This window comes from Leiobunum rupestre, chromosome 6 (genome assembly GCF_980474605.1).
Source record: "Leiobunum rupestre chromosome 6, qqLeiRupe1.1.hap1, whole genome shotgun sequence".
NCBI lineage: Eukaryota > Metazoa > Arthropoda > Arachnida > Opiliones > Sclerosomatidae > Leiobunum > Leiobunum rupestre.
This window is the reverse complement of record NC_143389.1, coordinates 18,639,492-18,783,670: the sequence shown is the minus strand read 5'-3', so window position 1 is coordinate 18,783,670 and position 144,179 is coordinate 18,639,492. Positions and strand designations below refer to the sequence as shown.

General features: G+C 35.6%; 6 protein-coding genes across 7 annotated transcripts; 1 reads left to right on the top strand and 5 right to left on the bottom strand.

The window, feature by feature from the left end:
- Window positions 1-36,269: 36,269 nt before the first annotated feature.
- On the bottom strand, window positions 36,270-56,361 carry LOC149939901 (uncharacterized). Of its 2 annotated transcripts, XM_090177579.1 has the most exons (11): window positions 56,132-56,361; window positions 55,819-55,998; window positions 47,513-47,728; window positions 47,186-47,315; window positions 45,936-46,036; window positions 45,818-45,870; window positions 44,394-44,520; window positions 44,101-44,276; window positions 40,997-41,138; window positions 40,383-40,520; window positions 36,270-38,300 (listed from the first exon to the last, which is right to left on the bottom strand). In XM_090177579.1, exons 3-11 carry the CDS (start codon window positions 47,664-47,666, stop codon window positions 36,754-36,756), a joined length of 2,568 nt encoding a protein of 855 aa, XP_090033705.1. In that variant the 5' UTR covers window positions 47,667-47,728; window positions 55,819-55,998; window positions 56,132-56,361; the 3' UTR covers window positions 36,270-36,753. The 2 variants fall into 2 exon arrangements, with proteins under 2 accessions (XP_090033705.1, XP_090033704.1); XM_090177578.1 differs by lacking the exon at window positions 55,819-55,998.
- A 10,577-nt stretch (window positions 56,362-66,938) lies between these two features.
- On the top strand, window positions 66,939-129,524 carry Fancd2 (Fanconi anemia complementation group D2). Its single transcript, XM_090178764.1, has 41 exons — window positions 66,939-67,030; window positions 68,486-68,573; window positions 70,445-70,552; window positions 83,565-83,629; window positions 84,839-84,888; window positions 85,040-85,087; window positions 85,519-85,579; window positions 85,652-85,707; window positions 86,747-86,816; window positions 87,357-87,481; window positions 90,996-91,083; window positions 91,162-91,266; window positions 91,775-91,848; window positions 91,904-91,997; window positions 92,059-92,094; window positions 104,790-104,936; window positions 105,208-105,342; window positions 105,802-105,936; window positions 105,990-106,097; window positions 108,880-108,929; window positions 109,190-109,261; window positions 112,695-112,908; window positions 113,222-113,298; window positions 115,985-116,128; window positions 116,182-116,410; window positions 116,471-116,579; window positions 117,022-117,133; window positions 117,821-117,941; window positions 118,435-118,493; window positions 118,818-118,890; window positions 119,553-119,672; window positions 119,777-119,908; window positions 119,980-120,101; window positions 122,819-122,932; window positions 122,990-123,346; window positions 124,478-124,643; window positions 125,608-125,646; window positions 127,423-127,572; window positions 127,641-127,787; window positions 128,972-129,037; window positions 129,375-129,524. Exons 2-41 carry the CDS (start codon window positions 68,504-68,506, stop codon window positions 129,432-129,434), a joined length of 4,308 nt encoding a protein of 1,435 aa, XP_090034890.1. The 5' UTR covers window positions 66,939-67,030; window positions 68,486-68,503; the 3' UTR covers window positions 129,435-129,524.
- An 8,958-nt stretch (window positions 129,525-138,482) lies between these two features.
- On the bottom strand, window positions 138,483-139,457 carry LOC149939899 (uncharacterized). Its single transcript, XM_090179174.1, has one exon. It carries the CDS (start codon window positions 139,455-139,457, stop codon window positions 138,483-138,485), a length of 975 nt encoding a protein of 324 aa, XP_090035300.1.
- A 149-nt stretch (window positions 139,458-139,606) lies between these two features.
- LOC149939898 (uncharacterized) lies at window positions 139,607-140,575 on the bottom strand. Its single transcript, XM_090179173.1, has one exon. The coding sequence runs from the start codon at window positions 140,573-140,575 to the stop codon at window positions 139,607-139,609; it is 969 nt and encodes a 322-aa protein (XP_090035299.1).
- Window positions 140,576-140,722: 147 nt separating this feature from the next.
- LOC149939897 (uncharacterized) lies at window positions 140,723-142,036 on the bottom strand. Its single transcript, XM_090179172.1, has one exon. It carries the CDS (start codon window positions 142,034-142,036, stop codon window positions 140,723-140,725), a length of 1,314 nt encoding a protein of 437 aa, XP_090035298.1.
- A 187-nt stretch (window positions 142,037-142,223) lies between these two features.
- LOC149939896 (uncharacterized) lies at window positions 142,224-142,979 on the bottom strand. The gene has a single exon (XM_090179171.1). It carries the CDS (start codon window positions 142,977-142,979, stop codon window positions 142,224-142,226), a length of 756 nt encoding a protein of 251 aa, XP_090035297.1.
- Window positions 142,980-144,179: the final 1,200 nt, after the last annotated feature.

Here is a 144,179-nt window from a genome sequence, read left to right as displayed (position 1 = left end):
ACACAACTTAGCAGAGGTAAATAATATATCCTTTAAGAGATGCTATCCATTTCCCTCTACTGCTAACATTATTTGTTTGAAACATCCCTTGCGAAACTGGTGAATCCAATTTTATGCCGAAATTTGGCTGAGACAAATTCGAAATTGATCTAAAAATACAATTCAAAAGGGTTTTATTTGATTCAGTTACAACATGAAGTTCAACTTTATTCAGATTCATGAAAACTATTTGATTCAAAGATAATTGGATTCAAACTGGATATCGCTTGATATCAGTTGAATCCCAATTAGGAGATTATATCACGTCATAGAAAATATTCCTACGTAGTATATATTTTATATTTTGCATATTTGGGCGGAGTAATACAGGTAATCAATTTTAAGCCGTGATGGGGTGTACGCTTCCGCGGTCTATCGGGAAAATCACTTCCCGTAAAAAAATGGATCAAAGTAGCCAAGGCACATTTTTCATTATTTTGGTCTAGGTGGATACTTCTCTCGTTAGGTGTTTTATAAACTTATGATTTTAGAAAATTCATCCGAATTGAATAGGAAAACAACTTCTCATATTGGTTTGTTGCTTTACAAATTTATTTATAGGACTGGCAAAGTGATTTTGTCAAAATCCGTTGAGTTCTACGGGATATTTACCGTAAATTAAAATAGTTGAACTATTTGTCTGTTTGTAAAAAAATAAACCTATATTTTACGGTTTTTTTTCGAAACTTTATTTTTGCCTCTGTTGACGTCAGAGAAGACGAAGCATACCATTGGTTGGACCAATTTCAACCGTCACGTTTTTTCTGAATGTCGATCATCGATAGAATAATTTCGGTTTTAATATTCACTCTAACTGCTTAACTTAAATCTATATTTTATTTTGTTCGCGGGTACAACACTATAAACATAATAGTTGAAGTTCGTTAAAATATTTCCCACGAATTAATTTAAGAATTCTAATATTTATTGAAAATACACATTGAGGTTCAGTTCAGGGTGTTGTTATACTTCCTTTCAATAAATGTTACAATTCTTAAACATAAAATTAATGTAGTTTTCAGACACAGAGTGGACCTTGTTGAAAGTTTCACCTAATGTTAGCGATTAGTGCTTTCAGAAATTAAATGCAATAAAAATCGGATGTATTTAAAGCAACTATTTATGTTGTTGAGTGAAGTATAAAGATTTTTGGAAAAATTTTGATAAATGCCTACTGCTAATGTTTGTTTGATTTTACCGAGAACGATATTTTGAAGTAAAGCGAGCGTAACTTCGACCACTTAAAGGGGAACGGCCAGGCTTTTCCAAATATGGCCTTATTTCCGTATCAAAAGATTAACAAGACGTTCAATATACTAACACGTACCTTTTTTGTCTTGAAAAAATAGCTTTTGGCCCAAAAAGTTGAAACGAAAAATAACGCCAGGTGTTTGGGTTTGAATTTTCGCCGCCATCTTAGGGGCTGCCGCCTGCGCCCCTAACCCCGTATGAGCGATTTGCGAACTATTCTAACTTTTAAAATCGCGCAATTTAGGCTTAGGTCTCGTTTAACTGGAACGCGCCGCGCGTGCAAAACAATTTTTGTTGCGTCTTTAGCAGCGCGCGCTTTTACGTTGTTTTTCTGTCTCACCGACTTCTCACCAGGTGTCGCGGCGGACGCGCGCATTTCGATTTCCCGAAATTTCTTTATTTTATTAAAAATTAACCACTCAATATTTTTTGATGCGGTTTTCGCCATAAATTTTAGTTTTTAATGGGCTATAAGGCTATCTAACTGGTTAAAGCTTGACCGTTCTCCCTTAACTGCATTTGTGTTGTTTACAATATATTTCAGCAACACAATGTTATTTGTGACGTGTTCAATACCGAATTTTAATATTTAACCACATGCAAGGATGTTGTTTATAGCCGTCCCAAGTTAAGACTACAAAGATTATTATAACATAAATTCATAATACATGTCTTAAGATAGAAGTATACAGCAATGAGCCGAAGTGAACACCACGGTTTCTTGATACTAGGAAACTGGATTATGGTTTTGGGCTGGGATATTTATGGATTTAGAAAGTGGTTAAGCTGCTAGTACAGTAGCCCGGCCACGTGATAACGTCAGCCAATTAAGCACAGCTTTTCCCCTTACATGTTTAGTATTACAGCACATCTTTGCACAAAAAGGCTGAAGCAAAATATTTCCAACTACACATTGATGTTATGTTGATTTTACGATAGAACTATTGTATAAGGTTCAGTTCAATTTAATTTAAATAGTTTTTAACTGCTGATGCGAAAAACTACGTAGAAGCTTATTAAAATTACAAAAAATTACCTAGTCATCTATTTTGTTAGCCAAACGTAGTATTAAATTTTAAAACCAATTTAAAATGAATTATATTTTACAAAAAAAAATTTAGAGGTGCCTTTTTACGCAAAACTGTTTTGGAATTTCATAAAATACTTTAGAATTAGATAAAACATTATACAATAAATAAAGTAGAATTTTTTTGGAGAAATCAATAACGAACTAATATCGCTTATTTCAAAACACGATGAATAATTGCTAACAACTAAATTGGAATGTGGAAAGACCAGTGGCGTAGCTCGAAATCCTCCGAGGGAGGGGTTCAAACATTGTAAAATATCTGAGACGGGTTTAGACGGGGGGGGGGCGAGTTTGAACACGGAAAACTTCCCATTGTCTACGCCACTGGAAAAGACCTTAAGTAGTTCGTGTCAGTATCGAGGGGCTGATCACTCCGCGTAATCGGTGTACAGAGCCTTTGACTGTACTAATGGGATTACGCGTAATCTTTGAAGTCCCTGCCTTTGGCAGTGCTAATCTAAGCGTAATCCGGTGTACAGACTTTCTAAGAGTGGTTAGCCCCTCGGTCAGTATACATCACCTCACGTCTCAAAGTTTACCTAAGCACGAAAATTGTTAAAATTGTACTGCCTAGGAATATGCACAAATAAAAAAATAATTTACTCGGTTGTAATAATCTTTGAAACTCTCTATACAATGAATTTCATCCCGCACTATATGTTGTATCCCAAAATGCATTTCGAGAAATCAGCCTGCGACGGTACATGTTTCGAGGGAATAACATCAGCGGGATATCGACATGAATACTTATGTCGTAGACGTTCTGATTATACGTTGGTATTGTTTTCAGTTAGACATAACGTAATAGCCAAGGAGATGCGGGTGCAGAATCTCCCAAAAGAGCAAATGGCATTGAGAAGTGGATATAAATGACCTATTGGCCAGTGAACCCCGCTTGGGCGAGTGGCCATATAGACCCGGATATGTTTGTGACTCAGAAAAAGACATTCCGCTACGCGACTCGAAGTAAATAAAGCTTTCCTCTTCTCCAAAATGTTTTCAAAATTTTTGGCCGAGTTTAAATTTCCGTCTAGAAAAGATGGCACCCAGCGCCTTCCTTCGCGTCGTCAGCCCTTAGCAGCGGGTGCGGCCACTACTAGAAACGCTATTAAACATAGTCCATTGCTTCTATTTATGCGGCAGGATTTTTCGCGAGCCCTGTATTACGATCTACGCGTGGTTGGCGTATCCTATCGCCCCCCCTCTTTGGTCCCCCTTAGTGCGCCCCATCTTGGTTCCCCCTTTTCTCCCCAGTTTCCATTGTGATGTTATTTTATCGGGTTGTCGGGCTGGCGCCGCGCGGACGCGACCCGGCTAGTATCGTCTTATCCATTAAGATATTCTATGTTCTATATCGCGGGCGGGATAGCCCTATCGTCATTCTGCCATAGATATATATTCGCCGTCTATTCCCGCGCCAAGGAAGCGTCTCTTCTTCCTTTCGGGGGAGCGAGGAAAACCATACAGTCCTACTTTTAGGGTGTGCTAAATCAAGGCTGTTTTTCCCCATCTCTCGCTCCTCCCGCTCCCGGCTCCTACACGCTCCATTCCGATGGAGCGGGGATTGCACTTAGAAAATTAATCCCGTATAAAGGGCGAATGAAGGAAAACCTAATGCGGACAGCCAGCCACTTTTTTTTATTCTTCTTCGACTACATATTTATCATCTTTTCGACGCTTTTCTTTCCAGGCTTGACTTTTGAATTATGTTTTCAAGAACATTTCATTTATAGAACTAATCATCATTCTCCATACCGGGAAAAAACTTTTGGACCGCGACAAAGATTACGAGGTCACACACTATTAGTGGTGCCAATATTTTGTTTTTCAATCTTGCGTTAATCGGTTTTTTGGTTTATACTACTACTTGGATAAGTTTTAAAACTAGGTTTTAAAGTTTATTATCGACGATTTAGGATCGGTTCAAACATTGTAAAGGATGATAAAATTGGCGAATAAGTAGATAAGTCCATAATGAAAAGGGATAATAAAGAAATTTAAAAACTTACTAATAGCTTGTACCGATAGGTCTTCGAGCAAACAAAAAACGCGAAACTCGGACCAAATAGATCTTCGAGTGAATAATTAAATTAAATTAAATAAAATAGCCAGAAAATCCAACGGTAGACCGGTTTCGTCCTATTTGGGACTCGTCAGTACCGTGCGGGAAATCTGGCTCGCGACTATAACACCGAATAGAGAAACTAAGCCTAAATATTAAAAATTTCAAAACGAGTTGCGTAGCAACGGAAAGCCGAATAGGGGGAGAGTGGTGGAGATAAGTATATACGTAATGTTAAGTTAAAAGGAACCACCTATCGGTACGAGCTATTAGTAAGTTTTTAAATTTCTTCAAATTTATTTAGGGTTTAGCTTTTTTATCCCTTTTCATTATGGACTTATCTACTTATTCGCCAATTTTATCATACTTTACAATGCATTCCATAGGTGGTTCCTTTTAACTCAAACATTGTAAAAACGGAGAAACCTGGATTATGTTGTTATTGAATATAATCCTCTGTGTACAGCTCTTCTATGTTTTTTTTAAATTTAAACCATTTCATAGAGTAACTTCAAATGGGTTTGTTTCAACAGTTTATTAAAAATATTTAAAACGTTTAAAATTAACATTTTTAAAAACAAGCCAATTAAATAACAAATTAATTATTAATCGTAATTAGTCTATAATTATTGTACTTAAGTGTGTCAGTTTAGTCGGAATAATTATAGATAGCTGTGTGGGTTAAAATACAATTGACGTCATACCCTAAAAACATAAGCGCCTCTAGCGAGAAAAATCCTTAAAACAAATTTATCAGGCGGCGGTCCTGCACGCCTCAGCCATACACGCCTCGGCACAGCTCTTTGCGCGCGCTCACTGTCTGTGACGACCAGGCTAGGAGCACGTATTGGCTCTAATGGCTTAGTCGAAAGTATAACAAAAATGTGTAATCGTTTCTAGAAATGGCTCTCGGTAAAAATTTAACACGCGGTAGTTAGGGAATTGAAACACTTATGTAAAACATAATTATAAAGTTTCGCTGAAACGATTAAAGTAAAGATTACCATTATTGCCCGATGAACGCAAAATATTTTGAGTAACAACTACTCCAAGTGGAAATATTTCACCTTTCTCATTATTTCACAGATTTTCCATATTTATAAGGATTTCCAGAGATTTATCATATTTATCCGCATTTCTCAAAACACAAGTTTGTCTTGAGGGTTTTTACCGTGACGTGTTATTCGATCATGACGCGAAACGTATGCGCTACAACCATGAATTTACTGTCGTCTGCCTAAAATTTCGCGTCCATAAATATTTTGAGTCCGTTTGATAAGAGCAATTATGGGTAAAAAAACGCGAAAGTTGCGCGTGAAATTAGTTTTAGTAAATCTAAAATAAATTTAGTGAGAGAATAATTAACCCAAAAGGTTATTGCTAGGTTAGCCCTTGATAAAGAATAAGGAATTTTAAAACACAAAGGCTCAAACATCTAAACCATTTTGGTTTACGTTTCTTAACAGAAGAGAATGAGAAACCCAGTCTCGACTGTGTTACTTATCAATGAAGTATTTTGACTGAATTGAAAGTGATATTTCAAAAATTCAAACATAATTCCAGCTGTAGCCGAGATATAAAAATCATTCAACCTGATGCTAAGGCTAGGTTCGATAAGTTACGTAAATGAACTAATGATAGATTCTTAAAATTATCACAAGAGGTGGAAAGAATGGCTTTCAAAAGATTCACTTTTGAATTAGTCATACTGGTAAAAACGGACATTTTAAAAACACCTTTTAAACCATAATTAATGTAAAACTTATAAATTCTAAAAACGAAACGCAAAAGGCCAAATTGACTCATTGTTCTCCACAGCGCTAGCTGGATTTTTCGCGTAATTTCCTTTCACCTCCGATTGGATCGTTTAAATAACCGGCAGAAAGTCCAGCCTTTTTTAGTTCCACATCGATATATATATATATATGCATGTATATATATATATATATATCGAAGTGGGACTATTGCTATGGACGGAATGTCGTTAAGTGTTGTTGTTTGTTTGGCGTGGAAAAGTGACGACACGGTAGATAGAGCTGCCAAAAATAATTTATATAAATTATATTAGTGACGACACCGGGATTCGAACCCAGATAGCTGCTGGCCGCGTAATCTCCAAAACCGACGCCTTTACCAACCAATTACGCCGTCCTCGTCGCATTCTAACGATAGGAAATCACATAGCCTTAACAGCTTTTGAATTGTTAAGTTAAAAGGAACCACCTATGGACTGCATTGTAAAGGATGATAAAATTGGCGAATAAGTAGATAAGTCCATAATGAAAAGGGATAATAAAGCTAAACCCTAAATAAATTTGAAGAAATTTCAAAACTTACTAATAGCTCATACCAATTTAATTTAATTTAATTATTCACTCGAAGATCTATTTGGTCCGAGTTTCGCGTTTTTTGTTTGCTCGAAGAACTATCGGTACGAGCTATTAGTAAGTTTTTAAATTTCTTCAAATTTATTTAGAGTTTAGCTTTATTATCCCCTTTTCATTATGGACTTATCTACTTATTCGTCAGCTTTTGAATTGGTTTGCCCACCCGCGTATCCTGAGGGTGGGTGGCGCCCAAGTTTTAATCCTTCGACTTAGGATGGTATTTTATATATCGAACGATAGGAAATCACATGGCCTCAACAGCTTTTGTATTGGTTTGCTCACCCGCGTATCCTGAGGGTGGGCGGTGCCCACTCTTTAACATATGATGGTAAATTATATATCAAATAATAGGAAATCACATGGGCTCAACAGCTTTTATATCAGTTTTCCCACCCAGGTCTCTTGATGGTGGGCGGCATCCACTCTTTAACTTAGGATGACAATTTATATATCAAACGATAAGAAATCACGTAGCCTCAACAGCTTTTGTATTAGTTTGCCTACCTGTGTCTACTAAGGGTGTATGGGTTTGCCAACTCCAATACACTGATGTGGAACTAATATTACGGCCTGGGCCGACTTGTTTAATAATGATAGTCGAATATGAATAAATTCATGCTACAACAAGTTACTCTGTAACGCGCATGCTCTGATCCCCATTGTCCCCGAAAGCGGCAGCCAATTAGGGCCGGTGTTGCCCTACAAGTTTCTATGGCTAGTTTGTTCGATGCGAAATTCGCTTCGATGTAGAGGCTTTTATTCAATAGTTTGTCTGTAAATAAATAATATATTTTAAGTTTTCTTTTTTCGGCAGGAAAACCTTAAACGTCATTTTCCAAAATTTGGTTTAACTTCCTACTTTTGAACATTTTTAAGTAAGGATGACCCATGTCAATTATAAATTGACTTCCAACTAAAAGTTAGAAAGCTTTCGTAAGTTAGCAAATTATTTGAATGCCCTGGGGCTTCCAAAAAGGTTGGCCCATCAAGGATAAATTGCGAAACTCAAAAAGGCGGCCTTTTTTACTCAAAGGCGGCTTTTTTTACTCAAAGGAAACGAATGATAAAAATCCCGTAAGGACCACCGAAATGAAATAAAGAATTTCTTTGGAAACGATTCTCCGCAAGCATCTATTATTATTGAAACTTAAGCCCAAAGCTTGATGGCACCCGGAACAAATTGATACAAAGCGGAAAATTAGTTACTTAATTCGCGACCGAAAACTATTGCCATCGAAACCTAGATGGCTAGCGGGTTAAAGTAAACGCTATTAGTTTTTCCTCGCGGCTATTGGTAAATTTCACTTTATACCATTATTATAATATAATTTTAACATCTTTTGATAAGTAAAAAAAAACGTTTTATGACTTTTTAATTTGGCTGTAGCAGACGCCAGTAGCGGCGCTAAGGTTTTTTTCACAGGTGGGCTAATTATTTTGTGGCCCCTAAGAATATTGTGGCCCTTAGCGGGAACCTTGGATTGACCATATTTCGCAAAAATGGTGAAATTGAAAAAACCCCAGATTTTCCAGGAAGCGAGAAGAGCAAGGTAGTTTTATTGTTGTGGCTCTCGTCGCGTTTTCTGGACCCCCTACTGACCTTGTATCCGACCTGGAGGGGACACGTGCATGCCTGGGATATTTCCTTAAATTCCCTTAAGCCCTTTTCTTTTCAACTTTCTCTCAATTTCCGCTCCCTACTATATTTTTGAGTAAACGAATTTTGAAAGATTTTTTTTCCAGAAAATCGTTTCTTGGCAATAAAAAAAATTTTTAGAGATAAAGAAAATTCTTAAATTAAAATATGTGGCCTCTTAATTATAAACATGTGGCCCTTTTAATATAAATATGCGGCCCCTCTCAGAAATGCAGGGGGGCTAAAGCCCACTTCAGCCCACCCTTAGCGATGCTACTGGCAGACGCTAGATCATAGTCGCTACCTCGGAGAAGCTAGCCCCGTTAGACCACCTAGACGCTCTTTCAAGTGGTGTCGTTTCGCATTTATAGACTTTCCGCTAACTTGGAAAATGGCGATCAAAATTAATGGAATTATACGTAACTTTAGTTCTACTTAACCGATGGGCACGAAATAAAGTTTAAATTGTAGGATAATTTATTAATCATATTTGAAGTGAAGCGAGCGTAATGAGCGAAGCTTACTGACTTTTGACTCCAATGAAGCGTTATCAGTTACGCTGTTTTTCAAAAACCACTGAACCCAAGGAATTTTGGGCCATTTGATCGAACACCATACGCAGTGCCGTCGCCAACAATATACAGGACTAGGCTGCTGTCTACTGGAGTTACAAAGTTGTAACCTGGCCACCTGAATTAAAAGGCTTCAAAAGTCGCTTGATGACTTAGGCCTAAGGTGGTGCCTTGGGTATTAGCCTAGCTGATTATTATTATTAGTTTCCGAACGATCTAATAAGGGGCCTCCAAATTGAAATTAAAGGACCCAAGTGCAAACCAAAATCGGCAAATATTAGATATTTAACCAATTGTTTAGAATAAACGATATTGTTATCCATCTTTGCTTGCTGTCTGCTTTTAGCAGGGTTCTCGGCAGCACTTAAGTTACTTGTTTCATTTTTGAACGAAGCAGAGTATACTGTTTATATAACGCTTGTTGGAATAATGGAAACATTTCGCCCTTACGGTATGCAATAAGTGTTTCCTTTTAACCACCATGTAGTATTTTTGGCATATTTAGGCTTAGCAAAACACTACGTTCTGTTTACAGGTGAAAAGTTTCCATTTATTTCAAGAAGCGCCAAATAAACAGTAACTTGCACGTCCTTTCTTCAGCCCTTAAAGTCTGGTATCATTAGGTGCATTTCACAATTCACAATACCGATTATGCCAACCTATAGTAGCTTAACTGGCTTATATTTTCTCAATAGGCGCTTAAATAAAACATCTTGAAGGAAATCACCAAGATGTAATATTTCTGAGTGTCAGAACCTGCAAGCTACTTTTTATATAGTACTAGTTGAAATAATAGAAACTTTACACTTTTAAACAGAACGTCATGTTTTTGCTAAGCCTTAATATGATAAAAAAACGCTACTTCGTTTAAAGGAAACACTTGTTAAATACCGTACAGCTGAATAGTTTCCATTATTTCAACAAGCACGATATAAACAGTAATTTTCGGGTCCTGGTTCTCAGAAATATTTTTACTTGTCGATTTCATTGAAGATGTTTCATTGTAGCGTCTATTAAAGAATTCATGCAAAGTTATATCAAGCACCCGGTAGTACGAAGAAAGCAGAATGCAGTAAAACTTGGAAACAGAAACGTTGGACTAATGAATTTCATGTTGTTGATTGACTTGTGTGGTCTGTTCAATCTGTTGCAGTAGAGTTCCGGCATATAGAGATATGAAACTCTAAAATTTTCGCCGATCTCAGCTCCGCCTGTACGTAAGGAGTAATCGTTTTCGGAAATTCGGTTATTTTTATTTTGTTTGTTTACATTATTTATTTTTAAAAAGAGAACAACGAATTTTTACCTCTCAAGGGGACAAAGTCGACTAGGAGAGGTTATACAATCACCGTGTCTGTCTGTCTGTCTGTGGGTGGGTCTGTCTGTCTGTCAGGCCTGCGAACGCGTTCGCCTTTTCGGGGCAAAGGGTAATCATTGCGTACGCAGTTTCTCGAAATTTCTGCGTTCAGAGTTTCTCGAAGGGTTGGCAAAACCACCGTGTGACGGTGAGCGTTAACGGATTGATTAGCGGTTGGGTTTGGTTGGTCTTTTTTCGTCAACGCTCACCGGATATTTCGTTATTGTTATGTTAATGTGTAGGTCGTGAATGTTGAGTTCGTGTTGTGAATGTTGTTGGTGTTGAGTTTGTGTTATGATTTTTGTGGATGTTGAGTTTGTGTTATGACGGTTAATGTGTAGGTCGTGAATGTTAAGTTCGTGTTGTGAATGTTGTGGGTGTTGAGTTCGTGTTATAAATGTTGTGGGTGTTGAGTTTGTGTTACGATTTTTGTGGATGTTGAGTTCGTGTTATGACGGTTGTGGATGTTGAGTCTGTTGTGTTTGTATGGGCGTTTTCTCTCTAACTTCTTCTTAATGACTTTGGGACGGACCGAGTGCTGAGTGTTATGCAACCTCTCAACGTCCAATGGCAGGGTTTCCACGAGTTGTACACGGTATTCGTCTTAGTATCAATTTGCGATTACTAGGCGCTGGCCGGGAATCGAACCCGGGTCTGCCTCGTGAAAGAGATGTACTCTAACCACTCAGCCACCAACGCCTGTTAATTTACGGTGTTTTTCTGAAAAACAGCTTTGGCGAATGTCCTTTACAAAGTTATAACGTTAGGTACTATAATTTATTCTACATCATTTTAAATATTTATAAATTATATTATACCTTGGGGACGAGCCGGCGAGTCGTCCCCAAGGTATATATAGGTAACGAGCGTTTTAACATTAAAATCGATAAAACTCGATGCCTTCACGCTATGGGAAAGTTAACTTAAAAAGTAGATATTTTGGTGCTGAGGTACCCATAAGTTTAAGTAACTTTTAGACACCTGTACAGGTAAAACGGCTTGGTTTGTGATGAAACTTTTTTAAAGGGATTTTCGTTTATAGTTTAAATTAATTTCCTAGCCATATTATTTCTATTAAATTTGAAAAGAAAGGTTATAAATAATTTTTCAAGAATTTTACTGATTTCAATTTACACCAGGTAGCGATAGCATCTAGGTTCAGCAAAAATTGACGTTGTTGCGCTAGCCTCTTTTGTAATGACTTTGGTCCATGAAAAATGAAATAAAATGGCGTTCATGCGATGCGTTAGCTCGCGTTTCTTAAGCCTTGGTATTCTAGAAAATTTATGTGTCGAATAATAAAATGAGTCAGCGTGGTGAAGCGTGGTGTAGTGGTTATAGGCGTTAGTATTCTATAGCCATTAAGTCCTAACGAGGTGGGTTCGAATCTAGTTCGGATGGGTTTCATTTCGATTACCATAACCAAGAACGTATATATGTATAAGCACAAAAGGCATCGCTTAGACCAGGATTTATTCGGTTTCAAAATTACTCAACCCTAAAATCCGTGTGCAGCGCGCGCTTGAACTAGAAATGGTTTTAACCGCGCTCCACGCGTGGTTTTTTTGGGCGGAGTTATACTGTAACCATTTAAATCATGTCACCAGGCGCCAATTTGATCGTTCAACCAAGGATCCTATATGTTAGATATATGATCCTTGGTTCAACGTTCTTATTATAACCGGGTGACGGTAGGTACCTCGACTTTTATATAACCGGGCGACGGTAGGTACCTCGACTTTTATACAACCAGGCAACGGTAGTGTGTGCAGTACATTAACTTGGGAAAAGTTCAACCTCAGTGTTTCCTAAAGTAGACCTTATGCCTGATGAAATTAGCGAACTAAATTTTATTGATAAAATGTTAATTCAGAAAGTTAAAGTATTCCAAAGTAATAAGAATATAAGAGCCCTTGTAAAAACATTCTCTTGGTCGGAGTAGTGGCATACTTCTTTGATATCAAGTGGCTGGAGACCAGTTTATTTCAAGTCGGTCAGTTCTCGATAATTCACAGTCCAAATACGGCCAAATATTCGTCTACTATATACTTTTGTCAAAATCAAGACAGATAGAGGTTTCTTACTGCGATATTAATGGGTTTACATTGAAAAGCAGCTGTCATTGGACTAGTGCCATATATTTGTCTAACCCATGCGACTGTGAGGACCGGAGAATATAAGAGCCCTTGTAAAAATATTCTCTTGGTCGGAGTTGTGGCGTACTTCTTTGATATCAAGTGGCTGGAGACCAGTTTAATTCAAGTCGGTCAGTTCTCGATAATCCACTGTCCAAGTACGGCCAAATATTCTTCTACTATATACTTTTGTCAAAATCAAGACAGAAAATGTTTCTTACTGCGATATTAATGGGTTTACATTGAAAAGCAGCTGTCATTGGACTAGTGCCATATATTTGTCTAACCCATGTGACTGTGGGACCGGATAATATAAGAACCCTTGTAAAAACATTCTCTTGGTCGGAGTTGTGGCGTACTTCTTTGATATCAAGTGGCTGGAGACCAGTTTATTTCAAGTCGGTCAGTTCTCGATAATTCACTGTCCAAATACGGCCAAATATTCGTTTACTATACACCAGTTGGGTATGCAAAAGAAAAAAGGTGTATAGAATTGAGCGATTGCAGAAATTAGAATTCTTATGAGCTTACAAAATTGGTACACTATTTCATGTAAAAAAAACCTTTCTAGAAAAATTTGTGATAATTCCTTATTACAACTGTTTGTTTTGTCAAGAATTTATTTATTTATACCTAGGGAGAATATCTAAGTCGAGACGGTTTTTAGCCTTTCTCTCAATCCACCCGTTGGTCCCCCCAGTACGCTCCTCCGATTAAAATAAAACGAATAGTCCCGGTATTTCATTGGCTGCTTAAAATATACGTCACCTAACGCGATGGAAATCAAACGCCCGTGACGTTTTTTCTTCCCCCCCCCGCGCGAGATGGGGGTAAGGGGTTCAACGTGCCCGGCAATTGTCGCAACATAATCATTCTTCCTAAGTATAAATAAATACATTCATTCTTGGTTTTGTCTTTTGACTGTCTGAATTTTTAATTCCCACCATCAGGGAAGCAAACTAAAGAATTTTTTCAATTACACCGCAACATGAAAAGCGTTGTCTTTTATTTTACAGACACTCAAAATCCAGTTCAAGACAATAAGCTAATGCTTTATGTCAACTAGCGAATTATAAAGCCAAGTGCCTGGCCTTAGTGTATAAATGCAGGATTATCTTTTAATTGATTAATTCTGGCTGAAAGTCAGTGGGTTTGTTGAATAACGAGGTGGCACCAAAATATTTATTAAATATGGTACAATGTTATAATTAAGTTTAAAATCATTTTAATTTATAGATAGAATAGAATTAAATAAAATGGAGAAATAAGTTACTATATGCAAGTTGCTAAATAACTTCATATGGTTTGATATGAAAAGTGCCATTGTACTAACTTTGAAAACTTATTTTATTTTTGGAATGACAAAATTTATCAAAAAAAAATATATATTTCAATATTGAATCAGGAACTGTTTTGATTTATAAGTATAAACATGAAAAAAGTTATCTCTGAAAGAGATCATTTTAAATGTTTTATATTTCATAGTTTGAGGATTTTTACTTAATAGAACTTTTGTCATCTGTTTATGTTGTAATTTTATAAACAATGGCATTATTATTTTAATGTACGTATTTGAAATTCAATTTATTACAGTTAATATAACAGTACATGAGCTATTTGATGTTACTTGGACACCAAATAAATAACTCATAACAAAATATAACCTTTTATGAGGAGATATTTTTTATCTAAAAATGAAAACCCTGTTCATTATTGTTTACATTATAATCTAGTACAATGGTCCTGAAACTTTTTTCATTTTATTTCTCAGTTTAGAAGAAGAGACAGATATTATAGGAAAAAGCTCAGCTACGCTGAGGAAAAAGGAGATATATAGGTAACCCTGGGCATTTTAGTGCGGCTAAGAAGGGACAGGTATTAGAGAAGATAGTATCAATTGAAACGCCCTAACTGGCATCCCACCTAATGACATCTAATTAAGTGGCATCGTAAAAAGGGACATTGTCCTAAGTAGAATCGTACCTAGTGGCATCGCCCTAAATGGTATAGTACCTAGTGACATCGCACTAAACGGAATCGTACCTAGTGGCATCGCCCTAAGTGGCATTGTACCTAATCTGGTACTGAAATCTGGTGTGTATTGAGAGGGGAGTTTTGCTTTTCAGCCTATATATAACGGCCTTTACATACTAAGTAGGCAAACTTTACCCGTATTTCAAAATTAAATTTTAGTTATGGTAGTGTTATTACTATTTACATGTTTCATTTAAATACTAAATATATCCCCATAAAATAAATCGAGAATTCTATATTATAACGTTAAAAATATATAGTCCCACTAGTAGTGACATTTTCAACATTGCCTGGCGTCATCACAATAGCTTTATTAGGGCATAACATTTTTAGGAAAAATTATTTCTCAGTGGTAGAGTAAAATTGGTAACGTCACCGTAAGATTATCTTGGGAACTCTAGAGTGCCGACGTGCCATACCTTAATTGGAAAATGGTAAGGCTTTTGAAATTTACTCCTTACGTCATCCAGCGCGCACTGGCCCACGAATCAACGTTTTTATTATATTAAAATTCTTTTCAATCCTAATTCAAAATAGGAGTGTACTAACTAAAATTTAATTGTGAAATACGGGTAAAGTTTGCGTACTTACGACGTTAGTATGTAAAGGTCGTTATATATAGGCTGAAAAGCAAAACTCCCCTCTCAATACACACCAGATTTCAGTACCAGATTAGGTACAATGCCACTAGGTACGATTCCGTTTAGTGCGATGTCACTAGGTACTATACCATTTAGGGCGATGCCACTAGGTACGATTCTACTTAGGACAATGTCCCTTGGTACGATGCCACTTAATTAGATGTCATTAGGTGGGATGCCAGTTAGGGCGTTTTCAATTGATACTATCTTCTCTAATACCTGTCCCTTCTTAGCCGCAGTAAAATGCCCAGGGTTACCTATATACCTCCTTTTTCCTCAGCGTAGCTGAGATTTTTCCTATAATTAATCTTATATTTAATGAAATATTTATAAATTATATTAATCTTATAATTAATGAAATATTTTAGTATTTTAATGTAAAATTTGATCGTGATCAGGAATTTAACTCGGGTCGCATTGTAATAATGCGCATAGTTCACCGCCGAGCCACTGACTTCCTTAGGGAAAATATTAAAGTAAAGGAACAATTATGATAAGGCGGGTTTTTTTACTAAACGGATTAATACAATATCTGTATATATTGTTTATTGAACTTTGTTTGTTTATTCTTTGGTACGGTTTTTTTTGTTTTAAATTTTTGTTAAATTCTTAACAAAATTTCGTTAAAACACAAAAAGTAGTTCATTGTTACCTTTTAATAACGCTTAGAAAAAGGATAATTTTTCAAAACTACCGCGGAAACTATATCAAAGTAATAATATAGCGCCACCGTGTGGGAAACTATCAATTAAACCGGGTTAAAAATATAATCTCTTCAATTTTTCGAACTTTAGTCAAATCTCGACGGGTCAAAAAAAACACAAAATAAAGGTATATAAAGCCGTTGCCGTCAATATAGAAGAAATCGTCTTTCTTAGTTCTTGGCTGTCAGACGAACTACTACAGGAAGGGGTTCTGGTGTCGGTCAAAAGTTATGAGGTAACTTTGCGGTTTTAATTAGTATGTTCGGTCTTCGGTCAAGAAAAGAGTTAAATTGTGTTTCGCGTTTGGAACGTGAGTGAATGGACTTAAGTGTATAAACAGTGCGTGTTTAAGACTGAAAGTGTTAAAGTAATTGTGAACTAACTCAAGTCAGCTGTAAGATAAAATTGATTGTTATTATTTTTTGAATTCGAATAACCTAATTCTACCCTTGAAATTATCAATTCAACCTGTGAGGGTAATTAAGTAGACTGGAAGTAATTAGTAGAGAACAGATCTCAGCTGTTAATTTATACAGAGTGTATAGTTAGGTAGTTTGAATTTAGTTAAAATTACTCAGTATAATTTATGATATTTACTTAAGTGTAAGTGTGTTTTGGTTTATGTTTCAATCACGATGAACTAAGACAAATCTAGTCTTAGACACTTGAGTACCAGTTCTGTACAATTACGTAGAAATGATATATATTGTTGTGTCATTGATGAAAGTTAAATCTAGAACGTTCCATAGACTGTTCTGAATAAAAATAAACATTTATAATTTTGCATAATTCTGGTTGCCATTTTATTTTCTAATCACTCGCCCACAACATTACAGTTCTGGCAATCCCGAATCAAATAAATTTTCGATATAACGGCGACGGGAAATTATTCTCGCAAATTTATCACGCGGCCTTAGGGAATATTCTTTTAACAAAATTTCGATAAACTATCGTTTAATTAAAATCGGCCCGATTCCGTTAAAATTATAAACCAAAAAGCGAACGGTCGTTATAATACCCTCTGTAAATATTTATTTCATTAAAATTTGTTTCGTATTATATTCAACTGATAAACTTGTACTAGAGGGTTTAATTCAATTGTGCATTGTTGTAGTACGTCTAACTCACTGTTGTAACTACTTAACTTATGATATTCTGAATAAATTAAAATTGGTCGTTTCGTCTCAATTATTTTAATTATAATTAAAATTTTATACCGGGCGGGATAGAACTGGGATAACATTTTTAACAAATAACTCTAAATTGCGGAGATATATCTTTAAGGGTTATCTCGAAATTAATACCACTAGGGACAATTCTTCCGAGGAGAGGTATATTTTGGCACAAGAAATTTTATTTTAAAACATTCTTCACCCGACTAGTTTCGGACTAGGGCTGTGCGAGTACTCGATCATCATCGAGTACCCAACATATTTTTAGGTCCGGTACCCGAACTCGTAACTCGATTAAGAAAAATATATACTCGTCGAATATCGTGTATCGAAACTTTACATATTCGGTTACTCGAATACTCGAATACGCCGCCTTGCTGAAATCGTCAGGTTATTATTTTTCCCATCATGTTCGGGTACTCGACTATTTGACGAGAATTTTACTAAATTTTGTGTTTCCGCCGCAATAATTTCAACGCAACGCTCTGATATTACTATATGGCTTTTGTTCTCCTTGAGTTCGGATGGCGCTTTGGCGGTTACGGCGCCGTTAGGCTTAGGTTACTTAGGTATCAATTTAGTAGTTTAAATGTTTAATACAGTTAGTCAGTCAACTTATCTGTGAACTATTAAGTTTTAAATCGTTAATTCGTTATGAATTAGCATGTATAAATTTTAATACAGTTATGAATAATCAAGAATACCGTTATGAATAATTAAATAAAATTACCCGAAACAAAACTCGATCGAGTACCCGAACGTTTTTGGTAACTACTCGACTACTCGAATAAGGAATATTTTGGCTTAATCGAGTACTCGATTACCCGACTTGACAAAAATACTACCCGACTCGATACTTAACGAAAAAAATTTCAGATACTCGGTACCAGACTCGATTGCCGAAAACCACTACTCGCACAGCCCTAGTTTCGGACACGTTATCGGACCGTCATCAGGGGTATGTATGGCCAGTTTACAATTTTTCCTCGTATTTAGGAACTTAAAAAACATTGTAATATCTCAATTGAATTAAATTTATTAGAATCCTACTATATTAAAAAATCTAAAGATAAATGTAAATGTTTAAACCGTGATTTGGAACCGGGGGTAGACTACATCAACATTTGCGAAAAAAATTATTTAAAAAAAAATACATGTAACTAAGGTTATAAATACGAGGAAAAATTATAAACGGGTCATACATACCCCTGATGACGGTCCGATAACGTGTCCGAAACTAGTCGGGTGAAGAATGTTTTAAAATAAAATTTCTTGTTCTCCTTTTAAAAATAAGTATATCTGTGCAAGTCGATAAAAACTTTATTAATATGTTGACATTATGTTTTTAGGGCTAATACAAACGAAGAAGATCACGTTAAACCAAATTTTTTTATAATTTATTACGATAATATAAATAAGTATTTTTTAATATATGTAAATAACATGCATATTTTAACTGTTTGTCGTTTTGTTTACTTTATTGTTTTAGCACAATAATTAAGGAGTTTGGTTTTGGATATTTGGGTAGACAAAGGGTCATTCCATGTCAAATGTCCCGTTTTTGAAAAAAATGCCCCACGGCACCATGCGCGATTTCGACGAAAATTTACACGTTAGTAATTAAGATACTTTTGGTGGGAAATCCAAATTCTTAGCCCTATATTCATCGTTGTTTTTAAAATATGATTTTTTAAAAATATTATGTATAAAGTGTTCATTTTCAAAACGACGAAAGTCCCGGTATTTTCGTTCAAATAAATCTAAAAGTATAAAAGGTAACCCCATCAAACTTTTTACACTATAAATATGGGTAGTAGAGAGTAACTAGCATAAATATTATACAATTTGTTTAATTAGATTTTTAATTATAAATTGTTGAAAACGACGACTTTTACTCGAATGTCACCAACTGAGGTAAACTAAAAAGGTTTCTGTCGCGAAGGTATTAAATATGAAATAAATATTGAAGTTTATAATAAGTAACATGGACCCAATAAACACGAAAATTACGTTGAAAAAAATCTAGTAAATTTAGTTTCTGAAATATAGTTAATTGAACCGATCCATTTTTTTAAAATTACGGTATAAAGGACAAAAATATACAGAAAAAAAAACAACCCGTTGAAAGCTGAGATTTCAAGCTACGAAATGCATAAATAAAAAAGATGTATATGAGAGACCTTCAACCTAAAAAATAACTCTTAAAAATATGCTATTTTATATTAAAAACAAATGTTATTTTACATTTTATAAAACAGAACAAAAAACTTTAGAGCAAAATATTTTAATTTTGGTTTGGTTTTTGGGTGTTCTATTATTACTATTAACAAATCCTTAAATAATTAAGGAACTAAACAAGAAATAAATATTTTATCTGCGAAATTTTGATCGAAACAATGAAAAAATTATTTTCCAACGGCTTTCAGGAGCAAAATTTTCTTGTGATCTAATTTTCTAAGAACAATTAGAACATACGTTTTACCATCAGAACGTATTTCAAGTTTAACTACTGATATTATATTTTGAAACGGCACCCAACATACGTCTTCTCTTCTTGGCCAAGAAAGCTTAAGATCTTTTCTACGAAAGCAACTAACAGATACGCCAGTTTACAGTCGACCAAAACAAACCAAATACAAAAACCAGAAGAGATGTATGCCTGGTGCGTTCAAAATGTGACCCATGTTCAATTTGGTAACGTCTCTAAAAAAGACGTTGATAAACAAGTGGAAAATTTTTGCCTCAACGAAAGATATATCGGAGTAAAAACAAATCCCGGTACTCGATCGCACCATGCGTTTCTTCCGATAAATGCAAATGAACTTGAGATCAAACGGATATCTGAGGATGAATTTGCGACAAGAGTTGTCCTGTTCCAAACGAACCGTGCGGACGTTTTAACTTGAGAAGATTGCGTGCCAGGAACATTTATTGCATGTACATATGACGAAGATTGGTACATTGGGAACATTGTAAAATGCTGCGAAGAAGAAAAAGGCGTATCTGTTAGTTTCTTTCGTAGAAAAGATCTTAAGCTTTCTTGGCCAAGAAGAGAAGACGTATGTTGGGTGCCGTTTCAAAATATAATATCAGTAGTTAAACCTGAAATACGTTCTGATGGTAAAACGTATGTTCTAATTGTTCTTAGAAAATTAGATCACAAGAAAATTTTGCTCCTGAAAGACGTTGGAAAAAAATTTTTTTTCCTTGTTTCGATCAAAATTTCGCAGATACAATTTTTATTTCTTGTTTAGTTCCTTAATTATTTAAGGATTTATTAATAGTAATAATAGAACACCCAAAAACCAAACCAAAATTAAAATATTTTGCTCTTAAGTTTTTTGTTCTGTATTATAAAATGTAAAATAACATCTGTTTTTAAGATAAAATAGCATATTTTTAAGAGTTATTTTTTGGGTTGAAGGTCTCTCATATACATCTTTTTTATTTTTTCATTTTGTAGCTTGAAATCTCAGCTTTCAACGGGTTGTTTTTTTTCTGTATATTTTTGTCCTTTATACCGTAATTTCCCCTAAAGCACTACCATGTTTTGCAGTTTTTCAAAAAATGGATCGGTTCAAGTAGCTATATTTCAGAAACTAAATTTACTAGAATTTTTTCAACGTAATTTTCGTGTTTATTGGGTCCATGTTACTTATTATAAACTTCAATATTTATTTCATATTTAATACCTTCGCGACAGAAACCTTTTTAGTTTACCTCAGTTGGCGACATTCGAGTAAAAGTCGTCGTTTTCAACAATTTAAAATTAAAAATCTAATTAAACAAATTGTATAATATTTATGCTAGTTACTCTCTACTACCCATATTTATAGTGTAAAAAGTTTGATGGGGCTACCTTTAATACTTTTAGAATTATTTGAACGAAAATACCGGTACTTTCGTCGTTTTGAAAATGAACACTTTATACATAATATTTTTAAAAAATCATATTTTAAAAACAACGATGAATATAGGGCTAAGAATTTGGATTTCCCACCAAAAGTATCTTAATTACTAACGTGTAAATTTTCGTCGAAATCGCGCATGGTGCCGTGGGGCATTTTTTTCAAAAACGGGACATTTGAAATGGAATGACCCCAAATGAGAATAACCAAGGATTTACAATCAAATTTTATAACTAGCTATTATTTACATCAAGTGAGAATCACATTGTGAAACGAAATAAAATAATAATGAGACGTAAAATACGGTGTAATTATCCAGCTGAAGAAGGAACAGTTCCTCCGAAACGTTGGATGTCAAATAAATATTATTGTGAATTTTAAACCTTTTTTGTCTCTATTTATTAGTTGATATATCCATTAATGTTGAACTTTAAGCATCTTGAGATCTAAATGTTTCTGGGCTTTATTATATTTGTGATATAGATAATGTTTTTTTTAATGTGCTGGGGATGGAAAATTGTACAATAATTTTTAAATTATTTTCGAAATATTCAACGCACGTGGCACGCTGTTCCATCCCTTCTTTTGGAATAAAACAAGTTTTGTCAATTGTCCTTGAAATAAATCTGGAAATTCGGTTTTTAACTTTTTTTCATATGTATGACCATAGGCAAAAGTGTATCAAATTTGTGACTTATCTCCGTTACATATTTCAGAACATTTTCTTTCGGTATTGTCATAACACTGAATGACGATGAATCACGTATCTTAAATGAAACTAAAATATTAGACTGACTGTGTGTCGGATTGCTATGTACAAGTTGATTTCGGCATAATTCGCTACTCGTAATACGATATAATGAGATATATTTAGAATGCATTCTTCCATATCATCACAACAATTGGCATTTGATGGTTTATAAGAGAGTTAACGGATGAACTCCTGTGACTGTAAGAACCTTTGAAGTGGTGTGGGGTGGGGTGGTCTCGACACCCTCTCTTCATTCTAATTGAGCCAAAGAAATTATCAAGGAAGTCTTGAGATATTATCCCTGTTAAAAGATATTCAAACCCATAATTTTGTTTCAAATCAGCAAAAATTAATGTCATGCTGGTAATGGATAATTTCCAGCCTTCAATACATGATAACGTCTTTGTCCTGCAACCCATTACTTTCCATTTCTCAAGCCAAGACCGAGCTTCCTCAAATATTTTGGGATGTTCAGATCCATCTCTAATTGGTCTCTTATACGTATTTATTGACAATTGCAGCAATCAAACAAACCGTTCATACGGTCTACAAACTCTGCAGTGTAAGCTGCTTCTAATGGCAACTCTCCAGTACATATTGCTGCTTCCATACCATTAGCGACACTCTTGCTAAAAGTTTGTGCAGCGAGATATACTTTCAGCTTTTAAATGGGGATAAATTTAAATGTTTTTTCTTTAACTTGTGAGCTGCACGAAATTTTCCTAATTTTACATCTATGTTGTAAAATTTTCGAAGGTACTCCCATTTGACTGTCAACGATGAAAATATTTATCTCCAAGTTGTTCCTGAATCCTTACAATCTTGACCAAGTGGGGAACATCGTCGAAAAAATACCTTCTCTTCGTCGATGGTAACAAAGGGTTTTTCGAGTAAATTTTCAATTTTTTTAACAAAGCTTGATTATTAGATCTCTGGTCGCACACAACAGCTTTAACTATCAGACCAGCATTTTTTAAGTGAGCAATTCCTTTATCAAGTAAAAGCTTCGTTTGCTCAGCTGGACAGGAATCTTTTGTAAGAAAAAAACAATTGACTGTTCCCATTTGTTTTTAGGCCCTTAACCGTGAAAACCAACGCTTGTTTAACATAATCAGTAGTGCGGCGTATGGGACATAAATCAACGAAACCCTCTATTTCGTTCTCCTTAACGTTGTAAGTAAGAGCTTCTGTAAGGCTCATTTCATCAAATGCAAACAAGCATAAACGTTCACTTATTGATTTATTTTCAAACATAGCTTTGAGAGCGCAAATTACATTACCGTCAAAGCCAGGCTTGATTTCAAATTGAGGTATCCATTTCCGAATGGTATTCTTCGTTGGCAAACACAAGACATTTTGCCATTGACGATATGCTTGTGGGCTATGGTAGTACAAGACAGTGCCCCGCTTTTGTTTTTGCTTGTATAACACCTCCCTCTAGCTTTTCTAGATCCCAACTTAAGCTTGTAGTCAAAAATATTCTTAGCAATGTCTGATAGATTTTTTTTGCTTTTATTCCTGTGTTTTGACCAATTTAACATTTAATTTTTTGATTTGTAACTGCATTTTTCTTAATTTTTTGATTTATAACTGTATTTTTCTTAATTTTAACTTATGTTCATTGATGGTTTTTAAATATTATTTTGATCTTCTGGTCTTAGTTTCGGAGTTTTGAATATTTTTGTTTGCATATATTCTTATTGTTTTGAAACCCACTGCTTGAACCGTTTTAATTGTATATATTTTAAAATCTACTCTACCAAATTTGGGCTCCCCCGCAGGATATCAAAAGGGCCCTTTAAAAAAACCATTTTTTTATTTTCCCCATTTTTACAAGCTCTCTGAAAATATTGCCAGATTTCTACATTTTTACTAATAGTTAAAGCATAATTTTTTTAATTATTTAAAAATTTAAATGAATTAAAAAATCAATACTTAAAACGAAAGAGCCCCTTATTTGGTGAAAATGTCATGCCCCCTCCCGCGGTAGTGGGGTCTGCGGGTATTTAGTTACGCCACTGAATCTGCTACTTGACCCTTATATTTTCCAATGTTTTGGTGTTTTTCTCCATCGTCCACGTAGGTCAAGAATGAATATATGTGGTGTTATTCGTAGCTTAGCTCTGTACTCCTGTACAACCTGGATAATAATATTTAAAAATTATATTTATTATATTTAGTTTTTGTTTCCTTACATTCTGAAGATGTGGCACTAGCATGGCGAGTCTTCTTTCGGTAATGTTATAACTTCAAGGAGAACTCCTGTACAAATATTATTATAATACCCGAACACTTCCCAATGGTATTTAATTCTAACTGGTTTCCGTTATTTTTGCTTGAACTACTAATATTACCATCATTATTATTTATTTTTGTAAAGACGTGTAATAATCAGCTGGGCTAATACCCAAGGCACCACCTTAGGCCCAAGTCATCAAGCGACTTTTAATTCAGGTGGCCGGGTTACAATGCTTAGGAGGGTGGTGGCAAGCCCTTCATTCCACGCGAGCCAATAGCTCCCTACACTCACTATTACCATTAACCTCCAAAAGTTTTTATGGAAATGGGAAACCGAAGAACTCGAGGGAAAACCCCTTTATCCAGTGGGGAGTGAACTTGCAAGCTCAACGCACGAGTGGTTCCTAGTTTTCACCCAGTGCTACAAGCTGGAACCGAACCCGGTTCCTCTTGCTGCGAGGCGAAAGTGCTAACCACTCCGCCACCACACCTTAAAAAATAAAAAAAAAACATAAATCATTTTTACTTTTCAATGCTTGTATATTATTCTTAGAATATGTTGTAGGAATAGCTGTTGGTGTAAGTCTGTTTTTGGTTTTATCATTCATAAAACCGGATTCTTCAAAATGTATAGCGCATATTTTGTGATTATGATGAAGATAATCTGTATCTTTCGAAGAAATATCACGTCTCCCTACATTTTCTAACCATTTCTCAGAAAAACACACCATTTAGGCCTAATAAAAATTACTTATTACAACCGTTCTTTATCGTTTGGAAATTTAAATAGAGAAATACGCTGTTTTTCTTTAGAATGGTAGCAAAGACGAGCCGAACAATTATACTCCAGGCATTTTAGGTAAATAAAATTAAAAAGACGAAAATGCGTTTGAACTTTTTGCGTCTAAAATCCTCGGTTCAGAATGCACACTTACTCCTAACCACCGGGGTCGCTGATGCTAGGATTTTTTTGTGGTGTTTTCGTCGGAGTTTCATATCTCCATATGCCCGGATCCCTGGTTGCAGTCTATATTCCTACCTCTTAATTATGCAAAATTCGGAGCAGTGCGCATTACCCGCTTACACACCTTAGTGGAAGATGATTTGCTCAAAGAAGATTCACTTAAAATTATTAATGTGTGTACTAGGGCAAAACACACATCATGCCGTAGTGCAGAGTGTTAAATGGGGATTTAAAAATAAGTCAAAGCTTCCTCCAATTGTTAAAATCATTACAGTTCAGTCATTTGTCGATGGTTCAGCTACGGAAGAGAAGCAGAGTGTTAAATGAGGATTTAAAAATAAGTCAAGCTTCCTACAATTGTTAAAAACCTTACAGTTCAGCCATTTGTCGATGGTTCAGCTACGGAAGAGAAGCTACTAGTTTATATCACGAGAGGCTAATTCTCCGACCGGTTCGAAGAGTTTATTGGTTGCAGAGGTGAGAATACGCGGCTTTTATTTTCGATTTTCACTTGCGCCTAGCACCTTTTTTTACGAACATACTATTAACCCAACGTGTGTGTGATGACCGTCAGTAAGCGATTCCCAGTGGCATACCGGGGGGGGGGGTTATAGGGAATTTTACCGTTATTAGCTACCCCCTTTCAAGTTTTAACTCCCAACTTGTCTACGTTTGTTCGCATGCGCGTAAGTATTTCATCAGTGGCGCACCCGAAGAGGGAGGGTGGGATTGCATTTTATTGTTTTTAGGTCTTACCTTTCAAGTTTGAACGCCGAAATTTTCCTAACTCTTTCTCATGCCCGTAAGTAAGCGATTCGCGCTATATCATCAGTGGCGCACCCGGGGAGGGGGGGGGGGGAGAATTGTATATTTCAAATGATCTGAAACAAAGATTTTTCATATACTTTTAAATTATCGACACGAAGATTTCGTTTCCAAAAATATTTCATTATTAAATGGAGTTCCTTTGCTTTTTTTGCATTTAGCCAAGTTTCCCCGTCTGGTTCGTAGCGTAGATTAGCGCATTTACAATGAAGCCACATCTGGCAAGTGTCGCATTGAACCATGTTTTGCTTGGCAGTAATTTTAGGGCATAGCATACAGATCCACGTTTTCTTTTTCATTTCCAGAACTTGAATTATGGAAAGCCACACGTCACCTGTCACGTAGTTCTGAAATTGCTCTACATTTTTGTTTTGAAAGTATTATGTCAATAACTTTATCCGGTAGATTTTCTATTTTTGTCTCCACGTCTTTTACCTCAGCCACCATATTGCCTTTAATTATTCCATTAACTAACTCACGAATCATAAAACATTGGAAAAACCGACGAGTTAACTGAGAAGACGTTTTATTGGAATTAGTATGTTGCCTTGATAATCGATTCCTTTTTGAGTTAAAGATGTCTTTAGATCGTTGAAATCGTAAGTCTAAAGTTTGACCCAAGCTATCTTGAGATGAACTGTCCAAGTCAATTTTGTACGACGTCGAAGCACCGGATTCGTTCCGCGTTTTATTTGTACTTTCAGGTTTTTTAGTTTTCGATGTTGATGGAGAAGGGATAGTGAACTGAAGCGATTCTATAGTGTTGATCGAAATATCGGTAGTTGTCGGAAAAACGGCTTTGGAAAAATACGCGTGATCGTTGTAATCATTTTCTTTAATTAAGCCATTCATAATTTCGTTTTCCCAGTCCAACTTTTCTTCCCATGATGGCTTCGCATATTTTACGTTTCTCTTATTTTTAGGGTTTTTATTTTTTGTTGAAAAGAAGGCTCTGTGTTGAGTGCCGATATGTTTGTTGTGAGGAATTACCATTTCATCGCTTCCAAATCGACATACCGAGATATCTGTTCCTTGGTTTTTTAGTTCCTCCAATTTCATAAGAGAACTTGCGCTGTTTAGACGTTGTCTCGCCATTTGCAAGACTTCTTTGTTGTTGCAGTTGTTAATTTTTTCACATAATGCCATGACCTTTGCTATCATCAGCCCTTTTAAATCTTGGGTATCATCATTGTCAGAAGTTAAAAGCTTCAATATATAATTTTGGTCAACTGTAAATTACTTGGTGCTATCGTTGGTTATTTGTTCTTCTATGGGGGGTATTTGTTCTTCTATGGGGGGTCTTTGTTCTTCTATGGGGGGTCTTTGTTCTTCTAAGGGGGTTATTTCTTCGTTTGTGAGTGTTTCATTTATTTGTTCTTTCGAAGCTCTACGTTCGTAGTTTAAATTTTGAACAACCAAGCGCATATGCTTGCATATGTTAGTTCCAACTAACGCATCCGGACAGTTACAGGCGTACAAATGAAGGCAAATGTTACACACGTTACATGTCATTTTACAATTTTCTTTACATTTGGGCTGTTTTTTCACTTTGTAAAACAGATCATCTGTCAAGGTAGTATTGTAATTTATTGATTTCTGAGTGGCTACTTTCCACGTGGAATCGGATGTTTGTGTCACTAAACTCTACGGCAGTTCCATAGCAGTACGGTGTCTTTTCGTGATCTCTGACGATTTCCAGGTGTGTTTTCCCTTTCTCAAGCTTAATAATACGTTTTATCGCTAAATTTCTGACCAATTCCAAAAGTTTGAATAGGAATTTGTCCATTGTTTTTCCTCGCTTGCCTTTGAGGTAGTTCTCACCATACTTCAATACCACATTTCCCCCTTTTGCCATTGTCACGGTGCAGTACACCCCACTTATCTAGTTAGATGTGTTATTATTTTACTAAAACCTAGAACTTAGGTAGGTAGAAATGTATACAACGAGTTTAAATAAATAAAGACATTTACAACTCCACGCGGACTTAATAAACAATACAAACATGAAGTACAACAGGGCACGCGAGTATACCAAAATACTCGCTATACTAAATTAATAAATTGTTCTTAATTTCAGTCTAATTTAGACTCTACTACTGACAAGATGAACATAGAGGTTTATGTCTTTTTGTTGGCCTAATGATTACCATGTCACTTTGATAGTGATAAATCCCAGTGAAAATGCGATTTTGATCTCAAATTTTAAAATAATGCAAAAATATAAATGTCAGTAACTAATGCGAGAAGCTCACTTTGATGGTACACTATCGTCTGTTAAGCAGACGCTTTGTTTTACAAAAGCAAATCGTCAGCTTAGCAAACGAGAATCCATAATCCAACAGTGTATGCGTTACTCGTTACGTGGTTGAAAAGACTAATTGTCGTCCATATCTTTTATTGTCACACTTCCTTCTATTAAGTTACAATTATGTAATTATGAAAGTTTAGTTTGGGTAAATCAAAGTCTTGGAAATTTTTGCGTTTGGACTACAATTTTTTTTATCGAAAACTAAACTTGCATCGTGTTCTCATATTTAAGTATCGATTCGTCTCTCCGTGGAGTATGCACATTTTGCGAGAGGCACTGGCGTCATCTCTAAACGCAATTTTGAGCTTTGGCAAATATCATAGTTTTTCATTTTAAATTCCTTAACATTAAATTAAAATAATAACCGATTTGTTAAAAGGAGTAGGAACTATATCGAAAATCGCTATGGAGCTTAATGACCGTTTGCAAGCTAACTAGCGCCAATCACAGAAATCTTCCGTTAAAAGACCTGGTGGCAGAATTACGAAGTTCATTGACCTACTACAAGTGTGTACTTTATACTATATAACAAAATAAGTAATGTATTCCGAATATAATTTATAATTCGGCCCATCCATGGAGAGAGTACTCCCTTTTATATAGTCAAAAATAACTAATAATTCAAATATCGTAACATGCTAATCGCCCAAAAAGCCTAAGTACGGCAGAATTCGAATCAAGCTTCGAAAAACGCGGCATCAATATTAAAGAAATTGCAACATTTAAACCAGAAGGCCACAATACTTTATAAAAATTACTATTTTCTATATAAACCAAGAGAAATTCTGCATAACATGAAAATAAAAAAATAATTGTCGCGGTCTTTCACCTCAGACTGTTGTTAGAGGCGGTAGGAGGTAAGGCCATAGACATAATAAATAAGTAGACACAAGATTCTACGGGCGGTTAATACGGAAGCGACGCCAAGCAGACAACCGGCAGTTGTTTCGTATTCCTGGGGTACTATGTTTAAGCGACGCCTGACGAGTAGGTGAGAAAATAAAAAATCATCACTTGGCTCTGAGAATTTAAAATAAGGGTAATTTTATTTCTAAGTTGAAAATAAGTCAATTCATTCTTTCGAAACCCATATAAAAAGCAGCAGATCTTTTAACTAAAAATAAAAAAATTCTAATTGACGAAATGATATTTTGTCAAAGGCTTAAATAACTCGTGGTCAAATTTAAAGGCGATTTCTTTACATTAATCATACTTGTCGAATGAAACATTTTCCGGTATTTGTTATTGCAAATCGTAAAAGCACAAATTTTGGTATTTAATTGAGCGTAGCTCTCACTGTGGAAACTGGCAGAAAAAGTGGCTGTCCGGTCCTAGAGAAGCTATTGGATGAAACGAAAAGGGGCGTTTCGGAAAACGACTCGAGAGGGAAAAACGGGTGATTGTTCCGCGCTTTAAAAAAAATTGGTATTCTCTCACTGCGATGAATTGGGGGGAAAAAAAGTGGGGTTTCGGAAAACGAGTCGAAAGGGAAAGAGTGGTTAATCGGTCGTGTTGGGGGGAAAACCGACTCCAGAAGAGCCGGCGCCAGAAAATTGCTGTCTGACGGAGCCACGAGAGGGGAAACAAGTGGGCCCGGCAGTCCCAAATAATAGTTTCACTCGAGCAAAGCTTTACGAACACACGAATAGTAGTATAACCGGTAACGGAAACATGAACAAATAAAATAAACGGTCGAGAAAAACCGCTCGAAATATTTTTGTGGGTAATATGGGAACCGCTCGAAATATGTTTGTGGGAAATATAGGGGTGACAATTTCAAAAATTACCCAGAGTGGTTGGGCTAAAGGGTTAAAAAACCAACAGAAGCGATTTCACCACGTTTAGAGATGCACTTACGAAAACCCATGCCGCCCCCTCCCCTCCCTTCACACCTAGGGGCTCAGGGAAGGTGATAGCATAGTTCCCAAATTCCACAGAATGGCTGGGCTCCGAAGAGTCGCCAACACCTCTCTGGTTTAAAGCGCGAGCGTAGGAGGATTCTACCGTGGCGTAAGAGAACGGCGTGTTTGCGAACGGCGGCGGCGGCGGGGACCGTAGCGGCTACGGGAGTTTTACTCTAGCCTATACTAGGCTCGTGTAAAACTAACAAGTTGGCAAGCCAAAATATACCTCTCCTCGGTAGAATTGTCCCTAGTGGTATTAATTTCTCGAGATAACCCTTAAAGATATATCTCCGCAATTTAGAGTTATTTGTTAAAAATATTAACCCATTTCTATCCCGCCCGGTATAAAATTTTAATTATAATTAAAATAATTGAGACGAACGACCAATTTTAATTTATTCAGAATATCATAAGTTAAGTAGTTACAACAGTAAGTTAGACGTACTATAACAATGCACAATTGAATTAAACCCTTTTACAGAACAAGTTTATCAGTTAAATATAATACGAAGCAAATTTTAATGAAAGAAATATCTACAGAGGCTTTTTGGAATTACTCGCTTACGAAATACTTGCCGCATCTTTAACGCTCATTTTATTTCAACACTCGCCCTTGATGAAGATACCGTAGATATCTGGTAGTGGACGACTCGTTCACTTCCTGTTGACGTTGTGACGCATACCACATGAAAAAGACCAATGCCGTCCAATTTCCAATATCATATAATGACTCGCACACCCAAGAAATCATTGACTGCGTTAGAAATCGTAGATATCCAAATATCCACACCAAATGTATTTACAAGAAGCAAAAACCTTACCATCAACAAAGCACAGAGAGCCACTTGACTAACCGCCACCTCTTAAAGCAATTAACGTTAAATTATCTCCTTTGAATTAACAGAACTATATATAGGTCGTTAAGAAAGTGGACCACCCACAGGGTCTACCCTTTAACCCTCTAATCTCGGCTGACTGCGCTAAAACAAGATTTAACCTTTAAAAAATACCAGATTAGGCCTTCATAAATTCATTAATAAAAAAAGACTTTATTACCTATTATGCTTACGATGCCTGTCTTAATTTCAGTGAATCTAAGCAGCTATCGGTGGTTCTGTGGCAGAGCGCTCGACTGCCAAGCCGAATGGTCTGGGTTCGAAACCTGGGTGGCGCATTTGTTTTTAATCAATAGAGAAACGCTAAATTAGAATTTCTTCGATGCAATAATTTCAATTTCAATTCTATTTCAATTAAACCAAAATTTCGTACTTTATTAAATACGCTTCCGATAAAGCTGAAGGTCTAATTTTCAATAAGGCGTAACAAGTGTCGGTGGTTCTGTGGTAGAACGTCCGCCTGTCATTCAGGAGGTCTCGGGTTCAAATCCCGCCCGATGCGATCGCAAATTGATACTAAGACGAATACCGTGTACAACTGGTGGAAACCCTGCCATTGGACGTTGAGAGGTAGCATTACACTCAGCACTCGGTCCGTCCCAAAGTCATTAAGAAGAAGTTGGAGAGAAAACGCCCATATAAACACAACAGACTCAACATGCACAACCATCAGAACACAAACACAACAAATTCAACACTCACAACCTACGCATAAACATTACAAAAACGTAATACACCAAACCGTCACGACGGTGAGCGAAAAAACACCATCCAAACCAAACCGCAAATGCATCCGTTAACGCTCACCGTCACACGGTGGTTTTGCCAACCCTTTGAGAAACTGCGTACGCAGTGATTACACTTTGCACCGAAAATGCGAACGCGTTCGCAGTCCTGACAGACAGACACACCCACAGACACGGTCGTTGTATAACCCCTCCTAGGGGACTTTGTCCCCTCGGAGAGGTAAAAACACAAAACGTTTAAATGAGTTTGAAATTTATATTTTTATTGACCGAAAAACATAAAACGTTTAAATGAATTTTTAAATTAATATTTTTATTGACCGAAAAAAACAAAACGTTTAAATGAGTTTTGAAATTTATATTTTTATTTAAAAAAAACAACACGTTTAAAAATTTATTTTGAAATTTTACGTAAAAGAACATTTAAACAATGGGCCACGTCGACGTCGACCTTAGATTCCACACCGGCAAGTCGTTCCCCGCATCTTATAACTGTTTCTCCACTCATTAATGCAAACGAATTGAAATAAAGAGTAATCTTTAAAAACTAAATTATTTATCTCGCTTTCCTTTCTCTACTTGAGTTTAATTAATCTAAGCCTAATTAACCACCGGATTTGCATCTCGCTCCGCTCAAGTATTTGTTGAAAATTCCGTTTTCGGTTTTTGCAACGTCCTAGTTATAAAACATGTTACTTAATTAGTCATAAACGTCCTACCCGTTTTTTCGAATTAACCGCAAGGCTTTGGCTTCTGATTTTAAACCCGATAAATATTCTTAAGCTTTAGGTAGCGCTTTACACGTAATACCCCAGGAGTACGGAACCACTGCCGGCTGTCTGCTAGTTATCGCTCCCGTATATTTTTGGCAAATCTAACTCCGCGTAAGGTGTCTATTTCTTTATTATGTCTATGGGTAAGGCCAGGTATTCCATCGCCTACCTTCAAGGTCAACAGAAGTGGCGCGATGAAAACTACGTAGCAGAATCGGAACAAACGTGTGGCCTATAATCCTATCTTTGAATTAGATCGTGCCACATTTTAAAACGGCTACCAAGGGTACCCTAAAGTTTGAATTTAGTGAACACTTTACGGAGTTAACTCTTAAACTCCAAATAATAATAAAAAATCGAAAGACCCAAGAAAATCTTTAGCGGTTCAAACAATAAAATTGGTCTCCTACTTATCTTACCTTTGCAAAATAATTCCACCGTCACTAACTGGTGTCGCCATCTGGAAAAACTTCAGGTTTTAAAAAATGGACCTCCCATGTCATTACCCCCATGAAAGGATATTTTCCTCGTCAAAAATATCGGTAATAATAGATGGATTTACAGTGTAGGGTAGGTTGCGTTCTGCCTGACTTTTGTAATGCTTATTACTGTGTAAATATTATGATGGCTTTCTTTTAATGAGAGTATGAGTGGTTTCGAAATTGTACTTAATTGATCAAAAAGCGCGTAAATGAACTAAAACCACTTGAATTTAGCTTTTACTGGTAAGCTTGCCATGGGTTTGACTATGTACTGGTTACAAATGTGTTGGAGATAAAAGTAACTGAAACTACAGATATTTCCATTAATTTTGAGTGTTGCACAGTGGGGAATAATTTATGAATATTTTCCCAAAATAATTTTATTTATCTTTTATATTCTGTCAAAAACCGCACAGAATATTTTAATTTTTTTTTAAATATTTTTAGGCAAATACTTGGCATTAAACAAATTTCAAACATAAGGTATTTTATGGGAAAACTTCGGAATAATTTAAGGTGGTTTTTTAATAAAGGAGCAAATATGTGCAATTTCTCTTTTTGGATTATAGGAGTACAAGTAATTAAGGTTACTATGAAGTGAGAACCACAAACATGTTTTGCCCAAATACCAATTATAACCTAAATTGAAATTTCTACGTATCAACACTTTTATTTTTAATTAATACTATCAAAAGTAAATATTTACTTCTGATACTATAAAGCATTATGGCTCACAAAACATTTAAAAGTGGTAAGTCCTCCATATTGAAGGCAGTTTAATATATTTCAGGAAATATAGCCAAAAACGCAGTGGGTTTCAGCAATCGTGAGGAGTAACAAGTGAAGACTGGTGCTAAGCTCCATAGCAACCACTTTGCAATTAATTGAAACGAAGAGTTTTGACCTGTTTAGACTAGTCTGAAAGTGAGAAGAACTCTTTCCCCTGTGGTGATATTTCCCGAATATGATACACGTCACCTTCATTTATATTTTTAAAAGGAAAAGTAAATTTAAATGGCAATTTGGTTTGATCTGGCCAACTTAAATGGCCTTGTGTGTCGCTTAAAATGTTTCAAACCGTAAATTAAGAAACAGAACATATTCATTTTAAAATATTTTAAATTGTTCATCTGGGTCATTCTCATTCCATGTGAAATCAGGCAATTTAAGAAATTTTCCCCACGGCACCATAACCGATTTTGATGAAAGTTTACACAGTTAAACTTAAAATTTTTAATCTACCACCAAAAATGTCCTAAGTCTTAATTCGATATAATTTCTGAGATATTAAATTTTTAAAAAGGCCTTAGAGATGGTAAGGAGATTTCACTTTCCAAATCAAGTGAGTTTGACACCCGCTATCTAGAGAATGATTTTAAAGAAACATTTTCTACTGTTTAACTTACTGGGGTGGTAGAGACCATAAATTGATCAAAACCATTCAGTTTTTTCGTCGTAAATTTTGAAAAACTCCAAAATTTTCACTTAAACGAATAAATAGGCACATAAAAAGAATCGATATTTGTCGAATTACTATCGGATCAGAAATTTTAATAAACGTTTCTGGTAGTGTTTGCCCAGTAGAATTCGAAGAGAAAAGTTTAGACTCACCTAGACACAAAAACCACCGAAAATGCCGAAGTTTAAAAACGAATAAACGATAAAACAGCTAAGGTGGGACTCGTGACGAATCCAAAACTAGTACAATAAACTAATCTAAATTATCAAAAGTTAGAACTGCGAATTTTTGCTAAACAAATATGACTGAGTGACTGGACAGTACTTAGGTTAAATTTTCAACTTATTATCGAAATTAGTGTTTTTTCATCATTCCCTCAAACTCTTTGTACACGTTTAGATCCACAATAAAACTAAATGTATGTTCAATGTATTAGCCTTTACAGCGTTTTACATAATAATGTGACGCCCACCGAAGTCGCTTTTTTTCTAATTTTTATTCTAGTTTTTGGTCATGTTTACTTATGAAGGAATCTCATATCTTTGAATTTTGTATATTATATGTAATGAAGCAATAGCTTTTCTGGCAATGTATTATTTTGTAGAATTTTCAATTGCGTAGGTATATTTGGCGCGGCTTTGAAACTACCGTGTTTTTGTTATTTTTGGTGTTCTTTATCTAATGAACTTCAGGTCGCAGTGAAAAATGACTATCATTTTCGAATTCTACGGGGCCAACACTACCAGAAACGTTTATTAAAATTTCTGATCCGATAGAAATTCGAAAAATATCGATTCTTTTTATATGCCTATTTATTCGTCTAGATGAAAATTTACGTGTTTTTCAAATTTTCGACGAAAAAACGGAACCGTTTCGAGGAATGGTTTTGACCAATTTATGGTCTCTACCACCCAGTTAAACAGTAGAAAAAGTTAAAATTTTTCTTTAAAATCATTCTCTAGACATCGGGTGTCAAAATCACTTGATTTGGAAAGTGAAATCTCTTTACGATCTCTAAGGTCTTTTTAAAAATTAAAAATCTCAGTAACTATATGGAATTAAGACTTAAAATCTTTAATCTACTACTAGAATTGTCTAAAGTTTAACTGTGTAAACTTTCATCAAAATCGGTTATGGCGCTGTGGAGACCCATCTGCAATTTCAATAAAATTCTTAGCCACAATTATAATATAATTTGTGAAAATATGGTCGGAATATAATAGCTTTTTTTTCAGTTTAAAAAAAATTATTGCGTCCCCCAGTTTTACTCCCATTTTGTAGAAATAGACAGTTGCATCATCTAGTGTTCTACTGCATTTCTATAATTTTACTACTGTTCTTAAGCTTGAGCGCCATGGCAAAGCAACTTAATTGCACCATCAAATTTCAAATACTTCCTGCTATATTCGTTTGTACATTTTTTAATCTAATTAGAGCAAATTATCTATAATTACTTATAATTGAAACTTCATATACACTAAAAAACGATCCAGATCTAATAATTGAAAATCAGTTTTTGATAGGGGTTTTTAATTTTTAGTTCATTTTAACAATGAAATTTGTAATGATCTTGTTCATAAAATTGGTTGGCACACATTTTTCTAATTGGAACTGTCTAAACTTAACCGCCCTTAAGATAATGACCTTGAAGACCTGGTTCATGGTAATTAAAAGTTTCATTGCTTTATGTCCCCCGCGTGAGCTACAGGACCTAAAATTAAATTAAAAATGCAATAATGAATACAGCAGAAAGTATTTGAAATCAAGTTGCTTTTGCCATGCTGTTCAAGCTTCGAAATGGTTCTCGGGAATAAATCTTCTATAACCTTAAAGACCTGGTTTACTTAAGATACAAATGTTTCTAAATATTGAAATATTTAAAAAAAATCACACTAAAAAAGCTTAACAACTATTTTATTTACATTTTATGTGTCACTCTATAGTGTACTAAACAAATTACTACCAGAATATTCAGCACATAACAAATTTTTCTTTCTTATGGTTTTTCATTTTGATAAAACTTTATGCCTAACACAAATACAACACTTCAGTTTTATGAAGTAAACGTGTCCTATCAGACTCAGCCTCAAAGAAAAACTCTTGAGAAATAGAAGTGAAATATAGAATGCTCAAAACAAGTTATAGAAAATCAACTATATTTACAGTTTTATACAGTTGAGGGGCTTTACATAATCGCGCACCCAGTAATGGTATATTAAAATTGCAACAGCTCTACTGATAATAGATGATTTAAAACAATTTAAAAGTTTTCAAGTACTAAACCAAGTCTTATGGTTCATGGTCATCTCGTTGATGATCCAATTGATATCATTAGGGAATCAAGAAAAAGGTTTAAATGCCCAATTTAATAGTATAAATTAAACCAAAGGTCTCCCCCCTTTAAAAACGTAAATCAAAATCAGTACTGCTTATTAAAATAACCTCTTCTACCTCGTCTAAATGGTCTTTGAGGAAACCTCTTATCAGGATGCGAATGGTACTTTCTTACACCATTGTCATAATGATTTGGAAAGCTTGAACCATTATTATACCTGTAATCAAAATCACCAGCATCTGGAGGCATGTGATATGGCATAGATGGTGGTTGTGTATATGGTGGGGCTTGCTCATAATCATACAAAGGAGCTGGATTTTCAGAAATGGTCATTTCCATATCCCAGGCTGGCTCGGCTCCCCATTCTTCACTTCGCAATGTCTGTATAGTTTCAATTCGAGAAAACCCCCTATTAGCCAATTTATAACTGTTTCCCATTCTATCTGTGTGAAAATCTTTCATGTCATAGTCCGTTTGTCCATGTTGAGAAAAAGATGAAATTGATGAACTATGAATATCAACATCACTTCTTTGTATTGGAGAATCTAAAAGAGCACCTTCTTGAATTAGGGGCATAGTTTTTTGTAGCTCTTTAAGTCGCTGGTCAATACTATCACTTTTAAAAGCAAATTCTTTAGTTACAGGCGATTCTAGAAGAGACGGCCCTTTCTTAGATGGGAGTGGACAATCACTAGCATTAATAACTGGTGCCGTTGAGCACTCCTTACCACTCTTCTCTTTTGAAGGGATTAATTGTTTACTATTTACATTGTTTATAAGTGATTTCTGTATTACTGAATTTGATTGTTTTGAGCTGACCCCATGACCACCAGGCTGTGAAAGAGAACTTATATTGGGCGAAAAAGATAAATCTGATTTATGATTTGCACTGTCTTTCTGCTTTTTGGGTTCCGATGTTCCTTCCCCTTCGTCCGAATCCTCAAGTTCCATATCCATAATCTCAGTGTCATCAACTCCTTGTAAAGAATCTGTCTGCTCACCATCTTTGCTGTTGGACTTATAATTATGTGAATTAAGTCTCGGATCAGTGCGACTTTTAGACATTGAACTGTTTAGAGTGGATAATCCACTGTTTAAAGTTGGACTGTCAAGAAAGCCAAAATTCTCAAAGTTAGGCATTGGAGGAGGTTTTAATGGTTCAATAAAAGATTCTTTCTTCTCTTCCTGAGACTTAGTTATTCCATTTTGTGGTGCAACAGCTTTCCACTTAGAATTCACTTCTGAATTTGCGATGGAGTGATTTGGTGGTGTCTTTTTATTATTAGGTATAGAATCAGTTTTATGTACTTGACTAGCTTCTTTATTTTTGTTAACTTCTGCACCTTCGGGGTGAGATTTATGATTTAACATAGTTTTTGCTCCTTTTAAATTGGTAGTGCTCTCATCTTGAACTGGCGTTTCTTGACCACTATGTTCATCTTTGACTGGAGTCTCATCACCACCAAGAGGGAAAATACCCTTCTGTTCTAGAAAGGGAGGTACCTTACTGGGAATTTTATGCATAAGATTCATTAAACGACTGTCAAGACTGCTAGAACTCTTAGGATCTTGAGCAGGGGCTGCTGGTGAACCAGTTTGAAAAGCTTCCAACCAAAAGGCCATCATTCCAGCTACAGTAAGGAATAGAAAAATTGTAAACATATGAAAAAAAACCTAGTAGGAATATTAGAAGAAATAAAATGTAAATTGTTTAATAATTATTATGATACTCGTGTACTTAAAAAAGGTACAATTCCAGTAAAAAAAAATAGTTGGGTGTGGTACAAGGTTCTTACAAGCGGCACTATAAGGTTTGATCATATAAAAGTGGCGGGAAACTAGTTTTTGGCAACCGCGTGGGAGGGTGTGTTTCCTCTAGTCTGGTGATGTCGTTGGTTAAAATAAAACGAAACAAGACTCTGCGGTAAATGATATTGGTTATAGCAACACTGCGTAGGTGCCAAAGAAAAAAGGGTAAAATTCCAACTACTGTACTACAGGTCTTTCAACTTATCGATATAGTAGCCCAATTTTGCTAAATACAACAAAACATTGAATTTCTATTTACGTTATAACACGTTGTATTTAACAGCACTATTTTGTTCGTTGTTCGTATTTTCGAAAGATGCCTATATCATTCTGTATTTTGAAACAGATTATTTTAAGGTAGTAGAGCGAAACTTTTATTTTAATTAATTTCATTTTCTTTGGCGGTATTTATTATAAAAGGCATTCGGCCTGGTTCAAGGTTATTATTCGAGATAGATCTTTTCGTTTTCTTTATGATTCTCTACCAACACGTGGCCTCGTTTCATGTGAAAATTGTGTATTTTTTAAGTAATGTTTTAATTTACAATTAATTTTCATTACCCTTCGGAAATTTTTTACTTTTTTTTAAAAGCGTATATATTTTCATATCAATGCTGTATATTAGGCCGTATTCTTAAACTAGCAAAGTAGATAGTAGTAAGTACAAAGGAAAATTTTAAATCTCAATTCATAAGATTTAATACTTAGAATGTTGATAAAATATCCTAAAAATTATGTATATAAGTTTATGTACTATTTAAATATGCATACACAATTACCTGCCACTTTGCATCTTTTAATATTATAAATTTTAAAGCCTCTTGGGTATAACGTTTTTGACTGTAATAAATTTTAATCCCATCTAGGCCCGCTTTTAACATTCACATTCGCCAACCTCCCACTTTTGGCAACGCCACTGCTAAATACTGCATTCGCATATTGGCTTTAATTTTTATAGACACCATTTGCTTTTTATAAGAGCATTACCATTAGTACAATAATAATAATAAGTATGACACTTCCTCTTCTCCCAACGCTAAATTATGTAATGATAGTCTGTCTTGGCAATAACCATATAAATCATTATTTAAGGATGAGCAATTCTCCGCGAGTTGAATCGTAATGCATTTTAAACATTTTTGATTCTGAAAATAGTTTTGTTAAAATTTGAGACCTAAGCACATTATGGGTCGTATATAATGCCATACTTATGGTTATTATGTTACTTGACCTTGAAAATTTCGATCTACAAGATCGATTTTGGACAGCCCCGATTTAAATTAAATTTCTGCATGTCTTATTGCTTAATTTTAATGATTAATATTTTTTTAAATATAGCACCTAAATGTTCTGTATTTGGCTGTAAAAATTATTTTAACTCAAATTCACATGTTTCATCGCATAGACACCCATCTGACACTAATATTCAAGTTATTTGGTTAGCCAAATGTTTAGGACCTCAAAACGAAAGTAAAAAAATAAGTATTCCTTGCGTTATCGCTTTATATAAATCATTAATCATGTCTTCTGTGTTTTACTGTTCCATTATTGCAACTTAAAAAAATCGAAAATATCCAAAAGAAACTATTTTATCTCTGTAAAGTTCTTTCCAACTTTAAAGGAAATTTTTCTAACTCCACAAATTATATCGATTTTCTAAATATCTACAAAATTAATAATACATCGCATACCAGAATGAAACGTGACTTAAGAGAAGTAACTTTCGAAATAAGTTGAAAATACAGTTTGCCTGACTGTTGAAATGAATTTTAAGCAGAAAATATTGTAAAGCTGAGGGGTTCAAGAATTGTGTAGACGATATGGTATCATTTTCAAGAATATAAAGCAGATTTCAGGCCCTATTGCCAAAATACCAATAATTCTGTATGGTAATATATACAAACCTTGAGGCATGAAACTTGATACTGTTTGAGGAATACCTTGAGTTGGGTCACTAATGGGTGGTGATAATCTAAGATCTTCCGGTGTTCCTTCAGGAGATGGTACTGATTCTACTGGTGAAGCTGCTTTGGGTACCACAGCTAATAAATAAAAAATTCACCAAAGTAAAAAGAAGTGTAAATGTATTATTGAATATTGAGACACAAGCACCTATAAAAGTGCAGTAAAGCAGATGTATGCATTTTTAAGGGGAAGTTCCAATGAAAAGTGGGAAACAATTACTTTACGTCAAAAACAGCAATAAATGGTTATTTTATATTAATGTTTCAAATATTGGCTATCTTCCCAACAACTTCGGGAAATTGGTCAAACAAAGACTAGTGCCTTACGAATCCGTTAGTAAAAATAGAAACCCAGTTGTCATGTTAAATAGCTTGTGCCAGCAACGCGTGCATTTATATTATTCTAGATAAGATTTTTACTACAGTTACTGAGTGGGTATGAAAGTAGGGTACTTACAGTATTCATACTTTAAAATGTCACTGATTTTATAGCAATTCAAACTGACACCGATACAGAAAGTTTAAGAGTTCAAAAAACAAATACGAGAACTTACATGAAAAATCGGGTATTCCTTCAGAGTTGGTAGGTGAAGGAGCATCAGCACAAGGAGATGGAAATGGACTGGGCAAGTTCTTAATTATCTCTACTATGCGCTTCTTCTGGGCTGAAACTCTTGTACTGAAGCTTTTATACGCCTGAAAACACATATTGATCAAAGCAGGAACTAATTCGGAGCAATTATTAAGTTTTGTTTCTTTTATGGTAGACAGTAGACAATAGACAGTAGGCAGGTTAAGCCAGTGCAAATAAATGTGTAGGAGCCTAGGAGAAACTTGCATGTGCAGATCTGCACTTATACAAGTACTCAACTACATGTTTTTGAGGGTGGCTTAACCAGTCTATTGTAGCATGTTCTAATGAGAAAAAATACATCAATTAAAAAACAGTAAACTTTTTTGAAATTTATAATAATTACTACCAGGAATCCATACCTTTACTTTGAATTACTTATCGCGGCAGATTTTCATCTCAATATGGCTGACGGTTTTTTTAACAGTGTGTCAGAATTTATAGCCCGGTGTACCTAGAAACAGATGTCACTATCTTAAAGGGGTTCCAAAGTTCGGTGGCAAAATGTGTAGAAAGTCAATAAAGTGCGAAATTTACGGTTCACTCTGCCCGTCTATGCCAAGGCCGAGTGAGGGGTTGGGGGGAATGAAAAGCATGCTCAATTTTCATTTTTTTGCCACCGAACTTTGGAGTCCCTTTAACTTAAAAAACAACTACATGAAGGAAGCGCGCACAGAGGGGCTTTTTTTCTCTCATAGGCGGGGCCAAAGCCATCAGAGTGATCTTACCATTTGCGATACAGCAGGATAAGCATAAGTAGAGGTATGGATTCCTGTTGCCACTCAAAGATATAAACCTATCCATTAGATTTTTAAATTAAGACAATAAAAATTCCTTTAATTACAAGAGTGGCTAGTACTCAACATGGTAAGATTGAACCAAGTTTTAAAAAATATCAATCTCCATTGAAGTAAAATGTGTTTTAAAAACATACAGTTTTGACTGTCATCGCTAATTCATCACCATCATAGATCAACTACCAAATTTTCCCACATGGGCACATTCGCTCCAGCTTAAGGGGAAATGAAATTTGTTGAATCTAGCCAGTTTCAGCAATTTGAATTCTGAAGGTTTAGGTTTCATTTACAAAGTATTAAATTTACAGAAAATTATATTAAGAGATACAACTTATAAAAAGTGTAATTAATAATTAATAGTATAAGTAGTGCTGTGACATGTAGCTGCCACATAACTCTGGTCAATTTTGTTTGTTAAAGACTAAATATTTTGGTTAATTTTCAAAATAGAAAATAAATACTTCATTTTACCAGAAGCCTATAATAAGAGAAGCCTCTAACTCGCCCAAAATCGAGAAACATCTCGATTTTGAACTAGAGGTATTCAGAGGGATACCGATTTGTTAATGCGATATGTGGCCAGAAAATATACTCTCGATATACTCATACCGAGGGACTTCAGGTGTACAAATCAGCAGTGAAATCACTTGAAATCACGTAAATTTAGTAGCTTTAATCAATTAAATATTGAAATCTGATGTACAAAATTTCTAACATTGGAATAATTGGATAGCCCCTCGATTCATACGCGAACAGTAGAGGAAAAAACATTTGAAAAATGCAGAAGATTCTTTAAATTTTAGCTTGTAGAATTTCCACAGGATTTTTCTGGGGATTTTGAGAGACTCACCTAGTTTTGATTGAACTTGGTAAGGACCTCGCACTTCTTCTATGGGATTTGGCTTTCTACAGATTTTTTTCAAAATGCAACATGTTGTTAAGCTTGATCAAAGGAGCAAAATTGTCTATTTCCATTTTTCCTTAGCTCCTATAGTTTGTCCAGTATCAGCGGTCAAAAGTGGACAAAACTTAGTATAGTTTATTTGTTAAAAGGAGTTACGGCCCATCGGTTAGCGCTCTATGCTCGCGTGCTGCTAGTCCGGGCTCACTATCAATAGAGTTTTCTTGCCAAGATTTTTACACCTCTACTTCATTATTTCTTTTCTCGCAACTTATTATTCGATGAATTTTCGTACGTGGAATTATTTATTATTCAATATTTTATGAGCAATAATAAAATAGAAGAAATACTAAAGAAATCAGAATATATATGATTAACGGTTTCGTTGAATCCCACATTCAACACTCACTCATAGGTAAGAAACAGTCACTCGACTGATCAAACACTTATTTATCTATACAGCACATAGTCGGTTAAAGTCACGGTCACACGACAGTTAAGACTCAATACTTAACTATTTATCTACTGAGTTCGTTCATCGTGCGATCAGAATGAAACCAAATACTACGCTTGGTTTAGGGAAGCACCCGGAATTTCGGCAAGAAAACTCTATTGATAGTGAGCCCGGACTAGCGACGCGCAAACATAAGCGATGGGCCGAAACTTCTTTCGTCCACTTTTGACCGCTGCTACTGGCCAAACTATAGGAGCTAGGAAAAAATGTCAATGAACAATTTTGCTCCTTTGATCAAGCCCAACAACATGTTTCAATTTGAAAAAAATCGGTCGCAAGCCAAATCCCGTAGAAGAAATGCGATGTCCTTTCTACATAAATGTTACATCTATTATTTGTTATCACAAATATACATAATGATAAATAATCGTGATTCTGAAGGTGATATCTCCGAATAACTTTCTCAATACGCTTTGAAAAACCTTAAGCCTTGTCCACCTTTTGCGTTTAAAGTTTTAAACCAAGGATGATCTGTACCTACGTTTCAGGTTTGCCAACCGACATTTTGGAGAGCAAACAACTTTTTCGCTACGAAGACTAAATATAGCGCTCACTAGATTTGCTAGTCCTAGGCCGCATTAATTTCTTCTTTGGTCTGTGTCGTAAACGAGACGTTTCAAAAGGTTTACGTTGGCGGTATAGGGAATTAGAGGCTTCTCTTATTATAGGCTTCTAGTTTTACTTATATATTTGTTTATTTAATTATATCATACACATGTTGAAGACTATGGAAATCTTACTTTGGGGATAATGTTATTAAAGCCTGTCCACAAAATGTCCTTCAGTAGGGTAGTAATGAGGTTAGGAAAACTTACATTTGATACAACTCTGGCTTCTCCTCTCTGCGTATCATAGTATATTTCTGCTTGCTCCAGGATTTGAATAAGTTCTGTTCTGCAAGCTAAATCCTTTTCAACAGCTATAATGTATTCTTCTAAACATCTAGTAGCATCTTCGAAATCCTTGGAAAATTGTTGACCATGCTTCCTATCTGTATTAAAATTTAAATACTTTTAAATATGCACTTAAACTTAATAAAAATTGAATAAAACTAAAATATTTCAGTTAATAGCCATTAAAAACTTAAAATATTTAAAACAATTAAAACCTTTGAACTGGCGTAAAATTTCAGAATTAGCTGCATCAAATTTAGTGTTGTTTAAAGCTTGGAGTTTCTTAGCAGTTTCATTTTCAGCTATAACTACTTGTCGAATTTTCTCAATAGCAGATTCAGGCTAAATTAAAACAAATAGTCATTAGAAAATAGCTGAAACTAATGGCAGATCACAACATATTAGGAATTATTAAAAATAATTTTAAGGTAATGACAGAAATGCATGAACCGAAATTATCAACGTCCTATTCCTCTAACACTGGAGGCAAGTTCCCCGTTTTCCCCCAGCTTAGTGGCAGAGTGTCAACTTCCCCACCTCGAAAAGAGAACCTCCCCAAGCTACCTGGCAACTGCCAAGCGAAACTTTCTCGAAAAAAAAAAATGCTGCTGGGGAAAAATTAGAAGTGCATCATGTGTCAGTGGAAGAAAGGCCAAAACTAGACTAACTTGACTACGTTAAGAATTATACACAAAATATTTGTAATATTTTGTTAAAATAATTGTACTTGTTTCATTTGAAATATAAAACTGAATAGCAACGTAAAGGTAGCCTTACTCATAAATGAAATACATTTTTTTCTTATTTCTACTAGTTCTTTTCTCGTGGTTTATTTTAGTTTCTTCTTCTTCCGTGGCCTTCTGTTTCTTTGCTACTGCAGGCCTAAATATCTTTCTCTAGGTTTCATATATCTTAAGTAGCTCCATTAAATAATTCTGAATATTTTCTGATTCTAATAAAACTAAGTATTTCTCTGTTCTTTCATACATAAATGATCTGGTAAGATGAGTTAAAAAGGTGTTTAATTCATCTCCTTTTTCCATTTTCGACAGCTGCTGCAGCTACCGCCTAGGTGGCGGTCTAGTTACCCATGGAGCATTCGAAATTTTTCCTATAGTCGCGGGAGGCGGAAAATTAACAAGGCCTCGCTATTAAACCCTCCCCTGTCGCACAGAGAAATTGCCATCCGAGAAAAATTTGCTTGTTGATAATTTCGGTTCATGTATTTCTGGTAATGACGTACGTTAATAATTGTGCTTCACATAAGTGTGTCAGTTCTATTATCTTTCCCATGTTTAATTTTTTTAAGTTGCATATTTTTATTTGATAGAGGCACTTGCCTTTATAGGTATGAGATCAATCCAGTGTCAGTCTACACAGTTATTATTTTAACTAACTAATACCATTATGAAATATAATTATTGAGTTCTGGTAATGCTATTTCCCATACTCCATAAATATCGAAATAAATCAATTGCATGTCCGGTGTGTTAAATGTACTACATTAAGTAAAAGATAATAGAATATTGCACATAACAAAAGTACTACTAGTAGTTAGATGAAACTGTATTTTGAAAAATTTGTATAAATTGTTTAACTTTAATACATTTTAATTTCTAAAAAAGGCAATAAAACTCACTTTAAACTCTGCAACTATTTTCGAAACTGCAGCAGTTATGTTTTTGGAACTATCTGTAAGTAAAAGAAAAACATCTGATACAAAACACCATTAGAATTGCAATAAAAATTTAACTCACTCAATACTGCATTCAACTCATCTATAAAATCAGAACTGTAAACAGTACGCTGCTCCCATATCTTCAGAACTCTTTGAACTGACCCTCTGATTTGTTCATCCCTAAAATTAAATTTATCATAATACTTAATTCAGTCTATTTGAAAAGGCCTTCTGTTAATAGCGCTAAATCAATAGCCAGAGCTGGATTTACTTCAAATTTATGTTGATGTTCGAAAAATTATTGTTAAAATGGCAAATCTGAGCAAAAGTAGCTTGCCAAAAACTATTTAATAATAAAAATAATCAGCTAGGCTAATACCCAAGTCATCAAGCGACTTTTATGCCTCTAATTAAGGTGGCCAGGTTAAATTGTATCCCTTAGGATATAAAACCAGTGTGTGTGCGCAATAAAGAAATGTTGGACCTAAAATAAAACTGGTTACTACTAAAGAAAAAAAATGTATCTGAAATGTCAGTGTTCATAGTAGCAGAAATACATGAACCGAAATTATCAGCGACCTATTTCTCTAACGCTAGACCCAAGTTCTCTGTTTTCCCCCTCTAATAAGCGATGTCACCCTTCCCCTCCTCAAACCACCCGAAATCTCCCACTCCGACTTGAGTGCATGAATATGCCACCTAGTGCTGGTCGTAGTAAACTTTGTAAACACAGACTAGAAAATGAGCTAAGTCTTTGATCAAAACTAGAAATGTTAGTACTCAATGTTATTTACTGCCTTCAAATTTGAGTAAAAAGGTGAAAACCGTGGATAAGTTTACAAATACTAAAAATCAACCTAAAGATTTTAAATTAAAGTTTCCACCAAATAATTAGATACATTGTCTGACTTCACAATGCTAAAAATAACTCTCTCATTTCCAAAACAAACGGCCGTTTGAGATTTTTCAAATAACGAACTAAATCCTGTACATTCTGCATGATTAACAAATTATAACATTATTACAACCTTTACCCTAGGTCGGCAGACGGCACTCTAGGCTGTCAGATGATGTTTCACGAGATTTTTTTAAATAAAAACTTGTTTTTTTTTTTAAATAGATGGCGATATAATCTACCCGTGATGCACTCGTATATTTCCTACGCGGTCGGGTGGGATGAAATTTTCGAATCCCATTTTCCACCCTCCCCCTGCAGTACAGAGAAAGCGTGTCGCTAAAAAAAGGGCTCGCTGATAATTTCGGTTCATGTATTTCTGATAGTAGCAATTTATCTACTATATTTAGGTTATTGAAGCATCTGTGTATTACTTCAATAGGATGGCTGCTTCTGGTAGAGCATTTTGAAAGGCTTCCAAGAAATTAGTAGTTCCTTTTCTTTTGCTGTTTTGAATGACATCATTGGTCAGATAAAATAAAGTGAGCCTTTGGGATATTTTAGCTAAAAAGAAAAATAGGTTAAGAAAAGAGCTTAAAAAGCTAAAATCAAGGTGCATTTATAAGAATGTGTTGACAAAAAGCTTAATTTTAACCCACGCAGTAAATAAATCAAATTCATTCCTAGTAGAAGGTATAAATCCCCAATATTACACCCAATAACTATAACAATAATACTAATGACCAAGCGTTAAAGACTACCTTTTTTCAAAACTTTCATCCAAACATCAACAATTTTTTTTGCATGGTTTTTATGATGTATTATCCACAGAGACAATGATTGTATACTGTCTTGTGTATTGGATACTGATGAAAATTTTCTCTCCAAATTGGTGTCGCTAATAGACACCGACATGACTGTTCAAATTAAACGACAGCCACCTTCACATAATACGTATACTCCTAAATTAGAATTACCTAAAAATAAATAAAATATCATACAGTATGTTACTTGGGAAAATCTGTCATTGGTTTGTTTTGTACGTTGAATTGTTTTCCATAGTAACATGATTATTCAGAAGTATGCCATGAACATTTTCTTAAATGAAAAAATTTCACGAGTTATGACGTAAATTATGTCGCTTGAAACTATGACAAAAAATGCGTCACCAACTTTACAGATGAAAGTGAAAGTTAGTGAAACAGATTTTAAAAATGCACAGAATTTTTCACACATTTCTAACTTTACCAATAAATAGTTAAGCTTGTGCCTCAATTCCGTGGTAACCTTCTCAATAGCACCAAAAGTACATGAATTTTCCATTTTTGGGTCTACTTTTAGTAAATTCCGTGTGAAACAGTCTCAGTGAAATTTTGTCTAAGGAGATGTTACACAGAGTCACACTTATGGGTAATTATGTTATATATGATAGTAATAACTATTCAAGTGCAACAGGTGCAAGGCATACAGGGTTGGAGTTCTTCAAGGCCCTCTGAGTGCAATAAATGAAAGAACTTATGACTGAATGAACAATAAATTACAAATACTCCAGCAGAGTTTCTATTTAATTAAACCAGATATTTTATAGTTCTTAATAAATAAACACATTTATTGGACACTGAATAAAAATGTAGGGGTAGGAAGGAACTAAAATCCTTCAAAGGTGACCCAAACACCGGATTATGTCTACTTCAGAAAAGAATCTGGGGAAAACAAATACCTAACACTAGCTCAAACAATTTTAATGATCTACCAGATTTATTATTATTGGTCTTGTCATTATATTTAATTCACTATCTCCAAAATCTATAAAAGATTTAATCATAAAAATAAATCAATACTCTACTTGTCAAAACAATATATTAGAAGTTCTGTTTGCAAAGACAAAATTAAAATAGCTTTTGTAATGGTGTTGAGCTATATAATGCCCCACTTACTGTCAAATCTCCAAAAAAAATGCAAAAACTTGGCAGTGGCAAAGCCAGAAATTTCGTCAAATGCGGGGGTCGAAGTATGCGAATGTTAAGAGGGGGTCGAGAAGGGGGTGGAAATTTAGTACATTCAAAGGTAGGTCAAAGGGGGGTCTGGACCCACAAACCCCCCTTGTCAATGCCACTGAAACTTGGGTAAATCTTTTTTCATTTTTTTTGGCATGTTTATCTATTTTATACATATACAGGGTGTTTTTGTTTGCTCGAAAAAGTGATTATTTCAAAAACTATGTTTTCTAGAAAGTTGAAATTTGTACTGTACATTATACGTGCCGGGAGACACTTTCTACCGAAATAGCATCCAAATCAAAAAATATTTTCAAGTTTTTTGAAAATTAAAATTTTAACCGCTAGGTGCTATAAGAAAATTGTCGAGCATCACCGAAAATGTACAAATAGTGTTGTGACATCTTTTTCACTGACAAAATAAGACTTGAAAAAGTGACAAGTTGGGAAAGCTAAAATAACTTTTTTTGAATTCCATTGGGAGAGTAGTGTAACTTTATGAAAGGCAGAAATTTGTTAATCCGGTGTTTAATGCAATAAACACCGCTGAAAAACCGAGGAGACAATGCTGAAGAAGGTATTACACAATTTAATTTCGTAGGATGAAAAATGCAAATTTTTTGAAAAAACAAAGTGATATTTTATTTATCTACTTACAAACAAAATTAATAAGTACATTTCGAAAATACCACCTTCGGCTGCGATGCAGGCTTGGGCGCGAACAATTATATTGTCGAAGGCGGCTTGAATCATTTCCGGGGTTACTTGATGGCAAGCGCTTACAATTCGTTGACGCAGCTCTTCAAGGGTCCCAACCAAAGTGGCGTACACCTGGTCCTTGACAAAGCCCCAAAGAAAGAAATCCAACAGAATCAGATTGGGCAACCTTGCTGGCTAGTGTACGGGACCGTTTCTCCCTATCCATCGTTGTGGAAATTCATTGTTTACGCACCGTCTTGCTGAAACCACAGTCTTGCTTGTTGCGCCAACGGCAGTTCGTCAAGTTGTTGTTCTAGCTCATTTCTCAAGAAATCTAAATAACTCTGGCCATTTAGATTTTGCGGTAATAATACTGGACCAATTAACCGGTTTCCAACAAGACCAATCCAAACATTCAAGCGCCCAAATTGAAATTGGTGATGGTGTTCATATCCCCAGTGTGGATTTGTGTCTTCCCAAACATGATTATTTTGGTGATTGTAAGGGCCATCTCTTGCAAATGAGGATTCAACCAAGAATAGCATGTTGTGGAAGAATTGTCGTGCAAGGAATTTAGCAGCCAGTTGCAAAAATCCAGCCGTTGTTGAGCGTCTCCATCTCTTAAACCGTGGTGAAGCGTTGCTCTGTAAGGATGGTACTTATTGCTATGTAAAATATCCCAAATGCGAATTTTACTGCAAGCCAAATTGCATTAAATACCAGATTAACAAATTTCTGACTTTCATAAAGTTACACTACTCTTCCAATGGAATTCAAAAAAAGTTATTTTAGCTTGCCCAACTTGTCACTTTTTCAAGTCATATTTTGTCAGTGAAAAAGGCGTCTATTTTATTCGCGCCAACGCTAATTGTACGTTTTCGGTGACGCTCTACAATTTTCTTATAGCACCTAGCGTTTAAAATTAAAATTTTCAAAAAACGTGAAAATATTTTTCGATTTAGATGCAATTTTGGTAGAAAGTGTCCCCCGGCACGCATAATGTACAGTAAAAATTTCAATTTCCTAGAAAACAAAGTTTTTGAGAAAAATCCTTTTTCGAGCAAAAAAAAAAACACCCTGTATATTGGTATAGTTTTAATGGCCCACCCTGTATATTGGTACAGTTTTAATGGCCAACACAAATTGTGGCATGTTAAGAAAATGAAAATTATCTCACCCTAAAAAGTACTAGCTATCATGGGCATTTTTAAAAAAATTGTGATATTTCTCACTCCACCTCATTCCACCTCATTCCCGTTTCTAAAATTTTAAAATCAAACTCATCTCCTCTAACCACCGTAAACTAAATTTTTATCTCATCTCCTCTAATCCAATTTCGGTAATTAATTTAACCTCGCGCACACTCCCGCTTGTTTTGTTGAAAAATCTGATCTCATCTCACGCTCTTTTCCGTTTATGGAAGTCATAAAATATCTCCTTTCAATCCTCTCGCTGAAAAGCACACTTTGTGAAACTTCTCTGACGCTCCTCTCCTTTTGAAGTTTTGCGCATCTCACTTCCTCTCACACTGTTCTCACAGGGGTAGAACAATGACCATTACTGGCCGGTGGCCACATTAGATTTACTGTCTTTAACTTCTTTATAGACTTCTAACGTTTGGGCTTTGTTAGTGGCCAAAGTTACATAATTATTTCCAAGAAGGTCATGTTTTTATATTTCCTTTGTTTTGGTTTTCTTACATCTAAACTCAAACTCACCTCCTCTCACCACCGCATATCAACTTTTTAGCTGATCTCCTCTCATCACATTTCACTAATTAAATTAACCTCGCTCACACTCCAAAAACATTCTTTGACAAATCTTATTTCCACTCATTTAAATTCATAGCTTGGAAACTCATCTCACGCTCCTCTCCATTGGAAGCTTAGAGCATCTCACCTCCTCTCAATTGCTCTCACATCAGTCGCAACCGGGATGACAGGGGGGTGTAACATAAAACCCAAGCTGGAAACGCTTACAGAATTCCTCTCAGTAAATGTTTGCGCTGCCATTGGGGGTCTCACGAGTTTGCGCCTGTAAAGCTTACCATGTGAACTTATAAACTACTTTATTTTTATTCACAAAGGACCACAATGGAGTTCACCAGGGGCTGTTCGAATTGTAAGTCTGATTATGAAAATAAACAACCAATTTCACTCTACATATTTCTTCTAATCAAAAACAAAGCGATCAGCCCCCAGCCTTACCGAGATAAATGATGAGAAACAAAGAAGAGCTGGTTGCACACGTGATTGCAACGTGGAAAATATATGTTCAGAGACGGAGATAAAAATTAAGTGTTTGGTTTTTTTCAAACCTTGAAGATGGCGCCACTTTAGAAAGCCAAATGACTACTTTATCATTTTGCCATGATTCCACGCCATAAAGTAGAGCTCCCCCATTTATCTTTCCCCGGTTGCGACTGATGGTTCCCCCCTTTAATAACCGAAACAACCAGAATCACCTTAAATACAAAGACATTAATTGACCACATCCATACAACCACGATACTGTATAACCCTCAGGTGGTATAGATATAGGTTGAAATGATAAGTATTATCAGGAAACAAAAGTGCAAAAAAATAAAGCCATAAAAGCAGTTAGAAACTATCCATGTATGAACACACAAGCATTTTTAAATCAATCCTAAAAACATAACGAGATAGCAACACTGGCTGACCCAGCGTAAGGTGCTATTTTTCTGACTAATAGGGAGTTAACAACTGACATAGGTTTGACGTCATTTTCAAAAATGGGCGCGATTTACACGCCATCTCTCGAGGCATCCGCGAACTATATTTCATAATAAAGCTGTAGTCGGCCATATTGGGTTGAAATTATCTGTTCACAGACATACAGTCAGAGCTCTAAAGATGGTTAAAAGTTGCGGTGTCAAGCGGTGTAAAAGTGTTTTTGGGGCGATAGATAATGAGAGTAAGATAGGAATTTTCAGGATCCCTCGCGTAGTAAAACACCAAGGTGAAAAAACCGAGGAACTTTCAAAAGAAAGAAATCGTAAATGGCTTAGATTTTTAAGCCTTGCACCTGAAGCCTACAGTGAACATATGAGGATTTTTTACTATGGTTTTTTTACGCTTATTTGATCGATTAACTTTAACACAATCAGGGCAAAATCATTTCCCTTTGGGAACATCATTTATCTTTAAACACTCTAAATGAAACCACCGCGGTACACAATCTGCCTATCTGTTTCGATTGAACATCACGGACAAACCCATTCTCAAAATTATTATAGGCTAAAAGGCTTTTTCGATTATTTAATTGGTCCTCAGTAAATGGTGAAATACCGTGAATTAAATAATGATAAAGATGCCCATATTCTGTAGGCGGCAAATGTTCAAAACCAAACCCTACACCTCTATGTTCTCCATCCCCATGAACTTGTTTCAAATCGTCTGAATTCATTTTATATGGATCGATATTGTTGATTAATTTCATTTTTTCAAGGTACCTCTTTTTAACATGATCAGGGAGTTCATTAACATAATCTGAAGGATCATCTTCCTTTACTTTCTTAGTCCTACCCATGACTAGGTTATTCAACTTATTCTACGTTTCTACCCAATATGGCGGACACTATAGTTAATACAAATTCACGAGAGATGGCGCCAAAATTGCCAGCGAAAAAAAAAAACCTCTACGTTATCTTTTTTTTTTCCCCCTCGGATGTTAACTCCCTATACAATGAAAATGAAACTGGACAAATACTCCCCAAAAATACATCATACGTCAATAAATCGCTCTTCATGGATCACCCCAGAAGTTATTTCATCAGAGAGGCGATTATAAATCTAAGTATTATTTATGGACCACAGCCGGAAACTCATCTCAACAGTCTATAAAAAGTAAAGAAATCTTGTGACAAAACAATTAGAACAGCCAAACAACAAGTGATCAAGAGAAACTTTGACTCTACACAAAGGAAATGTAACACATGATAGACCAAAGGAAAAAGCAATAATATTTATCAAGTACTTTGTGTCAAGAGTTTAAACTCTTTAACTACAATCAAATTACACATCAAAATCTCAAGTAAGATTTGAACAGTTTGTAATGGTACTAGAGTCTGAAGTATTCAATATTTTCCAAAATAAGAACAATAAGGCACTGCAGTGGGTATCGATGATGGTATCCCTCCAATAATAGTCAAGGACCTGGCTGGCATAATATCCCCAAGTCAATAAACATACCATAAAAATAAGAGAATTTTCCCAAAGTTATCCCTACACATAAAAATGGTGCTGATGTAGAAAACCCAGCAAACTACGGACCCTATCAGTACTTGCTTTGCCCTCACCACAGAAAAAGTTGTGAACAAAGAAACATATAGCTTTGCAAATGAACCGAAACTACTACATAAACTGCAATCGGGATTTAGGCCATCACAATCTACAACCACAGGAATCTTCAATCTTTATAAAACAAATTAATCCTGAGCAGATTAACAGATTAAAAAAATTACACTTTGTCTGCTGGGTATTTGACACCATCAACAATTACTCCAACAAGACCTTGAAGCAATGGGGAGATGCACTAAAGTGGTTTAAATTCTATCTAACTGGCAGATCACAAATGGTATTTAATAGTGGTACATACTAAAATACCTAGAAAAGCACCAATAATGTACCTCAGGGAAGTGTACTGGCAACTTATCTCTTAAAAATGTACACAAGAAACATACATAAATGCTTGAAGCATTCTGAAGCTAGTTAATATGCAGACAACAACGCAGTACTCTCCTGAAATCAAAATTTGTGACAAGAAGTACCAAACAGGGGAAATGGGCATCTGTGAGACAGTACTTTTCAAGAATTTCCCTGTATATAAAAAGACCCAAATGTTTAACCACTAAGATGTTTTTGGAACTCTTAGCAAAACATCACTATGAAATTAGAATTGACAAGAACCAGTATTCCAATACGAAATAATAGCATAGCTTCAATAGGCGATATTATAAAGTCAGATATGCTTGCTCAACTTGTTAAAATGGGATAACGAAATAGTACACTTAAAGCCTAGGGATGAATTCATAGGCTCTTTGGTGGGAGAGCTAATGGAAGCATAGTGGAAGGTGGCCTTTCCCATCTAAACAAGAAGGCCCTGTTACTTTATTATATCGCCTATTCAATTTGATTGGCATACATTTAGCTTTTGATAGTTCTTGAATACAAGAAATATTGCCAGTTATTGTTCGTACAAGATCCCTGGTCTAAAAATTAAGGATGCTCATCTACTTTTGTTCCCTACCCAAGTACCAAAGATGCAAAAACAAATCGAGGTCAAAGTAAGAAATAATTAACTATAAAGGAAAGCTCAGAACACCAAATCGAGGAAACATTTATGAAAAAATACCCTTGGGCAAATATTAGATCCCTTAATCAAATACTAGAAAACAATAAAAGTTCGATGTCCAAAAATTGGTGCACTTAGACGAAGCCTGGAGAACTAACCATGTGACACCCCATTAATAGGCAAAATAGGGGCATTAGAGTCATGGAAAGAGAGTGTAAAGAAAATTTTGACAGTATCATCAAGGTGTAATATATATGCTCTGACAAATAATTAATAAAATTGTTACTTTGCTGAATTATCCAAAGCAATTTGAAGCAGCAGGTGAATTTAAACAGCAGACTACAATTCAGCGCAATTTTACGAATTTCCTTCCTAGTCACACTAATTGCCCTTACTACCAAACAGTAGTAAAAAATCAAATGTCTCATATACACTAAAATTTACTAATAGTTTACAGTGTGGCTTAGTTAGGGTAAAATTGGGATGTGAATAATTTGAGAAAGCGTAAAAAGGGAAAACTTTGTCCCAATGTAACCTAATAATTTTCATAAAATGATGGACCGAACAAGCATTTTGTAGCATTGAGAGTTCAAATGTCTTGCTAATAATCATTATGTATTAATTCTGTTAACCTACCCAGCTCATCAACTAGCCTAATAAGTAATTGCTTTTTACACTTTTGAATTTGAAACACAACTCTGAAATATCTTGTCATTATAGATTCTAACACATCCCCCAAAGTTTAGCTAAACACTAATTCCAGTGGAATATATAAAAGAGCGCAAACTCAAAAATGGGCTTTACCTGTCCCCAACTTACAAAGACTAGTAGCATGTTAATGCTTAACACCTTCCACAAGTATTTACATTTTAATTTAATAAGTGCATATATATGTACAGTGTGTCCTGCAATAAGTGCATATATATGTACAGTGTGTTCTGCAAATAAATCAGTATAATAAATACTGAACCAATTTTATTATGACTGGAATTCCTCAATGGAGCTGTTAATTATAATTGATATAATTTTGAAAAAGGGAAATGTACAACCAAGCTTACCTTTAACTTTTTGAGTTTAACAACGAAAATGCTGTTTATAATGAAGGCAAAGTCACACGGTAAGATACGCGCTAAGAGCCATGCAAAAATTTACATTTTCAAATAATTTTCACATTAAAATAAACTAGCTTTCAAAGGGCTAGGAATCGACAAGTGGATCTTGAAACTTGGTAGTTTTAACTTCAATAAAAAACGTCATGAAAATGGAAATTGGTTAATCGAAGTTAATCTTTATAATTACGTATTTTCAATTCTCAACTTCGGTAATATTTATTTATTTATAATAATTAATAAAAACTATTTTATTACTTACAGCGTCAACAGACTTAATAAAGCCTTGGTCTTGGCAACTACAATATTTTTTTAGTAAGGCTTAGAGGAGGTAAAGGCAACCCGCCACAAACCAATCATAATATGGTTCAAATTGAACATTCAACCCCGTTGCCTTTCACAATGGATTGGGACTGGCTAGCAAGGACAGAGTGTTAGTCTGTTAGGTCGCAATTAAACACAAAAATTGGGGAAAAAACCATTAATAATATAAGTGTGATCACAAAGATATTTAAAGGTTTAGACTTCATGTCTTAAATTAGCGTGGCGTTTCTCAATTCGCAGCCTAAACTAGTCTAGGTGGCGTAACGGCGCTAGCAGAGATCCTGGCAGTTATAGAGATGCGAAAGCAGCGAAACTCCCTATACCCTAAGCAAACCAGTTTTTTTCAAATTTTTGCCGATCGCAGCGACGCCTGTACGTGGGGAGTAATCGCAGAGATTCTAGGATTGTTACCGTTGTTTACATTTTTTTGGGCTAACGCCAACGAAGAAGAAACCAAGTTGAAACTGGAATTGAACTATATTTTATTAGTTTAAGTATTTTTTTATACATTAGTATATATTTAAAATTTATTTGAAATAAAGTTCATATTTTAACTGTTTATCATTTTAAAAATTTTTAGGCCTTGTTTAACCACAATAAAGAAATAAGAAACAGGATTTTTGAGAAATTAGGACTACATCAAGGATTTACGCTAATATTTTAAAGTTTGTTAATATTTAGTGATTAACGTTAAGTAACTTGCGATCTAAACGTTTCTGGACCTTGTTATATTTCTGGTTTTATTGTTCATGAAACAAGACTCCTCAAAATGCATGGCACATATTTTATTATTATTATGTAGATAATTGGTATCTTTTTCAAAAAGATCGCGTCTTCCTACATTTTCTAGCCATTGTTTTGAACTATTTTGAAAAACAAAGATTAAAATATAACTCTAATTAAAATAACTTATGTTATATCCCACCGTTCTTTTTCTTTTGGAAACTTAAATAAAGTAATGCGCTGTTTTTCTTTACAAGAATTACAATAAATCGCTGAACAATAGGTTCCAGGCATTTTAAAACTTTATTTCGAAAATAAAACGCGTTTACAATTTTTGCGTCTCTCGGCTTGAAACGGGCGTTTCCTTCCGGCCGAAGGGCGGCGCTGATACTTGCATTTTTTTTGTCAGGTTTTCGGCGGAGTTTCGCATCTCTATAACTGCCAGGATCTCTGGCGCTAGCTTCTCCGAATGCGCCTTTGGTCTAGCGTCTACTACAGACAAATTAAAAAGTCATAATGGTTTTCCTAAATAAACTTGTCAAAATATCAGCTAACGATGCAAAAATTATATTGAAATGCAAGTATCATTGTTAAGTCAAATTTACGAATAACGATGAGGAAAAACCATAGAAATCTTATACTCCTACCTAGAATGCTCCAGTCTACGGGAGAACCTGACGCCAATTCATTTTGTAGCAACGACTAATGATTATATAGTCTTTGCTTAAGATTCAGCCAATCAGCGGCCATTCATTGACGGGTCGACCTCACAACGCCGAATTCTCCTTTCTCCGAATTCCCATTTCTCCGAATTCCCATTTCTCCGAATTCCCATTTCTCCGAATTCCCATATCACCGAATTCCCCTTTCTCCGAATTCCCATATCACCGAATTCCCATATCACCGAATTCCCTTTTCACCGAATTGACATATTCTTGCTTTTACTCGGAAAGCTCATATCACCGAAGTCCCATTTCTCCGAAATGTATTTAGTTACACTATGCAGAGATAAACCTCCTACGTGTCACGCCCGCTTGTGGCTAAAGCAAGATTATTGAAATTAAATAATCTTGACTGAAGTTTTCCCTTTATTTTAATTTTTGGTCGTAATTAAATATGATGTTTTATTACAGTATAAGAAAATTGTTTGGTAGCATATTTTATTGCTACATTACAAATTCTATAATGTAGATGGCATTGTGTTTTACGTCCTCTGTCAGAAGGGGACAGAAGAATGAATTTTTAATATAAAAACGCATATTAAGCTTTCAATATCCATGTCAGCTACAGTACACAATTAAATAAAAGCAGGAGCCGCGGAATTGGGGGGCAGGTAGGGCCAAATGCACCCCCATTTTGCATGGTAATGTAGGGTTATTTATGCTTTAGTCGTAGGAGCCTAGGAGGAGTACTTCCGCGGTTACTGAATAAAACAGCTTTCAAAAAAAAATTATTACAAAAAATTTCAACGTTTTGTAAGTAGAATATGTTACTTAAGACAATATCAATTGCGGTAGATAAATAATTTTAAATAAAAAACACCAATATCAAGACCCTAAAAACTACGACTTTTTAAAATCGCGCGGGCAGACTGCCGTGGCTCCTGACAATCGTACCTTTATAGTACAGGCAAACCGGAAGGTGGGAAACATGCATTGAAACAGGGTCAATAGATAAATTTCTTGAAATCCAAAATTCCACATACTATAATTAAATAATTTGTTAAAATTTCACTGTTTAAATAGTATGAAGTGCTCTTCTACGAATTATTGTCTATCACACGTTTAAAGAAAAGAAAAAAATCGCCATTTTGGTAAATGGCGACCTAAATTATGAAAAAGTCGAGCGAAAAAAGCTACATTTTAACATAACGAGTAATACTTTAGAACGTATAGTATAGTTATCTACCATATTATTATTGAGAATTATATTAGCCTTAAAAAAACGTAACCTAATTTTAGTTTATAATTATAATGACACGTCCTATTCTCCCAATGCTACGTTAGTTAATGATAGTCTGTCTCGGCAATTACCATTCATCCTATGGACGAACAGATTTTTGTAAATTAAATCGGGACAAATTTTAAACATTACCCTGGTGTTTGAAGGAAGTGCTTGCTGGTACATAATACGTAGGTGTCATTTTTTCGACGAATTTGCAGTTTCTAATCCACCGATTACGCAATCACCCCGCGACAGATCATCATTAATATCATTAACCGACGTCGTTCAGTGATACTTATGATTATTATGTTAATTATGATATTATATTAAATCATATATTTTTTTCAGTTGAGTGGTAATCAGCTTATTTTAATAACAAGTTTTTAACAATAAAAATATTTTGGTACAAGCTAGAGCAGTACAATTAGAATAATTACGTGGCGAATTGAACTAGCGACGAAATAGAACTTAATCGGCGATGATTAGGTTCCATGTCGCCACTAGTTCATTCCCCACCTAAGTAATTATCCCAATATAAGAGTCTCTAATAAGGGTACAAACTGCGCACTTACAAGGAGAATCCCCGAATTGTTAATTGCCGATTTTGTTCAAAGTCGGGCGTATATAATCAAAGATAATTTAAACTCGTACCCTAGATTCGAAATCACTCTCTCGCGCGTGTACGATAGCGTTTACCCACTTCCTGCTGGAACTCAGAAAAAATTTGCTCCATGGTTTGCACCTTACCGCAACCGATGGAGCCCGATTTTTCTGAGGTCACGTGCCGGAAAAGGGTAAACGCTTCGTAACAAAACCGTCAATGGGAAAGCTCTTAGTATTCGAATCTAGGGTACGAGTGAAGAATTTCGGTTTATTTCTTCTCGTAACAATTTTAATTTTAGGAGAGCGTTTGATTTTAGCAATCGGACTGAAACAATCCACTAAACTATCGTTTGATCGAATTGGTGAAATAACTAGTGAAACAAAGTATATTTAAAACCGAGAAAAATAGCTTTATTTTTGAGGACTTTTATTTTTTACAAGGTGAACGCTTTGGCGTCCGAAAAGCCAAAGATACCGTTTAAACCCCGCTCGTCTGCTTTCCGCTCCCCCCAAGAGATAACACTTAACACGTGTCTTGGGCCTTCTAGAAAAGGAGCATCCGCGAACAATGCGGGGGTCCCAGGTCTCATCTGGCAGCCATTACAAGGGCTTGTCGAACTTGAAAACGTGTACGAATACATCATTAACGACAGAAAGACAAGTTTAAAAATACAAAATACTTTTTAAGAAAACCTTTAATTTTTATCTTTTTGACATTTAGTTTTGAAACTTTTAATTCTTAATTTTAATATTCCACATAGTTTTAAACAGTTTCTTAACAACGAGTTTAAATTATCTTTGATATAATGTAGACCTATCTGAGATATGAAATTTCCCAAAAGGAGACGTTGCACTTCCCTTTCGATTTGCCATGGAAGCTGAAAATGTTTTGACCACTTTAAACAAAAAATCTCAATTTTAAAAAGCATGGAATGTTTTCGGTTTTACCTACGAAAATTAAAAAAAAATTAAAATCACGAAATAGGTCATTTCGACCACGTTTAGGTAAATTGGAACATTTTTGGGTAAATTTTAACATTTTTGGGTTAAATTTGTAAATATTTTTGGGTAAAATAAGGAAAAAATCTTGATTTGGTTGTAAGTGGTCAAAAACATTTTCGGTTGCCATGGCAAATCGAATAGGTAGTGCAACGTCTCCTTTTGGGAAATTTCATATCTCATATAGGTCTACATTACGGCCGATTTTGAACTAAATCGGCAAAAAACACCTCGGGTACTCTCCTTGTAAGTGCTGAATCGAATGAGACCAACAGCAGCGCCGTGGAATGAATAGATAAAGAGTGATGACGGAATTTACATAAGATAATTGACATTTAATCCTCAAACAGGTTCTGAAAATGTGTTTTTATTTTTTTTATTTATTTATAATTTATTTTTAAACATCATTGTATTCGATTAATGTTTACTACCAAAAGCATATGTGACGTTGCAAGACGTCATATTGATATTCTTTAGTCGCGCCATCTTCGTTTTAAACGTTTCTACTTGAATTTTTTACTGCCCCAAAAAATGCCATAGAAATTTCAGATATATTATTTATTATTATTATTATTCATTCATTCTATTTAGTTATATTGCCTGATGCAAATGTCAACTAAGTAAAAATGTGTTCGATTGTACCTGTTTTTAAACATATCTTCATCATTTCTTGTAGCATTAAGTGGTCAAAAACATTTTCGGTTGCCATGGCAAAACCAATGGATAGTGCACCGTTTCATTTTGGTAAATTTCAATTTTCATATTGGTCTACATTAAGCCCGACTTTGAACAAAATCAGAAAAAACACCTCGGGTACTCTCCTTGTTAGTATCCGTACCATGGTTTATGAAAATTAAATCTGGGGATCTAAATGGCGGAACTAACTTTCGTAAGTTATTATATTGTTTTCAAGAAATTGCAGTCCATTTTCACTTGAAAGGGGGCGTTAGTAGTTTAGATTATTTATTACTGTGTTAAAGTATTTCAAGCAGAAATACAGAAAATGGGAAATAGAGTAGTATCAGTGTGACGCCTCCCATACTTTTCACACGTTCCTAAAATTCTATAACATTCTGAGATTATGTACGTTAGGTTAGGTAGAATCCGACTCCTTGAAAATAAGAGCTGGCCTGTAGTCGTTTATTCACTTCATTGCATCGAGTCTTAATTTTTTTAAACATTTCTGCTCATTTTGTTCTTTGAAATCGAATTTGGAATTTTTTGGATACAATTTAGCTTTACCGAAGCACGTCAACAAAAAATAAAAGCAGACGAGGAATCGGAACTTTTTGCAGGTAAGCTAGACGGCGAAATGAAATGCGCCCAACGGGGCCAAACCCGAGGCCAAACCGAAGGGCAGTTCACTCCTTCTTAGAGTGCAGAAGTAATCAAGATTAAAAATTTAATTGGATTTAATTTAATACAGCCAAAGCTACAGACATTAAATTTAATCGGATTAAATTCAATACAGCCAAAGCTACAGACATCAAATTTAATCAGATTTAATCAACCAAGAGTGCAGATTTAATCATGGGAGTGAACTGCCCCTCGGGCCAAACCTAAAAACTACGAATTTTCAACGGAGACTTTTTTCTAAATTATGACAAATTTTGGGGCTTTCCTAATCGAAGAGCGATGCTATTCATTTTACAGAAAGAGAACAATTGTAAAATACGCTAAAATCCCCTGATACTACATAAACACTCTTTGCTTTAAGGGCGTACCAAAATATTTTTATTATTAAAAGTAAAATATACTATTTAATATATAATATCATAACTAACATAATTACCATTATTATGAAACTGAAAGACGTCGGTTAATGATATTAATGATGGTCTGTCGTGGGAGGATTCCTAACCGGAAATTCGTCTAAAGATTATTTTTAAGGCTGTATATACGAGCCAAAGCACGTTTGGGCAAGGTTTGGGTCTCAAATTCGAACAAAACTACCTTCAGAAACAAAAATAAAGTTTAAAATATGTTCCGATTTAACTCGCGGAGATTTGTCAGTCCTTAGGATGTAAATGACCTTCTTGGTTTCTTACACGAGACTCTTCCACCGCACGATGTTTTCATCTTAATGGGAGATTTTAACCTACATGTTGACTGGTCGAATCCGTCCCTTTGTACAGCCCAGGAGCAAATTTTTTGCGAAACTGTGTTTGGCCTTGGACTTCAACAGACGGTATAACAAATCCCACACGCGGAAATAACTTCCTTGACTTGGTTTTCATAAATGACGAACGTTTCCTCACTGAGATTCACACTAGAGACAGCCTACCAGGTTGTGATCACTTTGCGGTTGCTGGAAGCCTGAACTTACCTCGGTATTTTGTTCAGAGAATTCATCGAGGGAGTGAGGGAGTGAGGGAGTGAGGGAGTGAGGGAGTGAGGGAGTGAGGGAGTGAGGGAGTGAGGGAGTGAGTGAGTGAGTGAGTGAGTGAGTGAGTGATCATCAAGAGCCCTATACAACGGCAAATTGACGTGGCAACACAGGTTGAAGTATAATCGTTTCACGACTGCGCGCATGCGCTTTTCGGCTTCCCGGCTAGAAATGAAATATAAAAAGATGGCCGAACGTCGTTGAGAAAATACGAGCATTCAGGCAAAACGGGTTTAGTTTCTAGTCAAAATTAAAGATAATTCATAAATAATACAAAATCTAGTTGCAAATTGAGTTTGTGCAATAAAATAATTAGCGATTTGACCTGTATGTAATTGTAATTCGGTTATTTCTGGCTATTTCGTTGTCAATTTATCGCTAAGACTTGGATGCTTTTACATTTATACATATTTTTCTTTTTGGCCATTGCATTCAGCGAAGAGGCCGGTGTAATTGTTAAAGACGCGCTCTGTCAATCTACCGGGCGTCAGTTCAAATCTCGCTTCCGCATATATTTTAGATAAATTTTTTTCTGTTAATTTTATTTTCAGTTTGAACATTTTATCTGCTTTTTATATCAAATAATTTATATTACTGAAATTCCTCGAATTAATTATCTTGTCATTTTAATTCATTTTGGGCTCCCAACGCCATCTCGTTACAAATAAAAATAATCAAGAATTTTGGAATTGCTGTATTTTTCAATTATAATTATTTATAATAGTATTTAATTTCAGTAGTATTTCCAAAAATATTAAAAATATTAAATTACACTCTTTAAACTAAAATAACTACTAACAATAAACGATCTGAGAAAACACACGGGTACACGATTCATAAAAAGGAGTAATTCCAATAAGAAATTTCACAGTGTTTTGATGTTTATAATTTGACCAAGTTTCGGCCCGACTTTTAACACTGGATGGCTTATCAGAAAAAACTTCAAAGCAATCAATAATCACCGAGCACTTCTTTCCAAATTTCTCTCGAAAGCACATCGGCATTGTTGCATGCAATTCGTCTCTCTCTGGCCACTTAACAAATTTAAAGAGACGGTTATATAAAGCATTGAGGCAATTATAGAAAATTCTTCCCACGGCCAACTTAGATCCACTGCTACTCGCACTAGAAGGCCCCCCAGCTTTATTTTCCTCCCATGTTAACGACCGTATGAGGAAAAGCCGATTTACGCGGGAAAATTCCGCTTGGCGCGCTAGGAACCGGGACAACCCTTCTAATGTTATCCTACGCGGAAAATTTTTCGAAACAGTCCCACTTTTAGGAACCTTTTCCCTTATCTTTGCAATATTGTTCAACGCTGAGATTTTAATAAGATTTGAAGTAAGGTTTTAGCTTTATTTTAAGAGTATGTTTGTAATTTTCCGATCTTTGGTTCACGTACAATCTTCTTTTAAAATCGACCAAAATTTTAAAGCGAGGAATTGACTCCGTATCGAAAATAAGCCTCGGCGTCATCTTGCGCGCCTGATTGAAAACTAAACATAAATTCAAACTCTGTATTAAATTTTAAAAACTTGTCTTATATTAAATTTCATAGTTTTACAAATTGAATCTAATTTATTGTAACAAATTTCACGTGAAATATAAAATTGTTTTAGATAAAATTTAAAGTTTCAAATCTTTTCGACTAACTGGTTTGTATTGTAGGTGTTTAACTTTTTCAAAATTTTGAGAAATATTGTGTATCAAATGGTCCAGAAGAGGAGGAACTAAGCGATTCATAATGGTTTTATCCAATTTCTCAGTGTGTTGTTGATTAATACAAAACACTGTATTAGCTTAGGTAGTATCAGAGACAGCAAACTTTAACCATTTGAAATTATGTTTTGAACAGTTTAATAATAATAAAACGTAAAAATTTAAGTAATAAAATATCAACTTAAGTAAAAAATAGAACCCAAGTTGTAGTATCAGATAATCTGAGATATTTTATTTTGTGTTCTTAGCTTTACATTTTTTAATCTCGCGCCGCGCAAGATGACGCCGAGGCTTATTTTCGATACGGAGTCAATTCCTCGCTTTAAAATTTTGGTCGATTTTAAAAGACGATTGTACGTGAACCAAAGATCGGAAAATTACAAACATAGTCTTAAAATAAAGCTAAAACCTTACTTCAAATCATATTAAAATCTCAGCGTTGAACAATATTGCAAAGATAAGGGAAAAGGTTTCTAAAAGTGGGACTGTTTCGAAAAATTTTCCCCGTAGGATAACATTAGAAGGGTTGTCCCGGTTCCTAGCGCGCCAAGCGGAATTTTCCCGCGTAAATCGGCTTTTCCTCATACGGTCGTTAACATGGGAGGAAAATAAAGCTGGGGGGCCTTCTAGTGCGAGTAGCAGTGGATCTAAGTTGGCCGTGGCTACGGCAAGCCGCTAGCGCCATAACATGGTGGTTAAAAATAGTAGAAGCTCAGACAATTTTTACAGGATCCATCCGATCTAAGCTCGCAGAATTCCCATAGGTTTTTGCTGGAATTTTTCACATGAACCACTTCAACGTTTTTGGATTTTTATTTAATAAGTGTTAAGATTTTTTGAACTTTTGTTTTTGTTTTCATATTTACTTATTATAAGGAATATTTAAATACCCTTGTGAAGAAGATAAATAAGATTTCGTTTAGGTTCGCTTTGAAAATATTTAAGCCTAGACCTGACATAGGCCCAACTTTTAAAATATCAGGCAATGCCAATGGCAGTTTTGGGAGAAGCGGTGACTGAAGGTCCTTAGTATTAGCCTTTGTATTTAAAGGTTATTTCACATTTAAAGTAATTAAAATTATATTTATTATTTTGTTTGTAGAAACTTAGATAAACAAAAGCATTATGAAAGAGTTATTATATCCCACTAAAAATACATTACACTAAAGAATGACACTTATGACGAATTGAAGACAGTCATTGAATTAAACAGCAACAATCATACTGATAATTGTCTAATTTTTCAAAACTTTACCTTCTATTTAATAATATGCTTTTTCTCTGAGAAGCTTAGCCAAGATAAATGTCTCGCACTCTGCTTAAATTCAACATTCCACTGTTAAACAACATAAGATATAGTACTCAACGAAGACCGATATTTACAATGTTAAATAAAGTATTATTTAAAAATACGGATATTGCAGTAATTATAGTCCTGAGTTGTTGTTCCACTAGGCTCACTGAACTTTCTGAAGTAACTTTTACCAAATCATCAATTTGAAAGCCCGCCGTTGGTTAACATTTCAAATTGCCTCGATAAGGAAACCCAAACTTTTACCTGTACAACGACACATTACCGTGGAAATGAAACATCGAGGAGCCATAACAACAAACAACGCAATAGTTATCCAAAACGTTTGCATATAAGAGAAAAATCTTTACGAGTAAAGAAACAGCTACCATGTTTAAAAACTACATTAAACTCGATCACGGCCTCCTGCACGCGCTCACGTGAGCGCGTGCAGGGGCCGCGACTCGATTGACGTGGGCCAATCAAATGGGGGTTCTTAAGGTGACGTAATCTAAAATCGAATTATTATTTTCAGTAACTCAAACTAGATGGCAACGAGTCGTTGCCGTAGTCACTCTTTGAATCGTGATTGGCTGATAATGATGAAACCTCCGAAAATGCAATTGGCCCATTTTGTATTTATACGGAATTATTCTACTTTATAAGATTTCTATGGGAAAAACTAATAGCGTCTGCTTAAGCCGCTATCTATCTAAGATTCAATGGCGAACGAAAGGGGGCGGCCGGGAGTAGTGGCGTACTCCTGTAATCCCAAGCGTCTGGGAGGCATAGTTTGTGGATGGCCGTGTGAGGACGACCACCAATACCCCAAAGGGTGGTCAGTATACTTCCGCCACGGGTGTCCCCACCCCTGTCCCCACGTATCCCCAGTTGGCGTGGCCGTTACACATATCTCGCCGGGCTCGCGGTCTTCTCAGACTCAATCAGTCCTTATTTCTTCTTGGAATAATAAAAAAAAGGACTGATTTCCATGGTATAATAATGGTAATCATTGTATGAATTAACTGGCAACACTGACAAAAGCGAGGGACTTTCGGATTATTTCATCGTTAGGACGTTAGGTAGGAGGAAAAAAAAGTCAAGACATCAGTCTCAGGCTCTCAGCACTTTCATACACTGATAATTTTACTTCTTTGTTGAAGAAATTACGGGTAATAATTAATATATTTACACTAAATGTAATTCCATAAACCAAATTTAATGTTGTTATAAAAAAATAAGTAATGCATTTGATGATTGAAATCACAGATATATATCAATTTAATGGTCAGTTACGCCATTTTTTTAACGTAAGCTCATTTCAAAAAGGATAAAAAGATTTAAAGAAAGAACAATTAATGACCATCCATGCTTATCTATCCATGTTTATTTTATTTTAGTTGATGTATAGCGTTTTAATTGCGCAAAATATATATTTAAAATCAAAGCTAAAACAAGCCAATAAAATAGTCTTTTGCACAAGTGTTTAGCAAGTTTATTAAAACTATCCTAGTGCGCTGAACGCTGATCATTATGCATGCTAGGCATTGTTGAATTTGTCCTCAAGAAAGGAAAGAGGAACAACAACTCATTTTTAATAATGTACCTGCACATTCCTTTGCGGTGGAAAATGTTGCTCCAAATACTTAATCATCATTAAAGGGAAAAGCAAGTTACCCAGGAAAGCACAAATCATCTGTAGGATAAAATTTCTGTTAGGGGAGTGATTTTCAAAAGCCACGTAGACTTCCCTCCTGTTATGGGAAACATGTTGCCATCTGTGTATCGATCACTGAAGGTAGAAAAACTTGGAACAGAATTGTGCAAAGCGAGAATGAATGTGTCTGGCCACTTGCATTGCCATTTAAAAGCTAAATTATTATTTTATCAATTATAAACATGGAATAATTTTTGAATAGATTGGTTTTATTAATTCATGACTATACTGAATAGCGATACTATTTTGATTATATTGGGCTGTATGGCTGAGTAGCCCTAGCCCCTGGTAAGTCCTATTTTGGGAAAGAATATTTTGCATACTTTTGCAAAACTAGTGCGAACTGGCAGTTTTCAAGAATAGCGCCCCCTCGTATATATTTGTTTTGATTGTGCTATAATATAGTATTTTTCGGAAATGAATACTTAAGGAAATATAGTTAATTAAAAATTATCCAAAGACTATACATTAGCTCTTCGCTCGAGCGCTGGGGGCACGCGGCGCCTCCTCTACCACATACTAAAAAAAGTCATGGGCCATCTATAACGCGACCTAGAGGACAGTACCAAGCCTTACGCATCAAGTATATAATTTTAAATTAACTATATCTCCTTTAAGTATTCATTTCTGAAAAATAATTTTAACGGCAATAGATTCCTTGCGAAAAATACTATATTATAGCACAATCAAAACAAATATATAGTAGGGGGCGCGAGCGCTATTCTTGAAAATAGCCGCATTTGCTACGTTTGCACTAGTTTTGCAAAATTATGCAAAATAGGACTTAGAAATAATAATAAAATTGGACTTATCAAATTTTAGCAATAAAGCTTATGTAAAATAATTGCACAGCATTAGATTTCATATGTAATTAGACTAATGACTTAAAGTTTTTCATTTTATATTTTAGGGACTATAAAAATTACCAATGGAGAGCAGTGACGAGGAGCTCGTGGCATCAGCAAGACAAGCCCTAAGAAAAAGAGCAAAGAATTCTGGTATGGACTTTATTCATGGCGCTTTCAAAGGTGGAAAAATCCAAATGGCAAAAAATTTGGAAAATAATAGAAATTTTCAGCCTTTACAATTATAAGTTTTTTGTCCAATATATAAAAATTTTAACAATGTTTCCTTAAAATATATAAAATTTAAATGTCATAGGAACTGATTGAGATTAAAGACTGTTTTCTATTTCTTGTTAGATCTTGCTAATTAAATAGTTTAAAAATTTCAATAGAACTAGATGTTTTAAGTTGTTTTTCAGGCAATATATACCTTTATTATACGCAGGGTGTTAACTAAAAAGCGATACATGACCAATAACTCAAAATGTGTTTAAGCTAGGAATTAGAAATTTTCACAGAACTTGCTGGGGTCAATTGACATTGGAAATTTCCATGACCTTGAACCATGTCTTCAAGGTCTTTCAAAATTTATCTGGAGAATCATTAGAGATACGAAGTCGGTTTCAATTAGAAATAATTTTTTTCAATCCACCCCAATATATAGGCACTATTGGCTAATAAAATTAAACCTTTTGGTAACACTGGAGTAACAGAAAATTACCAAACTCCCAGGTTGCAAGTAATTTCTGGCTATATGCTGCCTAGTTTTGCCCCCTGTATGGGTATACTAGGAGTGACCTTCTTTAAAGGAATCTCAAGCATAACCCCGCTATTTTGCACTAGGAGCACAATTTTTCTGCCAGTGTATTCCCCCCCCCCCAGTTCGAACTTAAGTAGAATTACTATATTAAGACAATTAACGAATACCATTGTCTAGCTTTCACTTGTCGCAATTACAGGAAAGAATAAAGCAAGTGTTTTCAATCATGTTGGAAGACTTAAGTTTTAGGAAGCCAATGTGTTACAATGTCGACTTGAATGACTTTGAAGGGGAGGAGCAGACTGTAAAGTATATTGGGAGAGTTATCATGTCAACGTTGTATAAATAAATACAATTTTGCTGAGGTTTTTTTTGGAGGAAATGAATGGTTTTTTGTAATGATGCATTGTTTTTTTAACCTATTTAAAGGTTTCGATGTTTATTTTAAAAAACTAATCTAGTTTTCTTATTTTGTTGCATTGGAAAATTTCTAATTTTTAATTTTCTATCTTTATATGGGCAGTCTATTAAATGTTATCGACTCGTTAGCATACTCCTTTTTAAATTAAAGTATTTTACACATTAATATGATTAATGCTTATTTAAATTTAATTATTAGTGTATTAGTAAAGACATAGGTGGCAACTTGCACATGTCTACATAAAACCCCTTCATCGTCTTAAATAGTTCTCAAAACTGGTACACGAACCAGGTACCAACTCCCGTACAATACTAAATTTAAGTCTATTTAATAATTTTAATTTATCATAAAAGTAGCTTTTTACTAAACTTAAATGATGTAAAATTTTGGTATAGGTATTAATCAAATATGATTTGTTAAATTTTATGTTACATTTAGTTTTAGTTACACAAACCCAGCCTAATCAGAAATGTGTAATATGTAAGGCAAAATAGCGCGCACTCTCTAATTTTCCGTCTTTTTTTATGATTTCTGTATATTAACAAATGGCTTAACTTTATCATAAATATGTCCCTGCCTTTGAACAGTTTACCAAAAAAATTAAATTGGGATATTTTTTTGTTAGAATAATGGAGTCTTTATACTCAAGAGGGTCTACACAAAAAATTTCAGAAATTTATCATTAAAAAAATTGTATAACCTACAAATATACTCTTATTTTGATTAAATGCATATATTATTGATTGAAGGTATAGCTAAACATGAAAACCACACTGTTTTTATCTAGTGGCTCTGTTAGAATAAGTAGTATAATTTTTTTAATAATTGATGTTTTTTTTGCAGATAATCCAATCATGAAGAATTCTAGTAAAGATCATCCTTCATCTTTCAGTGAGGTTCTTGCAAAGGCTGGTTATCTAATTAAAGATGGAACCACTCCCAATAAAATGTGTAAGATGATACTTTTACTACACTAACGAGGAGTGTACCCGAGGTGTTCATCACCGATTTTGATGAAACTTGGGGGGTATGTAGACTTTGGGGTAACATTATTTTCACCAAGGGAAAAGTTACGCTGGGCTTCTGTTTTGCTATGGCAACCAAAAATGTTTTTGACAACTTAAAATGAAACAATCTTGAGTTAAAAAAGCATGGGATTTTCTCGGTTTTACTATGAAATTTTTCGAAAAATAAAAAAAATTAAATTTTCAAATCTCAACTAAAATGCTAAATTCGAGGGGTCGGACACTTGCCATTATTTTGTATGGGATTTCGTAGAGATTTTGGTGATTTTATCATTATTTTTTAAGTGATTTTGGGATTTCAATGTTAATTTACCATAGAGAGAGTTAAAAGATTTTGCGATTTTAGACATAGTGTACGGGATTTTGGTAAATGTCCGACCCCTCGGCTAAACTAGAACTATTTTGGGTGAAATTCATCAAGTTTGATTAAACTTCATCCAAATTTGGGTAAAATTGATAAAATTTCAATGAATTTGATAAATAAAGGAATATTTGCAAATTTTACCAAGTATATATCCTTGATTTTACCTATATAAATAGGGTATTGTCAAATAATTTTTTTTGAAATCGACAAAAATTGGATAAATTGACCGAAATTGGGTAAAAAGACCAAATTGGGTTAAATGATGTAAAATGTTTAAAATTGGATAAAATCGTTTTAAACCAACTAATATCGTCTAAAATGGGGTAAAATGATAAAATTGAGTATAACAGCCAAAGATGAATAAAATTGAATAAAATTGTGCTAAACCAACTAATATTGGTTAAAATTTGGTAAAATGATAAAATTTAGGTAAAATAATCAAAATTCGTCCAAATGACAAAAATTGGGTAAAATTGTGTTAAAACAACTAATATCAGCTACAATTGGGTAAAAAGACAATTTGGGTAAAACAGCCAAAACGTGGCTAAAAATTATTTAAATTGAATAAAATTAATGAAATGTGGTTAAAAAACCGGAATTTGGGTTAAATAAATGAAATTATGACTAGAATCGTGTTGAATTAATTGTATTGACAATGAACAAATTTGGATAAAAAGAGCAGTATTTACTTAAAAATAACTTAAATACAATCGTCTTAAATCAATTGAAATTGACTAAAACAATTCTATCAAATTACCAAAAGTGATGCAGGACCAAAAGTAGATAAACTGAAGAAAACCGACAAAATAAGGTAAAGTAAAGTCTAAAAAGTTATTGATTTTGTTGTAATTTCGTAAAGACTAATTAATAACGAAAACTACTATAACGTAAAGATTTTTTCGTTAAAAACCACCCTTTCGTTCACATCCAAAATGCCCTAATTTTGAAAAACATACTTCAACGTTTTCCATAATATTGTTCGTTAATTACAACTTGAAAAAAAATTTACTGGTGTTTTGTATTAGTTGTTTTAACACAATTTTACCCAATTTTTGTCATTTGGACGAATTTTGATTATTTTAATTAAATTTTATCATTTTACCCGATATTAGTTGGTTTAACACTATTTTATTAATTTTTGGCTGTTTTACTCAATTTTATCATTTTACCCCATTTTAGACGATATTATTTGAATTAACACGATTTTATCCAATTTAAGACATTTTAGGTCATATTACCCAATTTTGGTCTTTTTACCCAATTTTGGACAATTTGTCCAATTTTTGTCAATTTAGATAAAATTTGGCAAATATTCCTGAGTCATTCCAGGTCAAATCAACCAGGTCCATACCCCTCAAGTTACCGATTTTGATGAAATTTGGTGAACAGGTGAAGTTATCCATAAAACCAACCCCTGTAAAGCAGAAGCGCTGAAAACGTTTTTTGAGGGGAGTTACAGGACGAAATGTTGTTTGGTGGTTTTTAAATATAATTGTTTCATTATTTGTGGAATTAGGGGCAAAGTTTACTCCACCGCACCATATTTTGTTTGTTGGTTTCTAATAGCTTAGGAACAACAGACTTGTATAGTACAGCTAAATCAATTTAATGTTTATTTTTTCACCATAAAAGAGGGATCTGTATGGGGGTTATAAACGGTAGGTCTGCATGCCTACGACAAATAACAGAAAAGACTCATTTGGTTCAATTTAAAGGAACTACATCAAATGTTTAAGTCAATGCACAGTGAAATACAAATATCCTTTTCTAAGTTTGCCGAATTAAGACCAAAAAACTGAATACTGGCTGGATCCTCTGGTACTCATTCTACTTGCGTATGCAAGTATCATCAAAATGTGAAGTTAAAAATTGAAGGTGTTAGGTTAGGGGAACTGACGAAAGACCGTAGTTGGCATTTGGAAAGTTATAAAGATTGTCTGAAGAGCGTTGTCTGTGTAAATCCGAAAGAAGACTGTTTTCCGAAAGAATGTGAGGAATGCCCAGGATTTAACGAACTCAGGAACTACATCGAAAATATAATTGATGAGGAAAGTATCGACACTGTCACCTTCAGACAATGTTTACCTTCAGACAATGGCACCCTTGAAGTTATACAAAAAAATTATATAGAATTTGTGGATAAACTTGAAAATTTAGAAGAGCTTTTAACACATGATCATATTACAACAGCGCAATCGCTGTATTTACAACAGTGAAAAGCGTCCCTAGTTCCAGGCTATGCCCTCATCATCGGCGACTTTTCTGTTCTGGCAGCCCTGGAGAGCAGACGTGTTTTTTCCTAGCTCCTGTCGTTTCTTGACAAGTCTTAATAATTTTATATTTCATAAAAACTATTTCTTCAAAATATTTATTGATGAATGATCTGAATCTTATTAGTAAATTTATACTTCCAATTCTACAATATTGGCAACAACAATGACCGGGACAAGCGTAGACTCAGAAGAGGAAGTTAAACATTGTCTGACCCAAGGCTGCAAATATCATAGAAAGGATGAAATATCAAGTAGGAATGTTATGAAGGCTTGTGGAATCTGTCTCAACTAGTACCATTTACCATGTATTAACATGAAAGTAGCAGATTCCAAATTCTTCTACTGCTGTAATGACTGTAGAGATAGAATAATCAAGCCTTGCCCCTGCAAAGGCTTAGCAACATGTGTACAATCAGACAAAACTGAATTAATTGCAATAAAAAAGACCTTGCAGCCACAAAGTTACAGTTCAATTCTCAAGTTAAAGAAATCTTAAAAGAGGTTGATACTTTAAAGAACAATGTTAATACTAAACTCCCAATGAGACTAACAACACTGCAGTCTGCCTACTCCGATAGCATCGAAACCCTAGAGCGTAAAGCTAGGGAAAGCAAATATCATGTTAACGTTCCATACAACTTTGCTGAAGCCACAAAAGCCATCAGTTCCATTCCTTCCCGAAACCCTAATCAAAAAATGCCTCCTAAACGTCTTCCAAAACAACATGACAGCTCAAACCAAGAAAGACATACAACTAACATGGAAAGGAGTAGTTACAACAGTAATACTTACCACCATAGCTCAAAGAAAACTACCCATAAACTACCTGGGAACCATCGAAATGCCAGACAACAAAATCATAAGTTTGGAGATATGTCAGGTGACTATTTTTTTGGAAACTGTAATACTGACTCTGACGAACAATTAATGAAATCGTATATGCAATCCCGATCCATTGCTGTGGAAGCAATCAGACTCACTCGGCAATCTATGGACCCAAATTCCAAGTTTAAGTGTTATATAGTCAATTCTTCATCCGAAGCAGATACCATCTTAGACCCAAAGCTATGGCCAATTGTAATTTCATGCCACAAATTACAGGCTTCAAATAAAACCAAGAAGACTTGGGGATCCAATCCTGATGAAGATGGCTTGAGATTATCCAATTCACCCAACTATAAATACTTCCTATCAAACTGCCCAAATAATCTATCCATTGAAAACTTGACAGATCATTTAACAGAGATAGGTGTTAATGAAGTCAATATCACATTAAAGGTATCAGAGTCACGACCTAATTGGAAACCTTCTTACATCATTCAGTGTGAATCAAACCAAGATCTCACGATATTAAACCCAGAAAACTGGCCATACCCTTACAAAATTCAATGATATTGATTGCCGAAGTTAAATCGTATAGAGGAAGATGAAGTATGACTCCCAGGGCAACCCAGGAAAATACAGGAAATCGATTCGTATAATATTAACCAGAGGTACTACCAGCCAAACATATCCCAATTACTAGTAGGTCAAGTACCTTATCAAAAGTATAAAGGAATCAAAATCGGACACTTAAATATTCGACACCTAATTCCCCACCTAGACGATGTACGAAATATTCTGCACAGTTTTAATTTTGACATCTTGTGTATCACCGAGACATGGTTAAATGATAGTATTCCTGATGTGGTAGTAAATATCAATAACTTTAATCTCCATCGCTGTGATCGAACATACAAAGCCGGTGGAGGTATCTGCATCTACTATAAGAACAAATATAACTTGATCCTGGACGATACGCCTGCATTAGAGAAGGACTGTTTCATTGAAAATCTATGGTGCATCCTATATGAATGTAATACAAAACCAATGCACTTGGGGGTTTGCTATTACCCTCTGAATGCACAACAAACCACTGAGAACTTCAATGCTGAGCTTATAAAGGTACTACAACATATTCCCAACCCAAACAATGAATTACTGATACTAGGTGACTTTAATTGCAACCTATTAAAAAAAACGCTGGATTCAAAAAGCAAAATTCTTGAAAAACACCTATCTTCCTACACACAACTAATCGATTCTCCAACAAGGATTACACTGAATTCTGCAACGTTACTTGACCATATATACACCTCTCATCCAAATTGAATTCTGGCAAGTGGCAATATCACGCTTGGAGTGTCCGATCACAATCTAATTTTCTGCATTCGGAAAAATCACTGCTCCAAACCTAAGAAAACTATAGCGAAAGTTCGAGGCTATCGAAACATGAATCTCAATGCATTCATTAAGGATCTCACCGAATCGCTGGAACATTTTGAGATGGCTGACGCTAATGAAGGTGCTGTGAAACTAGAATCCATAATCTTAAAACATTTAAATCACCATCCCCCGATTATCTCCAAACGGAAAAATATCACTCCAACTCCATGGCTAACTAATGAAGTGAAATACATGATGCACATCAGAGATGTAATGAAAAAGAGGTCCATCCATAGTCCAGAATTTCTTGACCAATACCACACATTGCGTAATAAAGTTAATAATCTTTTAAAAAGAGCAAAAAATTGCTACTTCCATAAAGAACTAAGTGGATCTAGCAAGCCTCCAAATATTTGGAAGGTCCTGAAACCATATATCAAGTCAAGAAGTAAAACGATATGCGCACTAAAACTCAACAATAACATCACGTGCAACCCAACAGATATAGCCATCGGCTTTAATGAACATTTTATAAATAATCAATCAAATGTAACGTTATACTCGAGTATCAATCCGCTGGACTTTACTGAGCAATTGTCTTCCAACTTCTGCCTTAAGAATGTCACCGTAGAAACAGTGTTCAATCATCTAAAATCTCTACCTTCTATTAAAGCCTCTGGAACTGATGGTCTACCTGTCAACCCAATAAAGGGCTTAGCAATTATCATTGCTCCAGTCGTTACTGAAATCATTAACAAATCATTTAACTCGGGCGTTTTCCCAACAAGATGGAAAGAGATATCCAATAAAAAAAAGCTTTATTATTATATGTATATAGCGCAAGACGCAATTCAGTCTTTTCACTGGGCATCGGATCAAGCCACTCTCCATCCATTTGTTTGCTATTACAGAGAACACATCGGAGGACCATTAAACCGTGTTAACTATGTTGTAATATCTGATAGTGTAAAGCATGATGCTACAACTGTTCACGTGTTTTTAATGAAACTTATTGAGTTTTTGAAAAAAGCTTTAACCGGTTTGCGGGGAGTTGTTTACTTCTCAGATGGTGCTCCTTCCCAATATAAAAATTTCAAGAATGTAACAAACTTATGCTATCATGAAGAGGACACAAATGGAATAACCGCTGAATGGCATTTTTTGCAACTTCCCACGGTAAAGGCCCTTGTGATGGCCTTGGAGGGTTTGTGAAAAGACTCGCAGCCATGGCTTTAGTGTTCGTAAGGGGACAAAATAAAGTCGGGGTCGGGGTCGGGGTCGGGGTGGGTCTAACCCCGCGAAAAACAAGTCGGGGTCGGGGATGGAAAATTCTTTGAGTTTATTATGAATAGAAAAATTATAAAAACCCAATTTTACTGAGCCTAGAGGTCTATAGCTTAGGCAATTGTTTAAGTAAGTTGTTTCATAAATTCACAAGTTATTTACAAACGTTGTAACTCCTTAGCTGAGACTGAGAGAGCCCGAAACAACGGAAATTATGAAAGTGAAACTAAAATTTAAAAAAGCTACTCAAGTCGGAGTTAAGCGTCGAGCGAGAACTACTTCAGCGGCATCAACCGAAGGTCATTCGGATCATTCTATTGTCGCCCACGAAAAAAGGGAGAAAAGGAACCTATATATTTTATATATTTTTAGGATTTTAGCGTGGTGCGTTGGCGCGAAAATTTAAAATTACACTACAAAAACATAACCCCGAAAAATGGAAAACCCCGACTTAATTTGCGACAGTCGGGGTCGGGGTCGGGGACGGGGACAAAAGTCGGGGATCCCCGACTTTCGGGGTCGGGGTCGGGGTCGGGGTCCCCGTACGAACACTACATGGCTTGTCTAAATAACACCATTATTCTAAATCCAGAGCAACTTTTCACGTGGGCTAAAGCAAAGTGGCATTCAAATGAAGAAGGACTTGACAAAATATCTTTTGAGTTTGTGAGACAAAATGAAATAGACGAAATGGAAAGCACTTTAAAAGTTCGTTACGAAAATGCTCATCGGATCAAAGGAATTAGATCTATTCATTCAGCTGTACCGATAACAAAAAGTGAAGTTCAAACCAAAATAATGTCATCCTCAACTAAATCTACGACAGTTCAAGTCCAAAAAGAATCTGAAAGTCACATTCTACCTTGGTCAGATATTCGTGGGTTCATTGTTGCGAAACGAGACGGCAAATGGTGGCTGGCATTCATTTTAGAGAAAATCGATGTCCATCAAGAGCTAGAATTATGCTTTCTTCACCCTCATGGACCAGCTGCTTCATATCGTTTCCCTAATGAAGAAGACCGAGGACGGCTTCTCCGTAGAGATGTCCTGGTAATTTCAAACCCTACTACAAAAACGGGTAGATTATGGAAGCTACCAGCTGCGGAAACGAAAAAAGCTATAAGTGCTAAGACTTTGTAAATTCTTTAATCATTAAATTGATTTCTCTGTGCTATACAAGTCTGTTGTTGATAAGCTATTAGAAACCAACAAACAAATATGCAGTGGAGTAAACTTTGCCCTTAATTTCACAAATAATGAAACAATTATATTTAAGTGTTTATATATCAGGAAGTACACCTTGGGGGAACTTATAATAAGTTTTCAAAAAATACGAGGAAATTTGGTTGTTCACAAGGAAAAAAATAAATTATGAAAAATCTCCCCCCAAAAAAAATAAATATTGTTGAAGTGGGTTAAATAATTAAACTATCGTATCCATAACAATAACAGTTTAATTCGTTAATAATAACAAAAACATGATGGTATAAAACAACACTGACAATTAAGCGGCCTCACATGTGGGCTAGAGTTAGAGAGAGAGTGAGCAGAGTAGAATTAGAATGTGTGCATTTTGTACAGGCGCCCCCTAGTGGCGATATATAGTAAATGTTAAAGTTTAGGGCTCCCCATTTATCACTCCCCCTCTTTAACATTCACAGCATTAAGTTACAATAAGTTAACCGTTACTCTATATCAATCATGAATATTCAATAAATTTAGACAATGTTCAAAAGCAGTTTTGTTGAGGGATTTCGTTAAGATATCTGCAACATTATCTGAGGTTTTTACATATTGTAAGGTAAAATTGTCTTTATCAATATTTTATCTTATGAAATGGTATCGCAAGTCAATATGCTTAGTGCGTTGGTTTTCGATACTATTTTTGGTAAACGCGATGGCTGATTGGTTGTCACATAATACTAGGGGTTTGTCAATATGTACATTAAAAGTTTTAAGCTCATTGATAATCGGCTGCAACCATAAAAGTTCCTTTATAGCCTCAGTCAAAGCAACATACTCAGCCTCTGTCGTAGAGAGTGCCACGGACTTCTGTTTCATGGATCTCCATGACACTGGTGTTTTTCCAAGATAAGCAACATAACCGCAATGAGAACGTCTGGTATCTCTATCTGCTCCCCAATCGCTATCACTGTATATCACCAACTCTGGATTTTTCATACCATGATAAACTAGTCCATGATTTGCTGTTGTGATTAGATAGCGTGTTAGTTGACTTAGTCTATACCAATGAGTATGTCTGGGATTTGAGTTGAATTTCGATAATGCAATTACCGAAAATAGAATGTCCGGGCGCGTCCTCTGTGCGACGAACATTAAACATCCAACCAAAGCACGATACGGAACATTTTTCATGAGAGCCATATCTTCTTCCATGACAGGACAATCCTGTTTTGTCAATATGGTATTATGTACCATTGGTAAGCTCACCGGTTGCTCCAGGCATATTCCAAATTTCATCCCTATTTTGTTGATATAGGATGTTTGATGTAACTTTAAGGTTCCTTCCTTGAACTCGAACATGACTCCTAATAGTTTACGAATTGGTCCCAGACATTTTATGTGGTACTTTGTAGACAATATATCATGAGTTTCTTGAATGCAGCTGTTATCTTTCGCCAACACTATGAGGTCGTCAACATAAACCATAAGGATAATTTTGAAAGGTATGTAATAAATACAATTTGTGCCTCTCAACTTAGAAAAACCCAAGTCAGTGAAACTTTTGTCAAGTTCTCGAAACCACTGTCTGCCACTTTGTGGTAAGCCATAGAGTGACTTCTGGAGGATTAGACAATATTGAGTAGGATCTGCCTTTGTATACCCTGGTACCTGTTTCAAATATACGGGTTTATCAAGGTTGCCATACAGATATGCATTTGTCACATCCATGTGACTATGCACCCATCCGAAACACATGACAAATAGTGAAATAAATAGTCGTATAAGTGAAAAGTTTACGACTGGAGAAAAAACTTCATCATAATCGACGCCGTCAATTAATCCAAATCCTTGTGCCACTATCCGGGCTTTATATCGGACGATTTCTCCATTATGGTCCTTTTTCAATGCATAGACCCATCGGCATCCCATTATTTTACCACTTGGTTTCTTGACTATTTCTGCTACCTGTCGTTCTTCGAGGGTCTTCATTTCTTGATCCATGGCTTTTTGCCATTCATTCTTTTGAGGTGAAGTGAGAGCTTCTTCGTAATTTGCGGGTATCTTAACTTCCATATAACAAGCTTCAAATACCTCTGCTACATCTGCCGGAGTAATACCAGATAGCATCATTGAAGTCTTGAGGGTCTTAGAAAAATCAAAAACATTTAAGTCATAATTCATCTTCTTTTCCTGCATGTATCGTGTTATATCAGGTTTTGATCGGAGCTGAATACCATCTGGGTCGTAATAATATACGTCTCTCTGACCTGCTGTTTTCCCTGATTTACGGGTTCTAATTTCTCTTGTCCAACCCGGTGGTAATCCAATAACTGGTTGTCTCCCTGTATGCTCCATGGTTATTTGAACTGGATTTTCTGTATTGTTGTCAATTATATCTATTTGTACTGGTTCCACTTCTGGCTTCACTTCCATTGGTATTTCATCCGCTTTAAATTCCTTGAACCTATCAAATGCTTCGCTTTTATGCTTCATCATGTATACCTTTGTATATCGGCTTTTATCATCGATAAACGTTATGTAGTACACAGCTCCACCTAATGAAGTAACGGGTGACGGGCGCCAAACATCAGAGTGAACAAGTTGTAATAGTGCTGTGTATTACGTGTGCTTTTCGCCACCTTGCAGGGAACGCAAACTCCAAGATTGCCCTTTGATAGTTCTAGACCTTCGAGCATTTTATGTGCCGCCATGTATTTCAGGTCTTCTTCGTTCATATGGCCAAGACGTGCATGCCATAAATGAGTTCCGCTAACCTTCTCACTCCAGTCCAGTGAAGCGGTTATTGATAAATTTTCTACTACATCTTCCTCTACATCTTGACGTCCATCTGGTAAGACAACAGCTTTGACAGAGTAGAAATTGGCATTGGTTAAAGGCGCTTCAAAACCGAAAACTCCATTCGGAAAATATGTAGTAAAACGTGAGTTCTCTATTATGGACTTCATCAATGAGGCGGCCAGATATCAGGTTTCTGCGCATCCCGGGTGCGTGCATTACTCCTCGTAACTTAAATATATTCTTGTCCATTTGCAACCATATATCTCCACGAGCAATGACATCAGACTTGCCTTCTCCCATGGCTGCTTCCGTAACGAAAGGTGAGTAGGTGTGGAACCAATCTCTACATCGACAAAAATGGTGAGTTGCAGCGGAATCAACTATCCATTCATTTTTATTGTATCTGTTATAAGGGCTGACGCAATGAAAGCTCCTCTGCTTCCCTTTTTTGTTTGCAGTCTATCATCTTTCTTATTCTCTTTTGGTTGAGACATTTTATTTCTACAATCTGTGGCTCGATGTCCCCATATATGGCAGCTATTGCATCGACCTTGAAATCTTCTACCTGGCTTAGTGTTGCCAAAATCTTTCTTCACTTGCGCTGAGAAAGCATTTGATGCTTGTGATGAAGTTTCGTGTAAAGTATGCCGGCTATGTTCTGCAATTAGTTGATTCTTTATTACGCTTGGTACGAACTTTGCATCAGGAGCATCGTATATAATTGAGACTAAACTTTGATAGGACTCGGGCAAAGATCCAATCATTTGGTATGAAACTTCCTTATCAGCTACAGTCTCCCCTGCTTCCTCTAATTGCCGTCTTGCATAATAAATTCGTCCAATAAAAGCTGGCATTCCTTCACCATCTTGATATTCTATGTTGTAGAATTGTTTTCGTAGCATGCCAACGCGGGCTCTGGAAATTGGTTCAAAAGCGGTTTGTAATGCTTTCCACACGCCTGCTGCTGTTTTCTCGCCCTCTATCAGGCTTCTAAGGTCTTCCGACAATCCAAGGGCGATAGTAGAATAAGCCTTTGCTTCTCTCAGTTTATATTTCGGTTGTACCTCAGCTGCCGCTGTTGCTCCTGGTGGAGATTCTGTTTTGTCCACAATCTCCCATAATCCTTGATTTTTCAGCAGCATTCCCATCTCAAACCGCCAGCTCCGATAATTATTAATTGATTGTAATTTCCTGACTTGCCCCAACATCGTTAAGCTGCCGTCGCCATTTTTCTTTATTCTACGTAATTGCGTTGTTATGAAACCAGGCCTTTGCTGACGTTGTCGTCACACTCTTCTGTTTGTTAATTTAACCCTTTGTCTCCCCAGCAGAGATGCCATTTGTTGAAGTGGGTTAAATAATTAAACTATCGTATCCATAACAATAACAGTTTAATTCGTTAATAATAACAAAAACATGATGGTATAAAACAACACTGACAATTAAGCGGCCTCACATGTGGGCTAGAGTTAGAGAGAGAGTGAGCAGAGTAGAATTAGAATGTGTGCATTTTGTACAGGCGCCCCCTAGTGGCGATATATAGTAAATGTTAAAGTTTAGGGCTCCCCATTTATCAAATATGGTTGAGGTGCGGGGGTAAGGTAAATTGATTGTAACTTAACTGGAAAACACAAGAAAATAATTTTACAGATCACGTAATGTGATCAAATAAGGCAATAAAAGCCAAAAAATAATTTTTCTAAATATAGCTATTTTGGGGATCCACGAATAGGTGACTTCCAAATTTCAAATTTCAATTTGTTTTCAATTTTTTTTTAAATCAATAATCTGGGGCATTAATTGATTAATTACCTGGAAAATAAACCATTAGGCATATTTATATCACTTTTCAGACTGAAACTCTAGCGATTTTATAGTTAAAGCGCAACTGGCATATGGAAAACTGCCAAAAAATATTTCGTCCCGTAACTCCCCTCAAGAACTTTTTCAGCACTTCTGCTATACAGGGGTTGGTTTTATGCATAACTACACGTGTTCACCAAATTTCATCAAAATCAGTAACTTGAGGGGTATGGACCTGGTTGATTTGACCTGGAATGACTCTCCTTTATTTATCAAATTCATTGAATTTTCAAATTTTTACCCAAATTTGAATGAAGTTTACCCAAACTTGATAAATTTCACCCGAAATAGTAAAAATTTAGCATTTTAGTGAGATTTGAAAATTTAATTTTTTTTTGGTTTTTTCGAATAATTTCACAGTAAGAACCCTGTGAAACTGAGAAAATCCCATGCTTTTTTAAATGAAGATTTTTTCATTTTAAGTTGTCAAAAACATTTTTGATTGCCATAGCAAAACGGAAGTCAAGCGTAACTTTTCCCTTGGTGAAAATTCATGTTACCCCAAGGTCTACATACCCCCCGAGATTCATTAAAATCGGTGATTAACACCTCGGGTACACTTCTCGTAAGCGAAACTTTGATATCACTGACTTTATTGGCCAAATATTCATTCGATAGTTAGTTACCTCAGTGTAGGCATAGCTAATCAATTTTAATGAAACTTTGGCCATACACAAGACCTGTGTCCTGACATAGACCTAATTTTAAAATCTGTGGTCTGAGATATTTGAGTTTCAAAGTTTAACGTGATAGTCTATGGGAATGTAAGACTACTTAAAAAATAAACATCAGTCAACATACGTAAAATATGTTCAATATGTTCGTAATTTTCTTTAAAAATCTTGAGAAATATTCTTGTGAAAAATAAAATGAATTTAAATCAGATTCTTTTAACATGAAATGTCTCATTTTGATTTCTTTATAATCTGTTTTTGTTATCTTACGTTTCAATTTTATATTAATAGTGATGGATCAAGCAGTGTTCCAAAGAAATTTGAAACTTGAATTTAATAAAATGGCTTCTTTTTCTGTAAGTTACGTATATATCTTTCTGCTCGAAGTTACAGGTTATAGGTATTTTCTTACGAAGTATAGCCAGTTTAGTAGCACAATGGACCTAATAAATAATAGGCAGTTTAATTACAAATTGGAACTTTTTTAGCACCTTAGCGAAACTTTTATTAAATATTTAATAGTCTTATCATAAATCTTTCAATTGAAGCCAAAGTTTGAGTGGGTAGCCTATTAATATTAACAAATATGAAGGCAGCAACCTATTCACCATGCTATTTATGGAAGAAAAACTAGGCCTCCTATCTTCCCCAGCTAGAGGGGCGAAACAAACAGCTCTATGTACGTAGAGAGCATCATCCGTAAATCATGAAAGCAGAGACTATAATTGCACTTGCACATGAATAGGTTAGCACAGTTCACTGCTCTGATATATTAACGAGTTTATTAAAAGATAGTTTAGTTCATTGAAAACGTTTGATTTATTATACAATGGTAGCACTAATACCTCAACATGAGGCTATAGTTGGGCTAGCATATTCTCAGTTAACATGAATTCATTGTTGGTATCTTATTATTTGGTGTATCAATGGAATCATACATTCTGCCTTAAACCAATGACTGTCACTTTGTCTAAATTAATAATAATAATAATCAGCTAGGCTAATACCCAAGGTACCATCTTAGGCCTAAGTAAGTCAAGAGACTTTTAAATTCAGGTGGCCTGGTTACAATGCGTAGGAGGGTGGTAGCAAGCCCTTCATGCCGCATGCGCCAACAGCTCCCTACACTCACTATTACCGTTAACTTCAAGTTTTTATGGAAGGGGAAACCGAAGAGCTCAGGGGGGAAACCCCTTAAACCAGTGGGGAGAGACTTGCAAACTCAACGCAGGAGTTGTTCAGAGTTTTCACCCAGTGCCACAAGCTGGGATCGAACCCGGCTCCTCTTGCTGCGAGGCGAAAGTACTAACCACTCTGCCACCTCACCATTAATACTACTTGAAAAGAGATAGTGAAATCAATGTTAAGGATATTTAAGCTGGGAAGTTTGCTTTTTATAACATTGGGAATTTAAATAGTGATCACATTAATTTTGTAACTCCTATAATTCATAAGTGCTGATTATTGTGAAAGAGAAGGGTTATCCATTTTTAAATGATATTTTGTTCACATTTGTTATCTTTTAGGATTTTACTTACTGTCTGTGTTGTTATTTATTCTTTCAGATTGATGATTTTGTGAAGTCATTTGAAGATTATATCAGTGACAAGCACAGGTAATAACTATGGTTCCTTTGGTTAAAATTTTTGGAATCTTCAATTTCGACACTTCTCTATTTTGCACTTAACAATATTTACCAATATTATTATTGTGTTTCAATATTTCTTAACCAAGTCAGTATAACAGTATTATGTTTCTATTCATAGGCTTAAAAAGTGCTTGTCTGGAACCATCACAGATGAAAACTGTAAAAGGTAGATTTATTCATTGAATTCCAAATAATCAAACAAACTTTTAAGCTTTAGAACTGAGTTAAGACTGTTTACTAAAAATTATTTATTTTGAAATGTTGCAAAAAAATTCTTTAATTTACTAAACCTGGTTAGAAAAGAGTATTAGGAGTTTTACTATAATCGGTTTTTAGCTTTAAAATATCCCAAGTCATTAAAAAGATCAATAATACATGCCAACATATTTGGCACCGCATAGTTCTTGGATATCTCAGTCTTAAATTGGATTTAAGCTATACAGAAATTATTTCCTGATTGCAAAAAAGTTATGATCCCATGTTATTTTAATTTAATAATATATAAAAAAACAACTAATATTTACTCAATTAACAATTAAATGCTCAAAGTAATTCAATTCATACACAAGATTTTTCCAAATGTTTCTATCTTTGTAGCGCCAGGCATCACTTGCAAGGGTCACTAGCGCACCTTTTGACTGAAGTTGATCTTATACAAGTAATTTTATATTTTTTACAGGTATATCTATCTTTTAAATTGTATCTAATGAGTTTTTTAACACATGTTTAGCCTAATATTGCTAGAATCCTTTTGGAGCGAGCTACAGAACTTTCATATGAGGATGTGTAAGTTTTTTAATTATCAACAGTGGTCTAAGGGCGATTAAAGTATCCCAAAATAGCGATTCCTCGCTAAATTAACAGAAAGGGGGAGTGATTTCAGAAAATCGCGAACTTCGCTTAAAATTGGTGTGCAGAGACATCTCGATCGCAAAAATAACAGGTAAGCTTTCTGTTTATTTTGCGAGAGGTCTACGGTAGTTCTAGCCGCCAAAAAGCTTGCAAAAACAATGGCGGATTGTGGTACTCAAAGAGCTCGGGAAATAAATTGAGAAGTAAACGCTTCTTACCTACTTTAATAAGATTAATAATACAACACGATAGGTCAGAATCTTTTAAATTATTAAACTTTGAGTTTCTAGCTCATTATCGCTTTCCCAAAAATGTTTTTGTCAAATTATTGGCAGAGCCAAGGCTTAACCATAGTCACGATTTACGGAACACTAAATAAGCCAGCCACTCTTAGCAACTTTACAGGTAAGAATAAATTATAATAGGCAATCTTATACATTACTACTTTGGGTGTATTATAAGGCTTGGTTTATTTTTAGATCCTTATTTGCTGGTAGTGTATGCAGTGGGTTTTAACTAATGAGTTAGTAATGACATGGTGAATTTGTTCAGTGTATCAAAGATCTTTAGCTATCAACCAGCGTTTATACAAATGCATCTACCCAGAAGAAACCTTTCCTCGGGTAGACTATTAGTTTGCGATAAAAGATGTATTGGAATATTCAAATTTATTTAATTGGCATGCATCAAGAGCTTACCGAGCCAATTTGATGTATTACCTTAAAAGTGTTTGTCAGTTAATTCTACACGCTCTGCACCATGATTTCGATTGTGAGGATTGCAAAATAAACAGCCCGCTAAATCTGAATCGCTAAACTGTGATCCTGTTAATATTAACAGGAGTTGCAAAACGTCTCTGCACCAGGCATTAAGATTGTATCAATGTTAAACCCAATTTTGATGAATTAAAAAGCACTAATGGTTATTGGTGTAATTACTATATTTATATTCATGGCATTTTGTTCTTTTGCAGTAATGATGATGAAAAATGCTTACCCAGATTAATATTTTCCCAGCTACGTGCTTGTGACATAAGAGATAAGGTATTATTTCAATTAGCAGTTTTCTTTATTTTAAGCCGAAGCCTGCGGCTAAAGCGAAGAGATCAAACCTCCTAAAAAAAATCGGAAGCAGGCATAGGTGCAAGGTTCAGTGCCATAAACTTCAAAACCATTTTGCAGTAACAAGAAAAGGGCTACTTGCATCACAACATACCATTAAACTCATTCCGAGTTATAGTGATTTTGATCTCTTAGATAATGCAAAGTTTAAAATCTTGGTATTAACCTGGAATATTGCACAGGGTAATGTGAAATCATCCCAGTAATGTCACGATGGGTAAACTAGAATTTGGTACACATTTTCTTACTTTTGAATAAATGGCTTTGGTTTTTATTTATATAGTAAATACAGTTAGGATAATTTATTATTTTAAAACTACTGGAGTAATAATTAATTCCATTGTCCAAATCAATTCGAAATAGCTATGCCAATATAGTAAAGTAAAAGTTAAATTTTTTGTATTATCAAATATGGATTTTTTTCTAACAAGTGACTTACAGGTTAATTTTTTGAATTTTCAGGGTGTGGCTGAAAAAGTTATTGAAGTTCTTGGTGTACTTTCATTTGCTCTTCAGAAAGATCTCATTGGTTTACTGCCAGAAATTTTCAGTGTTTCGTTTCATGATGATGTGGCAAAACACTTGTGGTAAGTAAGGTGATAGTTTAAATGTGAGAGGATATAAATATTTTAAATTTAATAAGGATGCACTGATATGGTACAGCCGATATATCGGTGGTAATATTGGCCGATATTAACAAAGTTATCTATTATAACTGTAGTGTATATTGTTATCGATATTTCAGACAGACATCATAGTCAAGTCTCATAAGCTCCCCTCTATTTCTTTGCCTATTTTCTTGTTTCTCCCGCTAGGGGTAGAAACCCAGTTTAGACTACCTTGGGTTGGTATTAACGACGATGGGTTCTTCTCTTGCGTACCGTCAACCAAAAACGTATCATGTACCCTTTTGATTAAACATTAAACCTTTTTATTTACCTTAAACGAGTTATTATTATGACCTAAACACAAAATATAAAACGCAGTTAACAGTATGATAAAATCATTGTAAAAGACAGGTAAGTACACTGTCTGTGATGTACGTGATTTATAGTTTAGTGTTTATTCCAAATCATACCCCTAGACAAAGCCTTATTTTTAATTTCTATTATAATGTTGGCCCCAATAGTGAAAGCCAGATGTGTACCCGGATTTATTTTAGGTGGGAATCGATTGGTTCTTCACGTCCAGATAGGCCATACCCCTAAAAGTTCATTATTTGGGGTGATCACAGTATAATCACACAGGTCTCCCCAAACCTTCGCTACAGTGTTTTCAAAACATTTCAACCCTACACCGCTATGCTGCATTGCTTGTCTCCGGTTTCACCAGGTGAATCAGTGGAAACCTTTATTGCTGATCTGCAGGCTTCGTCCGTCAACTGAAAGTTCGACAAACGTGATGAGATGATTGTTGACAATTTTGCATCAACAATGACGCCATGAACTGATAGCAGAAGAAGAGGAGAAGAAAGTAATAACTTTAGAAAGTACGCGTTACCACCATTCTTCTCTCGCGATTTTGGTGAAATGAAAGCGGAAGATAAGGACTGACAGCCACAGACACAAGTAAATCTTATACTTTCCAAACCAACCAACCAAGACAAACTCGCACAGACATCATCAAGAAGGATTGCACAACAACACCGAAATATAAACAACTGGATGATGGGGAAATTGTTCTAGATTCTACGTGTCACAAATGCAATCGTAGAGGTTACATTGCAAAGGCATGCTTAAATCCACTTGTCAAATCGTCTGCACCATCAGCCACTTTTCACTGGTTTAACAACATCAATGGGATTCCCAATGACCGAAGCAAAGATTGTGATGATTACGAAGCGGAAGTTTACCATATAGAAGGCCTACAACATAACCTGAGGACACCAATCTGCATGATACTCATGCTGGCTATTGAAGAAGAAAAGTGGGAGCTAAATCCTTTAACATAAATGTATATATTGATCACCAGATGACGCGTTCTAGTGAACATGTTGTTTGATACTTTGTTTCTCCCGTTTTGTTCCCTCACTCACCCTCTGTCCGACAACCATGGGTTGTTGTTTATATTTATTTTTGTTATCTATATCTTGTTATACTTTTAGTAATAAACCATTCTATTCATGAACTTCATAGTGTGGTTAATTTAATTGCCCCTTATACCTACTTCATTGGCATCTCTGCTGGGGACTATGAAGATTTGACGACATTGTGGCAAGGTCCGATTTGAAGTTACTAAAATGGTGGATGGCAGTTTGGAAATTTTTGGGCAAGTAGCAAAACTTAAAAATTATTAATAATTACTGGGGATGGTGTTTTCAAATGAAAATGTTGCTCACTAATCAAGGATTGTGGGAAATCGGGAATGAAACAGAAAAAGCACTGAAGAAGACATCCCTCCTAATGACAAAATTACCCTGAGGGTGAATGGAATGCCCATCATGTTCGAGGTTGATAATGGTTAAGGTTACACTATGATTCGTAATGAAGATTTTGCGATCCTTGGCGACAGATCTCCAGTACAACCCTTCTCGCGGGGCTTCCAAATTTACACGGGGGACCATATCAACATTGTTGAACAATCGACGGTACAATTTGGCACTTACACAGCAGACCTACCAGTTCTCATCGTTCGAGGCACAGGACCCAACCTCAAAGGTTGGAAGTGTTTATACTCACATCATAATATCCTTCCATCTATCATTCAATCAAGTAGACGTATCTGCAATTTTCTGAGGGACGACGCCGATATTGACAAGCTTCAGACGAAGCATTCCACACTCCTGGCCTTTTAAAGTTAAAAGGTGTACAAGCCCGTCTTTGGGTTTAGTGGGCCAGAACCTGCTCTACCCATCCCCCGTGGCCTGGTACGCAGCCTGGTCTCAAAGTATATCTCAGATCATCAATTTAAACTTTGGTTTGAGATGAATGGTCAAAGGCAGGCCAAAGAGTTTATCCCAGGCCCTTCTATGCAGAGAGCAAAAAAGCTACTCTTACTCTCTAAGACTGATATAAGATTGGTAACTGACCAACTTAACAGACACTTAAATCTTATTGGAGTCAGTGATGACCTAATTTGTAGGGCTTGTCTAGCTGAAGAAGAAACTGCCTCTCACATTCTTTGCAGCTGTGATTACTATGCGGCTCAAAGGTTTGAGCATCTCGGTATGCACTGGTTGGAGCGGCATGTCTTTTTCAACATCTCGGCCAAGCAGATTCTTAGCTTTGTGTCAAAAATAGGACGTTTAACTTAGTCACAGGTTGGGGTGGCACAATGGACCTAGGGTCGAAGTGCGTGCTTGTCACCCCTTTAAATTCTAATTTTTCATTAAAAAAAGTTTGCAAGAGCATATCCGAATGTTTCTTTTCATTTTACATGATACCATAAGTTAATGATACCTCTAAGTAGACAAATAAGCCCTTTCAAGGTGGAATCTTTGTCCAGAAAATGTGATGTCAAATCTTGTCTCTCCGATTCCCGCGAAAATGAAAGATTTGAAAAATATCTCGGACCCAGCGCCGCTGTGCGGTCGAGAATGAAACTATATTGGGCTGAGAGAAATAAACCAATAGCAAAAAAATGTTCTTTTGCCTCTGTGGGGGGAACGAATTTTCTAGGGGAATACCGAAATTTATCTCTTTTGGGGAAGTTCAAGCTAGCCTTGCACCAAACGGGATTAAAGAAACGTCAGCTTCGGCAGTTCCAAGTGTATGTTAAGGCTACTTTGATACGCAGTACGGAGAGACATAGGTCGATTTGGACAAGCATATCCGCCATAGGCAGCATAGCCATTTGTCTACTTAGAGGTATCATTAACTTATGATGATACATATTTTCTATCACAAATCAATTAGTTTCTTTTATTTACACTCGTAAGCCCCTGTCTACAAAAGTATGATAGCTTTTGAAATCTGGCGCACATGGCGCGGACAATCAAATATATTATCATTAGTTAATTAAAATTTTTTTTTAATACTGGTATCGGCCAATATAGCAAAGCCGATACCGATATTAGAAAAATAGGCAGATATATAGGTGCATCCTTAAAATTTAAATGGGTTTATTTTTAATTTAAATTTGATTAAGCTTCTTTGTTTTTAGTGATTTGTTGATGGAAAAACAGGAGCTAAGTGTAGATATTGTCAATTCACTCTCAAACATGGATCTTCAGCAAAATGCAATTAAAGAAGTAAATTTACAATGAATGGTGGTGCTTGGTTAGAATAAAGCATGGTTTAAAAAAAAACCTTTTTTGTTCTTATTAAAGGTTAAAAAAGTGGTTTTAAAATCCATTCAGTCTGCTAAAGTTGATGATTTACCTGTTTTGTTAACATTTCTACTGCAAGATCAGGACAGCATGGAAGCTTATCAAGTAAAATATTTTCTTACCCGCTCAGTGGTGTAGCAGGGGGGTGGTCCCTCTCAATACATTTCAGTACAGAAATGTATTGAAAGGAATGGCAAACAAACAAGCAGCCAAAGCTCTAACTAATTTACCTGCGTGTTAATTTTAATTTACCATAATTTAATTACGTCAATTGTTAGGTAACTAGAAGAATATAATAAATTATCTTAGAATATTTTTGTGGTTTTTTGAAGTGAAAGTCATTCACTTTGTTTTTGTAGTGGTGGATACGAAGCAATGGCAACTTCATAGCATTACAAATAATTAATTTGATAGATATAGTATTTTTATGTTATGATTTGATCAGTTTATTATAATAGCTATTACCATAAAAACTGTTGCTTACTATAAACCCTTTATATAATGCAAGAAATATAACCTACTAATGAATATAATTATTCACAATTTTTATCAGTATAATTTTACACTACTCTTACAGCTACTGTACATGTAATTTTTATATATTTTTTCGTAGATGGCAACTGAGCTTCGTTCAACAATTGATTTAATGCCAAGTACCTTTGAAAGTTCAACTCCTCTGGGGAGCCAGTAATTAATTTATAAAATTAAAAATTTTCTTTGTTGTTAATTTTAGTTCTTTCAGACCTGTCAATAAGACTAGCATTGATGTTTTAGTTTTAGAATCTATTCTTAAACAGTGCGCATCACAGAAGTCAGTGTGGCAAGGTTGGATAAAAGTGGGTATTATATTGTATAACCATTAAAAATGTATATGAACTTTCCATTTTTTTGTTAAAGGCTATTGAAAAAGTTAATCTGCGTGCTGAACATAAGGTTTGTCTAATAATGTTTTAACTACATTTAAATTATGCAAGCTCAAACATACATTTCAGAAATTTTTGTGTTATTTTTAAATTAGTGGTCATGTTCAAAGTAATAAATAATAAAATTGTGAAGTACATGAAACCAAATTATTAGCTAATAACAATTTTATTAAAAGCTATTGAATGATAAAGCCAGCTGCTTCTAAATTTTTAACTGTAAATGTTTTTTATTTAGAGTAACAGTGGGGTAGCGGAGTGGTTAGCACTTTCGCCGTGCAGCAAGAGGAACCGGGTTCGATCCCAGGTTGTGGCACTGTGTGAAAACCCGGAACAACTCCTGTGTTGAGTTTGCAATTTCACTCCCTGCTGTTTAAAGGGGGTTTTCCACAGCCTATTCGGTTTCCCCTTTCCTTAAAAACTTGTCGAGGTTAATGTTAATAATAAAAATGGCATGAAGGGCTTGCCACCACCTTCCTACGCATTTTAACCCAGCTGCCTGAATTAATGCCTTTAAAAGTCACTCGATGACTTAAGCCTAAGGTGGTGCCTTTAGTGTTAGCCTAGCTGAATATATTATAAAGAATACCACTGAGATTTAAAAAAAAATTAAATAAATTTTTGTTAATTAACCTTTTCAGGTCACATAGAGTCACGTAGTGATCAATACAAGAAGCTTCTAAACTGCTGGATTTCATCTGCTAAGCCGCTTATGTTCCAAGCATGTGGGTCATTCCATTTAGAATCAGGTAACGCGACCACCATGAGTCAACGGATTTTCATCAAATTTGGAACACATATTTCTGTTGCCAAAAGATGAAAGATTTCCAACTATTTTTCTAAAATAAGCGGTTTTTGATTTATAACAAAAAGGCCGCCACCCCTGAAAACTGTCTCTTTGAAAACTCAAATCCGTACCCTTTTATATAATTCTTAGTAAAATCCTTTTTTTTTACATACAATCTCAACGAAATTGACGTAGTTTATGTAAAACAAAGCGCTTACCGAAAGAGTCATTCCACGACAAATCGACCAAATTTTTTGAAATTTTCCACTCTACCTTCTTAGATTTGGATAACAATTTGCCTTAAGGGTTATTCTGGTCGAGAAATCCGATTTTCAAATTTTTTTTAATGTGCGATAAGCGGTTTTTGAGATATTCGCTATAGAACTTTACCAAAAAGGGCCAAAAAGGCCTGGACACCGAAAACTTGGAAATTGATATCTCCGTCAATAAAAGTCCGATTGTAATGGGATAAAGCTTATTGTAAAGTATTTTTCTTATACAAACCAGCATAAAATTTTAAAAATTCTATATTGAATTTCTCAGTCTCAAAAAACAGTTTAAATTGTATGACCTTTGACCTTTACCTGTGTGCCCAATTTTAGTGAAATAGAAATATTGTTTTTCGAATTCCCCGTTTATGATTTAGTTGAAAAGATCAAAATCCCAAAATAGTATTTTTAGTTCTTTAGAAATAAATTATTTTGTACAACCCCTCGTGCAGTTTTAGAGATATGGAACTTGGTATACATATCTTGTTAGTCCAGTCGATTTAAATTAAAAAAGGGGTGTAACAAAAAAAAATTTCAAAAGAATTTTTCTCTTTTGCAATGTGTTCCTAAAATCGGTCTGAACAGCCCCTGAAAAATTTTCATGAATCCCACCTTGGGAAAGTGGTCAAAAGTGGTCACAGGTGGTCAAGGTAGATTTTATTAGGAAAATACGGTCGGGGAAAATTAAAAAAGTTATCCTGACTTCATGCTTTGAGATAAAAGGCTGAAATTTGGTGAATATACTTCACAGCTATAGGGGATAATTATAGGTTAAAGCTTTTCACCGCCGCCATCTTGGATTCAATATGGCGGACGCAAGTTCGGTGTAAATCTCGGAATATCTTATCAAAAAACCTTATAACATATGCAAATACTCTTGATATTGTATATTATCTATATTTCCGGTTTATCACGGGCTTGAACGGTAATAATATTTTCCCGCCATTCGTAAAATACAATATGGCGGCCGTTTCACCCTACAAGAGTGAGAATCACAATTGTTACTGGGACGATTTAGTTTGGACTTATTCTAAAGGAACAGGGTTTATCTGTTTCTGTATCTATTTACGGTACGGGGCTATACAAATCTATTAGTCCATGTTTGGTGGTACATCAACTGATACTTTGACGGTCATTACATAGCCTTTTTTTCAAAAGTTGCATCTAAGAGTTCACTTGTGAAACCCGAGAGTATTCCCCTAACTATTTGTATTTGTATGGAAATAAAACGTCAAAAATCTGAACCATAGTGACCGGGGATGGATATTAGAGGGTGGTCCGATAACGATGGACTTAACACCAGCTATAATTTGCTTACTAAATTTAGTACGCTGCAAATGTACCAAGAGGTGCTCCGATAAGAGTTGTCGATGCAAAAGCCAAAGCCTTAATTGTTCGTCGGCCTGCGGACCTTGCCAATTAGCTATTTGCGAAAACTCATTGAAACCGGATATTGAACTCTGATACCGAAAATATTTAAGTTTTAAAATTTTTAAAATAAATTATTTAGGTTAATTTCATGTTTCTTTTTTTAAATAGTGTTTATTTTGACGGGAACGCTCCGAGAATGTAGTTTCCTATAGAATAAGCCAAAACTCGGCATAAATCGTCCAAGTAACAATTGTGATTCTCTCTCTTGTAGGTTGAAACGGCTGCCATATTGTATTTTGCGAATGGCGGGAAAATATTATTACCGCGCAAGCCCGTGATAAACCGGAAAAATAGATAATAGACAATATCAAGAGTATTTGCATACGTTATAAGGTTTTTTGATAAGATATTCCGAGATTTACACCGAACTTGCGTCCGCCATATTGAATCCAAGATAGCGGCGGTAAAAAGCTTTGACCTATAATTATCCCCTATAGCTGTGAAGTATATTCACCAAATTTCAGCCTTTTATCTCAAAGCATGAAGTCAGAATAACTTTTTTAAACTTTCCCCGACCGTATTTTCCAAATAAAATCTACCTTGACCACCTGTGACCACTTTTGACCACTTTCCCATGGTGGGATTCATGGAAATTTTTCAGGGGCTGTTCAGACCGATTTTAGGAACACATTGCAAAAGAGAAAAATTCTATTCAATTTTTTTTAGTTACACCCCGTTTTTAATTTAAATCGACTGGACTAACAAGATATGTTTACCAAGTTCCATGTCTCTAAAACTGCACGAGGGGTTGTACAAAATAATTTATTTCTAAAGAACTAAAAATACTACTTTGGGATTTTGATCTTTCCGACTAAATCATAAACGGGGAATTCGAAAAAAAATATTTATATTTCACTAAAATTGGGGTAACAGGTAAAGGTCAAAGGTCATACAATTTAAACTGTTTTTTGAGACTAAGAAAATCAATATAGAATTTTTAAAATTTTATGCTGGTTTGTATAAGAAAAATGCTTTACAATAAGCTTTATCCCATTAAAATCAAGACTTTTATTGACGGAGATATCAATTTCCAAGTTTTCGGTGTTGAGGCCTTTTTGGCCTTTTTTTGCTAAAGTTCTATAGCGAATATCTCAAAAACCGCTTATCGCACAATAAAAATAATTTGTAAATCGGCTTTTACGACCAAAATAACCCTTAAGGCAAATTTTTATCCAAATCTAAAAAGGTAGGGTGGATACCTTTGGACGATTTGTCATGGAATGACCCGAAAACGATATCAACCATGACGTATCTTTTATATTTTTTGCCTTATAAAGTCTTTTTTTTTAAGAAAAAGTAGATTTGGGGGTGGTTTTTTTTGAGACAATAACGCAAAACGCCCAACTCGAAAATAATTATAAAATATTTGACGTTATAGAGCGTAAAGGGAACTTTCTAACCATATATTAGTATATTTGAGTATTTGTGTGTATAACGGCAATAACTGTTTTTGAAAAACTACAAGAAATGCGGTTTTAGCGTTTAATCAAATCCGTACCCTTTTATATAATTCACTGTAAAAACTAATTTTTACCTACAGTTACAACGAAATTGACGTAGATTAAGTAAAACGAAGCGATAAAACCGAATACGAAATAAAAAATAACCTATCTTTTATATTTTCTGCGTTATCAAGTCTTTTTCTAAGAAAAGGTAGATTCCGGGGGGTTTTTTTTTAGACAATACCGCAAGACGCTCAACTCGAAAATAAATATATCATATATGCCGTTATAGAGCGTAAAGAGACCTTTTTAACCATATATTATAATATTTGAGTATTTGTGTGCATAACGGCAATAACTGTATTTGCAAAACTGCAAGAAATACGGTTTTAGCGTTTAATCAAATCCGTAACCATGCACTGCACTGTATAATTTTACATCCTTATAGACAACGTACTACACTTACTACGCTAAATATTACTTGATAATACGTCTACCAGAACATTTGTTTTTAATGCTCCAGACGCTGATTGCCGTGATCTATATTGTAACCGGCTTCTACCCTTATTTACAAATATTTAAACGGATAAACGAAGCCAACGGTTACAGTTATAGTTTAGACCCGTAAAATCTATTGTTAGGCCTACCGCAAGCAATGACAATGGATTGAATGGAATAATTATTTTATTCGTGGAAATTAACAAAAATTAAACAGAAAGAAAACTTACAATATAGTCCAGGCCATCTAATTCTAATTGTTAGCTTTTTAACATTCTCCTTTGAACGTTAGAGATAATTTATTGAAAGTCGAGAGCTCGAGAAAATGAGTCCTGTTGGTTTAACAAAGGCAAGGAACAAATTGTCCTCTCTGTTTTTAGATCGGCCGGTCTCAGGTTTTTATATTGAAAAACAAAAGCAAAAAAACTAATTTGTCCCACGTGATCAAAGTACGTTTGTTTTCCGTGTCGTAAAAAATATGAATGGAAGAGAGACTGCAACGAGGCGGGTGACATCTGTCGGTGTCAGCTGACCCGTTGCAATATTAATCGTTTCACTTAGGGCTTAAAGCCATTTTTCACCGTTTTATATATTTAACATGCAAGTACGTGTTAAATCGAATTGTAGAAAGCGATACATGTTAGCCCTAACTCTAGATGGCGATAATCGCGACTCGGACTTTATGATTATAAGGTGTTTGGTTAACTTTACCTTGATAATAGATTAAAAGAGCGTTACCTTATAGATATATCGCTAAAGGATGAGACATACTAGTGTATGTATATAGTCTGTGTAATGTACAGGTAGTTGGTTTTGCTATGAAATGATCTGGCAGCGCTGTAGATCTGGCAACCCGACCCTCCCCCTCACATCACTCCCTCAGCAGGTTTTGTAGTATGCGCTTAGTAATGTTCACTTGTAAATAATGTATAATAACGTAACCAAGTTTGATTAAATTAACCATGCACTTTATTGAGTATGTTTTCATTCGATTCACCACATTCTCAATGGTAGCAGAGCGTGGTTCGGAATGATTTAATTTAAAAGACAAGAAAAGAACATATATCGGCGTGGAACGGGAGCCGCCAAGGCCCGAATAGCGGTTACGTGTTTATCGGCAAAAACAAAATGGCGGAAGGTGGTTCGTCACCGTTAATGCAAATCAGTAAGCTTAATTCAATCAATTACAAAACATGGAAGTGGGAAATACAAATGTTATATAGTGGGGTGGCGGAGTGGTTAGCACTTTCGCCTCGCAGCAAGAGGAGCCGGGTTCGATCCCAGCTTGTAGCACTGGGTGAAAACTCGGAACAACTCCTTCTGCGTTGAGTTTGCAAGTTCTCTCCCCACTGGTTTAAGGGGTTTTACCCCCCGATCTTCGGTTTCCCCTTCCATAAAAACTTGTCGAGGTTAACGGTAATAGTTAGTGTAGGGAGCTGTTGGCTCGATCTCGTGGCATGCAGAGCTTGCCACCACCCTCCTACGCATTGTAACCCGGCCACCTGAATTAAGGGCTTCAAAAGTCGCATGATGACTTAGGCCTAAGGCGGTGCCTTGGGTATTAGCCTAGCTGATTATTATTATTATTATTATTTATTACATAAAAGGCTATTGAAGATAGTGTTGGGAGGGTCTACTGAAACCGCGGAAAACAAAAGAAAGGTGACCTGCCCCAAGGCTAGGCAAAGAAACGAGAGAGAGAGAGAGAGAGAGAGAGAGAGAACGCGTGGTGCGGGGGTATTTGATCTGCTACGTGAGAGCGTAAACCCCTGGTGGCTGACGCCTGAATTATCAAACAATAAGATAAAAAAATATATTGTAGCCGACCCGAACGCCATCCGGTGATCGGATCGGTTACATCCTCCCAACGACAAAAAAAAGGCATTATGGGTGAACGTAGGGCGAGGAGAGACAAATAATAATAATAACAAAATCAGCACATGTGTTCGCGACACAACGATTGTTTACACTTAGGATTGACGAGCACGCTTTGGGCAATCCTTCACTTTGTGTCCCAGCTTCCAACATCGGCGGCAGCGGCATTTGCTTAAGTCGACGGGAATGGTGCCGTCATTGTTGGAGTTCGAGTTTGCGCTTGGAGTGATCGGTGAGGCGCTAGACGTTGGAGGGAGATTGAGGTCGGAAGCGGACGTCGATTGGTTTTTGTAATGAAGTTCCACCTCGGAGGCGATAACACTGGGTGGATTCGATGCGAGGGAGGAAGTATTTTCTCCAAGGAATTCCTCGTCGCTAGGCGCCAAAGTAAGGACATCCATCGGTGATGGTAGTTCCTTGTCCGTATCGTTCGCTGGACGTGGGTCCGAAGAGACTGGGTCCGGAGTAGGGGCACTGCGATGGGAGAATGAGCGGCGGAGCGATTCGATTACGGAGGGACGAGTGGCGGGAGCACTCGCGGATGTGGGTCGTCGTACGTCGAGAGCCCAGTTGTGTTGGTCATAGGACGGATAGTGTGGTGGAGTCGCTAGACCGACCTCCGGGATGAGGTCGAGTGTCTCGTCGTTCAAGTCAGCAAAATTGACCGTGGACGGGTCGAGCAGGCCTAAATGAGTATTGTACCAATGTACTAGTGGTTGTCGATGAGGTTCCGAACGCAATGTTGCATAACGGCGCAGTCCACCATTGGTGTCCACGCAAAGGGAACATGGGCAGTATTGGAGATGCATGGCTCGTGGAGTGGGAGGACCGATTAGCAAGATACTGCGCGGGTCGTGCACGACGAGCACGTGTGGGATGCAGATACGTATGTCGTGGAATTCGATGCGCAAGTCCGCTATTTCGCCGAGGATGAAATCATCCGGAAAATCTGGTTGTCGTTCCAACAGGGCCTCGAGTCTTTCCGTAGGTGCGGCATGGAAGGGGTACTCATAGCCTAACTCGACTGCCAAAGTGGATGTTATAAGTTCGACCGATAGGCTGAGATCGAGCGTGGCGTCGATAACTGTGAAAATTGGACCCCCATCTGGGTTCGCGTGGTAAGCGAGGAGTTGGTGGGTGCCGCACGGCTCCTGTAAGGGGGGGGGGAGAAAAAAGATTATTACTCAGGGGTGTCTGTCGCCCGCTTTTCGCATTCTCTCCCATGGAGGGTGAGAAATGGCGACGCGCTCGAAGGAAAAGTTGTTGATCGTCAGGCCTGTGAGTTAATTAGCTTTCATGTAGCGAGCCACATCAGGAATAGATCTGATGGCTGTACGGGGGTGTAGAGGTGAGTAATAGTAGATGTCAAGGGCAGGACCCTTTGGACGGACAGTCGACCGTTGGCATAATTCACGGACCCAACCGAGACGAAACGGTAGCTGTAGAGGATCATCCGTCGGGGGGTCAGGATCAACTACCGTCTCGGTTCGTGATTCGGCCATCGGAGCGTCCTCATTAGGTCCTAGAGCGCCCGAGACATCATTGGTCCCTTCCTCGGTTTGTTGGTCCTCCTGTGCTTCCGGTTGGACTCGATCGTCGTCGGAATTCGTAGCGGGCAAAAGGGCGTCAGCATCGGCGCCATTGTCCATGTCAGGAGTATCGGCGTCGTCTGCGGCCGGAAGTGATTGATCCTGCAGGTCGCCCGACGCATCTCGCGACGTGGATGGTCTGGCTTCGTCGGGAAGATCTTCCGATGGTTCGTCTGCCACAAGGATGTGACAATTGGTCCAATACAATTTCAGCTCGCTGACGTGCTTCATCCCCTGGTTTTCTCCGGTGACTGCGTCTTCGAGCTCGTACACCAGAGGAGTCCTTAGGCGTATGATCCGATATGGACCGTCCCATTTTGGACTAAGCTTCGCACTATGAAACGTCGCACCGTGGGAGAGGTCGTGGGTTTTGGTCCACACCAAGGCGCCCACCGGAAGTTCAAGATCTTCCCGACGTCTGCCGTAGTATTTCCTCTGGTGCTCCTGCGCTCGAAGCATCATGATTTTGGCTCGGTCCAGTTCATCGTGAAGGGTCTTTAAAGCCTGGTCACGTTCGGCGGGTTCCGGAAGGTCGGCGTCGAGTTCGTCATCCAGATGCCAAGGCAATCGTGGTTCGCGTCCCAAGTTAAGGAAGAATGGTGAACGATTGGTAGAGTCCTGGGGAGCCGAGTTAATTGCGAATTGCAAAAACTCAAGCGACTGATCCCATTGACGGTGCTCATTACCAACATACATCGACACCATCTCCCCTATGACACGGTTGAGGCGTTCCACGATGTTACTTTGTGGATGATACCCGCTTGTCATTTTGCAATGAACCTTCAACAGGCGGCAAGTGTTCTTCCAAAGGGTCGAAGTGAATTGCCGCCCCTGATCGCTGAAAGTGTGACGAGGAGAACCCCAACGAAGAATGAAACGCTTAAAAGCTTCGCAACAGATGTCGGCCGTGATTCTTCTGACCGGAACCAACTCAACGTATTTAGTGAAATAATCCACAAAAACGATGAGAAATCGGTTGCGTTTGACACTTAGCGGAAGGGGCCACATAATATCGACCCCGACCATGCCAAACGGCGCAACCGATTCCGTAGACGTCATTAGACCAGGCGTTTTCCTGTTTCGACTCTTGTATTGTTGACATACAAGACAGCCTTTGACGTAAGCCTGAACGTCCTTGATCAAGGATGGCCAATAGTAACGATAACGGACCTTTGCGATCGTCTTGTCGCGTCCACGATGGGCCGACGTAGGGTGGTCATGTAGTAGGCGAATGGCCTCGTGACGGAATCGTCCAGGAAGATATATTTTACGAGGCAGCGTTCCCCAAGCCTTCCTGTAAATCGCTCCATCGTGAATCTCGAAACGAGGTTCCACACTGTCTTCGATACAATCGAGGATGCGTCTAATGACGACGTCATCCCTCTGTGCCATTCGTATATCGTTATATGTGAAGACGTTATTCATGGAGTGGGGAGGAGGCGGGTGAACTACTCTATCGTCTTCGGTACTTCCGGAACGAAGTTCCATAGCACCCAAAGTAACGGGAGCCCTGGAAAGCGCATCCGCTACTTCGTTTTCGACCCCCTTCTTATAAACGATCGAAAAATTGAAGGTCTGAAGATACATGGCCCAACGTACAAGACGAGCGTTAGGGTCTCTGACGTTGAAAAGCCAAGTCAGGGATTTATGGTCGGTGATCACTGTGAATGGTAAACCTTCAAGATATGGCCTGAACTTCTTTACGGCCCACAGGATGGCAAGGCACTCCTTTTCCGTCGTTGAGTACTTCTTTTCAGCAGTACTAAGAAGGCGGCTAGCATAGGCCAAGGGCTTTTCGACTCCATCTTGGACCTGGGAGAGCATCGCGCCAAGTCCCAAATCACTTGCATCCGTGGTTAAAACGCATGAAGGTCGTTAAAGGACCCGCGCGATAAATCGCGTCTCTCAGTGCCTCGAACGATCGTTGTTGTTCCGACCCCCAAAGGAACGGAACCCCCTTTCGTTTCAGCCTATGCAACGGCGCGGCTATCGATGAGTAATGGGGAATGAACTTAGAGTGCCACCCTGTGAGACCAAGAAATCGCTGTACCTCCTTCAGGTTACGCGGAATGGGAAATTCAGAGACCGCCTTAAATTTAGAGCGATCTATGTGAATACTGGTCTCATTCACTATATGCCCGAGAATTGTTGCTTCCGGTTGCGCGAAGTGACACTTCTCTGCTTTCAGGGTCAACCCAGCATTTTTTAACTGCGAAAGGGCGTATTCTAACGATTCGATATGCGACTCCCAGGTTTCCGACACGATCATGATGTCATCTAAGTAGACACAGATGTCGAAGTAGGCTCCGTCACGAAACAACTCATCAACTAGACGTTGAAAAGTTGACGGAGCCTGACTTAAGCCAAAACTCATGACGTCAAACTGGTATTTGCCAGAATCAGTCACGAAAGCGGTTTTGCTAGCGCTATCCGGATGCATCTCGATCTGCCAGTACCTGAATGAGACCTGAATTTTCAATCGGCCATATCTTAGCAGCCGTTCGACGTAGCCGGATAACAATAGCCCTTTCAAAATATGAATCGACCCTTCTGAATCCAAAAAATCAGTTTTCAGGGGTGTAACATCATTATTAAAACAATTGTCAAAAACGATATTTGGCGTTTCCGGCGGATATGGAAATGCTACACGTGAATCAAGACAAATGAAAGATATTAGTAAAATATTAAAAATAAAATTGGTTTCAACTTGCTATCATTCATAGTTTTTGAGATAATCACAAATAAGTGCCAAAATCCCAACGGCCGAAGACTTATTTAACAGAGTGTACTTGCCACTCTTAAAGAAAAGAACGATTATCGTTTAAAGTTCATGTTTCGAGAATGTCTTTAGTTGGCCTAGAAGAACAGACGAATGCTTTGTTCCCCTTAAAGATATACTTTGCCTATTACCTGATCCAGAACCAATGACCACTTCTGGCAGGTGTTTCATGTTTAACAGTGATTTCCTTAAACGAGCGCAAGAAATATTTAAAACGAAAATTACAGTATTTTAAAAAATTTCCTAAACCAGATCGAATGCACGACCAAAAAATATGAAATACGACATTTTCTGTATGTTTCTCGTTTTGTCAAATTTTGTAACGTAAATTTCTAGAAAATAAAAGGTTTTCGTAAGATACTTTCTAAAAAGTACGGATTTGATTAAACATTAAAACCATATTTCTTGCAGTTTTTTAAATACAGTTATTGCTGTTATACACAAATACTCAAATTTACTAATATATGGTTAGAAAGTTCTCTTTACGCTCTATAACGGCATATATGATATATTTATTTTCGAGTTGGGCGTCTTGCGTTATTGTGCCAAAAAAAAACACACCCCTAATCGACCTTTTCTTAAAAAAAGACTTTAAAACGCAGAAAATATAAAAGATATGTCATGTTTGATTTCGTTTTCGGTTATAACGCTTTGTTTTACATAAACTACGTCAATTTTGTTCAGACTGTAGGTAAAAATAAGTTTTTACAGTGAATTATATAAAAGGGTACCCTTACCAAAAAATGAGTTGGATTTCAGTTTGTATTTAGTTTGTATACACATTATTAGTTGATATTGAGTTGGTATTAAGTAGGCTCAAGTTGTCAGCATATTTCAAGTTACTATTAAAGGGGTAATAAGTTGTTATTCAGTTGGTAGGAAAATACTGCTTTTGCTAAGTTTATAATTAGTTGGTTTTTAGTAGTCAGGAAATTACATAATATTTTTAAGTTGGTTTTTAGATGTTTCCCTAGTAGGATTTAAGTTGCTTTTAAGTAGTTAAATGTAAATGTTGATTCTGGTTTAGTTGGAAATAAGTTGATTAATAAAGAGGATTTAAGTTATTTTTTAATAGGCATTTGTCCCAAATACAAACTGAAAACCAAGTTGAAATACAAGTTGTCCTAATTGGTTTTTAGCCAACTTATTTTTTGGTAAGGGTACGGATTTGATTAAACGCTAAAACCGTATTTCTTGCAGTTTTTCAAAAACAGTTAATGCAGTTATACACACTAATACTCAAATATACTAATATATGGTTAGAAAGGTCTCTTTACGCTCTATAACGTCAAATATTTTATAGTTATTTTCGAGTTGGGCGTCTTGCGTTATTGTCTCTAAAAAAACACCCCCCGAATCTACTTTTTCTTAAACAAAAGACATGATAACGCAGAAAATATAAAAGATACGTCATGTTTGATTTTGTATTCGCTTTGTTTTTCATATACTACGTCAATTTCGTTGCGATTGTATGTAAAAAAAGGATTTTACAGTGAATTATATAAAAGGGTACGGATTTGAGTTTTCAAAGAGACGGTTTTTCAGGGGTGGCGGCCATTTTGTTATAAATCAAAAACCGCTTATTATTTTAGAAAAATATTTGGAAATCTTTTATCTTTTGCCAACAGAAATATGTGTTCCAAATTTGATGAAAATCCGTTGACTCATGGTGTTCGCGTTACCTGATTCTAAATGGAATGGCCCATCCACTTAATAAACGAAAATCCAACAGTTTATGACCTTCTTATTGAATTTGGTTTTTAAGAAATTTTTAAAGTTATTTATAGAACTTAAGCTCTATTTTGTTTGGTTGTTTTAAGAGTTAAATATATATATTTCTTTGTAATTACTGCCAAATAATAATTTTCCTAGAAAATTGCCTTTTTTGGGGTTAAAATTCTATTGAAATCAATTAATGTTTGGGGTGTTTTCCATGCAGTACATTTTGCAGTTATTTTGATAAAAATTAATCTTCACTTCAATAAGAATAATAATCCTATTTATTGTTAGTCAGAGTTAATTTTTTCATGTTTTTTAGCCATTGGACATTATGGTTCTTATTGGACTAGTTGGTATTGGCGTTGAGAAATGTGAGAAAGAAGTTGAAACAGCCTTTAAAGAAAAAATTAAAAAAGATAAATTTTCATCCACCCTTATTGAAAAAACTTTTAAAGGTCATCCAAATGTTAGTATGACATCTTTTTCACTTTATTATTACCCTTATGAAAATTTTATGGTTGATTGCTGAATTGGAAACATAAACTTCCACTATCTGTTGATGCCCTTGACTTATCACCCTATAAATTAGTGACTTTCCTAAGAACATATTTAACTTTTCATCACTTCATAAATTAAAGTTGAGTGGATACAGCTTCTAAGCAATTAACATCAGTTCAGTCACACAAAAATTCATAAGGTTTTTTTAACTTTGTATAAAAACCCATTTTTTTATACAGATTTTGAAACAGCACTTTGAAGAACTTCTGTCAATTGGGTTTCTTTTTCTTCAGTCCAATGATTGTTTTATTGTTGATTTTGGAAGCTGCTTGTTTATTAATTCTTTTATGTCACTAGAAAAGTTTTGTAAAAGAGTAAGTTATAGATATTTTAATATTACCATAGTTTTTAATATTAACCGAAAATTTGGTGTGTAACATCCGTTAAGAGACACTAACAAGAAAACTGAGTAAACCACTATTGTAAGATTATTTCATCAAACTTTTAAATGAACAAAGTAAGGTGTAATTTTAAGATATGCTATATAAAATGTAATAGAAAATTGTTTTTACGCAAACCTAAAAATTAGTTGATCTCGTGTCAGGAATGATTATCCAATATACTTTACATGTTAAGTGGATGTAAATACCCAGGATTCTGCTACGCTTGTGGTCATTACTTTTGAGACCACAATGAATGATAAATTTATCTTCCCTCTCCCCCTGACATAAAATGTCATATGCAGGACATATTTAAACAACACCAGTTTACAGTCTTATCACTGGTGCAAAAAATGATTTTAAATTGTTAAAAGTTTATACATTTTGCTTTAGGAAATGATAACATCGTTGATAAATTTGGTTAGCTATGGAACTAACATTTTAGCTGTGAATGCTGGACTGCATACCCTTGTTGGTCTTGTAGAAAGGGATGCCAAAGCTATGGCTGAATTTTCAAATTTTTTGCAGGTAAACATGTTGTAGTATTATAGCATACATTCCAATAAATCTTTGGTTTTTAGTCTCTTTTAGACAGACTAGAGGTTTTTTCTTTGTTGCAAATTAAAAAAATATACTTAATCCTTAACCGACTGGCTTATCAAGGAGGAAATGAAGGCTCGGTGATACAAGTATGCTTATTACTATCAATTTTTCTTTTGATTGTGACAGTCTGATGCTGATAATTTATTTAAGGTGGGGTGCAAAAATTTAACCAAGTTTTATTTTCAAACTATGAGATTTTGTTGTTTTTTTTTAATTTTTAATTAAAAATCTGCCTTTTCCAGAAAATATAAACTGAATATTTTCAAAATAATAATTGTGTTCATTTTATTCTAAGCTAAGAATTTTCGTATTTTTACTCAAATTAAATTTTTGATTAATGGCCAATGATTATATACAGTAAAACAGCATTTACAGAAATCATACTTAATTGAAATTATATGAGATTAAACAAAAAACTAGTAAGTTTGGTTATTTATTAAACCACTTCGCCTTAAGACTTTTTGTTACACCAGTAGATTCATAATAGAGCTTAATGCATCATGCACTAACATTCATTTTGGGTGAAGTAAACTACAGCGGCCTCATTGAATTTTATATTAATTTTGGTTGCGCCTGATATACCTTGTCACGTAGATGCCGAGGGTATTTTTTATTTTGGCCGCAAATGTGTATTTAATTTTTTAATGTAATTTTAAAAATGTAACATTTTTGGGCATTTTCACGTGTTTCGTTGTACTTATTTCCGTCGTGTGTTCGCCGACACCAGTTTCGGTGTCCTAATAATTTCCACGTGATATTCCCGATATTCCCGTACTTTATAAAATCAATTAGTTTTTGTTCATTTTCTAGGTGTTTTGTATTTTTGGGCCACAAAGTGATATTCCCGTACTTTATAAAATCAATTACAGGTTTTGTTCATTTTCTAGGTGTTTTGTATTTTTGGGCCACAAACGCTTATTTCAGGTTGATATTAAAAGTATATACTTGATGCCCATCGCTTTTTTTAGTATGGGGTTGGGGAGGCGCCGCGCACCCCCAGCGCTTGAGCGAAGTGAGTGCGCGGCGCCGTCAGGCGCCAATACGCAGTATCTCAATGCTCGGAATGGGGCTGGGGCGCGTCTGAAAAGTTGTGTCGACGGATACACGACGAAACTATTTTTTTAAAAAAACGTTACTAATCCCCTAAAATGACTATTTTTTTAAAATTAAGTTGATGAAAAAAATGATCTTTTGCGGCCCAAAAATATCTACGTAATCTACGCGTCAAGCTCTACATTATCCGCAAAAAAAAACAGTAATCCCCTAAAATTACTACTTTTTTAAAATTAAGTTAATTAAAAAAATAATCATTTGGGGGCCCAAAAAAAAATAGTTTCGTAATCTACGCGTCAAGTGCTACATTCTCCGCCGAAAAAAGCAAAATTACATGAGGCCGCTGTAGTTCAATTTTGCCTTTATTTTTAATATTCTATCGCTTAAACTGACAATATTTGATAAAGTTTTTGTTTTAAGTTGGATGTTTATAAATTGTGACGAAGTATTCAAACAAATATATTGTAATGTTTAAATTTTTACATTTTATGTATAAAACAATTTAGTGCTTCCATTTCAAATTAAAATTATTTAATGAATGAAACATTTTGAACTGCAAAATTTTGGGAAGATATAATGAGAACTAGAGTACTGCCAGTCTCTAGGATATAAATTCAAGGATTTTAAAGACAGTGACATCTGTGTAACTACCATTTAACACACATTAATCTTAAAGTAGCTTAAGCCATGAAGATATAGTATTGAGGGGTATGCGTAGGCTTTGCTAAATCCAAATCGAAAGTGACAACTGGCTGCTCGAAGAAAAGAGGGAGGCTTGAGGTAGACTTCATCTTTGGATCAGTAAATCAAGAATATATATTTAAAAGCATTTATTTCAAACATGTGCTTAGTAAAAATTTTGTGGTACAAATCGCAAAAATTTAATTCAGAATGTATAAGCATTTTTGTCCATGCTCTTTCCCCATTTTATTTTTTAATAATTTCAGCGTCCAGTAGACAACTACGTGAAACTCAGTTATTGATGTCATGTGTTAAAATTTTTACACGAGATTCCCCCTTTATTTTAACATATAAACGAGGATAAAAGTTCTTAGCCATTCAAGACCTATGAGTACACCATAATACTATGCCTTCATGCTTAAAAGACCATTTTAGAAGAGGTCTTGTTTGTATAAAGGGAAAGTCTACAAGGCTTAGAAGTAAGAATTTCCCAGAATACAATGGAGAAAGTATGAAAATCACAGACTACAAGTACATAATCCCACAACACTTTGCAAATATGTCACTTAGCAATCAAGGCATATTCCATAATGGGAAATATTGACTCATTTCATGGTAGGAAAAAGATTATGAATCGCCTTTTGAATAAACTGAACTTATGTCCTTCCCCCTTAACTATTCCACAACAAATGTTTATTAACACACTTCAGTCATTTTACTTCCAAGAAAAATATTCTTGGGGACTTCCTTATAGATTGGCAACATTTATCATTCTTTATTCACGCTGCGCCTCATATAACTTTCTAACTTATGTGCCTTCTAGTGTAGTTCAATTGAAGAAACTTTCAAGAAAATGTGTTCATTCATTTCATAAATTTCTGTAATAGTCATCGCCACCTAATATCTGTTTTGTTTTGGAAATGAATAGCTTATTGCATTGAGTGCTTATCAAGCGCTCAATGCAATAAAAAACACTGATGGTACTTTTCCCTATCCTAATTCATTAAAACTTTATTACACTAGCACATCGTAAACTACTTAAAAATGCTTAATTAAGTTCTAGTAGAATATTTATATTAAAATGTCTACTTAAAAGATATTAGAACTGTTCTAATATGCTTGTATCTTTTTCAGGATGAGCTTCATATTATAATAGCAAAACAGCTTCTCAACAGCGAAATCATGCAAGTTTTTCAATTATTTCTTTTTCTTAAACTTTGCGTTGTTAAATTTACTGCCAAAGAATAGATATTTAGTTAAGTGGATGCATGAAAATATGCATGGAGAATATGTAAGAAAAAACAGTCTGTGCCCATTAAGAGTTAATTTACAATCATATGTAACAAACATTTAAAAATTATCACCATAGTGACAGTTTAATGCAATTAAAGAATTTAGTTTTTCAAATCAGTGGAATAATTGAAATAAATATTTTTCCTTTTAGGTATCAAAAGATGGGTGTTGTAGGCTCTTTGGTGGCTGCAAAAGAAATGAGTGGCTCAAAACTTGATGAAAAGTAAATGTCACTAGTACATAATGTTTGAGATTACAGCTAGTTTATAAAATATTTTCTGAATTTTAAAACAATAATTAAAACTGAACTATTAGACATTGAAAATTGTCCTAGTTCATGTTAGTTGAAGTATAAATTTAAAATATGGAACTTATAAAATATGAGCTATAGGGAGAAAGAGGCAATAGACGATAGCATAAACTCTATTAATGTCTTATTCATCTTGTTAAATAGTTCCACGTGCATCTTGATATTCTAGTGTAAAACAGCTTGAGCGATTTTGAGCAAGCTCACCAAGTTTAAAAAAATGGGCGAAACTTTTACGCTAAAATATCAACGAGCGCATGGAAATTTTTTAACAAGTTGAATAAGAAATAATTAATTTATGCTTGCGCCTATTGGATTTTTGGTTCGATTGATAACTGAAATTTCCACCACAAGGATATTTCTTTGTTCAAAGAAATATCCTTGGGTGGAAACTTCAGTTTAATAAACTATATATTTAAATTTTAGGGTGCTTCAGTCTTTACTTTTTCTTACTAGTACATAAAAATAAGTAAATAGAAACACCACTCAAAAGCTTTTGATTATTTAAAAACCGGCTACGGCCATTTCAAAGTCTTAACCAAAGCCGTCGTCAGTCTGTACCCGCCTGACAATGACTTCGGCTAGGACTTAGAAATGACCGATAAAAACTTATAATACACAAATGTGGTGTATTTCTATTTACTTGTTCTTAATAAATATTAACCGTTAGGGTTATAACGGATGGTGTTCGCTTTTTTTTAATATCACAATACAAATACACTTGGAACACCCAGCAGTTATAACGTTAATTTATTAACAATTTATTTATGTGTTAAAGATGACAGGGGTTTTAGCTCAAATTTAGCTTTTGATAGTCTTACAAAATAGTGATAATAATTACTATAAATTTATAGATTTTTTTCTTTAACTAATTGATGCAAAAAGTTACTTAAATTTCAAATAAACATTTTCAAAAAAATGTTGATAATAATAATAATAATAATAATAAAAAGGCTTTATTCGGAACATCTTTTAAGAATGATCTTATTTACAAAAGAGTCCATTTGTTTAAAATTGTACAAAGCAAAAATAAAATAAAGTTATTTAAATTAAATTAAGGTCCGAATTATTAAGTTAAGTTAATATGAGCTTAGGTTCATATTTTAACAGTCACGTCGTTTTCTTTTAATAATATTCTTAAATTATTTTTAAAGTCATTAACAGTCCCATAAGATTTTAGAGTAGTATTTAAGTCATTCCATGCCTTAATATCTCTAGTACTTTTATTAGTATATTTTATATAGCTATTTCCAGCAAAGAAGTTTAATTCTACACCTCTAGTTATAATATCACTGGTATGATCCGGGACCCACTGTTGAATATACATAGGGAATAAATTATTTTTAATCTTGAACATAAATATAAGTAGATTTTGAATATTAAGTTTTTGAAAAGAGTCTGTTTGCAATTTTTTTTGATTCAGTTAAGGAAGAGAATTTTGTCTTTTTTGGATCAGTTTAATGGCACGATTGATTACACCTTCTAGTTTCCCTATTTCATTCTTATTTGTATTAGCGTAGAATATTATTCCATATTCCACTATTGATTTTATTAATGAAGTATAGATAATACGCAAAGTGTCACTTGTAAGGTGACATTGAAGAGGTCTAAGCAGCCATATTCTTGAGTTTATTTTGTTTACTGTCAGGGTTGTTTGATTAAAATCAAGTTGATTTAAATCAGCGATTTAAATCGCGATTTTAATCAAATGATTTTTTTTTAAAAATCGTTGATTTAAATTGTTCCTATAAAAGATTGTTTAAAAGGTATTAACTTTCCATAAATGAGAGATTTACTATTGAATTATTATATTTTAGACCTGTTTTGTCATTATATTACACTATAACCTATCACTACCACGATCCCTTCCCCACCTCATTTTTGGTGTTTTGAAAATAATGGACTCTCGGAGGCTGAGAAATAAGGAATTGTTTTAAACTGGACCTGTGGCCAGTAGAGCCTAGGTAGTTTAATTAAAAAACTGGTCACTGGCCACTTACCATTTTTAACCTTCAAAATCAGGCTTTCATAATTTATGGTCAAATTATCTACTCTTGACAATATGTGCTAGGGTATAGGCTTAATAGGTTAGTTATTATGGGTATTTCAAAATTTTGGAGTGTTAAATAAAGAACTATAAATCTTGAAGGGAAAAACTTTGAATTAATTAAGTTTTCACCAGGGCCACTAACACCCCAGGCATTTAATTTTTAAACTGGCGATTGGCCTGTGATAGTGCCTTATTTCTCACACTGTTTAGTTTTACTTCAAGGTTACTCCTGTGATACAAATATACTTATTTCTTGGAATAAATATTTTTTGACATGATAAAACTGTCTAAAACTATTGAATATTATTTATACAAAATAATAATTATATCAATAAGCTTATATATTGCTTTTAATAAGTGACAAAAACCTAAAAATTAATAAAAAAATAAAAAAATCGATTAAAATAAAAAAAATCTGATTAAAATAAAAAATCGATGTTTTTGTTTTTTTTTTAAAAATCAAAAAAATGAACAACCCTGTTTACTGTATATTGAACATGTTTATTCCATGTGAGATCTTCATCAAAATATAGTCCTAGGTATTTCATAGTTTCCGTTCTCTCAATAGTATTGGCACATAGCGTTTGAAGACCAGCCGCTTCTTTTTTTTCTCTCTATTCAGTGAGAAGAGCATAAATTTAGTTTTGTTCTTGTTTAGACACAATACTTTTTTTTTTAGTTTTTCTCCTAAGCTATACATGTCTGCTTCAGCCATGGTTATTAATACATTTAAGTTTTGCTTCGCTGTTATAACTGAATTATCATCTGCGTATTCGTTACCACTCGAGTATTTAAGCGCTTGATGGAGATCTGCTGTATATACGTTATAAAGAGTGGGCCCTAAGACGCTACCCTGCGGTATTCCATGTTTGACGTATTCGAGTGTAGATATGTGACCATTAAATGAAACGTATTGTTGTCTTTGCTCTAGATATGAATTCAACCAGAGTAGAGCTTTATCATCAATACCCATGTCACTTAAAGATAGTGTTAATATATTATGTTGTACGGTATCAAAAGCCTTAGAGAGGTCGATGAATGTTATGATTACATAATTTCCCTTATCAAGGTTATATAATATCGTTTCATAGACATTAAAAATACACGTAATTGTTGAGTGACGTGTTCGAAATCCAGACTGTTTTTGGTATAGCTTTCTAGTTTCTTCTAGGTAGTGACTTAGGTTCTTATTTACAATTTTTTCACAGGTAATTGATTAAAAAAAAGTTTTTTATAACAGTTTTAGATTATATTGTGTAATCAAGATAATTGATAAATAATAAATTTTCTGCATTTTAGGTCGACTATTTCTAGTTCAATGAACTTATCACTTGAAATACTATCAACAAGGCGCTCATCTCGAATTAACACTAACCCTTTATTGGCTAAAAAAGCAATATCACTTTTGGATATAATGAATAGTAGAACTGGTGTCCATCCTGAAGTTCAAGGTTTGTTTTGGGATGAACTTTCCCGATCCATACAGTTGTCTAGCCTGGATGACAAAATAGAGGTACTCAAATATTTCCAATGTTTCTAAAACCTTTTTCAAAACATTGCATCATTCCATCATTATCTGTGTATTTTATTAATCTAGATATTGAAAATATTAAACTGTTTTTCAAAATTGGTTGTATAGAAATTTTAGTGATAAAAAGGTTTGGGGCTTCATTTTAGTGACTTGCTGAAAAAATTAAATCAGTATTATATGTAATGAAGTATCACAATTAATGCAGAATAATTTTTACATTACTATGTGTAGCAGAATAATACACCTAGTAAATTTTCATAGTTTCAAGTGTATTTTTATTCCTTTGTGTGAATAGGACTGGATTGAACAAGAAGTAACATCCAACTTTGAAACTGAATGTGTTGTTGACTATACTCCTGATCTTCTCAATTGGTAAGATTACACTGTTTTTCTGTTTTTAAAAATTATTAAAAATTTAGTTTCTACTATTAACATATGACCTCCTATGCTGAGACCCATTTCTGTTACTAAGCCTATCATTTTTAAATTTAAGCTAACCAGTTAGCCATGCCAATGTTAATCATATTTGATCCCAAGAGGCTTAATTATTTTGCGCCACCATAGCCTATAAAATTGTTCCGGATTTATTATTCGGCTATACCAAAAGGCCCCTTTGCTTGTCTATTAAATACATTATTATACATTATGTTTAATGAATAAAAACACTAAAATACATTGAAATCTTGACTACTGCTGATGCCTGCTTAAATTCCCTTTCAATGTAGTATTTACAAACTTGTAAAAAACATGGCTAAAATGATTTAACTAGGATATAGTTTAATCTAAATCGCAACTATTGTACCTAAAAATAAATTGCCTCTCCAGCACTAAATCTTTCATCATCCAACCTTTATTATACATCTAAATTGCAACCTCTTAAGAATGAAATGAACTTCAATAGAATAGATTTTTCCCTTCAACCACAGTATTAACTTCTGGTTTCATATAACAACATCTTTACCTTTCAACATTACACTGGTGTGAAATAAATATCTTAAAACCATTTTATTCAAAATTCTACACTGCAAATCAACAATTAATCTGTAGTTAAATTTAAAACTTTTCAAACAAATTTAGCTTTAGTTATTACAATAACTTAATGAAATTTAAATTTAATTTTGTATGAACACATTTTGATTTTAATTAAGTGTTGTATCAAGAAACCCCTCTTAACACAGAGTTGCTCAGAAATATTTTGACCTAAAATATTTCGCTTAATACCTCAAAAAATTTTATAAAGTTGTAACGCTCATTTTTAAAAGTGTTATTTAAAGATTAGTGTTATTTAAAACTTATGATATTTAGTTTTTAAGTCCCTTTTATATTTTTCAATTTCTTACGGGTGTTCAAGTCGTAAAAAGGTATAATAATAATAATAAAGCTTTTTTATTGGATATCTCTTATCAGTTTGTAACTGGTTTACATAGAGGTCCATTAAATTAAAAAATTAAATTAAGTTAAAGACAATCATATATATTTTTTTAGAGTTCTCTGGAACGCTAAGAGCGTATCTTCGTTTTTTAATGTTAGGGGTAGTGAATTCCAGAGCTTGATACCACTAACTCTAAGGCATTTCTCACTATATTTGTTGGTTTTCGAGGAGACGTTGAAATTGATTTTCGAAGTTCTTGTGCAATAGGTGTGGTTAGTGTTGAGTGTTTGAATGAATATGTCGGTAATGTAGACTGGGAAACTTTTATGATAAATTTTATGCATAAGGATTAGCGTGTGATATATTGCTCTTTGATTAAAGTTCATCCATTCTAACTCAGTCCTGGCGTCTGTGGCAGATGATCTGGAATGTTTGTGTAGAATGGAACGGGCACTGTTGTTTTGTAGGATTTGCAGCTTTCATTAGTATTTTCTTGTAAAATGTATTATTGTTGTCCATGTATCGCATCGTCTCCCCTCTACATGTGGCTCCCCTCTACATGTGGCTCCCCTCTACATGTGGCTCTCCCCTAACCAGCGTTCGGTGCTAGGAAAGTGCGCAAATCTTGACTCATCCATTGTGCGCTATAACCCCGCTCTCTCTCTCTCTATTGTTGAATACTCTGCGTCGTATCGTAAATGACTTAAAGATGCGCGCTCTCTATTGTACGGCGTTTGGACGTCAATAGTAAACTATTGAAAGAAGCGTTATTTCAAACGGCCACCTTTAAAAATAAAAACTACAACGACGTGTACCCTTCCCGAACGCCACGTGGCGACATGTGGTACCGTCGTGCGACCTTCTTCCTGGGAAAGACACCAGATGATTTCATCTTTCTACTGTTCTACGCAAACCTTCTACAGCCAATAATCTTTAAGAAAAGCCGCCTACTCCAAGCTACCCTTAACCTTTTAACCTCTCCAATAAGAAGCCACCAAATGTCCGTTTCCGTAATTAAACCACGCCTACTGAAATGGTGCTGAACAAAACCAGGGAGTTGGAGAGATTGAGAGACACAGTCCTCAACGCCCTGAGTGACAGAAGAGCCAGAGACCGGACAGAGCCAGAGTTCGAATCGAGCCAAAGAGTGGACCGAGTTTAAGAGCGGACAGAGCCAAAGGGTTAAGGAGACCCAAAACGAGCGACATATCGATCGAGGACGAAGTCCAGGAAAAGGAGCTAGCTAGCCACGCCGAAGAGCCAGTCTTTGGAAAGTTGGACCACCAGCCAGAAGACTCCAGATCGGTTCATCAATCGGTGAGCGAAAGCCACAGGCTTCAAACTATTGTTATAAAGAGAGAGAGAGCCCGCGTATCCCCTCCCCCCGCGTATTTCGTGTTTTTGCATGCTTATTGTTATTATTATTAAGTATTTAAGTATTTTATTGTTATTTGTATTGTTATTATTATTTTGGTTTATAATATATAAAACCGTTTGGACACCCGTACTCTCGTTATATATTTACCTATATCATAACCCTAGACATTCTTGAACCCCTATTACTTAACGTTAAGGTTGTTTCTCACGAGATTCCTTCTACTTTGCTAACGCTAGGGAAACCAAGAGACACGTTTAATCGTCATCTAGAAATTAGCGTTGCAAAGTATATATTTTTCTGTTTGATAGTGCTGGTACTGAGGTGCAAGTGTTGTATTCTTTGAATGATGCATTAAATGATGATTCAATAGTTGTTAATCTTACTGCAATGGTGTTAAAAGAAGAACTTTTGAAAAGGGGTCAGTTGAATATTGGAACAGAAGGCAATTTAGTGTAAGTCTAAATATTGTTTTTACTATGTTTGTTACATATATTTTCTTCTGCAGAAATTCAAAAGCATCTGCTCTTACACTGGCCTCTTTTTTTCGTTTACTTCGTATTTGCGTGCATTTTCGAAATGAAGGCAATCTTGATGAAATTGATGGATTATTGGTTTGTGGAATAACTATGCCTTCTACTTTAAATTTCAATCAAGAAAAGTTGAAAGAACTCAATGGTGATGAATTGAATTTACTGTGTACTTGTACATTCCATTGTATAAATTGGTTCAGAGAGGTACTATAAAATTTAACCACAGATATGAATGAAAGTTTTAATTTGAAAATCATTCTATAGATAATTAATGGTTTTGCATCTGTAAGTTCTACTGAAATCCAGATGAGTGTACTTCAAAGAATCAGTGATATTATAGATTTGAATAAGAAACTTGGAACAATGTTTGTGTGTGAGTTACTTTCATAATATTCATTGTGTCTGTCAGATATAGTAGTTGAAATGAAAACCTGTTTCAATTAAGTGAAGTGAATTTATCTGTTGTACTGGTTCACTGTTTTACTTCATATAGCAATGTATTTTTAAACATGAGGCTGCATCTTTGGTCTAAGTTAGAGGCCCTAGAATTTTTAATATGCAGCATTTAATTAAGTATAAAAATAGTAAAGAAACTACGAAGAAAATAATTTCACTAGCCATTTAAGTTCAACACAAAAAAGTTTCATTGAAAAAAAATTAAAACCAGCAAAATAAATTACATTTTTTAATAAATCCTGTAAGTAATTCAAATTAGGTCCGCTGGAACAAGGCATTAGAACCTGAAACTAAAACAACCTACACTATGTTTTTTAAATTGAGATTTATTTCCTGCTTTAATATTTTAATTTTTATAGGTAATCCAGATTTTAAGCCTCCCAATACTCTCTTTGACCTAAGTGATTCTTCGCAATTAGCCTCTTTTCAAATACCAGTAACAACTCAAAAGTCAACTGCCAATTCAAAGAGGTAATATTGCGATAAAGGTAGAAGCTGATAATCTGAAGATATTGGATAGAAATAGCAAATTGTCTTCCCATCATTCCCACTGTAACTATTTCCTAGTGAAGTCTTGAAAATTTCCTCTCCAAGCCTAACAGTTTCTACAAATTAGAGATGATGACAATATCTGAGGCAGTGACAAAATGTTCCCTACTAACAATGTAAGACAAATTCCTGGTGCAGAATAGCACAAGAGTAGAACAGGACCCTCAGCGTCCATGTTTGGGAATATTTTGTTTAAAAATTAAAACCTGTCCAATGCCTTTAGAACATTAACTTCCGTTAAAGTTATAATTTTTTATGCAATCCATAAATAAAAACCACTTTTATCTAATTGTTTTTGTTGGTCATGCCATAATTCAAAACGTCAAGCTAAAGTTTTAGTGGTGCTTACAAATTCACATACATAAAACACTTATTACCAAGCATTTTCTATTTGTTAACTCTGGTTTTAAATAGCCCCTAGTTAAGCACCCGTAACAAGTTGGCACATTTACCTAATAGCTGTGAGCATGTTCTATATCTAATGTAAATTATTTCAATTGCCAGGCAAATGGCATTGTACCCTCTGTTTTGAACACTCCCTCTAGCTCTTTGTACTGAAAATTTTGATTGTATTTCTCATCAAGCAATTTGAATTTATTCCCCTAAAAGAGGACGAAAAAGAAAAGCAGATAGTGATGATAAAGAAAATGTTTCCCAGACTAGAAAATCTCAAGCTAATACAAGCACAGCGCCTACTAATATTCAAACACCAGCTCCAACTTCAAATCCAGTAAGTTCCTTTCAAAACTTAAATGAAATAAAAACTTTATGCCTCTTGCATTTAAGTAAAATTATTATAAACATAATAAACATCAGGTAGTTGTAGTTGTTGTAGATGTTTTATGAAACTAGCACTAGTAATCAACTTAAATTTAAACATAAAATAGGAGTTTACAAATTTGAACAGCATCTAATGGACCAGTGTATGACGATGTTAAACGCTTTTGTTAATAATTAAAATTATCTAAAAAACAACTGACAAATACATTTGCATAAGCTCATATAGCTTTGCCGTCACAAAATAGCGTCATTTTAATTGGTGTGTTGCTATTTATATTTAAGTTTCAATGGAATTTTCCACCAATTTCCCTTTTTACGTAAAATGGTTTTGTCTGTGTGTTTTTCTATGAGGAAACTGCAATTGAATACTCTTATCTTGATGGAATCCTGACATTATTAACAAATAATAATTCTGTTTTTTATGTATTGTCTATTTCTTTTAGGAAAAAGAGCTAATTAAAAATGGAGCTGTGGATATGACTGTTCTTAGACCTTACTTTAAGTAAATTTGACAATTTTACTATACAATTTCAGTTAAAATCATACAATTTCGGTTAAAATCAATGGTAATTAGACATTTAATATCTTCAATAGTCATGGTTACTATGAAGTGTTAACGTACGTAACTCTCAACCTCAGAGGAATTTGGTTACCAAATTATCTGATATGCATTTAACAGTTTAATTTTTGAGCCAAAAATACGAAACATTTTATATGGGGATATGATTTACAAATATAAAAATTTAGATAGATTGTAATGACCTTGCCACACTTGTAATTTAACTTGGTGTTATTTGGAAAAGTTTTTAATGTGTGTTTGTTTCAGGGAATTGGATTTAACAACCTTTGTTTTGTTGGAACATGGAATGAAAATTACAGAGACAAACGATACTAAAATGGTAAGTTATTTACATAAGTGTCTTATGCATGTTGCTGTTTAGTGTAACCAGTGTACATTGTTTCTCTACTTTTCCTGCGATATAGTAAACCCCTTTGGTCTTATGTAAGAAATTCCTACACTACAATGTTTCTACTAACATCTGCTTTAGGTGATACTATAATTTTATTAAAATGCCATCCTGACCTGGAGAAGTAATTTGTTTCCTCGAAATAAGTCTTCTATAAATTCATCTGCGAGTGCTCTATATGCAGCTTTTGAGTATGAAGGTATGAGGATTTGGCCAGATTTTCTTGAACCAGGGAGAGTGGGGGCAAAAACAGTATTATAAGCACATAACTTGTTAAACAGGCTGCGTCCAAAAAAAATGACAGAGAGATACAAAACAAAACAAAAGGGTGTAGCATATGTTTAGTCAACATGTCAGGTTGACTAAACATGCGACACCATAAGAGTCCGACCGTGGCAAATAAGAATCCTGAGTGAAATACAACTCTGTGCAAAGTCTGCCCTGGGAAAAAAGTAGCGGGCCATCACCCCCACTGTGAAATAGAAGTGGTGGCAAGTCATCATATATATATATTTTACTTGGTTAGGATTTAGGGCCCTACAACCTGTATTTCATAAGAACAAACTCTCAAAGTTGTGTTTTCTTTACTCCAGGAGGAAGATGAAATTCCTAAATTGAAACCAGTGGTACTCGATTTCCTTTTGGAAGATTTGCTTTTGAAGCTTAAACATATTTTGCCAGCGATCAAGGCCACACGCCTCAGTGCCCTTAAGGTATTTTTTAAATTAATCTAAAATTTCATATTTTGATTATTGTTCTTATTCTTATTAACTTTTAATGATGAATATTTAATCTTAAAAGTAATTTCATGTTATAGGTTATGTCTTCAAATAGGGATGTAGGATTTTCCAATTTACAGTTATATACTCCTTTGGAAGTTGTTTGTTGTATGGTTCATTTGCTACCACATTTTTGTTCTTTGTTTGAAGATTGTAACAGCTATTTTCAGGTATAAAGCAGTTAGGATACTAGTATAGGTACTAGAATATATTTTTTGAATGAATGAAATATGTTTTACAGTCAAATGCAGAAAAGCTGGAAGAATCAATTGACGAAGAGAGTGGCTTGGATAGTGAGCAAACATTAGTGGTCTCTACATGTATGCTGAATTTGATAAAGATTATCAATATAATATTTTCATGGTATGTTTTTAAACTTAATTTTTTTTAAATTAATATTACCTGTATTACCTTAAAAGTGTGGGAAGAATGAGGTTGATTGTCCTAGTGGGGGGGCAGGGTGTTTAGCACTTTAACCTCACAGGAAGAGGAGCAAGTTTAAGTTCTTTTCCCACTGGTAAAGGGCTTTTCCCTGATTTCTTTGGTTTCCCCTTTCTGTAAATACGTGTTGACAGAAATAGTAAGTGTAGGGAACTGCTGGCTCACATCAGTGCTCAAAATTTACTTATTCACAAACCAAAACGTGTTTCCTTTCAAAGCTTCCGATTATTCTGAAAAACGGGAGCTGTGCAATAAAAAAAAGTCTTTATGAACTAGTTGATTTGAGGAAAATCTTAAACGGAACAGCGTTCCAGTGCATTCTGGCCCATTTCGAGAACTGGCTCGCATCGCATGAAGGGTTTGCTACTGCCCTCCCACACCATTAAATCCAGCCACTGGAATTTGTAACAGACAAAAACCCCTTGGACCATAAATTATTCTTTACTAGATAAAAACCCCACTAGATGGTGTAAGTGGGCCTATCTTTAAAAGGTAGACTTAGGTTTAGGGTGGTAAAGATAAGAAGTAGGCCGAAAAGGTTAACCATTGCCTCCATAGGAGCTAAATCTCCTCATATATGTTGATTTATATGAATTGGCGCCTATAGTCATCTATGTTTCCACCAGAGGTAAGTGTTCTTGACGGAACTCGGGCGTGGGAAAAGGACTATAGGGCGTTCAGGGTTTTACTCAATGAGTATAAGAATGTTTATGTAACAAATCTTCCGATAAAAGAAAAATAGATAATAAATATGTCTGTTTATTATATCAAGTCTCATCAATTAAGTGAACTTCAATAATACCTGTGGATTATTTATTATTATTTAATGTATATATGTAAAATGTAGCTAGTGATATAACAAGTATTCATAATTAAGATCTAGTACGCTTATGTATAATTTATCGGCCTTATTTCTTCACTATTATGAATACCATCAGCGAGACTCAGGTTATTAAAAATTAAAGGAATTAAAAGTTGCTAGCTGACTTAGGTCTAGAGTTTCAAGTTTATTGACCTGGAAAGAAGATTAAATATCCCATCACACCAAATTTTACATAAACACAGGTACAATGTATATAAAGAAAGTGAGCAAAATTTACACTAAAATTTTATACCCCAAAGTGATTGTGGGCAGCAATCAGAGCTGTCGTACTTAACAAGAGGGCGAACCATGGATGTGTATCCCAAACACTTAATCCATTCAACCATTGTCTCCTACGAAGTGCGCTCAGAACACCAGTAGCCTTAGCAGAGAAAGTGCGAATATGTCGATTCCAGCATAGAGTAGGTGTAATTTTAACCCCTATTTCTGACACCCGAGGAATTTGTACCCCAATTAAATAGTAAAGAGATGTAGCCTCAGAGGTTACCTTAAGGGCAATCTGAAGATGAAATGTTTTCTAGATGTTGAAAGGCGTTTTCCATTTGTTTGACCAACCCTGAATCGGGTCACCGATGTGCAGAGTTGAGTAGATCATCAGCGAAGAGTTTGTGTACCGTTTCGAGGCCTTCACCTATATCATTGATGTAGAGTAAGAAGAGAAGAGGCTGAAGTACTCAGCCCTTGGTGGTGTCTTGGGTATTAGCCAGCTGATTATTATTAGTTACTGTTGAGCTATCATTACCTTCCATGGTTTCAATTTCATTGATAGATATTAATACTATTTTACTTTGTGTTTGAACTTTGTGACTTTTTAGCCAACATGACCAGTGGCAGCCATATTGTTAGTAGGCCAAATGGCCAGGCCCTTATCTTATCAGGCCTAACTCCCAAGGGCGCCAGTGTGGCATTAATATAAAAGGAGGTAAGCAGAGGCAGGGCAGAGCACAGAGAAGCAGTGGTTAGTAGCAGTCAAGAGTTAATATGGGAGTGGTTTACTCCCAGCTAGCCTGCTAGTCAGTTATAGTATTTCCCCCAGTGGCTGCAAGGTTGCATTGATTTCCCTTGGTGGGAATATCTAACAGTCATTAGTCTCATATAATTTTCCCGCCATTTCTTAAAAGGTGTCAAAAAATGGCGTGATTGGCGTCTGCCTAGTCATGTATTTAGTCTTTTTTTAGTAACTGCCCTACTTGTTTATTTATTCACGTCTTAGTTCTAAATTAATACATTTTTATCAGGTTTTTCGCTTAAATATTTTTAATTTGTCTATAAATATTTGCGGCTTAAGTAAATAGCGTATGCAATTTTAAACATGGTGGTAAGCTGTGCCACTTATTACGAATCGTTGCTTTCGAACATTAATGATTTAGTTCAAAAGAGAAATGAGTTAGTTAAAAATGTGGTTCCCCTTGCTTTGAATAAAGCAAAGCAGATAGGCAGGGCAGAGCAGAGAGAAGCAGTGGTTAGTAGCAGTCCAGAGTTAGTAGGGGAGTGGTTAACTCCCAGTTAGCCTGCTAGTCAGTTATGGTACTTCCCCCAGTGGCTGAAAGTTTGCATTCCTTTCCCTTGGTGGGAATATCTAAGAAGTATTAGTTTCTTATTATACTAGTATAATTATTGTGTAGTCCGTCCGAAGGCATGTTACCCGATCTTCTAGAGTAATACGGATACAACTTTAGTTAAATTTTTCAGGATTCGCACATATGTAGTTTACCTATAATATGAACGTTGTTACATGTTTTTAATGTTCCCTTAGGAGTGGTTTTAAAGAACATGACAATTTGGACTTGTTAGAAGAAGCTATGCACAAAATTGGAGTGCGAATTAATGTTAATAACAACTCAAAAGCTTCATTCTTAGAGAAAACTAAGTAATTTTTATATTTTGTAATGCATAGACATGAGTATTTATGTATCTATTTATTTAGGTCCTGTTTCCTTTATTTGTCAAAATTTGAAGCCTTTGTTCCCACATTAGATGCAGCTCTGGCACTTGTTAATTTGTTAGAAACCATTTCAAAGCATTCCCAGGAAAATACCTTATCAGTTCAGGTATCTGAAATGGCTGAAATGTTTTTACAGCGGTCTTGGAAATCTGCTAGTGACCTAAAAGATAAAGGAACTAAAAAACATTCAGATAAAATTCAGAAACTATTAGATGCATACTTCACTCATGCTCTTGATATTCAAAAGTGTTTGGAATTCTTAACCAATACACCGTTGAAGCAATTACGGGACTCAGAAGAAAGAAATGCAGAATCTGAGGACTTTCCTACGTTAAACAAGTAGGATATATTTGATTGATTTTATTTGTTTACTTCTAGTTTATAATGAGTACGATTAAGTTGTCTTAAAATAACGTGTAATAACGTGATCTAATACATCTGTTTAAACATGCAGTGCTTATTTGACTAAAACTAAAACTATTATCGTCCAACCTTGAAAACATACATTACAGACCATACATATGCCAACTGAAAAACAAACTAGAAATCGCATTTAATAAAATCTCACATTTACCACTAGTTAAAAAGTTATCCAATTGAACATTGCATAAAACAAATAGCATGTTTATGCTATGTCATGTATAACATATTTATATATATGGCCATGACAAATTGCCGAAGGCTGTTAACTAGACCATTATAGATTTCCCACAAAATTTGCATGCACGTTTATTGGGTCGGGGAAGACGATTCGAATTTGAATCATGATTGGAATAGCCATTTAAGAGATACAGCATGCTTGAATTTTCCAAAGTCGACTGTGACTCGCTAGCTAGTTTTTAAAATAACAAGTTACATAACTATAGCAAAATATTGCATAAGGGCTCATTTTAAAGCTTTTGCCTACTAAAATAATAGTATTTATCCAATTTTGTAATGTGACTTAATTTACATTATTTTCTTGGCAAGTAAACAATTTGACCTTGCTTAGACACATCGATCTTGGTAAAAAGTTCTGGCGTTTTTGGAATTCTCGCTATCGACTACATAAGACTCCGTCAAAATCCGAAAGTAATATTCGGAGTAATCAAAATATACATTTTTGAATTTTACCGTAACCCAAAAAAATAAGAAATGCTAAAATATTTATTCTGATTTTACTAACAAATCAATTTGGATTTCTTTGTACTTTGAAAAGGCATTCTCAATTTTAATTTTATCGTGATCCCTGATTTGGTAACCTTTTGCATTTTCTTTGAAAATTATCAAATAACTCCTTTTACACAGCAACTTGTTCATGAATGTTCACCGTACAAAATGGGACATTTTTATAATTTATATCTCCAAAATAGTATGATCTAAAATGGTGTAGAAGACCACAAACCAAATAAATCATTTATAAAATTTATGATAATAGTCTGTATACAACTTTGGTTTAATTTACTCATATTGAACCTTTTTCTGTTTTAGGTTAACATTCCCAACATATTATTCATCAATATTGAAATATTTAGTACAATTTGTGAAAAATATTGATGTTTACAAACCAGATATGTCTTTAAATGCTGCGGAAGAAATACTACAGAAATGGATCTCTACCTCTCCCATTTTAAAAGAATTGGTTACACTAGTCAAGGTAATTTAAGCTTTGAAATCAAACAATTTTTATTTAAAACTAAAGATTGATCCTATGACCTTTTTTGGTGACTTTCAAAAACTTAGATCCTCAGTATAAACAGATATTATTAGCGCTGTTAAGGTGTTCTGGGAGTATGCATGTATGGAACAATATACCACAGTCATGAGTAAACCAAAGCATCACCAAGACTCATTTCAGTTGTTGATGTGGTGGATAACGAAATATTTATGAAGAATGATTTTAGGATTTCCTGATGTGTGTAACAAATATGCAGTAGTGGAGGAAGGACTAAATTATTTCTAGTATCAGTAAAATCTGCCCCTTTTTGTAGACTTATGTTACAAATTGTAAAAAATACTAATCACATTGACTTCTAATCCCCAAACCTACTGTCAGCAATTTAAGTTAGATGCCTGAAGAGTGTTATATACAGTAATATTTTTCATTCTGCTACTCAATTATTTTGCCCGTAAAATGTGCACTGCTTAACCGAGGCATTTTATATTTTCCATTGAAAGTATCAATAGGCACTTCAATACACTAGGAAGTATTAATAAACAGAGCTTGAATGTTCAAGCTACTCTTTATTTGATTCGGACACTTGTGCTTAAAAAGCAGTGCCACAAATAAGGGCTAGTTATCAATTACCAGTTTATTTTTTCAACATTAAATTTTATTTCTTCCCAGTTCCATTTCTCTGTGTGAAATAATGGAATTTTTGGCAATTCTGTGATATTAAAATTCTTGGAAGATATATTTAGAATAACTTTTTATGTATAGAAATTACACTTTCTCTTAAAGACCTCTGAATCATTTGAAAAATTATAGCAGATTGGATTTTAGGGTTAGTTTGAATTGCCTGCAAATTGTGTTGGAAAATCATTCTTGTAGCTATAGTGCAAATTTGTTTAATACAATGAAAGTGAAACTGAAGTAGTACATAAAATTATTTTTCTTTCAGGAATTTGAAGCCAGAACTAATGTAAAAACCTGCATAATAGTAAGTTATAGGAGTCTAAAATTGCAAAAGTCTAGAGAAATTGATTAATAGGCCTTTGATAAACTTCAGGGTTTGGGGCCCATCAAAAATTCATCTTAAAAAATATAAATTTCAAGGAACACATAAGGGGTATGTTCAGTAATTTATCAACGGAGTCAGCGTTAAACCGTTGAAAATTTGTTGAACGACTTTTTGTACTCTGGTATTGACATCATGATTCTCAACTCTTGCTCAACAAATTCAATGTCACAGTGAAGCATTTAAAGAGTATTGAGCTTGATTTGCATTTATGTTTTGTCATCGGTCAAAGCGTCTAATCAAAAATGTTGGCGCAAGAGAAAATTTAGACGTCATTATTATTTACAATTCAGTGTTGATTTATTTTTCGTTCAATGTTGTTTTTACGTTTACTAGTTACACATTTTTTTTTTGAATTTTTATAAGTTGAAATTCCAGCTGGTGACACTGGATGAAAATTTGGAACCACTCCTTCTGCGTAGAGTTTGCCAGTTATCTCCCCACTGGTTAAAGGGGTTTCCCCCCCCCCCCGAGCTCTGCGGTTTCTCCTTTCCATAAAAACTTGTAGAGGTTGACGGTAATAGTTAGTCTTAGGAGCTGTTGGCTCGCGTGGCATATGAAATGCTTGCCACCACCCTCTTACACATTTTAGCCTAGCGGATTATTATTATTATTATTCCTCACCACGTGATCCACATCCTTCTACTGTTATCCTTGTTTTGGCAGGAACGGGCTTTCACTAGACAGATTATATGATTATTTCAATTAATACTTTGTTTTATATGTAAAATAAGGTTGCAAAAACCCATTAAATTAATAGTTAAACCACTTTTTTTGGTCTTTATTCAGTTGCTTAATGTTCATGTCAGACAAAAAGTATTATTTTATTATCTTACTAAATAAGAGCAAAGTTAATTGTAACAATTCTCTTCACACTTTGGTCCACCCCTCTTCTAATGGCCCAGGCAACAGCATCACAGGTTAAAAATCAATTTAGACTCATTATCAAAATATTCAAACTATAAGTCTTAAATTGTTAGGGATTACCCTTATCAAAAAATAAGTTGGCTAAAAACCACTTACGACAACTTGTATTTCAACTTCGTTTTCAATTTGTATTTGGGACAAATGCATACTAAAAATAACTTAAATCGTCTTTATTAATCTACTTATTTCCAATTAAACCAGAATCAACATTTACATTTAACTACTTAAAAGCAACTTAAAAATAAAATGTAACTTCCTGACTGCTTAAAACCAACTAATTACAAACTTAGCAAAAGAAGTATTTTCCTACCAACTGAATAACAACTTGTTACCCTTCAACTAGTAACTTGAAATATGCTGACAACTTGAGCCTACTTCATCAACTAATAATGTGTATACAAACTGAAATCCAACTTATTTTTTGGTAAGGGTAGTCATCCATGTGGGGATTTCTTTTCTGAATTACGAGCTTTAAATGCTTCCACCAATCCTGTAAGGGAAAAACACTTGTCCAAGATGGAATATGCATTAAATGCTCCAGTTTCCTGGTCCATTTATCTAGTAGAGGGTTTGAAGTTAAATCCAGGTTGGCTGGACATTTCATCCCATTCGCTGCTGGTTAAACCCTTTAAAATTAAAACTATCTGGCAAACTTAAACTGGTGGAATTTTTAAGGGGACAAATTGTTAATGTGTGGGGTTTTTTCGTGTTAAGGATTTATTGCATATTTAACCTTAGATAAGTTTACTTTTTATTAACATTTTTTTATAGAATTCAAAAAAATACTTAGAACTGTTTCTTCGTAACTGTATTCCTTGCTTGCAAGCAGTCTTCAAGGAAAATTCGAATGAAGTGCTAGTCTTCTTAAAAAGCATTCAACAAAGTACTCGTTTCCTACAAAACTGTGTTTATCATGCTAAGGTATATTTTAAGGTTATTTTACTTTAAAGAATTTTTGTATTGAATGTAATATTTTATTTTCACTATAGACAACAAAAGACCCTTCACTTACGAAGCATATTCCTCTTATGAAGAAATACTTTAGTTTAGTTTTAAATGATGTCAAATTAATACTCACTGCGAACAAATGTGAAAATGCCTTTTGGGTTGGTTCTCTTAAAATTAGGAATTTGGATGTAAGTATGGTTTTTCTACTTTCTCTATTCTACTAACTGTCGTACTATCCAGAATTAGCGTTTTCAGTTTACTTACAGCCACATAGAGAAGTTAAGGAACTGCTAGATTTGCTAAGCAGAGGATAAGTCAGAAAACGTCTAGCAGTTTGAGCTTCTGGTGTGTGGAAACTATGTGGCCCTATGTAAACAGAAAAGGTTAATGAATTTCTCTAGTGTTATTCCTATAGAAACCATTATTAAGTGACTTATGGTAAAGAATTTGATAAATCTTTAATGATTAAAATCTTGTTAGCTGTGTTAAGTGCTGGTCATCCATCCATTTCAAAAGGAGGAGACTAACGATTATTATAATTCTTATAAGTTTATCAATGAAATGCTAACTGTTTCTTCTATTTTTATACCATCAGTTGTATTATAATAGAAGTTAGTTTGTAACTGAGCGCATGCATGAAATTGATCACTATCTTTAACAAAAGTTTCAAGTGCTAACCTCTTTTTTTATTTTTAAAAGGATATACTAGAACCTTATAACCTTTTACTTACAAGAGTACGTTACTTAACATTTGTTAAAATGTGGGCATATTTGATTGTCTGGTTTTTGTATGTACATTTCCATTTCTGCACCAAAAAGTCTATTCATTTAATGCTAATGCCTAGAGAGTGTAATGGCATTGTTATAATGTAGATCTATTTATTTCATCAATGGGAGTATAACCCTAGTGATTACTCACCTATGGTACAAAAGTCTAAAACATAGTAGAAAATTCTGCTGTAAATGATACTTGCAGATGGGAATTTGGAATTTTCTACTACATTTTAGATGGTTGCGCTGAGTAAGTATTTTTACAATTATTTTCAATTTCAGTGCTTTATTTTCAATATGGTTGGAATATATGTTAAATTGTAACTTTTTAATTAAATGGCAGAATATCGCAATTGATTGCTAGGTAATTGTATTCATTACAATAATAATTTACCACAGTTTTTTCACAATTCTGTCTTAAAAATCTAAGACCACTACCAATTTTTGGGGTTCCTAAAAGATTTCCTTGCACTAGTGCATAAAGCAGAATTGACTCTTTATAATGTTGTTAAAGATATGCATGTAAAAAACGAGGCATAGTTTAATGTGCCTGCTTTTTATCAATCGACAACACTGTTTGATATCAACAATAATTTTTAAGGGAGAAGAAGTGCCTGAAGATGAGAGTGATGCTGACCAGCATAATGCAACAGATGAAAGTGATAGGGTATATATACAAAAACTTATCCATATTAATAGAACATTACCTAATAATATTGGAATAAGTGACTTGGAGGTTTCTCATAACTTCAAAGGCTGTTTTATTCATATTCTGAATTAAATTTAAAATGTTTTTAAATGTCTAGAACACTGTTGTGGTGTCATTTGGAAATTTATTTATCTATATCAATTGTAGTTTAATGCGTTTATTCAATGGATTAATAAAAACAGTTATGGCAACACCCAAGTCGCAGCTATAATTAGTCTAGTTTGTTATTATGTAAAATTTTTTAAATATCTTTTCTTATTGTGCATATACCAATTTAAAATTTTTACACTTAAAGGAACTAGAGAAAAAGAATTCTTCGGACACTGAAGAACAAGTCGAAAGCGAAACTTACTAATATACCTTATTTTCTTATTCAAACACATTAATTAATTTTTTTAATACTAAGTTTTACTCCAATGCCTGTACAGTATTTTAATAAAATTTAAAAAGGTTTTTTTGAATGATCATACTATATACTAGCCTATTTATGTCGATTTCAGAAAATGTTCCATTGTTCCTTTCTGATTACCTCAGCTATCTTCTCTCTTCCATTTTTGGCGCTTTTGAGCGCCCGATATAAACTGGCTGGTGGTCATTTGAATCACTTTAAATACCCATGTTTAATAAAAAGCCAAATTATTTTTTTAAATTAGCTAATATCTTTTGAGTTTGGAAAAGCTTGTTTGAAAAAGAATGATCTACTGATTGCCTTGAAAAAGGCTTTTTGAAAAGAGTAAATACTAATTGCCTTTAAAATGGCTTTCTGAAAAGAGTAAATACTAATTGACTTTAAAAAGGCTACTATGAAATAAGTTAAAAACACCTTACACTAGTAAACTGTTTATTAGGCCGACTAGTTTCGGCACAACTTTGTGCCATTGTCAAGAAGAAAGAAGAGCGACATTAAACATGGTATCTATATACAAGATAACAATTTAAAATGTAAATTTTTTGGCAAAATTGATGGCTTTTAAAATTCAATACCTTTACATGTTATGGTCAAAAAAGCACGCAAAGAAGGCTGTGTGCCCAAGACATGTACCTGTAGTGTCGCGCGCTAAAATGTTACGTCATTTCAAAATCCGTCAATTAAACTACAGCGGTCTCATGTTTTTTTTGTTTTTTTTTGTGGCGGAGAACAGCTCTTTCTATAAAATAATATATACGCATGCATGTATAAAATGTTTTTTTTTAGGAGCGCGCGCTTCCTAATATTTCCGTGTAGAGAGTCTCGATCGTTTTCGCGCGAGCTCAACAAAAACAAAAATAAGCGCACGCTCTCTAACTTTAACTGTACGATGAATCTAACGTAATCACGTGACCTCTCGTATTTTATATAAAGAGCTATGTAGCACTTGACGCGTAGATTACGAAGTTATTTTTTTGGGCTGCAAATGATAATTTTGTTTAATTACCATAATTTTAAAAAAGGAGTAATTTTAGGGGATTACTAACGCTTTTCTGCAAAATAGTTGCGTCGTGTATCAGCCGACACCACATAATGGCGCCCCCCAGCCCCATTCTGATAATTCACAATGTACCATGGCATCGTAATTAGTGAAATCGTATCAACTGAAATAGTAACAACAAGTCGGCCCAGGCCGTAATATTAGTTCCACATCGGTGTATTCGGTTTGGCAAACCCATACACCATTAGTAGACACAGGTAGGCAAACTAATACAAAAGCTGTTGGGGCTACGTGACTTCTTATCAAGTTGAAATTTGTACTGTACATTATACGTGCCGGGGGACACTTTCTACCAAAATTCCATCTAAATCGAAAAATATTTTAAGGTTTTTTTGAAAATTTAAATTTTATTCGCTAGGTGCTATAAGAAAATTGTAGAGCGTCACCGAAAACGTACAAATAGCGTTGGAGCGAAAAAATAGACGTCTTTTTCACTGACAAAATACGACTTGAAAAAGTGACAAGCTAAAATAACTTTTTTTGAATTCCATTGGAAGAGTAGTGTAACTTTATGGAAGTCAGAAATTTTTTAATCTGGTTTTTAATGCAATAAAAATCGAGGAGACAATGGCGAATAAATTAAATTAATTAATTAAATTATTAATGGCAATTTAAATAACGTAAGATCTGGCGACCTTGCTGGCCAATGTGCCGAACCGTTTCTCCACGGTTTACGAGATGGAGACGCTCAACAACGGCTGGATTTTTGCAACTGGCTGCTAAATTCTGTGCACGACGACCGACAATTCCTCCGCAACATGCTATTCTTGGATGAATCCTCATTTGTAAGAGATGGCCCTAACAATCACCAAAATAATCATGTTTCGGAACAAATCCACACTGGGGATATGAACACCGTCACCAATTTCGATTTGGGCACTTGAATGTTTGGATTGGTCTTGTTGGAAACCGGTTAATTGGTCCAGTATTCTTACTGCAAAATCTTAATGGCCAGAGTTATTTAGATTTCTTGAGAAATGAGCTAGAACAACAACTTGACGAACTGCCGTTGGCGCAACGAGCAAGACTGGTTTCAGCAAGACGCTGAAATAACTAAATAGGTTGCATATTTGTCAAGAAAAACGTAATTGAAATCACTGTTCATTTTACATCCAATAGTAAAATACTAAACCAAATTTACAATTTATATTATATTTTATTTAGTAAATTTAAACTATAATACTAAACTTTTTCAAAGAAAAGACCCTTACCAAAAAATAAGTTGGCTAAAAACCACTTAGGACAACTTGTATATCAACTTGGTTTTCAGTTTGTATTTGGGACAAATGCCTACTTAAAAATAACTTAAATCCTCTTTATTAATCAACTTATTTCCAACTAAACCAGAATCAACATTTACTTTTAACTACTTAAAAGAAACTTAAATCCTACTAGGGAAACAAAAACCAACTTAAAAATATTATGTAATTTCCTGACTACTAAAAACCAACTAATTATAAACTTAGCAAAAGGAGTATTTTCCTACCAACTGAATAACAACTTATTACCCCTTTAATAGTAATTTGAAATATGCTGACAACTTGAGCCTACTTAATACCAACTCAATATCAACTAATAATGTGTATACAAACTAAATACAAACTGAAATCCAACTTATTTTTTGGTAAGGGCATTTACACACAAAATTTGAAATACACATTTTTAAAGTTTAACTACCCCAGGTCCAAGCCAGCTAGCGAATTTTATTCTTTAGTAACTACTAACTACAATTTAAATCCAAGGATCTGCTATATTTTTCATGCTTTGCTTATATATAGTTTTTTTTTAAATTTTCAGTTTAAGCCTCACCAAAAAAGAGGGAGAGGCGTTTATTTAAAAAGTCAACAAATATTTACAAGTCGGTAAAACAAGAAAAAAAACATAAAAATTTGATAAAATAAAAAATATTTATATATTTTTCTGCCTTCTTTTTTTACAAAGATTTATACATATCATCCGTTTGTGGCTAAAGATTAACATTTAGCACAAAAAGGTCGTTTACCTCTCTAATTAATTTACTGGCTAAGAAATCTTGGTACAGAGATATACTATATTTTTTGTGGCACTCTTTTTCAATTAGCCGCACTGAAAAATGGTTTTTGAGTAATTTTGTGCTATCGCCTACAACATTATTCATTTTTTTATTATATGTGAAATATATTAAAAGTTTACTTAAAGCTAAAGTAACTTTGGTTATATTGGCAAAGGGTTTAAAATTTACATTATAAATCCAGTAATCTATTTCTATTTCTTAAAATCCTTGTTAAAATGGTTAATTAAAAATTCAATCGTTTTTAAAAAATCTAATACTATCGGACATTCAAAGTACATATGTTTGGTGTTACCAATTTTATAGCCACAAAACGGGCATTCTGGCTTTAGACCATATAATTTTGATACTGGAGTTATGACAAAACTGTATAACAGCCGCCAAAGAATATTACTCTCGTGGTATATAAATGAATTGTTCCATATAATTTTACATTTAACATGAGAGGGATCAGAATTTTCAAGCTTTTCAGCTAGTATTTCGAGCGGTTTGTTTTTGTGAAAATCTAGCACTGGGTTTAAAAAGGTTTGGAGTTTGGAGTTTTCTACATTTACTATTAGTTCCGCATTATTTTCTTCAAATTGTAATTCTACATGAAAGTTTAAATGTTTTGGTTCTCCAAAGTTTTCTTTCTCAAAGAACTCTAACGAGAAAACACGTGCGAGGTTGTCGTTTATCAAATCTGCTTGTCTTCTTAAGGCTCTTGTAGTTGCAGCACTGAAATTTCTCCCCTCTTCTGAGAAAACGAAACCGTGTTTTTCTACATTGAAAATATCTCTGAAGAACTGTAGACCCTCCGATTTCCATTTTGGATGATAGATAGGAAGGCGCAAGAACAAGCACTTCCAAATCGGGAAATTTAATAAGCTTGCTAGATTAGTCGGTTTAGCCAGCGTAATAGGAAGTGAGTTCCAAAAACTAAAGAGGCCTTGGTAATATTTAGGTAAGTGATCAAGAGACAGATCAAAGTTTTTAAAGCTAAAGACAGCGAAATCCATTTTCATGGGATTTGTTGATTTTAAGTAAAATAGGAGAAACTCAAGCTCGATGGTATGGCCCTTGAATTTATTCCACTGTGTTAGTAGGGTTTGTAATCAGAAACCACCTTCGCAAGTCTTCAGCGTTACAATTTTTGGTCTACACCAATGTTTATTTTCTCGGTGCCAAACTACTTCTAAGCATTTATTTTGAATTTCTTCGGATATAGCGTTTGGAGTGTTCATGTGAGGTAACAAGTAGAAATATTTACTCTGGACTGTATTACAAATTTGCGCTCTGGCTTTATATGATAAATGGGGCGCTACTCGTTTTACGTTTTCCAGTGACGTGTAGATGTCGCCGGATATCTTTTCAGAGGATTCACTCCATAAATTATTGTCCGTTGAAAACACTAGACCCAGAATTTTTATTGATCTATTACTCCAATATATTCCTAAAGGAGCGTCTTTCCGACTCTCCCACGGTTCAACCCAGAGACCATTGCTCTTTTCCAGATTGAACTTCGCATTACTTGCCCTACCGTATTTTAAACATTCGGATTTTATTACGTTGAAGCCATTTTCGGATGTTACAAAATTGTTTGAATCATCAGCAAACGCCTGGACAACAAGAGGACGCGACAAAAAAGGTAAATTTATCGCGTATATTTCTAAATTTTTTCTTAGATGACACAGAAAAGGCTCCAAGGATAGGTTAAAAAGGTACGATGAGAGGGGATCACCTTGTCTTATTCCTCTTAATATCTTAAATTTAGCCGTAATAACGTTTAATTTTACTCTCGCTTCGGCTGTTGAATAAGTTCTAATTATGAAATTGGAGATTGTTGGTCCCAAGCCTATGTGGTTGAGAATTTTGAATAAGTACTGGTGATTTACCCTATCGAAAGCTTTAACTTGGTCCAAAGAGACTATAGCCAATGGAATATTCCTGTTTTCGAAGTATTGAATAATATCTCGAACTATGGTTATATTGGAACTTATACTCCGCCCAGGAATGCTAGACGTCTGATCTTCATTGGTTATCTTATCTATTATTTTTCGAATTCTATTTCCCAGAACCTTCGCGAATAACTTATAATCGGCATTCAATAATGAGATGGGACGCCAGTTTTTCAAGAGTTTAGGATCGCCTTGTTTAAAGATTAGGATAATTATAGCCATGGTAAAGGAACTTGGGATTTGGTCTAGTTTCGTGATAGATAAAAACATTTGAAACATAATTTGACCCATTTCTGGCCAAAAATGTTGGTAAAACTCATTTGGGAGTCCGTCTTGTCCCGGGTACGTTTTTTACTACTATATCGAACTCGTTTTTTCCTAAATTGGCATTGCATTGTTTACTATCTTCATATGATAGTTTTGGTAAGATCTCGTGGTAATTATTTTCTAGATCCACTGGTTCGCAACAAAATAAATCTTTGATAATAATTTCGTACTTCTTTTACAACCTCTTGGCTGTCTCCGTACCATCTCTTTTTATAACACTATTCATTTTGTTGATACCTTTAAGACATTCCTCCAGAACAAGGCGCTCTGACGGGAAATTTTTTGCTAATGTAAAATCTATTTTAGCTCTAGTAATAATTCTTTCCACTTTTTTATTTTCTAGTTGTTTTAATTCTTCTACTAATATATCTTTTTCATTTTCAGGTAAAGGTAGATCTACGGATAGTTTCTTCTGTATTTGCAAATTCTCATCAAACATTTTTTTTGAGCTGCGATACGTATAATCTTTACATAGGCCTTTGATTAAATATTTGGTCTTTAACCACCAGGGTAGTACATCTTCGGACTTATTTGGAAATGATTTAACTTGGTTCTTCCAAAAATATAAAAAAATATCTTCGAAACTTTTATCACGTAATAGCGAGTTATTGAAACACCAGGTATCACTTTGCCTGGTATTCTAATTTTCAGCTTTGATCTTTAGTTCTAGGAAGACAGGTAGGTGGTCTGAGTTAGATCCGCCATACTTGAGAAAAATTCTTTTAACTAAAGGAATAAGAGATGGCGAGACGTAGAATTTATCCAGTCTAGCCCTTTTATTGGAATTAGTACTGCTTGTCCAAGTGGTGTCGCGACTGTATGGATGTAATGTTCTAAAAACGTCTTTTAAATTATATGAAAATACCAATTCGTTCAATTTTTTGCATACTGGAAAATGGGACTCGGATGTATTACGGCGGTCCGTTTTTGGGTTTAAAGTGCAGTTGAAATCTCCGAGTAATATAATATTCGAAAAGCTGCAGCTCTGAATGTCATTGTAAATCATTTCTAGAAGATCGATAGCAGACGCATTTACTTGTGGAACATAACAATTATAGATACCAATCCTTAGTTTGATATCCTTAAATATTAATTCGGTTCTTTGTAGAAAGCCCTCTATTAGTGTAGTCACTTTGAATAAAATGTCATTTTTTAAATAAAAACTTGTTTTAAAACCGGTAGCGATACCTCCCTGATGGCTAGACAAACCACTGAAGTGAATAATATATGGATTATGCGTGTTTAGGATTATTGGAGTCTTAGCAAGTTTTGTTTCTTGCCAAAAGCAGAAGGTGGCGTTGTGGGTCTTTAATAAATTTATTTCTTTAACCATTTCCAAAGGAGAATTTAGACCTCTTGTATTATGGGATACAAGTTGTAATGGGGAGGGACCTTGGCAATACGAATGGAAAACCCATTTTCCCAGATGGCGCTACACGACTGACTGGTTTTTGACAGGAAGGATGCGCCATAAAAGGCGGCGCTTGGACCTGGGGAGCTCATTCCGTTCACGGAGACCGATCGAACGACAACTATTTATTTATACTTAAATGTAAATTTAACAAAGAGAATAAAAGAGTTATTTCCATTGCATTTAAGTCGCAAGGTTTATTGTTTTTGCCCTACAAACCCCCGTACATTTGCATTCTTGGAGGCACCGCCGAGATTTTTCTTGTCTGTATGGTGGTAAGTAGGGGGGTTTTTTTTCCGTTGTATTTAATTTTCGTTGACCATAAGTGGGTTAGGGTTTTATTGGGTTTTGTTTTACGTTTAAAGTTAGATTAATCTGTTAAGTTTTATACGTTGGGGGAGTTTTTATTATTACTATTATTCTGCGTTTTCTTTTGGTCATGTACTTCTGGCTCGTGGCTATTTTTGGGGCTCTGGCGGTTGTCCTTGGTTTCTTATATTTATAAATTATATTAATCTTATATTTAATTAAATACCTATAAATTATATTAATCTTATGTTTAACTAAATATTTATAAATTATATTAATCTTATATTTAATTAAATATTTATAAATTATATTAATCTTATTTAATTAAATACTTATAAATTATATTAATCTTATATTTAATTAAATATTTATCAATTATATTAATTTTATATTTAATTAAATATTTATAAATTATAATAATCTTATATTTATAAATTATGTTAATCTTATATTTAATTAAATATTTATCAATTATATTAATCTTATTGTAACGTTAAGGAAATAACGACACGTCGACAAACGAGATTCTAGTTTAAAACATCGGCCGAGCCGACTGCGATTCCGTCCCAATTTGTTCCGATGTACTCCGCTCTGTGGGGAAGTTGTGGGTCCCAGTGTTCGTCTGGATCTAGAGAATCTTCGTTTGTAGGGGTGAAGTCTTCTAAGGTCTCGTGGATCGGAGGAACCTAAACTGCTGCGAAGTCATCGGTGTGTCCTGGGTCGTCGTCTGCGTGATACATGTTGTTGAAGAGGTTGTCGTTTCTTGCGATGTATGGTTTCATTCGAGAACTGTGCACGGTGTCCTGCCGGCGTCTGCCTCGTGATTCATTCCGGTAATTGACGTCCGAAAGTTTTTCAATAACCCGGTAAGGACCGTGGTATTGGTGTAGTAGCTTTTCTGTCTTACCAGTTTTACTTGTTGGAGTTTTCACGTAGACGAAGGTGTCTGGGGGGAATTCGTCGTCCCGTTTGTTGCCATCGTAGCGCTCTTTATTCCGTGATTGGGCGTTACGCTCTTTCTCGATGACGATTTGTTTGGCGGGTTCCAGGTTAGTTCGGTAGTTGTCTCCCACGCCGCTGGTAAGGTTGAGCGTGACTTCGATAGGTAATGTAGCTTCCCAACCGTGGAGTAAAAAGAATGGTGAATACCCAGTGGTGTCGTGTTTCGAAGAGTTATACGCGAAGCAGACGTATGGAAGGATTTGGTCCCAATCGCGTTGGTCCGTTGAAACATACTGGCTCAACATATCCGCGAGTGTTTTGTTAAATCTTTCGCATAGTCCGTTTGTCTGCGGGTGGTAGGCTGTGGTACGTACGTTGTTCGTGGCAGTAACGACGAGCCAATGAGTCAGACATAAAATCAACATTAGATTTATTTAAGAGAACATCTTTCAAAGGAGTTACATTAGAACTTTCAAATCTCGCATTCGCTTATATACAATAATAAAAAAACGGTTTGGATTACGTAAAAAAGCAAAACATGTAAAAAAGGTAAAAAACGTTAACAAGAACCGGTGCTTGAACACTCCGGCCACCTTGAACTATCCCTGGTTTAAAATCAACCAAGATACGACGCCTCAAGTGTCCAACGGTAGAAGACATAGTTTCACCACGGGTCGTTTGAACTCCTTCTCTGCCGTCTTCACCGTCACCACTGGTTTAAGGGGTTTTCCCCCGAGATCTTCGGTTTCCCGTTCCATAAAAACTTGTTGAGGTTAACGGTAATAGTTAGTGTAGGGAGCTGTTGGCTCGTACGCGTGGCATGCAGGGCTTTCCACCACCCTCCTACGCATTGTAACCCGGCCACCTGAATTAAAGGCTTCAAAAGTCGCTTGATGACTTAGGCCTAAGGTGGTGCCTTGGGTATTAGCCTAGCTGATTATTATTATTATTATTATTATTATTGAACTAGCTGATCATCGCCTGGATGGACCTGCGTGACCCGAGCCATCCGCCATTTTGTCGGTGGTAGTTCTTCCTTCAGCAGGACCAAGTCCCCAACTTGCAGGTTTCTCTTAGGATTAGCCCACTTCGGTCGTTGTTGCAATCGAGATATGTACTCCGCTTGCCAAAGTCGCCAGAAATGCTGCAGTAGCTGTTGGCTTAGCTGCCATCTAGACAACCGACTCATCTGGACTGAAGTTAAGTCTGGTTCCGGAATGGCTGTCAGGGCGTCCCCGATTAGGAAGTGACCGGGCGTGAGGGCTGAGAGATCGGCAGGGTCTGACGTCATCGGCGTAAGCGGCCTCGAATTTAGACAGGCCTCTATCTGGCAAAGGAGCGTCTGCATCTCCTCAAAGGTTAGCTTGGTTTCGCCGATAACCCTCTTCAGATGGTGCTTTACAGACTTTACGCCCGCCTCCCAGAGGCCGCCGAAATGAGGCGCAGCTGGCGGATTGAATTTCCAAGTTATGCTCTCGTCACCCATCCATCTTGCTATCGTCGGATGATTCGTAGCGGTAGATACAGAGATGACGAAGTCCTTCATTTCTCGGCTGGCTCCAACGAAGTTCGAGCCGCAGTCGCTATAGATTTCTGCGCACTTTCCCCGTCGGGAGATGAATCTCTTCAAGGCTGCCAGGAATGCAAGCTCCAAATGCAAGGCTCGGGTAGCGAAACATGCAAAAACGCAGATGTACCCCTTGAACGACTTGCATCCTCGACCCTTCAGGACCCTGAGATTGAAAGTCCCTGCGTAGTCGACGCCGCAACTGAGAAATGGCCTTCCAGGGTTCACTCGGCTAGCTGGTAAGTCACCAATCAATTGTTGATCGGTTTTGGCTTGCTGTTGGACACACCGCATACATCGCCTGACATGGAATCGTATGGCGTCCCGAAGGCTAAAGATCCAGTACCTCGCTCGAAGAGACGCCATCATCAGCTGCGTGCCACCATGTAACGTCTTGTTATGCTCATGGCTAATAATTAAGTCAGTCAATTTGCTCTTACGAGAAAGGATTATTGGATGACTCTGGCTTTCTCAGACTTAGTCAACGGTCCTTTTTCTCGTTGGTCAGCGGCATTTCACGTGTTCCGAACGAAACGTTGTACATACGCCGTGACATGAATCAGCATTGTAAAAGATGAATAATTCGTGAGCAGAGGCCAATCGACAGTGCCATGTGCCACGACCACCAATGTTCTCCTTTCCTCTACGGTACATTCGGATACCCGATTCGCAACGAACGTTTTCCAACGCTGAGGAGGTGAGGACAACCATGCCAATACGATTCTACTGTCACTCCAGCAATGGACTTCTGAAATCGTGTTGCTCAGTGACCGTTGGATCAGGTACATCAAGCGTACCAGAAGTACCGCAGCGCAAAGCTCCAGCCGTGGTAAGGTCGCTTGTTTGAGAGGAGCCACCTTCGTCTTTGCTGCAACAAGCCGAACGGTTGCTAACTCTGTGCCGGTTGAAGTTCGTAGGTATACTGCCGCCGCATAGCCATTCTCCGACGCATCGCAGAAGCCGTGCAAAGACAAGTCTTTTCCCTGACTATGATTGACGTAGCGATGGATCCTCAGCTTCTCTATCCCGTTCATTTCCTCTCGCAGTACATTCCATTTTGCGACGATCGCCTCAGGCAACTCTTGGTCCCAGCTAATCTTGACTTTCCACATCTCTTGCAATAGTATCTTCGCTCGTATGACGACTGGTGACAACAAGCCCAGTGGATCAAAAATCCTTGCTGTATCTGATAGTATAGTGCGTTTGGTGACGAAAGACCTGTTCGTTGGGGATTTGACGGAGAACGATAGGTAGTCGGAAGCTGGGGTCCATTGAAGTCCCAGGGTTCGAATTGATTCTGCATCGTCGATTTGTAAAGGAATCGTGATCTCCCTCAGCTCCAACGGCAATGACTCCAACAGCGCTGGCTCATTCGACGCCCATTTGCGCAGTCTGAACCCTCCTTCTGTAGCCGCTAAGTTCAATTCATTTTGTAGTTCCAGGGCTGCAGGGACATCCTCGGCACCGGACAGCAAATCATCCATGTAGAAGTCCTCGGATAATGATCGAGCTGCTAATGGATACTTGCATTGAACATCATGAGAGAGCTGTTGCAGTACCTTCGTAGCTAGGTAGGGCGCGGATGACGTGCCGTACGTCACCGTCAGTAGTTTGTAGTCTTGAATTGGATCCTATTTCCTACGTCTCCAAACGATTCGCTGGTATTCTGCGTCTTCCGGCTTTACAAGAATCTGGCGATACATTTTCTCAATGTCAGCAGTAACTGCTACGGCGTGGCATCGGAACCGAATCAGAAGATCCACGAGGTCACCTTGCAGCCTCGGCCCAATGAGCAACGTATCATTGAGTGACTTGCCGTTCGATGTCTTTGCGGACGCATCAAAAACGACCCTGAGCTTGGTAGTGGTGCTGGATTCCTTGACCACAGCGTGATGCGGAAGGTAATAAGAGTTTCCTTGCTCAAGAGGACGTTCGGTTACAAGTTCCATGTGACGCAGAGCAAGGAACTCATCCATAAATCCCCTGTACTTCGTATATAGCTCCGGGTTGGCTTGCAGACGCCGTTCAAGGTATCCAAATCTCCTGACTGCTATGTCTCGAGAGTTTCCAAATTGTTGGAACTCATCTTTGAAGGGTAGCTTCACGATGAACCTTCCCGTAGCATCACGGCAGTGAGTATCCTCAAAGATCTGTTCGCATTTCTTCTCCGCTGTTGTTAGGATCGACTTTAGTCCAATTTCTTCCAGCTCCCAAAACCTGGCAAGTTGGTCATCCAGGCTGCAATGATTAACTCGAACTTGAGGTATGACAAAGTTCGAATCCGTGGGTCCCAGCCTCCCAGCTACCGCCCAGCCGAAGACAGTGTTAAACATTCCAGGAACACCAGCCTTACCCAACAGTTTCCCGTCTCGTACGATTTCTAAGTACGCATCCGATCCCAGCAAAACGTCTATGGACCCTGGGATATGGAAAGTTGGGTCAGCCAGCTTCACGCCTTTGATATGAGTCCAGGTTTGTGGATCGAATATCAGATTAGGAAGTTTTCTGGTGACCTGCCTGAGAATCAGCGCTTGTACCTTGATGTTGAAGTAAGAACTTTCACTGGACTGGATATCCAATAAAGTAGCTCCAAGAGTATGGCCAATTCCGCTATCACCGATCCCTCCAACGGTAGCATTCAGACGAACCCTCTTCAGTTGTAACTTCTGGGTAAGCTGGTCCGATATAAAACTGGCCTGTGATCCACAATCAAGTAAAGCACGGCAGGACCAGATGTCTCCATTCCCCGCCCGGACCTGAATGACCATTGTCGGCAGTACTACTTGTGAAATGTCCAGGAGCTGACGGGAAACATGAACGACCAGGTCCGCATTCGATCTGCCTTGGGGTTTGGAACCATCCTCCCTCGAATCTCGGTGTAGAAGCGAATTATGTTTCGCGTCGCATCTCCGGCAAACATCCAGATTTGCAACTGGTACTGACATGATCTTTTCTAAGACAGTGGAAACAGAGGGACCGTTTCTTCACCATGTCCCACCGTTTCTCGACGGACGCTTTCAGCAACGATGGACATTTGTAAGCGTGATGTGTCGCCGAACAGATAGGGCAGGAGTTATCCCGCACAGCTCCATGGTTCGAGCTGACAGATCTCCTGTGGCCCGTTGGTAGGTTCTACTTGATCGTATCGTTTACCGTTTCCGAAGCGGCTAACGCCCGTGCTCTCTGCTCCAGGAAAGTGGTTAGCTCTTCATATGTCGGCCTCGAGGTGCCTTTTAGCGACAACTCCCATTGACGACGTGATTCTTGGTCAAGCTTTTCCCCAACGACGTGAAGCAGCACTGCATCCCAATACTGGACAGGTTCCTTTAATACCTTAAGTGACCGGATGCATTCCGCTGTAGTATCTACTAGGTGTCTCAGGGCTATGGCTGAGCCGTTCTTCACGCTGGGTTGACTAAACAGTCGCTTGACGTGCGCGTTGATTATTTCTCTCGTATTGTTGAAGCGATTGAGTAGTATGCTCCAAGCCTCGGGATAGCTGGCGTCGGTCACCGGAATTGACTGTATGAGCAAGGCAGCTTCATCCTTCAGCGAGGCTTTTAGGTACTGGAATTTCTGCGCCCCAGATAACGATGCATTGCTATGGACGGTAGCGGTAAAGAGGTCATGGAATGGAAACCAATCAACATAGGTACCTCTGAATACGGGCAGTTCCAATTTAGGTAATTTGATGTCCGCCGTTGACTGTACCGCTGGTATGTTTCTGGTAAGCGTGTTAAAGAATATGACCAAGGCTTCCGCTCGCACGGCAAGCTGCTCGTACTCCTCCTCATGTGCATCGAAACTTGCGGGTGCGCATGTGGCAGCAATGTCGCGTTGTACCCTCTCAAGCTCCTGCGATGTCTCATGGGCTCGACCCTTGTACATCATGACTGTGACTGAAGTTAAGGGCGTAGTGGCATGATTAAGTACAATTGATTCGAACCTGGTGATTCTCCCCTTGATGGTCTTCCTTTTGTTAAGAAGACTGTCGATGTCTTGTAGTTGATTAGCTGTTGACGAATTACGACCTCACCAGACGACTGCTTAGCACGAGAAAGAGATAGATACTAGTTCCTCGCTGTCAAGTAGACTAGTACGCGACTTATATCCGGCTCGACGGACCAAAATATGTTCGTAGCAGTAACGACGAGGCAATAAGTCAGACATAAAATCAACATTAGATTTATTTAAGAGAACATCTTTCAAAGGAGTTACATTAGAAGATCATAAACTTTCAAATCTCGCATTCGCTTATATACAATAATAAAAAACGGTTTGAATTACGTAAAAAAGCAAAACATGTAAAAAAGGTAAAATACGTTAACAAGAACCGGTGCTTGAACATACGTGTTTCGTGCTCAAGAGTTTAAGAACCGATTCCACGAGGGCTGCCAGGAAGTGGGTACCCCTGTCGCTTATCACTACCATCGGGGCTCCGTGTCGTAAAACCACTTGTTCGACGAATGCTTTTGCTGCCGATCGTGCTGTGGCGTCTTTTGTAGCAACGCATTCGACCCTTTTGGTATGGTAGTCCGTGGCTACAAACACGTTTTTGTTGCTGTCGTTGGATTCTCGAAAGGGGCCCAAAAAATCAATTCCTACTCGTTCGAACGGTTTTTTTTGCCACCGGGATAGGTTGCAAAGTGCCTCTCGGGTGTCCTACTGGTGGTTTCCTTGATTGGCAGTCGGTGCACGACAGCACGTAGTTGGAGACGCAGGCGAACATCTTCGGCCAAAAAAACCTCAAGCGTACTTTTTCTCATGTTCTGTTCAGACCCAGGTGTCCGGCCGTTGGGTCGTCGTGGCAGGAGAACATCACCTCTTTTCTGAGTGATTTCGGTACTACGAGTGCCAAATGAAAGTCTGAGTCTCCTCGAATCTGTCTATAAAGGACGTCGTCTTTCAAGATAAATGCACGGGCCGTTCGTTTAACTTGACGTGTGGTCTTCTCTTGAGGCTGTTCCAAATGTTTAATGATTTTCTCGCGAAACGTATCTTCTCTTTGTATTTCTGATAAGTTCAGTTAGTTTGCTTCCAAAAGCGGTTCTTTATCGTCGCTTAATAAAAGAAAAACCACGTTGTCGT

Bases quoted from the DNA above. Each gene is read 5' to 3' on its own strand.
- LOC149939898 (XM_090179173.1), bottom strand. From the start codon at position 140,575: ATGGATGATTTGCTGTCCGGTGCCGAGGATGTCCCTGCAGCCCTGGAA.
- LOC149939897 (XM_090179172.1), bottom strand. From the start codon at position 142,036: ATGTCAGTACCAGTTGCAAATCTGGATGTTTGCCGGAGATGCGACGCG.
- LOC149939901 (XM_090177579.1), bottom strand. From the start codon at position 47,666: ATGTCGGTGTCTATTAGCGACACCAATTTGGAGAGAAAATTTTCATCA. The intron at 44,521-45,817 runs GTGAGTTTTATT...GTTTTAATTTAG, and splicing joins AAATAGTTGCAGAGTTTAAA to CCTGAATCTGCTATTGAGAA. The intron at 40,521-40,996 runs GTAAGTTCTCGT...TTTATTTATTAG, and splicing joins AGGAATACCCGATTTTTCAT to CTGTGGTACCCAAAGCAGCT.
- Fancd2 (XM_090178764.1), top strand. From the start codon at position 68,504: ATGGAGAGCAGTGACGAGGAGCTCGTGGCATCAGCAAGACAAGCCCTA. The intron at 86,817-87,356 runs GTATTATTTCAA...TTGAATTTTCAG, and splicing joins CTTGTGACATAAGAGATAAG to GGTGTGGCTGAAAAAGTTAT. The intron at 125,647-127,422 runs GTAAGTTATAGG...ATTTTTTTATAG, and splicing joins ATGTAAAAACCTGCATAATA to AATTCAAAAAAATACTTAGA.
- LOC149939896 (XM_090179171.1), bottom strand. From the start codon at position 142,979: ATGTACAAGGGTCGAGCCCATGAGACATCGCAGGAGCTTGAGAGGGTA.
- LOC149939899 (XM_090179174.1), bottom strand. From the start codon at position 139,457: ATGGCGTCTCTTCGAGCGAGGTACTGGATCTTTAGCCTTCGGGACGCC.